At 39.3% G+C, this 118242-nt stretch overlaps 3 protein-coding genes and 1 long non-coding RNA gene across 10 annotated transcripts; 2 read left to right on the forward strand and 2 right to left on the reverse strand.

Moving 5' to 3' along the window:
• Positions 1-2472: 2472 nt before the first annotated feature.
• On the forward strand, positions 2473-8108 carry LOC120798529. 2 transcript variants are annotated; one of them, XM_040142861.1, is made up of 10 exons: positions 2473-2592; positions 2836-2919; positions 3412-3528; positions 3631-3705; positions 4203-4331; positions 4508-4600; positions 4756-4788; positions 6998-7069; positions 7346-7420; positions 7567-8108. In XM_040142861.1, the coding sequence occupies exons 1-10, from the start codon at positions 2500-2502 to the stop codon at positions 8080-8082; spliced, it is 1287 nt and encodes a 428-aa protein (XP_039998795.1). In that variant the 5' UTR covers positions 2473-2499; the 3' UTR covers positions 8083-8108. The 2 variants fall into 2 exon arrangements, with proteins under 2 accessions (XP_039998795.1, XP_039998804.1); XM_040142870.1 differs by having other exon boundaries at positions 7538-7687.
• A 4224-nt stretch (positions 8109-12332) lies between these two features.
• On the reverse strand, positions 12333-35660 carry zgc:113263 (uncharacterized protein LOC503753 homolog). Of its 3 annotated transcripts, none has more exons than XM_040142782.1 (24): positions 35523-35660; positions 28729-28931; positions 28247-28351; positions 27854-27949; positions 23969-24079; positions 22866-22989; positions 22005-22464; positions 21733-21800; positions 21396-21642; positions 21049-21218; positions 20324-20546; positions 20084-20232; positions 19062-19153; positions 18467-18624; positions 18239-18384; positions 16673-16925; positions 16457-16572; positions 16124-16358; positions 15888-16024; positions 15501-15750; positions 14769-14899; positions 14187-14439; positions 13921-14027; positions 12333-13158 (listed from the first exon to the last, which is right to left on the reverse strand). In XM_040142782.1, the coding sequence occupies exons 1-24, from the start codon at positions 35542-35544 to the stop codon at positions 13151-13153; spliced, it is 3864 nt and encodes a 1287-aa protein (XP_039998716.1). In that variant the 5' UTR covers positions 35545-35660; the 3' UTR covers positions 12333-13150. The 3 variants fall into 3 exon arrangements, with proteins under 3 accessions (XP_039998716.1, XP_039998724.1, XP_039998707.1); XM_040142790.1 differs by lacking the exon at positions 35523-35660 and adding an exon at positions 32070-32368 and having other exon boundaries at positions 16673-16901; XM_040142773.1 differs by lacking the exon at positions 35523-35660 and adding an exon at positions 32070-32366.
• LOC120798516 (zinc finger protein 79-like) lies at positions 35271-40994 on the forward strand. 3 transcript variants are annotated; one of them, XM_040142848.1, is made up of 8 exons: positions 35271-35510; positions 36862-37064; positions 37439-37543; positions 37793-37888; positions 38051-38161; positions 38545-38662; positions 38998-39333; positions 39457-40994. In XM_040142848.1, the coding sequence occupies exons 2-8, from the start codon at positions 36915-36917 to the stop codon at positions 40398-40400; spliced, it is 1860 nt and encodes a 619-aa protein (XP_039998782.1). In that variant the 5' UTR covers positions 35271-35510; positions 36862-36914; the 3' UTR covers positions 40401-40994. The 3 variants fall into 3 exon arrangements, with proteins under 3 accessions (XP_039998782.1, XP_039998763.1, XP_039998772.1); XM_040142829.1 differs by lacking the exon at positions 35271-35510 and adding an exon at positions 35739-35850; XM_040142838.1 differs by lacking the exon at positions 35271-35510 and adding an exon at positions 35739-35850 and having other exon boundaries at positions 39463-40994.
• A 20582-nt stretch (positions 40995-61576) lies between these two features.
• On the reverse strand, positions 61577-109538 carry LOC120803469. 2 transcript variants are annotated; one of them, XR_005709343.1, is made up of 3 exons: positions 109406-109538; positions 100031-100119; positions 61577-61799 (listed from the first exon to the last, which is right to left on the reverse strand). It is a non-coding gene; the product is annotated as an uncharacterized LOC120803469 (long non-coding RNA). The 2 variants fall into 2 exon arrangements; XR_005709344.1 differs by lacking the exon at positions 61577-61799 and adding an exon at positions 97152-97217.
• Between the last annotated feature and the right edge of the window lie 8704 nt (positions 109539-118242).

Here is a 118242-nt window from a genome sequence, read left to right on the forward strand (position 1 = left end):
TAGAAGAACTGGGTATTGAAGAGTTAAAAAATTACTTACTTAGTAATATTTGTTAAGGTATGTCGCAAGTTGTTCCTCACTGCATTTAACTGACGTTCCCCTTGTTTTTCTTTTGTCCTTTTTTTTCCCTCTGTATAAAATGTCAGCATGCAGGTAGCGGCGGAGCGGTTGCAACCCACCTTCCCCCGCTACCAGTTAAAGCAGTTGCCCAGCAGCGGATCAAGAAGTTGAGCAAACACTCCTCAGCCTCCAGCCTCAGGTTGGACTCGCAGCATCCACAGCAGGACAGACATGGCTTTGAGGAAACGAAAACTACCCCTGATTCCTCCAGGTATCTCCAAAAAACTCAATTCAGAGTGGCTTACACCGTTTATATATATATATTCTCTGTGATGACTGGGTCAGGACCTAGGACAATGTTTCCTTTCTGTGTGCACTGAAAATTGTAAGTTATACTGACTCATTTTTCCTTAATTTCTGTGAAGTTGTCAAACATGACTGTGGCAACGAGGAGGGCAGCCAGCTGAGACTGGAGAGTCTGAAGCCTGTACATCTGCCCCCAATTGAAAACATGACCCAGTCCAGCTCCAGCAGCGCCTGGTCAGCAGGACACTAACCTGAAATGGTTGCCCTCAGACCCACCACAGAGTTGGGCAGCATCTGCACACTGCCTGAGTGAACTCCAGTTAAGCGCTCCAGGCCAAAGAGAGGGAATCTGCGCAGACTGCCAAGTGCACTGCCACCAATCTCAGAAAGGACAGAGGAACTGGACAAGATTCTCAAGCTGCCTCCAATTGTAAACAAAGCAGAGGGCTGAGAGTCCCACAACGGATAAAGCTATGAAAAAGAAGAAAATGATATGATGATACTTTTAAATCATCAAAGTTCTCCCATCATCTTTTAACTTTCTCATGTCAGTTTTGTTGATGCTAAATCACTTTAAGTATTGTATACATCTGTGTCATACATGTATTACCTGCATAACCTTTACCATACAAGATACAGAATTACCACATCATTTTGTCTTTGTTTTTATGTATAAAACTTCATAACTTAGTGCATGTTTAAGCACTCTGTCCTAATACTCATAGAGTAACTTAGCATCAATTAATTTGTCGATTCAGCAAATGGCCAAACGCAACATACGGTTACGTTCAAGTGACAAAATCCTCTAATGGTTGAAGTAATGAGGAGGTTAGGGAGGTTGAGGTAAAATTCAAACAAAGTGTTGGACTTTGACACAGTATGATGTTTGTTTTCGGTTTCCTGTACCACCAATGTTAGTTTCTATTTAACCCTGACCACAATCGTTTCCTAACCTTAACCAAGTAGTTTTTTTTTTTTAACCATGTAGACGAAGGTTCCCTAACTTTAACGAAGTAGTTATTACAACCCAAACCATGATCTTTCCCCAACCCTAAGCAAGTTGTTTTTGTATCCAAGCCTAAAATATAGAGGTGTCATTTCAGGATCGTAATTGTTTTGTTTATTTCAGTTCAAAGATTCATGTCACCAAACACATCACTGCTCAAATCTGTGATGTTTGTTGTTGTTACCGAACATTTAATATGTTGCCTGTTCAAACTGTTACATTCAATTCAGTTCAAAGCCAGGCCTGCGCAAGAAGTGGTTATAAGGTTAATAGCTCAGTCACGTAGGAGAACTACAACAGTTATCACATCATGATCATTTATGTGCTCTTTCAGGTTTTAACCAGTAACGTTTGTAACAGCTGAGCTGATAATGGCGCTTTTTAAAAACGTAAAACATAAGGTTCAGCCTCCCCTCCTCGCCTCAATCATTTTCGTACAATCCCTTATTTTAAGGCGCAGCTACAAACGGTGTATTTTGTCTTTAACTTGGAGGATTTGTTAAACTGATTGGACTCAGCCTGCATGGTTAATTTGCCACTTGAGGCAAGTTAGAAAATATTGTAAGTCTTTCTGTAATGCGGTTTAACCTTTTAATTGATGCACAAACCAATGCAGAAGTAACATACTGACCTGTAGGAAGAGTATAGTAAGGGTCTTGATGACCTGCTTTTTGTTTTTCATGAATACATGCATTCACTCAAAGTGGTACAAGACTTTGGCTAAAGAAAGTGAACAGACTGAATAAACAGGATAAAGTCTCTTGAGGGTTTAATGTTGATATAGTGTTTGTGTTTTACTGCGCATTCATACAACATCTGTTCCGGCTACTATGCAGCAGACCCTTCACAGATCCTGCATAAGTTGCCGATATCAATACCGTTTGGAACCGTTTTGAAAAATACTTTGAAATGAATGTGAGGGTAATACATTTCTGTTCCGCAGATAAGGTGGCTGGATATTTACATTCAGCCTTTTCCCGAGCACAGGCATCGTAAAGAGGTGGAGTCTTGACGGGAAGGGATGTCAGTTTCCTTCTAATGTCTTTTCTCACCACGAAACAGCTGCCCGGGTTCATTCTGTGGCTGTTCTCCTCCTGAAGCAGCTGGAGAATCATAGCTGCGAAGACATGGCTGCTGAGACGGATGACAACAAAAAAACATTTTATAGGAAGCCCAGTCCCACACTGTGGACTACATCATCGTTGGTGATCATATTTGCGGTAAATATTTTACTCATTTTATGATTAGATAGAATAGTAAATATAGCTTTCAGATAAGTGCAGAGGAGTAAAAAAGTATAATATTTCTCTCTGAAATGTAGTGGAGTGAAAACTAGCATAAATTTGAAATATGAATTGTACTTAAGCACAGCGCCTGCTCCTACTTTGTTACTTTCCACCACTTCTTATCTGTATACAGAGTAGAATCCCCTGCTGTATATTAAAGCTAATGTTGCCTTCCAGGTCTGGTGTGGACTGCTGCCCATCTTGGCAGCATCAGGACACCTTCTGAACAGCCAGAGCTTTGAATGTGGGAACAGTAATGAGGTAAAACTATACAAGCTTTTCATTTGTTACTGTTGCTCCTTCCTCACATCATTTGTTGTGAGCATATATTCTTATAATAACAGGAGTGTATGTATGTATATATATATATATATATATGGTATTTAACTGGATAAAACAAGGAGGTCCTAATGTGCTTTAAAAGAAATAAGTACGATCTTTAAATAGGTCCTCACACAAAATACGTATTCAGTGAAATTATGCCAGGAGAGGGGTTCTATGCTTCAGGTTTAGGGACATAATAGAGGCATGAATATTTACAATTTTTTGGGAGATAAGAGATAAGATATAATCTTCTCAAGGTCAGTGTGCTTAGCCAAACTTAGTTCAAAACTCACATTAAAATTGCTGCTGTTTTGGGAAACAATATGATTGATTCCAGCTGTTGGTACTGATTGAGATTCAATACCCAGACCCAGTCACTAGTGTTGGACTCTGTTCATGTTGATATGATTGTGGGTTTTGTTCTTTTAGGAGGCGTCCAGGCTGAAAAAGGAGTCCTTACTGGTGTATTTGTGGTCAGGGCTCTGTCTGCTGAGCTGTATATTGCTACTGCTGGAAATTTGGATAAGGAAGAGCTTTTTTTCGGTGGTATGTATATATAGTATATGTTCTCCTTGGGAAAAGATATTACTATGTAATACTATAATAACACTAAAACTATCTTTTCCCTCTCTTGTTGTCTCTCCATAGTTACTGGGTGCAATCTGTGTCCTGTTTGTGATCATGATTTTATCTTTTACAAAGACTTGGAAAGAAGAGACTCTGGTGGGCAAATCCCATCTTGCTTGCATAGCTGAACGTGAACTAACATTAGAGTGAAAGTTCATTAATGATATTGGAAACAGTAGATTGACAAAAAATCTTAACCCGAGGTCTAGCTTACTAAAGTAGCTTATTTTCTGGATCTTTCACATCATCTTGTTCAGTGGATGCACTTTGCGCAGGTGTCATACAGATAGCTCAGTTGTCATCATGTGACCTACTTTAAAGCAAAAGCTAGACATTTTTTTGGAAAATTTGCTTATTCTCTTGTCATGTGATGACAATTGAGCAACTCCATCTAGTGGGGAAGACCATGAAATGTGGCTGAATGCTCTGGAAAAAGCTACTAGGTGGAACTTGAATTAAGATTTTTCTTTTGTCAAATGGAAATAGCATGTTTAAAAAATGGAAGGAGTGAAAATGAAGTTGGGTTCATTATCCATTATCCATCTTCAGCGAGTAAATAAATTGCAGGTGTATGTCTTTCTATTTGCCTCTAGGAAATACAAGCGTTTAAACAGCGCTACTTAGCCCTGATACCTCTGACAGATATACCAGGAAACAAACAGACCAATTTGAATGACACAAACTGTTCTATACTCAACAATGTTTACCGCTGGCAGGCTGAGGTAAGGAAACTTTTTTTTAAGGAAATTTTAAATTTATTGGAAGGAATTGCACTGATGTTTCATACTGTCAGCCACTGTGCATGTGTTCTTATATGATATTTAAACATACATGAAGCACTTTTTCTTTGCAAGCAGTTCTAAATCGCCTCTGGTTTGTGTGTGTGTGCTTGGTCCAGTTTAAGTGTTGTGGACTCGAAGGCTACCAAGACTGGGGGTCCATGATCCCAGACTCATGTTTATGTGAAGGAGAGGACAACAGCTCTGGATGTGTGAGTCATTCGCCTTTCGAACTGCAACATTAATTTAAGATGACAGAGATATTAAACAACTGTATCATAGAAACTAACGTATATTTCATAACACAATATATTCTATATTTTACAGTGTTTGGAATAGACATGTAATGTTTACCTTTCTGTTTTAGGTTGGAGTTGGAAACAGCCTTGTTCATGAGAAGGTAAAATAGCTCACGTTGAGAGAACAAACTACTTGTCCCAGTTCTGCTTTATTAAAGGCCATGAAAACCTATTTTCTCCATCAGCTTCTTACTATAAGTGAACTACACGAAAACAAACTTTTCAAAGTTTTAGCACTTTTGGTTATGTCAATTTAGAGATTTCTACATTTTTAAAAAGGTATTATTATTTATTTTTTGTCTATTTAAAAAAAAAAAAAAATTGCAATGTTTCGATCAAGTCAAGCAAGACCCCAGGAACAGTGCTGGGCTTCGAATGGTAGTTTGTAGCTAAGATAACAAGGAAGGTAACGTTACCTGGCATAGCATTTCGAATTCAATTCAGTTCAATCCAAATAATCCCACTGTGCGAGCAAAGTTATGTTTTTAGGTGGTTGCGGCCATGAAACCATGAAACCAAGCATGTTTCACAGACAAATACCATGATATAGAGCAAACAACAAGAAAGCAAGTACTATAACTAAAGTTAGCTAGGTTGTGGGTTAGCAAACTGTCACTACAGTTGCTGTTGTGAAGCTAACATGCAGAGAGGAGGAGCGGGTTTCCGAAAGCCAGCACACCGACTCCAGACAGCAATACTTACAACTCTCCTGCTACTATAGCTAACATCACACCAACAGCATATATTGGCAATCTAGAAAGTAAGCTGAATGTCTGTGGGCAAGTAATTTAACATTACCAGACACACAAATGTGACACACGTACCTGCTTGCTAACTAACCAGTTGGGATTAGCTATCACTCACATTGCCCCCTTTCCCCCATCTCTTCTTCTTTCCCTTGTCCTTTGCATGAACACGAACACTCCCTGATGCTAATTGGCTGGAATAGTGATGTGTGGCTTGGTCCGAGCAATTTTGTTTGTTTCCTATTTACAGAGTCAGGGCTGTGTAGGAACACCAGATTTTTTTCAGCGCACACACAGAACAGACAGCTAGTGGGCCGTGATGAGATATTTGCTTAATTTGACAAAAGTGTATTTTTAGAATCGCTGACTATAAATCAAGCTAGATATAGAATCGCCTTTAAGTGGCTGCTGAGCTGTTAACCTTGTTAGCAGTGCTTGTATAGGCTAGTTTTGCACTGAACTGAACGTAATAACTTGGACAAGCAACAGACTGAACGTGCTACAGACCTGAAGACAGCCTGAATCAATGTTGAAGTTCATGACAGTATGAACGGTGATGCTTCACTTACTTATGTACATACTGAGGTTCATTTGAACGGTGACATGATCACTTAGCTCAAAAAAAAAAATGAAAAACTGCATAGTAACGAATCTTTGAACTGAACTGAACGAAATGATTGGAATCAGCAAAGCGATTTGTTATTTACATATCTAGCTGTGAGGCGAATTTGGCGTGGTGGCCATACTTGCTATTGCAATGATCGGCTGCCAATTTACCCCAGAGGCCATTCGTGGTACTGCAACAAAAAAAATCCCAGGTGGACAACAGAATTCACAACATAGAAAAAGACTGCAAAACTGTTGACAGGTCACCTTGACCTGCATATTACTCTTTGCATAACAAAATTTTATTTATATTTGTAAAACTTTCCCAGAGCCAAGGGAATACATTTTCGTATCCATGATATCATCACAATATAAAGTCTACAGGCCGAGTTGGAAAGCATGGGCGGGGCAAGAGGGAGAAACATTATTGCGCATGTGTAGTGGGCTGCACAACATGGAAGTAAACTCATAAACTGGAAAACATTTTTCGTATATATTTTTGGCAAACAATTGTCAATTAAATGAATGGATGCCATCTTGTATTGTGGTATCTAGTTCTTCTTACAATAATACATTAATGGATTAAAGAGAAGAGAGTCTACATGGTCTTTTAGAATGAAACATTGTAAATAAATGTACCGGCAGTAATGTAGATAGTCTACAAGAGTTTTTACAATCTTGATAGCTGGTAAGATTGCTTATTTGGCCAGGTAACTGTCAATCCAATGTGGAGGAACCACACTCATTAAGTCTTGATGAAGCAGTTTTTTTTGTGTGTTTTTTGAGGGTTAAACTCTTAATTAATACTACCTAAGGTTATAAGTTTTTTTTAAAGAAAGTTTTCAAACAAAGAAAGATAAAAATTATCATTATTAACACGTGTTAATGTGTGAATGCATTTTGTTACCTCTTTGGTTTGTGTGTCTGTGTTTGTGTGTGTGTGTGTGTGTGCACGCAGCCTTGTCTCCCTACAGTCCTTTCCCTTGTAGGAAAACGCAGCTCCACGTTTTGGATCGTCATGATAGTTTGGGTAAGAATTATTGTTATAATTTGGCAGATCTTTTTACTTGTATGAATATTCCTTTAAGACACAGTGAAATCATCTTACCATCACAGGAAAAAAAAGTTGGGAGACTGCCCTACTTCATCTTTTCCCAACCTTTTCTATTTTGTTAATGTGTTTTCTCCAGTATTGTTATCCTTTGGCATTCAGGGCCGCCGTAGAAAAGATTTAAAGGTTAAAAAGGTTTAGTAGGTGAATTATATCAGGTTCCCCGAAAATATAACTATTTTCTTATTTGTTTAGATCACCATCATTGGTGCTCCGGTTGCCATCTTTTTGTTGGCTCTGGTGGTCTCATTTTCTCTATGTAGTTATTGGGTAAGTAATATGACATGATGGTTTAATTTGACAGAAATAACACATATGGTCAAATACGAACATAATGAATATATGGAACCATCTAATACAAGCAATATGTTTTCCTTGTGTTCAAAGCTCTTTTTGAACCATGTTGTTATAAACAGAGTGTTTGGAAATACAAAATGAGTGGAGGACAGGAAATTGTTCCAGTGGTGTTCATCCGAAAGGACAATAATAACCAAACAGAGGAGGAAAACAGAAAAGATGGGGAAGCAAAAGAAAGCAGAAGGGATGAGGACGTTGTCGTAGAGGTAGAGGACGTAGAGGACGTAGAGGACGGAACAAGTGTGGAGGGAGAGGGACAAGAAGCAGCGGAAGAGCACTGGGATGAAAATGTAATTACAATGATTCCGCTGTCAGAGCTAAGGAGGCTGCAGGACGAGCTGGACACGCCTCCCGTCCAACACCAGGCCCAATGTTTGTGTATATTTTCTAGGAAACCCAAGAACTTCTATACAGTAATGATAGAGGAGGGTTCACCACTGCTACCCAGCGGTGCTGTGTTGGCTGATGCCAACAAACCCAGCGAATGTCTTTGGGCTGAGGGACACCATGTTTTCTCAGTGGAGCATATTGTCTGGCCGAGAGAGAGTAAACCGCAAGGCACTCCACCATTATAGTGTTAAACTGTTAATTTGTGCTGGTGCTGTCTATTTCGTATATTTTATTTTTCAAAGTAAAGGCCAAAGGCCCATATTTTATTTTACAAGAAAAGTAATTTAGTGAAACGATTATGTCAAAACATCTTCATATCTGGTGGTTGAACAAGGCGTGCCCACGTCATACCTTGCGTAGCTCCTCCAAGACACGTTTCAAGGACACACTGATCAGCAGAATCCCTGCATCAAATATACCCATGAGCTTCAGGGCCAGTTCCTGTGTATACGGGACTCCCCAGAATTCGGTGGAATGGGTCAACCAGCTGGACAAGCGCACCCAGGACCTTGCTGGTCTATCTCCCTGGCCAAGGTTCCCGAGGACCATTAAGAGGGAGCGCCGTGGTGCAGGTGACAGCCCTTTTGTGACGCAGCCCTCATCAAACCACCACTGTCAGCCGGTGACTCAGGGGGATTTCCAGTTGCGGCACCCAGAGAAGTGGCAGTTTACACAGGAACAGCTTGGATCCATGTCACTCAGTTCAATGCAGTACTGCGGAGGGTCTCTCCAGATGACGCAATCAACTTCAGAGCAGCATGACACGTCAGGAAAAAAAACGGATGCATGCAAATGCCAGTCGACAGAAAAGGGCTCAGCAGAGACTGATATGGGAGGTAGAAAAGAAGAAACTGATGGATCAGATCCAGGGCTGGAAGGAGGAAGTGAAGAGGGTGCAACGGGAACTTGCTTTTTATAAACAAAGACTTGAGTACTACAGGAAGCTGAGGGGATGCGTGCCATAATAAAAAAAAGTTGACCAGACCCCAGAAGAAAATTTGTCACAACACCCAAAGACTCATTACGAAAATACCTGGTCACTGGCTCGAGAGCTACCCGGCATGACTAGAGCCAGCAGGGGATGTTGGACATTAGGACAGTTACCAGAACCATGTAGTTAATGGACCCAGATATGAACTTCACTCAGACACCGTATTTTGGTCAGTGTTTGGAATGTCATGTATACATCTGGATGAATACTGGGAATAAGGGGTTGGTTTGATACTTCTTGTAATCCTGCTTATATGGTACTGTTAATGTTTATTGTAGTAGAATATTAGCATTGTTTTTGGAATAAAAGCTTGCTGTCCCTTAGGTCCATATACTACACACGGACTACACACGGACTGCAAATGGTACACCCCTAAAGTGTCGGACACCATATTTAAAGTAAGGTGGCTCACATCACATGCCTTCTTAGTTGTGGTTGTGGAAATGTAACTAAGGTAGTATGACCCTACCTGGTCAAGCCCCTGACAAGGTAGAGTTTCCTACTCCCCTATACATATAAGTCACACTATAGATAAAAAGGAGCTGGGTCATTCCTCTACTCGTGTGTGCCGTTGACAGTGACCACTTGGGCAATCATTGCCTATATGGGGTGGCGTTTTTTCCACCCAGGAAGATGGACGTTGGCAACAGTAGAGGGACAGGTTATGGCTTTGAAATACTGTTCGCAGTACTGAGAAATGTGAAAAAAGGAAAAATAAACTCAATGCTCTTCAAAATGGGACTTTTAGTCCCAAAGGGGGGATATGTGGTATATTTTATTTTGTAACCAGACCATGTTGAGACACCATTATATTTAAATATCTTAGGATGTCAGTAGGTTGGAACATTGCCAAGGGTTGGCAGAGTAAGCAATCTATTGTTGGAAAGTCCCGTAATATGGGAAAAAGTGGGGTGATACCTAAAAATAGGCCACACAAAGAAGGGGTGCTCGGCCCACAAGAGGGAGTGTCCAGCAAGGTATATAATACAAGGAGAGTTTAAAACAGGTTCAGTGTGTTCATGAACCAGCCTCGGTTTACTGTATTTTGTTGCAGTTTACAGTAAATATAAAGAATTACACCAGACTCTTCCTGTCTTAATGTCTTAATTTAATACTTGAGTTACTGGAAGTTGCAGTAGAGTCATTAGAAATTTGGTGTTGTGTAAGGTCTGAAGATCTAGTGGCCCATTTGTTTTTCCGCGACACTATACCACACTGCGACATATTTACGCATTGCATTTCACACACTGCAAAATGTCAAATCCAAAGAACTGTTTTAGAAATAGAGAAATATGAGTCACAAAATGTCTTTACCTAAATATCACAGATTCAAACAAATAATATTTTAAAAGCATAGCAATTATTAATTGAAAAAAATAAAACTGCATTTGGCAGGAATAACTTAACAAATAACGAAAATAACAAATTTTAGGTGGCTCTTACTTACACACCTTCCGGAGGATAAAACTATAAGTACACATCCAGAGTATCGCAGTCTGTATAATCTGAAACTTTGTTCTTTGTATTTAACTCAGGTGTTTTGCTTAGTTGCATCTGGGGCCTCCCTATATTTTACTAGCTAATGCATATTCATTCATCTCTGTGCTTTCCTTTACCACACCACCATGTTGAAAAAAACACAACATTTTGAAAGTATTTCAGACATCTGAAAAAAAGCACTTGGAGTACTGGTTAACTTTGATAATGTACAGCTATTTGTGAGCCACAGTTTCTTAATTTATTATATCATATTGTAAACTTTAAAGGATAAACTGCTAATTTATGCACTTAGGTCCAGAGTGAAATATTTCATCAAATATTGGAAAGATTGCCATGAAATTTTATACAGACATTCATGGTCCCAGAGGATGAATCCTACTGACTTTGGGGATCCCCTGAGTTTTTCTATCTCTGGCAGTTCATCCAATAGTTGTTGAGATATTTCAGTCTGGACCATGGGGGTGGACTGGCCGACAGACATTACCATCCCTAAAAAAACTCACTGAACTCACCACAAGAGGAGTCTCTTGTTCTCCATCACAGCTCCACCCGTGTGCTTGACAAACCTGTCGACCATAAATATAATGAAAAGCTTGTGCCTTCATTCTTCGATGTCTGATATCAGTATTAGTATGACTATGGTTACAGTGTGGGCCTTTTGTCATGTGTCAGCACATTAACATTATGTCAAATTTATGGCCCTGTGACGGGAAACGTTGGTGTTTTTCGAAGTTGTTGCTTAGCAATTCCCCTCTGGTTTCCCCTCATTACACTTCAGCTAATCTAATATAAGCAGAGCAGGAACCTCTGGTGGACTGCAGTTAATGTAAACAGCAGTAAATCATCTAGAGTCTGTGGGTGAGAGAGAGAGATAATATGGACTTGATCACTGCGGGCTAGTCGCGTATGATTTTTCTTCTTTTTTAAGCATACTTTTCTACACATTAGTTACATTTTGAAAGTTTCAAGTATTGAGATCCTTTAGTTATAATCAATATTTTTTATAACAAATGATAATAGTGAAAGGGGTTGCTCACAGTGATGACCCAACAGAGAATTTGTGTGCAGCTCCCCTCTGCTTTATGGAGCTTTGCAGTGAGTTTCAGCTCATTTATCTTTCCAGCCCACAATGTTACTGTTCTGGTTCACTCTCGACACTCCCATGACAGTGTTTACAGCCACACCAGGAAGGTGCTTTTCAAAAGAGAGTGAATATTAGATTTACATTTGTCTGTTGGCCACAAACATGACTCCAAATGAATGATAATGTTGCTCCATAACTGCTGGATGTGTAGATAAACATCAGTTTGCTGACAAGTGTGTCTGACAAGTGTGTCTGTGGAGTACTCTTTTGAGTAAATGTTCTTGAGTATGTACTTGAATAACTACATTGAGTTACTTTCCACCTCTGTATGTGTCTCTTCCATTTGACTGTTAGCCTTGCTGCATTAATCCTTCTTCGAAAAAAATCTGGTCATTTCATCTTAATCCAAAATCTGTCAAAGCAACAGAGTTTTGTGAGGAAAAAGACGATGGCACTTTGAATAAATTGCCTGTGCCAATCGCTCCCCTCTTGTATTGCTTTAGTTTTTATCTCATCCCTTTGTTTATTGTATACAGATTCAATATAATTTTAGATATATTTTTTGATTTTTTTTGCACCTCGCACCTGTCCTGCAGGGTTTATATAATATATATATATAATATATATATAAACATTATATATATATATATATATATATATATAAACATATATACACACATATGTACATACACATATATATATATACACACATATATATTATCAAGCAAATTATAAAAAATATAAATATATATATACACACACAAACATATATATATATATATATATATTTATATTTATTATCATTTTCTTCAACACTTTATGTAATTGTCACATGACACATCATTGAAATAAATCCTCAATCACACATTTCAAGTTTCTTTTAATGGATGTGACAAAACTTCTACATATGTGGAAAAACTGACCTCAATACTGTTTGAAGTGTAACATTCAAAGTAAATTTGAATACTTTGGAATACATATGTAAACTGTAATTTAAATAAATAAAGTTCTGAACAAAATCAACTCATATTGAGAACAAAACGAGAAATAACTTAAAAAATTCAACTTTGACCTTTCACCACTCTGATTTCAAACATTACAAACAAGTGCAAAGACAGAAGATTTAACAAGTGAAACCTGAAATAAGACCAGAAAGCAAATGTAGGCTGTGGGTACAGTGATGGAGGCCTTGCGTGTATTTCTTTTTGCTTGTGCTTTGATTCACTCACTTTAAGGTTAAGTACAAAATAATTAAATATTAGAAAAAACATGTTTTCGAGAAGAGCACAGCGTTTTGTGTGACTTTCACCAGGCCAAGATCAGATATTTCATTTTTGTCCCTCAAGCCCTGAGCATCCTGGTTTTAGTGGCATGGCTCTAATTTTAATAATCACATTGACACTCTAGTTGAGGGATACAAACACACACACACACACACACGCACACTACATTACAGCCAAAAGTAGGTCTTTATGTACAATGTAAAAGTATTTGAAGTATATACAGAGGCAAATGTAAATTCCAGTGAGCCTGGACAGGCTGTCTTCTGTCATTTGTAAACAACTCCCCACCACAGCAGTTAATGTCAACGTCTCTGCATTAATGTCCTTGTTATTTTCCTCTGAAAGTTTCCCTTTGTTCATCTGCTTCTGCTGCGTCGTCTTGATGATGGATGGCTTCATGACTCTGGCTCAGACAGAAAAAAAATGTAGATATTAAATTGTAAACATCACTGACAAACCGTACCACGAAATGGGAATTTAAATGAGATTGTCAGGCACTGGCTGTTTTGCTACAGTGTCTCTTTTGGTAGCCGAGGAGCAAGTTAGTGATCTTTCTGTCTTGGATTATCTATTTCAACAGTAAATACAGTAAAGCAACAGTTAGTAAAAGTTAGACATTTTGGGAAATACGTTAAATTGGTTTCTCGCTGAGAGCTAGATGAGAAGATGGATGTACGTTAACTATGTAGCTAGAGCCAGTAGGAGAAAAAACTAGTCTGGCTCTGTCAAAAGTTAACAAAACCTGAATACCAGTGCTTCTAAAACTCACTAATTTACATGTTATATTTTGGTGGTGATGTCAATCCTCTTATCCAGATCGCAGCAAGAAAGCAAATAAGCACATTTCCCAAAATGTTGCATTCGTCTTTTAAAGGCTGTTGATCCAACAGAGCTAAAGTAGCAATGGAAACACCATTTGCGCAACATAAACATGGCATAGTTAACAACTGACCACATGAAAATACAAAAACAGACAGTTATATCCTCATGGCTGAAACATTAAAATTTTGAAACCAGAGGTAACTTCCCTGTTATTTACATAACAAAACGTGACGGAAATCAGCAATAATAAAGTAAAACTGTTATAGGTTACTGCTTACCACAAGCACGTTGCAGTTGTTAAGGTTGCTGCATAATACTAAAGGATGGTACCGCGACTACTTACCTACAATATCGGCTGGATCGTCAGCTAGGGGGTCAGAGTTCATGACATACTTGTTGCCAAATATCTTCACCAACTGCTCAAAGAACTTGCACTCCTGCTTCTCTCCACTGGGAACATGAGACAGAATTTTCGAGCGTGAGACGGAGGTGGAGAAATATGCCAAAAATTCAACCAACTATATTTAGAATGTGGATGTTTTGACCTACAGCAGGATCCAACCACATTATGTTGTTGTGGTCATCCCCCCAACAACGAACAGCACTTACTTTTTGCCTTCTAGGAAGTGTCTGAAATTGGCCCTCAGCCTCTTTATCCTGGTTTGACACTGTTCAGGAGTGCGCAGGTAGCCTTGGCTGGCCATGACCTGAGAGATCTGGATAAAGATATGTTTGTTTTTGGTGCAGCTCTTTAAGTTCTCCTGGACCTCCTCGCTCCCCCAAATGTCCAGGAGGGCCTCGGTCTCCCCGTCGCTCCATGGAAGCTTTGTGCTGTCGGCCAGCCACTGGTTACTTGAGGCAGCTAACAGAGCAGAGTTCACAGATTAAGAACACATGTATACAGCATGATCAAAACAATGATGAATAATGAAAAGCTATAAAGAGATATATACACAGCACTCGATTGGTAGAAAAAACATTTGCGACTGATTTAAACTTGAAAAAAGAGAAAGGATTTCTAATTACAAATGTGTCCGTCCTGCCTCAATAAAATGTTTGTACTTGTTTTATAAACTTCGCTTGAGCCAGTATTCTAAGAGTATCAAATGGTGCTTCTGTACATCTATACTGAAAATTTTTTTTGCTACCTAGCTATTGTGAATTTTCTTTTTGTTTTCCATTTTGTTTCACCTTTCTTTTGGCTCAGTTCAGGTGCACAGTCATCCGGCTCATCTGTGACCGATGTGTCAGCGACTGAGCTGTTTACTTTCAACTCCTTCCTGAAGATTTTCTCCATCTCACTGAAGAACTTAAATTCCTCCCTGAATGAAAAAAATTAAACAAAAAAATTGAAGTAACCACCAGACCCCTAATATTTTCAGCCTGTGATTAGCTGGCAAAGAACAACAAAGAAAAACACTTTCCATCACGATTAAACAACACAGAGCAATTTCAACAACAAAAGTCGGTCAAATTCAGGCATCATGTTTCCCTTTACTAATGGTCACGTCAAAACAAAACAGAAATCATTAGAAACTGCTGCTTTATCAAAACAAAGACCAATGAAAGGGTTTGCCTCAGAACTGACAAAGTACTGATGTTACAAAGGAAGGGCTGATGGTTACTGATAAATTCGGGTGTTCTAATTTTACATTTTTTACAAAAAAAACATTCAAAGCCTTACAGTCACAAGGTCTTAAATCTTGACACAAATTTTCACAGTAATAAAAGATTACCTTTGTTGTATTTATGATTACTGCCTGATAAAGAGCATGATTTGTAGAATATTGCCAAGAGGTTGTTTGACATCTAACCAACCAAAATTGCCAAATCTTGCAAATGATGCAATTAGCAACAACCACAATAATATAAATGATAAATGTGTTTGGAAGAAATAAGAATCGTTGTTTTGTCTTCACTGACTTTTCATGGACAAAGCCATGTTTGAGGCGCTTAATGCGGGTGTAGCATTGCTCCGAGGTCCTTATAAATCCTTGTTCACTCATCTTCTCGGAGATGTACTCAAACACGTGTCGATTCTTCAGGCTGCCCCTCAGGGTGAGCTGGACGTTGTCCTCACCCCAAATCTCCAGCAGGGTGCGAGTCTCCTGGTCTGACCAAGGCATCTTTCTGCTTAGGTCGGCCAGGAGGTGGCTGGTTGAGGGCTGCTCGTCTAAAAGGAGGAACAATATCCTTAATATTGTGCATTAATCTTAAATTTACACAATATCTGCACAACAACACTGTACAATTGCCCAAATGTGTAATAACAAAAATTGCACAAATGGATTTGATTATATTTAACCCTACACAAGTCAGGATCCTTGTCCGTAAAGGGTTGTAAGGCATCAACAGCAGTACTGTCCACATCAGCATACACAGAGTCGTCACCAAGCACTGGAGCCAGGAGATGGAAGTATCGAAACACTGCAGACCGTCCTCCACTTCTACAAAACACGATTCAAAGATAAGCTGGGAAACAGCGTGCTTAAATTATGAAGCCACCCATCCACCCAACAAATCAATCATTCGTTCAATTTATTTACCTCCGGCTGTTGCAGTAACGCCTGTAAGTCTTTTTCAACCTTTTGATCCGGGAGTGGCACTGCTCCGCTGTCCTTAGGTAGCCAATTGTGGCCATTTTATCCGATATGTCGGCGAATATGTGCCCATTGCGGACACAGGTTTTCAGGCTGTGCTGCACATCATCTGCAGCCCACACCTCAACAAGAGCGACAGTCTCCTGCTCTGTCCACACTGCGTTCATTCCATCTACACCTACTGCAGGTGGAAAGAAAAACACATTGGACCAGTGATTGAATGTTTATCTAAAGGAGCATTTCTTCTACTGCCGGGCAAATGAATGAAAATGAGTATACCTGGATCCTGGTCTGCTTGTTCGTCTCTTTCATCGTACTCGTCGATAGAAACTGCCTCCTGTCCCAGTATTTGTTCCAGCTGGTTGTAGAATCTATAATCTACTCTTCTTCCACATCTAGAAGGTGTGAAAAGAGATACATATGAACCATTACCATGATAGTGGATTATATTTACAAACATTTAGACAGGCAAACAGAGAGAAAGATTCTTCTCACTTCTTTCTGTCGTAGCAGTGTCGGAAGTTGTTCCTCAGGGACTTGACTTTCCAGCGGCACTGCTCCGAGGTTTTTGAGTAGCCAAGGTCTTGCATTCTCTCCGAAATGTCGGCATAAACGTGTCCGTTATGGACGAAACCCCTCAGTGCCCTCTGAACATCTTCTTCGCCCCAGATATCGATAAGCCCCAGGGTCTCCTCATCTGACCACGTGCTGGATGCTGGTTTTTCTGTTGACATGCCAATTTCTCCATCTTTCAACGGAAACACAGCGCGTGTCACTGCCTGCACTAGTTTTGGTATGAATGGACTTTTTAAATTTTTTTTAAAGTTGTTAGTTTCATCCAAGAAATCTTATTTTTCAGCTTTTGTTTCATCTCTATCTTCACTTAAAAATGCTTAGTACAATACACAGATCAACTACACAGCTCATTATGATTAAAAACTACAGTTTATGAGTTATGAGTTTGATAATTCATTAAAAGTAGTCTATGTCACCTTTGAAAGAAGGAATAATAACAATTCTCCCTCTTCCAAATAATAAGTCGAAGTCATAGACAGTAAAACGCAAACTTTCTCAATTCAATATGCTCTGGGGTTTTGCTGCTACAGCCTAGTATGACCAGTAGCGTATGGTGGCTAATGTTAGCTACTGTTAGCTAACTTTGGAGAGATATTGCTGTGCAACTCTGTAACTCCTTTTGACTTGTGCTGGGGTCCCACTGCAGTTTAGAATTTACCAATATCCTGTAACTGTCACAAAAGTTGCATGGCCTTGCTTTAAGTATACAGGGGCCCATTCATTTATAAGCATTTATAACCCATTAATAATTCAAAATGCTAACCTTTGCAAACTGCATAATTACTTGCATGATAAATTAAAGCCTTTCAAGACTACTATACTTTACAGTGTTTATAACTCAGCCATGAGATGCTCAGTTTTGTACACTGATCAACTTCAATTTCTATCCATTATGATAACATTTACATTAATTAGTCATATGAGTTATATGTCATATTTAGGATTTTGAAGCCCAGTTCTTATCCACTGTATTTATACCTCAGCCATTACATACAGTACAGCACATATTTTAAAATGATCACTTTTGCACTTGACTAACTATATATAAGCTCATTATGATAGTGGAACGTGTATCAGATTTTTTTATTATGTAATTCCTGAAAGCATTTGGGGCTCACTTCCATTTACTCCCACCATTACTCCCCCAGCCATTACTCTACTGTATAAATTTAATTTGAATGTTACTATACGGAATTTGCCATTAAACAGTCATACAATAAATGACACCTGAAGCGTCATAAATGCATGAATGTCACACTAAAATCCAGCCAATTCGGACGTTAGCACACAGCAATCACAGGCATTTTCTTACATGTAGCAGTGACAAACCTTTATGCAGGAAATGCTTTTCTGGTTTTTGTTGTTTTTTTTAAATTACACTACTTCAGCGAAAACATTTCGAACACTACACGTTGATTACATTGGTGTAAAACTGTATAGATTCCCTTCTATTCGCAGCACTGAGTTGAAGAGGGGATATTTTACCTGTTTCAGTCACTGATTCACCATTGGAGTCTTCCGATATTTCAATGGAGTCAGTTACCAGAGTGGAAGATGTGGATGGTTGCTTGTCCAGGATTTGTTCCAGCAGATCGTAGAATTTAAAATCAATTCGATCAGTCCCAGATGAGCTACAGAGAATAAAGGCAGTTGTATTAACACACTCGAGCAAACAGTGCAGAATACAAACAAATATTCATATGCAGTTTTTACGTCATGTTTCCTTGGCATTGGCGAAAGTTGGCTTTCAGCCGTTTGATCCTGGTGTGGCACTGATCTGCACTGCGGGAGTAGCCATTGGCGCTGAGTTTCTCTGATATTTCAGTAAAAATGTGGCCGTTGTGTGGGTAGCGTTTCAGGCTCTGCTGGACCTAAATGTAGGTGAAATACACATTAAAGGTAGTAATACAGAAAATATTTAAAATTACTTTAACAATCAACACTGATGACGAAATCATGCACCTGCATCCTCATGTAAGCTATCACTATGTATTTGATTTAAGGGTCCTTGTGCTCCTTGAACTCTCAGGTGACAGAGACGCTCAAGAGTTTGCTTTTAAATAGGAGGAAAAACAATGATCAAAGCTTTAAATTACATCTAAAGAAGATGAGATTCTAAGTAAGTTTGGTTCAGACCTTTCAAATCTCTGCCTGCATATCAGACTTTTTTTCGGCAAATCAAATAATGAATTGAAATGGTTGGTTGAAGTTAAGCAAAATGACAATTCAGTCTGATTATCAGGCAAATCAAAGGTATAACTATGTTACAGTTAAAAAGCAGGATTTCCATTATGACATTGTCCTCTACCTGTGGGTCTCCCCAGATCTCCAGAAGGATGATTGTCTCTTTGTCAGACCAGGGGACTTTCTTCCTGTCTTCTTGAATGCCCACAACAGACTCTGAAGAGACACAAATAAATAGAGAAAATAAAAATCAGAATAAATGATAACTAAAACACTGTTTAATAATTTCATTTAGTTGATTCTGCTATCATCTATTCACTGAGTCACCTAACTACTATTGCTGTTAATACAACATTTGACTATTTTGTTTTGTATTGGCCTTGCAGCTCTAGTTGTATCTTTCTTAAGAATATACTATGACATTGAGCCAAAAAGGTTTTGGGACCATACCATAAAGATGAATTAAAGCATACTGTACATGCCATTAAAAATAGACTAAATAATTGGAAATTATTATTATTATTATTATTATTATTATTATTATTATTATTATTATTATTATTATGACAGCCCATTTGGTATTAAAATACAAAAATATACAATACATTTCTCATGTTTTTCTGAGGAACCCACTACTGCTCTTTTTGGACTGAATAGTGAAATTAATCCCATTTTTTGTCCAATCCCATTTCATTTAGTTAGGAACTGTTGTCCTTTATTGTTCTTTATTTTCCTTTTTTATTGTGGAAATTGTGTTTTGCTTTACAACTCCCACCATATATGAACAAAACAATTAATATATAAAACAAGATATAAAATCATAAAATATGTGCATTCAGTATTCTAATTGCATTTGGTAGGATAAAGTTGTGATATACATTTTTAGTGGCTTTTTAAAGTCTCTAAGACCTCTCTTGGGGTAAAAGCTCAAACTACGGGTCCAAAGGATTATACACTATATAATCTTTGGCTTTATTCTCTGTATTTAATTCAGATTTCTTGCTTAGAAGCATCTGGGGCTTCCTTACTTTATACCAAATCATCATGTCAAAAAATAAAATACACCAGTGTCTTAAACCCACTGAATTGTTGTCTTATCTAACTGTCACATGCTCCCTGCAGTCAGTAGAGAATATTCGTGTTTACCAATCTCATGATGGGAGTAGGCAGGAAAGTTGTTGTCTTCAGGCTCTCCTGGTACTTCATCCAACTGGGGCACTGAAGGGAAGTCTTTCACTAAGATTCTTCCCAGTTCATTGTAAAACTTGCACTCAACCTGCCCCTGTCCTTTGAGGCTACAGTTTGGGGATAAGAAGAGAGCGGATATATAAATAAACAAAAATCTCAAACTTTTCTTTCCATTCTTTCTATTGCAAACATATGTACTTGTTTTGGTAGCATTGCCTGAAGCTTGATTTCAGCCTTTTCAGCCTCGTCTGGCACTGCTCTGGTGTTCGGGAGAAGCCCTGGGCGGCCATCTTGTTGGATATGATGGAAAAAATGTGTCCAGTTCTGTGCATCCCTCTCAGCTCCTGTTGTATCTTGTCTTCACCCCACGTATTGATGAGAGCCAACGTCTCCAAGTCTGTCCATGGAACGCTTCTAGTTCCTTAAAAAATATACATAACATATAATGGTATAATAAAAGTATAATGATTTTACTGGACTTTGTCATTTTACTGAAAACCATACATGGTTATGGTTAATGCCAGTTTGCCAGTTTTTTTGTTAAGATATTTACAGAGGTGAGTTAAATCAAGAATGACTTTGTTTGAGGACATAGTTTGTGGAGATGTTACATTCTGCTGCGTTATTTTGCGACTGGATTCTTTCTCTTTATCCCCTTCGTGCATGCTATACAGCTTTTGCACTGACATGTATTGTAAATTCGGTGATTCTGTTCTTTTTTTCTTTTAAAAAGAAAAGGACAGAGCCTTGAAAAACATGTTTAGAAAACCTTTTTAAAATCTCCTAAAAAAATCTATAATGCCTGATCAAATAAATTAAAAGTTTGCGGCTCTACCACACAAAGTTACATTATCAAACAACTAACACACCTGTTGCAGTAGTGGCTAAATGAACTCACTAGTTACAAAAATGTGACACTGTACCCATTTCCAGACCACTCGCATGGCCGAGAAACTGCAAGTCCTCATCGGCGTCATCTTCATCGATGACCTCCTCAACGTCGTAGGTGACCTCAGGAACAGCTGAAGGAACTGAGGAGCTGAGGACGCACTCCAGCTGCTCGTAAAATTTACACTCAAGCCTGGAGTTTCCTCTGGCGGTTGATCAGGGAGAAGACAACAGGCATTTTGGCTAAGAATTGCTTCAACTTTTCACTGTTGTGTCACTAATTACAACTTAATTTTGACGGATACACTTTTACCTGACACATTTTTATGACTGGATAGAAAGACTTGAAGACAGCTACTAAATTATGTCATGTAAAACCCACTTGTTGTTCTGGCGGAAGCATTTCTTCAGGCGTTTGATCCTCGTCTGGCACTGCTCCACTGTTCTCATGTAGCCCCTCTCTGCCATCTTCTGTGCAATTTGCGTGAATATGTGACGGTTTTTTAAGCAGCCCTTCAAAGCCCGCTGCACTGAGTCCTTCCCCCAAATGTCGAGGAGATTGAGCGTCTCCTCGTCTGACCAGGGAACTTTTGTGTCGGTTACAACAGGGAAAGAGCCTTCCTGAGAGTCTAAAATAAAACAAAAAGACTTAGTTAAAGGCCTGAGCATAGACAAAAAAGAACCAAGTAGCGACTGATCCATACATAAACACTACAAACCTGTATATTCTCCCCATATCGAGATTAGAGGAGATTCACCTGAATTTTCATCATCTACTGAGGAATCCCTGCAATGATGGAAAGACTGAGTGTTAAAACAGATTTAAAGTCACAGGAGACAAATAGGTATTTTCAAATGGTCAAGAAAGAAAAAAAAAAAAATGAAAATAAAACATGGAGACAAAGGTCATTCATGGCAAGTGAACCAATAGGAAACCCTGATTTCATGTCTTTGTGTGTAACAAATGAATTAATTTTTCTGGGAATCTTACAAGCAAGCTGACGCCTCCACAGGCTGCTTAGGGGGAATGTCTACACCTCCGCTCAGCTTTCTCTTCCTGACAACTCTCGCTCCTCTCAAGCTTTGACTTTCCCCATTGGCTGCTGAGTCCGTGTCCACAGTCTCATTAGATGTAGTGAGGTCTATGGTTTCATCACATGGCCGTGTACTAACTGAGTTTTGCACTTTCCTCTCCTGAGAAATGTTCTGGCCTCTAACCTGCAGTTGCCAACTGCCAGAGTCCCTTGTCTGCTTGAGTCTTTGTCTGATTGTCTCAGAGCTACTCCTGCCCGCCCTCTCCAGGGTGCTTGTGTTGATGGGAGCATCGAGACATCCTTTGTGCTCTGGAGAGGTTGAGTCTTTGAGAGCAGGTGAGCAGGAGACAGGTTTGGTCCCAGGAGGTAGTGACAGGGACGAGAGGATGCAGTCATCCATCGGTAATAATCTAGGATCTACAGTTGAGAGTAAGGAGGGTTAATTAGGTCCTCGCTCGGATCAAATATAAATCATTGAGAAAGAAACAACTGTCAAACATGTCCAAAATGTAATGTAGCTAAATACACAGACAAAAGTGACTGGTTTTTCTCAGGGCATCTTCATTTTCTCCTTGAAATCTTTTAAAAGTAATGCTTTTTTCTGCTGTGTGATGATGTAACCTACAGGAAATTACAAACAAATCCTGACATTTGTCCAATGAGTAAAATGTTGCAGATGAAAAAAGAGACTTCTGTTGCTGTCTAGATGCCTGAAACAAGAGGAGAATGATATTCTTTTCTTTGTTTGGACATGTTTCAGTGTCGACCCTTCAATTTGCGGACTACAAATATCTCTCACCACCAAGAGCCTGCAGTACCTTTCTCTTCAAAATGACCGAGGTTTCTGTGGTGTTCAAGTACAGCCTTCATATCCTCTGGCGGGAAAAAGGATTGTAAACAGTCGTCTAGGAATGACGGAGCATCTCCGACCAAAGCTGCCAACTGAGAAGCAAGATCAAGTTACTATTTTTAGTAACCCTGCATTCATTTATTATGCTGGTAATTTATTTTTATGCTACCAAATGACCTACACTGTGGTCAAATGAAGAATTATTTTTAGGAAATTATTCTAAAAATAATTTTGGTACTGTGAAATATGATCAGCATCACATAATGCAGTCCACATGAGAAATAATTCATGTAAATGAGACTCCATGTGTATCCTACTCATTATTTAATGTCTTTATTTATTACATATAGTTTCCTACAGTGTCTGATTGCATGTAATCTAGCTTTGTTGTAGTGCTTCTCTCCGACTGCTTGGTACAAAAAAGAGAGAGAGGAGGAAGCAGTCTACTGGGACACTTTGGTGCACCTGCGCCCAGTTAACCCTCCTCTATATCTGTCTATGGGTCAGTGGTGCAAACAGATGAGCCTCTGCACTGAGCCTGCGTGCCAGTCAGCCTGAAAAGGCTGTTCAGTTTGGAATCATGCCATAGCTTTTTCTTGTGATGAACTGCCTGTCTTGCATTTGGTTCATTTTGAGTGTGAAATAAAATGCAGAAGCACAACAAGTAGTGTGGACCTCCCACAGGGCCCAATGAACTCCACAGGAAGCCCTTCACATCAACACAGTAGTGGGCAAGTAACAAAATAGGGATATAACGGTAGCCAAAATGTGTCCTGTTACATAAGCATGAATGTCAGCAGCAAGGGTCACCGAAATCAGTCAGCTTCTTTCTCTTGTGAGTGTAAATGTACACGGCATATTTAATGCCAATTCAGCCATTAGTTTATCAGATATGTCTGTGGTATTCAAATAAATAAATAGACAATTAAGAACAGTTAAACATCTGGACTATCACAAGTTGGTTTAAGAAAAGTGTACTACATATTATTACAAGGGGGTACATTTTTATTATTATTATTATGTAATTAACTGATAATGCATGTCAAAATGGAGTTAAAAGAAACACTATACCTGTGTGAAGTCTGGAACTGGCAGTAGCTCATCAAGTCTTGATATAAACTCCCACACCAGCATCTCAAGTGCTGCATCATACTTTGACCCAAAATATACAGGGAAGATTTCCTAAAAATGTGAAAGAGAGACAGACAGCTTAATAGAGAGACATACATTTAGGCTGAACTTGTATAGAGGATGTTTGATTTCCTTACAGCACAACTTTCCTCATTGCAGCTGCAGCTCCTCTGATGTTTTTTTGTACCAGTGTGTCTAAACGTGTTATCAGGTTTTAAAACATCAGAATGTTGTGTTTCGCACAACATTCTTCAAAACCTTGAACTTGTGAAATGGTGCAACTTCCTGCGGATTTTTGTCAGTGTGGTCATGATTCTGTCACACTTGCTTTAAGCAATTCGATTAACCCACAATAATATAATGGTTAAGAGTGAAGGGCCTGTTCAGTAGCCATTATTCATGTTAGAACTGTAGTGGAATTACTACACTTTAAATTTAAAATTGCTCTCATCAAAACTTAGGGCACCACCTTCTATTGAATGAAAAAATATAAACCAAATTATTCAGTTTTATAATCAAGAGTAGTTATGCTCTCTCTATAATGGGGAATATTTATTATATTAAGTGTCTATAAGTAAGTGATTAAATTAAGGATTATTAATGAACATGGGCAGAATCAAACTTATGAATAAAGTTGGTCTTTGAATGACAAAATGAACTGGTCAATTACTGTGGCAATAGTGAAATGAAGTATAAGATTCAGAATTACCAGAGAACAGCAGAACGCTAGGGGAATGAACAATTTCTGTAGGACTTAAAATTAATAATTCAGAACACTATCCGTCATCAACTCTTATCTCAGACAGCAGAAGTAAAGTTTAGCCTACTTTTGCGGCGCTGTCTTAGAGCTAGCCCCTCTCATTTGGATCCGAAGTGTCTCAGTGCTGACTCCTCTCGCAGCTCCCCCAGCGATGTGGTGCTCCCTGGGATGCTGGGTTGCCAAGCAACGGGCCTGATAGCGGGGCTGCTCAGCTGACGGCCTCACTCCAGTGGATGGAGCAGAATTTAAGGCTAAGTAGGGCCTTTGCAAGCAAGCAGAAGTTGGCAGATAATACAGCCTCTCTGCTGGTTTTTTAGTCTGTTAGTGTTGTTATCAGATAGGCTCTGCTACACTCACTTTCCTTAACTAGACATGTTAAATAGTCTTGAAAATAATATCATTGGCCAGACAACAAAACTTCCAAAATACTATCAAAGCGAGACTTACTGAAGTACAAAAATATTAGGCAGGTTCAGATAAAAATCAAAATGCGCACATAGCTCAATAAAAAATTTTAAAAAATGTTTAAAAATCATTGCAAAAGTGCCAGTCTAGATGAGGTAAAATAAGACTGTAGAGGAGGCTTGGTGGGCAGTTACAAAAAAATCTTGAAGGAAAAAAAAAAGCAAAAACGGAAAACTGAAGAAGAGCCAAAATTAAAGTAAAATGAAGGCTGAACTGCGAAAAGGAAGACAGTGAGAGTACCAAAGGTGTTAAAATGTAAAAAGTGCTGAAGACTGCAAAGGTGAAGACAAAAGAAAAAGAGTACGTGCCGACAACTGGCAATGCTCTTTTTTATCAACTGTATAATCTGAGCGGAGAGCAGGCCTTTTGATCCCGGACTGTAACTTTCCTCCAATTAGCATCCACTACTTTTTTTCAAGTGATGGGGAGAGAAGAGCTAATTTTGAAGTTTTTCTTTACTATAGGAAGATTAATTAAATTTAAATTTTATGTGCAAAGACCACACACTTCGCTTATCACTATGGTCAATCAACAGTGATACTAAACATACATTGTATGTAACACTTTATTACGTAGATTACATTCCATTAATATTGCACAGATTATTAGGAAAAGCATATGGTTTGAACAGAGATCATAGTGCAGCTTATTAAAGAAATATGCAGAGGCATATACAGGATTAATTAACTATCAATATGATTTTCAATACTGCTAACAAATGAACAGTAACTATTTTAACTAGTTTGATTAACAATATAATACAGTAAAGCCTACAACCTAGTCCAACTACACATTTAAAGGATTGTAAAGGGTCACAGAGACACATCTATCCATAGTAACTGGGTGGCAGCGTGGTCACACTATAAACATTGCATTAAATTTACACTTCCTAACTTGGCCATTTTACATCGCTGAACGTGGTTGTTGAACTAGTTTTTTTTTTGCTAAGTAATATTAACTGGTTTACTGAACAGATTAACAGCTCTATTAATGTTAAAGCTGAATATCTGTTACATTCAAGCCCTTACCAAACAAGTGTACACAATGCTGATTAAGCCTATCAGCGCCCGGTAAATCTCTCAGTATTTCGCAGTATAGAGTTTTAAATCTGATGTCTTTGGCCACATTCCCACACACTGGAAACATTCCTGTACTGGTCTGTTTCATGGCACTTTATCCTGTCCGTCCTCCTTGTGCAATTCATAGCCAGGTTAACCCCAAAAGGTCTTAAAGAGGGTTCAAGTCCCCGAGTAATTTTTTTTTTAATAATCTCAGAACATTGGCCTCTTTTGTGTTGGAAGAAGGTGGTCCCATCTTCTGGCGGATATTAATTCTGAAAGTCGTGATCATGTTTGAAATATTTTGTGGAAGGTGAGAAACAACTTGGTGGGTCCAGGGAGTCTGCAAAACTTTATTCAAACCAACTGTTTATATCCTAGTGCCATTCAGATAAGGAGGGGTGTCTTCTTTACAGAATTTCAACTACTCCAATTACTCGAAAATCTAAATTTTTTACAATTGTCTTCGAATTTAAATCTTTCTGTATCCATAGAGGATGCTAGACAAAAATCAGATCATTAAAACTGGCATAACGTGCAGAGATAATCAAATCGGAGGGAACCATTTGAATAAATAGTAACTTTTTTTATACCTTTTTTTACCTCTCTGAATATTTTTCTATCTGATGAACTGATCAAGTCAGTGGCTCAGTCTCAGTACTAATGGATCTTCTTCATATCCAGAATATTTCTTGACAATAATATGTACAGAAAAAATTGGACAGAAGATGAGAGCAGCTTATTTTCATCGTATTCTGAAATATTATATTGAGCTACTGACAGGTTGGGTCCATGGATTCATGCTGTTGATGCCAAATTCTGACCCTACCATCTGCGCACCTCAGCAGAAATCCAGATTCATCAGACCAGGCTACGTTTTTCTAGTCTTCAACTGTCCAGTTTTGGTGAGCTTGTGCCTGCAGCCACAAAATTCTGATCTTGGCTGAAAGGAGTGGAACCCGACATGGTCTTCTGCTGCTAGCCCATCTGCCTCAAGGTTGGACGTGTTATGCATTCTGAGATGCTTTTCTGGTCACCACAGTTGTAAAGAGTGGTTATCTGAGTTACCATGGCCTTTTTGTCAGCTCCCACATGTCTGGCCATTCCCCTCTAACCTCTCTCATCAACAAGGCATTTCCAGTCGCAGAACTGCCACTCACTGGATGATTTTTTTTTTTTTTTTTTTACACACCATTCTGAGTTAACTCTAGAGACTATTGTGTGTGAAAATCCATTGAGATGAGCAGTTTCAGAAATACTCAACCCAGCCTGTCTGACACCAACAATAATACCATGGTCAAAGTTACTGAGATCACATTTTTTTTCCTCCATTCTGATGTTTGATGTGAGCATTAACTGAAGTTCCTGCTCTGTATCTGCATGATGATGATGATGCACTGCACTGCTGCTGCAGGATTGGCTGATTGGATAATTGCATGAATAAGCTGGTGTACAGGTGTTCCTAAGAAAGTGGTTGGTGAGTGTATATATTTCCAGTACAGCTGAAAGGTAACAACACATAGGGAGTGAGAGCTGTCTCACCTGGAAAAAGTATTTTCTTTCAGAGGGATCCTCCAGTAACGAATGCACCAACTCCACAAAGTTAACTTCAGACTCTTCCACCTGGTTGATGGTTATCTGAAATACACACACAATATGAACATAAAACTACCCAAATCCAGGGAATGGAAAAGAAACAACACTTGTTCATCCTTGCCACACCTGCAACTATGACATGGTCTACATTTTTATCATTTCTTTCACTGGAGAACAATACAAATTCAATAAAACTGTATACTCTTGACATTAACTGAAAATTTTTTTACCAGCTTTGAATAATCCATTATTCATGAAAATCAATCTATCATTAATGACCCAGTACATTTTCAAACCAGAAAGAAACAGTTGTGTGTTTCCCAGCTACAGTTTACTTACATGGTGATCCTTGGCAGTGCTGACAGGAGCTTTAATTCTGTCCAGATGTGGCTGAATGGTCTGCATGTCCACTGGGTGCTCACCTCGACACATCTCCAGAACCAGCTGGTTTTACACAAAAACAAATCAATTGCATCACAATTAATCAGCCATGGTTTATAAACCTTCTGCTGAGTAACTTTTTTCTAAACATCTTTCCCTCTTTTCTGTATGAATGGAATTATACATTGTACATAGTTAAATGATGTTTGACTTTTTATACAATTTTTTAACCTGTTGCTATACTGCCCACCTGATTTATAGGGGAAGAAATGGAAACTACCTTTATTGGAGCACTGATTTTACAGTTTTTATCATCAACTAATTTTACCATTTTAGCTTTTAATTCTGCCTGTTTAAAAATTACTAGAAGAATTGTTAATATTAGACCAGTTGGTAAATAAGTTTCAACTCAGTATGACAGTACAGTGAATATTACAGACCCTGGCCCTGAGTCCCAGGATGAGCTGAGCCCTCTGACTGTAGCTCATCAGCTCTGGGACCAGCTCTGTCACCATGGTAACAAACTCTTCCAGCATCCCATAGTGATCCACAAGTCCCTGCTGCACAACTTGCCACACTGCAGCCGACAAAAGCTGCAAGGGTGGGGCCAGGAGGCGCAGATAACGGACAGGAAGATCATTACCTGAAAGGGGGGAGAGAATAAAAACTGAGGCAGTAAACACCAAAAATGTACAATTGATTAAACCACTTTGATTCAGCCCGTTATTTAGAGAGAATTACTTTGCATCAACAGGCAACAGTGAGTGTTTCAAAGTCCCATAATTACCCCTAACCTGATAGAAAAACAAGAGCAGGGATTAACAAATCAAGACGGGTGTTTGTTTTACCTCTAAATAACCAGATTACATATAACCCCTGTAGAAATTACTATTGGTTGCACAACAATTTTATGGTCCATATTGCTTCTCAAATGTATATAGATGCTATCACTTTATTATCTAGTGATTTTGCCACACCATTCATATTGATTTAGCAATGCGTTCAAGATGTCTAGTTTTATTAGACTTTTGTAGGCAATTTTGCAAATGAGTGAGCAGGACTGCCTGATGGAAAAAACAGATTTTTATGATTTTTGCATCAATGTGATGGAAAATCTTTGTCAGGCATTTTATCACACTCGTCTGGTTATTTTATCTATGTATAAACAGTTTCTGAGAAACGGTTTGAGAAATTGAGTTTTACACTGTGTATATGCCTCTGCTACGGAAGATCATTCGATCTTTTCTAGAATAGCTACTAAATGGACCTTGTGGTGATATTATTTTGTCAACTAGTTTCTGAACTAATTTTCCACAAAATGTACTAAATCACAATATAGAAAAATATCACTATATTAAAATGACAGATACTGTGATAAAAGACTTAATCCACATTCCCCATTTCAACTTGTCAAAGGATAATATTTTAATGTGTAAAACTAAAAAACATCAACAAAATATACATTTTGTGGGACCTCCAATTAAGGGTTATGTCTGTATAAGGTTGCAATAATGGATTTTTAGGGTTCTGCTATTTTGAGTATTTTGTGGCAGGGGGAAACAATTATAGTACTAATACAGTATCTCTATCTGCTGTTTACATGAGGTTTTCAAAAAAATGGATCTGCTTTTAAACTGGTCTTGTTTTTAGTTCTGGTAATCTGCTCAGATTACAGTCCTGGTCAAAATTATTTGCACCCCTGAATTTCAAATACATAATTCAGAATATCTGCAGAAATAAATACAAATGAACCAATTTTGTTTAACCGGAATATTTTAATTAAAAGGTCAAAGGTAACTGAACAAAAGAAAAAGAAAAAACTTGCATAATAGCGAAATACTCCAAACACAAAATGTACCCTGGACCCCTAACTATTGGTACCCTTTTGATGAATTTAAATTAGTTCCCTAAACAAAATAAAAAACAAATAAGACTCACCTGTACTAATTTTTTCAGTGTTCACATGACACACACATTAACCACATTAACATTCATTAACCAATGAATGATGGTTTTACTACATAAAAAGGGGCAGATTGTTTCCAGTTTCCTTTTCACAATGAAGAAGAGAGCTATCTGAGAGCATCAGAAATGCAATCATCAAAAAACATAATTCCAAAGGCTACAAAGCAATCGCCAGACTTGAAATCCCTGTTTCAGCAGTTCCTAATGTTATCAAGAAGTTTCACTGTCATTGTGCTATGAAGAAACTTGATGAGAGAAGTCTGCAAAGGATGATGTGGATTGTGGAAAAAAACACCGTGCAAGATGTCTAAAGAGCTCCAGGCTCATCTGGAGCAATCTGGAGTGGTGGATTCAGCCTGTACCTTACACCACACACGCTTGACCAAGTAGGGCTCCATGGGTGAAGGCCAATGAGGTCACCACTATTGAAAGAAAGGCACAAAAGGTATACTAATGTTTGCAAGAACTTCCATAGATAAGCCACAGTCTTTGTGGGATAATGTTCCATGGACAGATGAAACTAAAGTAAAGCTCTTTGGGAATGCAGTATATAGTTTGTTTATAGGCGACAAAATGAAGCTATAAGGAAAATAACACCCTACCTACAGTAAAACATGGTGGAGGTTCCATCATGCTGTGGGGCTGCTTTGCTGCCTCTGGTACTGGAGGCACTGAATGTATCAAAAGGAATGATGAAATCAGAAGATTACCAAGGTATTTTAGAGCGAAATATATTTCCCAGTGTCAGAAAAGTAGGTCTGAAGCGAAGGTTTTGGGTCTTTCAGCAGGACAACGACCCACAGCACACATCCAAGAGCACAAAAGCATGGTTGAAAAGGAAAAGATGGACTTATTTAAACTGGCCAGCAGTGAGTCCTGACCTAAATCCTATTGAAAACCTTTGGAGAGAGCTGAAATCTGCCATTGCAAAAATGGCATTTATTTTTGAAGATATTCTGAATTATGCACTTGTATTCAATAATTTTGACCCGGATTAAATCTTTCGATTTCGTCATGATGATTGTGTGGGGCTGCAAGTAACTATTATTTTTAGCATTACCTAATTTACCCATTATTTTCTCAAGTAATCTATTTATAGTTTAATTTAGAAAATGTCTTTAAAAAGTGAAAACTGCCCATCCCATTTTCCCAGAGCCCAGGGTGATGTCTTCAGGTTGCTTGTTTTTTCCAACTACCTCTCCAAACCCTAATGATATTCAGTTTACTGTCACATAAAACACAGATGAAAGCAGCAAATCCTCACAATTAAGAGGCTGGAACAAGGGAATATCTGTGTCAACAACATCGTCCAGACACCTGACGTGCTGGCCAAAAGCACACTGTGCATAACTGAATTTAATTTAAACCGGCAAAGTGGCGGCTGAAATAATGGCTTTATATTGCTTCTGCTCTCAGGTGCGCTGACAACAGCATCCATCAAACTCACAACAAACTCACAGAATGAGTTACACAGCTCAATGCTGACTTATTCTAGGCTGTACAAGCTGCTGAATTTATAACAGGTACTGTAGGAAAAAAAAATAACTAGAATAATGCTCTGATCGACAATAAAATTATACCATACAAATATTTAACCAAATCACCGAGATAAAAGACATCCTGAACATTTGATACTAATAAGCTCATTGTGCATCAAATTAGTCCTTATATAAAAACTGCAGGAATATTAATAGAGAATGTACGCAGTTAATTCCCGTTATCTGTGTTAAGGTCACTGTAAACTAACTGATGCCAACACGCACATCAGAGATCATTTTAAAACTGATATCGTGATTTTTCATGAGGGTACACGCACCTCGACTGCTTCCACTTTCAGTTCCGCGTTTTATTTCCATTTAGCAGCTGACAAGGGGGGAAAAAAATTTAAAAAAACAAACAAAAAAAAAAAACGAACAGATGTCCCCCCCTCCGGTTGTAGCGATCAGGAGAAAAATGATAAAGCCTGCCAATTAAATTCTGCTCATTTCTGTGAAACAAAACGTCCATCAGCGATCGCCTACCCTAAAATACGAGCGCAATTTTGCTGGAAGCATTGACAGGCTCTTGTTTTTATTCTCGCGTTGGGAGGAGAGACAGAACAAAGGTTTCTGGTCTCATCCGCCTCAGTCCAGATCACGGCAAACCCTCTTTCCTGGTTGGCTGACGAAGACCGGATCAACCGGGCAATTCAGATTGTACAGCACTAGATGGCGCTATAGACTTTCCATTTACCTCAGGTCCGACCAGGTATCATCAGTTTTAAATTCAAAGTACTGTGTATGTAATCACATTCTTTACATTAAAAGTAGCAATACCACAATTTAAAAATACTCCATTACAGGTAAAAGTTCTGATTTCGGAATTTAACTTAGAAGTACAATTAAAGTACAGAAATATTATTAGCATGAGTAAAAGCACTAATTTCAGTGTTACATTGTATATTTTATTGGATCTTTATTACCGATGCAATAATGTGAAAGCAGCATTTTTATGATGTAGCTGATTGATGTAGAGCTTTTAATTAATTTATATACTGCTAGATATTTAAATCTTCGAAATAAGTAATAACAGCTGTTAGGTACATACAATTAGTAGAGTAAAAGGTAAAACATTACAACAATAAAAGTAAAACACAAGTATTTTAGAATTGCGCATAAGTACAGTACTACAGTAAATATACTTATTTTCCACCCCTGCATGTACAGTGTATGAAGCCAAACACTCACCAAGCACTTTATTAGGAACACTTGTTCACCTGCTTATTCATGCAATTATCCTTCAGCCAATCATGTGGCGGCAGTGCAATGCAAAAAGTCATGCAGGTACAAGTCAGGAGCTTCAGTTAATTATCACATCACATAAATGCCTTGTTGATGAGAGAGGTCAGAGGAGAATGGCCAGACTGGTTGGACCTGACAGAAAGGCTACGGTAACTCAGATAACCACTTTTCACCACAACCGTGGTGAGCAGACAAGCATCTCAGAATGCACAACACGTCCAACTTGGAGGTGGAAGGGCTACATCAGCAGAAGATCACGTCTGGCTCCTCTCCGCAGTGGGCACAGGCTCACCAAAACTGGACAGCTAAAGACTGGAAAAACGTATTGGTCAATTTCTGCTGAGGCATCCGATGGTAGGTCTGAATTCGGAATCAACAGCAGGAATCCATGGACCCAAACTGCCTTGTGTCAACAGTGCAGGCAGGTGGTGGTGGTGTAATGGTAGGGGGAAGGTTTTCTTGGCACACTTTGGGCCCCTTAATACCAGTCAATCATCATTTCATTGCTGCAGCCTGTCTGAGTATTGTTGCCGACTACGCTCATCCCTTTATGGCCAGAGTTTACCATCTTCTGCTACCTCCAGCATGATAATGCACCAGGTCACAAAGCAAAATTCGTCTCAAACTGGTTTCATGAACATGACAAGTTCAGTGTACTCCAGTGGCCTACCGCAGTCACCAGATGTGAATCCAACAGAACACCTTTGGGAGGTGATAGAACGGGAGATTTGCAGCATAAATGTGGAGCTGACAAATCTGCTGAAATTATGTGATTATGTGAATTATGTGGACCAGAATCTCAAAGAAATTTTTCCAACATCTTGCAGAATCCATGCCACAATGAACTGAGGGTATTTTGAGATGTAAGAGAGGCACTACCCAGTATTAGTTTGGTGTTCCTAATAAAGTGCTTGATGAGTGTATATGTATATTGCATGTATACATGAATCTAAAGTTTTTTTATGTATGCAAATAACTGACTTGTTGAGGTGTTTAAGACGTAGAATTTGTGATGCCATTGCATAACTCCGCACGTTTCACCTCTCACTAATGCACTAAGACTAACTGTGGCAGGATGTGAGTGTAAGAGTGGACCAATATCTGACAAAACACATCTGCAGGATCAACTGGGACTCTTTGTGGTGAACCCCTTCTCCATTAGTGAGATCCATCAAAGCATTTCTTTCTGCAGACTTCTGTCATAAAACTGAGGGAACAATATCCAAAACAGTGTTTCCACCTGAAATATGCCCAGAGATTCTTTGAGTTTAAACAGAGACACAGCAGTATCCTAAACAAAGCGTCACTGAATGGTTTGATGAGTATAAAAATTATGTAAATCATACACCGTGGCCTATGTGGTCATCACAGGTGTTAAACCAAACATCTATGGAAAATTTTGGACTGAGGTGTTAGACAGTCCTCTTCACCATGATCATCAAAACACTAAATAAGGGAATATCTTTTTCAAAGAATGGCGTTTGATTCCCTCAGCAGTTTTCCAGAGACTTGTACATTCTAAACACTGAAGCTGCTCTGGCATCATGCAATAGTATACAAGTGTAAATGGTCAAATAAAGTATCACAAGCACTCATTATACAGAATGGCACTTTATACAAGAGCTGTATTATGCACGCATAAAACAAATATTTTATATTAGATCAAATCAAGATCATTAGTTTTTAGAAACTGAAGAGAATGTCATTAATTTTACAATATATTAAGTTTGCCTCAGCACTATCAGGAGTCATTTTGCTAATTTGACATTTTACACCCATTTTTCACCCATCTGTTCGTTCATACGTAGATGTCTGTGTGTGTATGTGTGTATAGAGTACTGGACAAAAGTTTTAGGCTCTTATCATGGAGTATATTTTGGTCATATGATAATACGTGAAGGTCATGCCACTATGTCTATATTGTGTATAATTTGATTCCCATCCTCTGTTATTGAAAATCCAAATAAAAACAGTTTAAATAAAATAAAAGTTTTAGGCTTTTCAGATGTTTAGATTCTTATCCTTCGTGCAGTACAATCAGGGAGGTATCTGATCTGTCCCAAATTACTTCTGCAGAATAACTATGGGTCCAATCACACAGCTAGAGTCATAAAGAACTATATTCAGCAACAAGAAGAACAAGGAGTCCTGCAACAAGAGGTACGGCCACCAGAGATCTCAATATCATCGAGTCAGTCTGTGATTGCATGAAGAGATAGAAGCAACTGAGACAAAGAAGAACTGTGGCAAGTTCTCCAAGATGCTTGCAACGACATCCATGTGTACCTAGGAGAATTGGTGTTGTTTTAAAGCAGAGGGTGGTCACACCAAATATTGTTTTGAATTAGGTTTTTTTATTACTGCAGTTTGTGTGAAGTTAATGAATAAAAACAATCCATGCCACTATTTAGTACTTTCAGTGCTTAAAACCCTTGCTCCGTATGTTTAGACATAAAAGCTGTTATTTTGTGACAAAGGTAAGTACTTGCCCGATAATCCCTTGCGCTTCATTCTCCTCAAGGCAGCTAGGTGAGAAGTTAACTTTTATTGAGCTCATCGAGTTCCCCTTTTATTTTGAAAACGGGAGACCGGAAGCGCTAGCTAACTACTCATTTGGGTTTTTTTTTTGCCTTAAATAGTAGCTAGGCTACACTATACTCAAATCACTGTGTACGCTTTGACTGGGATGTATAGGTAGTCTTCTGAAATAAAACTTACAAGTTGACTGATAATCTTCAACTGTGCTACTAGCTAAACCACTGGCTGCAACGGTTAGCAAAGCTAACTAACGCGCTTCTGAAATGGCAAAAAGTACAGGTCTGTATGTTTACTGTGTATGCTAGTAACTCCTTATCTAGGAGAGATTAAACATTTAGTAGCGTTAAACAGTTCGTAGGAGCTCTACTTAGCCGCAATAAAACTCAGTTTAGTCGAAGTGCACCGTAACGTTTGAACGAGGAGTTGCATTTGTTGTGCTAAACCGCTAACAAACAGCGCCGCCTGTCGGTCAGAGCAATACAGACTCGGCTATCAGCGTGCTTGGTGGTGTATTAGCGCCACCTTCTGCGTCGGAGTGTGCACCAGAAACTGATGCTACCTATTACTATGTCTTTCTAATAAAATCAAAGAAAATCCTGCTGCATGTACCAATGGACCTGTTTATCATCTTTATATCCTATTTATTGTCGTTATATTAAAATCCCTGGATTCCAGCCTTCCATCATGTTTAAATCAAAGCCTAAAGGAACAATTCATCTGTATGGAAGTTCATGTATGTGGACAAATAAAAATAAAAAATAAAAAAATTAACCTTCAGCTGTTCTGATAATCATTTAATCATTTAAGTCATTTATTAGGTAAAACTGACCAGATACTTTCTGGTTCCAGCTTCTCAAATTTTGCGCCTTTTTTCTGTGTAATATCACTGTAAACTACATATCATTGGATTTTGGTTTGTTGGGTGGACAACACAAGCAATCTGAAGGCTCTAGGATTGGAATGTAAATATTTCACTATTTTGTGACATTTTATACACTCAATGATTCAGTGTTTAATTGAGAAAATTATGGTCAGACTAATCAGAGATAAAAAATAATCATTAATTGCAGCCCTACAACATATATTTACTGTAGCTATTGTAACGGATGTTCCTTATTCCAGAGCAATCTGAACTTCTTTAGTGTGGTTGTATCTGTTAGGAGATGGAATGTAACTGTCAAAGATGCTATTGAGTGGTGTATATAATATTAACTTATTGTGCATCTATACAGTTTAAGTTTCAAGATTGTGAACATTGATAATGTGCTCACTGCCTGTATCTATTGTCAGATCCTCATCTCCCTCTTTCCTCCCTGCACCTGCTGGTTCCTCCACTGAGGCTGATGTCGGCCTGTATGTGGCAGGTGGCCCAGGAGCGAAATGTAGACCAGTATGACAAACTGGCCAAATTCATGACATTGGTGACAGAGATGGTCCCAGAGCTTCTGAACTACAAACAGAGGACTCAGCTGATCCTGGGACTGAGAGCTCGGGTGAGTGGATGTGGATACTGTGACTATTTTTGAGCATCTTTTCCTGTTCTCTTCTTTTCCTTTTCATATCTTCAAAGCTTTCTATCACCATGTGGTGGAACAGAATCATAAAAGTAATTGAATTGGTTAAATTTTATAGTTGTGGGTCAGGAAACTAATTACTTGCAAGAGAAAAATTAACATATTTCCACCATTCTCTTTCGATAGGTATGTAAACAGCATTATTTTAAGTGATTATCAGTTTATGCAACCATATAAAGTGCCCAAAGGAGACTATTGCTTCACTGAAACTTAACATAAATTTTTTTTTTTTTTAAGATTCTGCATTTGGAAAAATTTAAAACGATAATAGAATAATGCTTTGTGTTTTTCAGCTCATCCTTGAATCGTTAAAGACGATGGATGAGGTTGACTGTACAGCTATCCAGGATCATCTTAATAGTTTCCAACTGTGGACAACAACCTGCATCTACGAAGAGGTCGGCTATGTTAATGGAAGGATGTTTTGTATGAGGATACAATATCACAGATGTCCAAGTAGGTTGAGTTGTCGGACAGAGCTAACTGCCTGACACAGAGCGATAGCTTTGAAGTCCTTATTGGATATTGGAATACAAACGATAAGCCAAACAGCCTATAATCTGAAATATACATTTTTATTATTTGCTATAGGCACAGAAATTCATAATTCATACATGTTAATAAACTTGTCCTGGCATTCATGACAGGACCAAGATGCAGAGGTGGAGATTTCAAAGTCAGCATTTGTGCAGCTGGTTCAGACATTACTTAGAGACCAATCTCAAAAAGACATTTTTTTCGAGGTGAGTTTTTCCCTAAAATTTTCTGTTTTTTTTCAGTGGTCTAAGCCATTAATGTGTGCATCTAGATTATGTTTCTATCTGTAAAATGTGAAAGTCTTCTGTATATTTGATGCGGGATAATGTTTGATGTTTATGAGGTTTTTTTTTTTTCTCACGTCAAAGGAAGTGTTCCCACTACAGTATGGAGTTCATTTTGACACAGCGCTGCAGATCCTGGTCTGGGAGTTCTTCTACCGACTGGAAGAGTTTCTCCCAGTACCAAGTTTTTCACAGGTAGACAGCAGGGTTAAAAAAAGCTGACCATCCATCTGACCTTCTAGCTACTCAACCACCAAATGCTGTTCAAGTTTAGCTGCACTCCTGTACTTCAGTATCGCTTATGATTTCTTACACAAGTGTGGAAAAATATTGAAAGTCAATGTAGCATTTGATAGGTTCTAAAAAATTTTGGGATGTGTAAATCAATAGAGGGAAAGACTGCTGTTTATTGGCAGTTCTCCAAAAAACAGCCTATGCCAACACACATTTAAAATGTAGATGCACTTTATAAAGACCGATCTTGGAAGAAGAAGCGGAAAACTTGAGACGTTTAAAATTGAAAATGCATGATAACCCTTGTGTTTAAAATCTGTTTATTTTTCTTTTTTTTTTGGTAGGTATTCTCCATGTTTGACCTTTCTTCCAACAACGACCAGCTTGAGCAGTTTGTTTCTGATGATGAAGATCTGAGGAAGATTTTGCAGCATCAACAGGAACGGCAAAAGTTGACTAAAAGTTAGAATCTGTCAAAATTTGAAATAATGTTTCTTCCAGTTAAAGTCAAGGTGCAGTTGTCTGTATTCCTAAGCTATTTTAAATGGTTAGTGAATGAAAAAGTGCATCTAAACTACGGGGTAAGGGAAGAAAACATTTTTTTGCCTTCTTGTCTGACATGGCACTTTATTAATATAGAGATTTTCAATATGTTCAGTATTCTGTACTGAAATTCTCTGAAATACACATTTAAACTGGTACTGGTAGTGCTGCATTCCTGCCTGACAGCCAGGACCACTCTGGTGTCTTTTACATTGAATTTCGCCTCTAAGATCAATATTATCTCTGTTTGTCAGGTGAATTCACCTTCACGTCAGACACAATCCTCTCCACACTTGCATCTAAACAGACTTTAGGGGCTCCTGAAGGTGATATCGATCAAAAAATACATTGGGGAGGTGCAGACGGCAAACAGGACACTAAGACACCACAGGGAAGACATCGTGGAAAATACGAAGAGGAGACGCTCAAGCAAGTAAACAGCTATAGCATAGAAGACGTGTGTGAGGATGATGAAGAGACTGACGACAGTTCCATTGAAACTAATCCACACTCTCAGCTGCAGGAGTATGGACTGTCACCACTCACTTCCTCTCCATGTTCTGAAGGAGATGATGCTGCAGATGACAGAGGTGAGCATCTCTTGCATCGTACAGGATTTTCTTGACATTCTGAAAAAATATTCTCCTTGTGTTTTTCATTTAATCATTCTGTTGAGTGAATTCACCGCAAACTCTCGTGTTTCCCATCGGCAGAAACAGCTGGTGAAGCTGCCCTCCAGCCACCCAGAGGCATAGTTAACTCAGTGGAAGGAGTGAAGCAACATCTGGAACTGAGCAGAAAAGAGGAGCCATCAGAAGCGAGCACAATCCAGTTTTCGACAGGAGGCAGAGCCAATGTCTCCCGTCCACTCAGCAGCAACTCCATAAGAGCCAATAAAAACACCTGCCTGGAGTGTGGAAAGACTTTTTCATCTTGTTCCGCCTTGAAAAACCATCGTTTTGTTCACACTTCGGCACGGCCATTCAAGTGCACACAGTGCGACAAGACATATAAAAGCCGTAAAGACCTGAATCAACATGTCCTTATTCACTCTAAACCTAAAGTCCTGTCCTTCGCTTGCAGTTTTTGTGAGAAGAGATTTAGTTCTCAGGGTTTGCTTACAGTTCACCTGCGACATCACACTGGAGAGAGGCCGTTTGCCTGTTCGTACTGTGATAAGAGATTCCTGACAAATTCAGTCTTGAAGTCCCACGTGCGCATCCACACTGGTGAGCGCCCATATGCCTGTACTTTATGTGACAAGAAATTTACACAGTTGTATCCACGCACCGTGCACCTTAGGATGCATATGAAAGAGAAGCCGTACCTGTGCAGCACATGTGGTATGTCTTTCTGTAGCTCTGGGGCCTTGCTAGTGCATTCACGCAGTCACACAGGGGAGCGGCCTTATCAGTGTGAATCCTGCGGAAAAGGCTTTGCCACAGCTGTACAACTGACGCTACATCGGAGATCGCACACGGGGGAGAGGCCGTATTCTTGCTCCCAATGTGACAAATCGTTCCACAGTAGTTCAGGACTGAAGAAACACATGAGGACACACACGGGAGAGAAACCTCACCAGTGTTTAACATGTCACAAGACTTTTTCCCAAAAATCCAACATGAAAATACATCTTAAAGTCCACAAGAACATCTAGCATACTGTTGAGGGCATCTTAAGTGACCGATGAAAGCCTGGTTCATTTCTACGTTAGGAATGCTGTTAATTGGTGCATCTTCATATCAGTTAATCACTAATATGTGTATATAAATATGGATTTGGGATACTCAAATATTACATGATGAAATGTATGTAAATGCACGTCAAGTTTTAGGGGACCATTATTAAAGAGCAAAATGTTTAGGGTTAGCTTAGGGTTAAGACTTGATTTTAGTATTATGTTTAGAGTTGAAGTTAAGGAGAGAGATAGTGAGATGTGTGAGATGGTAACAGGCTTGTGCGTGAATGTGTAGAAGTGTGTCAGAAAGGGTGACCGTATGTATTGTAAGAATGTGGATGAATGGGTGTGTATATCTCATTGTAAATTAGTGACTTCCAAGGGTTCAAATGAGTGAACAAAGAACAAAGATTCCTGAAAATATAGTGAAAGTAACGCGCTTTATTTGTGCCTTATATTACTTAAGAAAAACCCCTGTCCATAGGGTTTGTCTATGACTTTAATAAATGTGTGTACCAAAGATTGTAAACAATTTCTTTTAACTCTTAATGGTTTACGGCACTTTGTTTTTTCTAAAGAGTGGATGGTCAGTTTGGAAAAACATGAATTACTGATGATGTAAGCTAGAACTGGAAATTAAATCCCTCAGAGCTAAACACTTTTCTTATACTTTATTAGACAACACCTACACAGTGACAATTAAATATTTGCAGTAAAGGTAGGTTATTGATCCAGTAGGGCTGGCTGAACACATTGGTATATGCAAACTGTTCAATAAAACAGATCACATAAGAGACTAACAACAATTGCATAAGTTCTCAAATGATGTCCTGCTATTTACAGCGGTTAAAAACACAGTAAAAGTAAATATTATTAATTCATTGTAACTTCGATGTGCGGTTTTTGAGCCTAACTCTTATTTTGAAAACCGGCAACCGACTGATCTTCCGCATTTCCCCCAGCAACCGCCAGACTTCCGTTACGCGTCTCCTCACTTCAGAATAAAAGCGGATAATTTGACTTGTAACTTTGTGTTAACGTACTGTAATTTGGTATGTACCCACTAAATGAAAACACAAATAGCCATACGGTAAGTGGAATAAATTCAACACAGAAGGAGAATTTTTTGACGCATAAGACAGGCAGTCTTTGTCCCTGGTTTAAACTTTGTAGAGATGCCAGTTTTGTTTTGAAGGACGTTGACCGGAGGTTTCAGTGTTATTGTTGCTGTGGAAACGCAAGTTCTTGAAACCGTTTGTTAACAAGGCTACACTTTCCTCAGTGTGTAAATTTGCAAAAATATAAAACATTATCTATCCCTGCATAGGTAGTTTATCGAAATAAATATAACGGTTACAGGTCACTGTTCAACTCTGCTTCATATAGTTTACATATAGTACAGCCAGGCTAACATCCTTAAGCGCTCCGTGAATGGCTAGATATCAAGGTCTGTATTTTACTCTATATGCTTCTACCTGTGAGAGTAATATATATATTGTAAACAGTGAAAAGATATTATTTCTGCCCCTCTACAGTTAGACTCCGTTGTGTCGGATGTTTACATTGCCAGCATCGTAACTTGGCTGTTCCCCACCAAACAGCGTCTCCTGTTGGTCAGCAAAGGGCTAACGTTAACTATGTAGTCCCACAATAGTAAATATTGACTGTGAATCAATAATTTAATAGACAATAGATGTATAAATGTCTTTAAAGATCGGATGTATCTGTAAAAGCTGCTACTGAGTATGCATAGCGGACATAAAATAAAGACTGAATGAGGGTTTTTAGTTTTTCTCTTCCTTTAACTATTGTCACATCCTCCCTCTCTCCTCCCTGCGCCTCCTGGTTCCTTCACTGAGGCTGATGTCAGCCTGTATGTGGCATGTGGCCCTGGAGCAGAATGTAGCCCAGGCTGACAGACTTGGTGATTTCATCCCACTGGTGAAAGAGATGGTCGCTGAGCGCACGAGCTACAAACGGAGGACTCAGCTGATCCTGGGACCGAGAGCTCGGGTAAAATGCATATGGATATTGGGTCTACTTATGAGGAAAATGAATAAATAACTCAGTCAAATTTTGAGCAAAGAAACAAAAAACAGTTGTTGTTCTGATCATCTTGGAATTTCTAAAGGCGGATCCAAGTAACTGCAATGCTATACAGGAACACCTCAACATTTTCCAAAGGAGAACAACAACAAACTGCAAGGAGGAAGAAGTAGGAAATATCTGTGCCTCGGTTTTTGACATCAGAACACATTCTCTATGCTAAAGCATTGGCTTCGCAGCAGACAGTCACAGACATATTATTTTGATGCCAGTACTCTTGTGAGCATTGGATGCAACAGACAGGCCAGTCTTCCAAAAATTAGTTTAGTCCATGGGTATTAGTTACCTTAAAAAATAACCAAAATTATGTTTTTATTTTAGAAAGAGTAACAAAACTCATACACTACATGTTTTCATAAGGGGAACACTCAAATGAATAATGATACAGTTATGAAAATAAACCTCTTCTGGGCTTCATGGCAGGATCGAGTTAAAGAAGTGGAGATGTCTAAGTCAGCATTTGTGGACCACCATTTGTGGTTCAGACATTACTCAGTGACAAATGTGACACCATGTATTTCTGCTTTTTTCCTGTCCATTAGGTGTTCCCAGCTCTGCATTGAGCCCATTTTGATTTGCAAATCCTGATGTGGGAGTTCTTCTACCAACTCTAGATTTCCAAAGGTAGGCAGCAGGGTGAAAATATCTGTACCTAGCCATCAAGTTACACACCATTGTTTAGAGGTCCTGTACTATTTAAATATTAGTACTCCACTCTTCCCCATTTTCCAGGTATCCTCTGTGTATGACATGTCTTCCCTTGACTGCCAGTTATAGCAGGTTGTCTCTGATCATTAGGATCTGAAAAAGATTCTGCTGCATCAAAAACAGCAGCTAAAGTTGACTGAAAATAAAAGCCTGTTTACATTTGGCATTCTGTAAAGGAAAGCCGTAATAATCTGCAATTTACCCACTAAAACCTACATCTGATGTAATCTGTTACAATTAATGGTGAATATAAACTTTGACATTAAGTTCAGAGTCACTTAACCAAAATGGTTAGATCTGATTCGTTTGTATCTGTTAGTGGCAATCAGTGCCACTCTCTACATGAAGTTCTGCTTCTAACATGAACGTTTCCTGTTCCAGGGGATCCTGTCCAATCTAGCATTCAAAGATACATCAGTGTCATCAGAAGATCACGTTCATGATATAATACATGGGAAAGGAGATGCTAGTGACGAAGAGAATGACGACAGTTCCTTTGGACCTGATTCATCAAACTCGCAGTTATAAGAGACTGGACCATCACTGCTCATGTTCTCTCCATGTTCTGAAGAAGCTGGTATAACAGAGGAAAGTGTTGAGTGTCCTTAATTCATATTTTACACATCTTACAAATAGTGTGAAAAAGTAATTGTTATTAATTTTCAAATGATTTTGGGACAGTTGTAGACAAAGGTTAGAGAGGAATGGCATTACCATTACTATTTTGAATACTCAGATCAGCCAGGATTGGATAACTATCACCTCTGAATTGCACCTTTTCAGCTCTCATCCCCTCACAGACTGCCGAGTGCATAATTAGCTGCTGTCCTGTTCAAGCAGATGTAAATTTCATGCAGATAGCAAGCACAAATTGAATCAAGTAAATAATGCTTAATGCCTCAAATCCGCAGCTTCACCGGATCTAACGCTAACAGCCATACAAAAGATCAAACTCATTCAAAATTCAATTTGTGTGCTTCTCACTGAGAAGCTATTTATTTATTTATTTATCTCACTTTGGTTACACTAATGGCAGTAGCTCAAAGCTCTCTGGCTAAGCCTCACTGCTGCTGCCCTCACCCAGAGTTTAATACCAGGGCATAAATTTAGAAGTGCAAACAAACACCAGCAACAGAGGCCACAGTTAATCCATACCTTCCATCCAAAATCAAAAGCCAAAATTCCCAGTGGCCATGGTGTAAAAGCCCCTAAGTGCCTTACAGAGACATTTCCCTGTATTATCAGTAGCTACTTAGCTTGGAAAATTAAAATAAACACTCGAGGAGCTGCACCGCTGTGACAGATGCGAAAAGACTTTCCAGACAAAGCGTGGTCTAGAGCAGCACCTTCATGCTAAAGTGGAGCCGTACGTTTGTTCCTATTGTGGCAAAGGGCTTCCATGTCCAAAAGTGCTGGAAAACTCATTTGCGTCTTCGCACTAGGGAACGTCCGTATGCCTGTAAGTTTTGTGATAAGAAATTCGACCAGGCGTATTCGCTGATCAGCACATTGGATGCGGAATCACAAGCAGACAAGACAAGCTAAAGCATCAACAGAGTGATCTTTTGAGTGTGGGCCCTGTTTTTCACTTGCTCACTCTCATAAATTTGAAGGATTGAAGGTTTGAACAGCCAAAGTTTGTGTTTGCATCTGGTGTGTTAATATATTTGTATACAGTTGTTTTAAAGAGGTACAGTTCATATACGTGGGTGTAACTAGCAGAGTTCAGTTATCATTTCTGCTATAATCATGTTTTTTTGTTGCTCAATAAGGAATGCCATGCTTTATCGTCGTGTTGGTTGTGAATATTTCTTGTATACCTTGTGAAATTTACTCTCTAAACTTTGCAAGAGAATTTTGAACATATTTCTGTGTGTCTTAGTAAAATTCCCCTCCACTATCATGGAACTGAACTCAAGATTAATCCTTGATTCAAATATTAGATAAATTTGAGGTCATCGAAATAATAAATATAATAATAAGTAAGGGCTTTTTGGATCAGCACAAATTCTTGTTTTTGTAACATAAACTGCATGAAGCGCCCAAGTAATGGGTGGGAAATGTTCAGTATCCCAAAAAGGAAACCTCCCTTTCAGTCCAGAGTTCAGAATTAGACATTTGCTTCTAGCGACCGGTTGGGGTTCTGGATTTTAAAATAGTGGTAGACAGTTTTGCACAGAAATGGGTGAAGAAGACATGCCTCATTACATTGTCACAATTACTATGTCCGTTGAATGAATAGTGCAAACAGCTGTAAGGCAATACGATCAATTCTTAGGTATTTCTGACAAAAACCTCAAAGCTAAACCTTAATGCAAATTTGTCACTGGTTTCTGTAGACATAGAAATTTACATCACTTTATTGACCTCAAAATAATCACCAACAGATGTAGGTTTGTTGTCACCGGATGGCTGTATATTTGTTTTAATTTTAAAACAATTATAATGATATATGTGTAATGCAACAGAGGGTAGACTCCCCATCCAGTTCTTTAGCTACAGTATGTAACATGAGAATATTGAACCGGAATCTTATTTTGAAAACCCCTTTTGATATATATATTTTTTTTACTAAATCTTACCTCCAGTTTTCAGGTTGGTGTTTAATCCACCATGAGACAAAATTCCACTTCCTTCCTTTGTATTTTGTTGATCAGCTCCACATTAAGGGGACAGATTTTGGACTCTTCAAGATTGGTCTAGTAAACATGACAGAAGACCTGCATAAAGGATGCATTGACAAAATAGTCAGATAATTCGCTGACACAGATGTTAGTCTCTTCATCATTTATTTAAACTTGTGTTTATCCAGTATTATATGTGTCAATCATTATCTGTTCCCTCTCCTTATCCATTTCCTCCTACAGATATCAGGTACTCCACATTTCATCGCCCTGGAGGTGATCCTGAGGCAGGGCTATGGGAAGCCTGTTGACTGGTGGGCATAATTCTGTTCCAGTTTCGGATGGGCTCAACCCGTTTTACTGGACACACAGTAAAAAAGACCTTTTATCAGGTGGTCAGAAGTAAGAATCTTTAGTTCAATTCATTACCCTCTCCTTACATGCAGCTTTTCTATGCTTTTAGAATTCTAGCAGTTTTGAATGAATCTATCTGTATTTTAAAGACAATTAAAAACATTCTCCCACTTAATGATTTAACTTTTCCATAAAACTCTGATATGCAGCTTTCATTTTTTTCATTTCTTTTAGATTAGGGATATTAATCTCTACAGTATGTTAATTATGTTTTTCTAAACGAATTCTGACAGTCCTTTTGGTGGTGTAGATCATTTTTTTAAATTACTTGATCAGATGACTGGTATTGCCTTTTTCGAGAAGGGCTCAGGGGGGAGATGCCTCATCTCCTTTCTCCTGAAAAAGAGCTGTGTGAAACAGCTTTACAAATGGTGGACACATGGATTAATACAATATGACACATACATTGCTCGGAGAAAAATCTGTGGAGTAATAGGCCAGTGAGTTCCAGGATTGTTTCCACACATACAGTAGCTAAGAGCACTGATTTAATGCCACCACTGTGACAACATGCAGACCCAGATTTAAGAGGTGTGTGTGTCTACCATTAAAATTACTATAGGCTAATATAGAAGGCTGGAATACCAACTGGGCACAGCAGTGAACTGCCCCTAGGGTCCCAGATATCCAGGGGCCCCCAGTGTCAAAAAATGCAATACTTCTTTTGTCCTTTATATGTTGCATATTTTAAACCATGCTCCATTTTAGTTTAAGTCATAAAACAATAATTAAAAAAAAATGTGGAAATATAATTCCAAAAAGGCTCTTACTTTGAAATGGTTTCCTGGAAGTGCTTTGATTTATTTATTTATTTTTCAATTAAGAGCATTTATTTGGATAATCTTTACTATTAAATATTGTTATAACATGCTTACAAAATATGTGTTTGTCTTCTGAAAAGACGAACACATATTTTGTAAAAAAAAAAAAAAAAAAAGAAAGAAAGAACTGAACTGAGTTAAAGAAAAAGGAGCCCCAATTGGGCAGTTTTAGCTAAGTTCTTTGCGAAAAATTTGATTTGGTTTGTTGTGTAATTGGGGCTACTTTTTGTACTTTTTACAACTATAGTCAGTTCAGTCATATTCCAGAGTTTCAGAGTTTTTTAAAGTGTAAGGGAGGCACAGAGGGAGAGATGTGAGGAAAAGATACTGAATTATAAATATCCATAAACCCGCTTAAAAAAGACGAGATAGATAGAAAGATATAAAAAGTCGCTCCCTATGACTCCAGAACTTGCCTGAGAATCATCCCGTTTTTAGAGTTTCTCCAGTATTAAAGTAATTCAGTGAGATTAGTAAGTACATCCAATGGTACATAACAAACAGGACCTGCTAACAGCGAATACGATTTGCTTGGTTTTCCAAAATGTCAACAGGTATTGGCGGATTCTAGGCTCTGATTGAGCTCCTTTTTGTCAGTCAAATCTGGCAACACTGCAATTTGTCCTCTTGTAGTGTGAGCTTTGTAGAGACTGACTTTGCACCAGGTTGCATTTGGTTAGGGCTTCTTTTAGAGTCCCAGTGTTTTCGTGTCATCGGTTTGTGCTGTGGACGCCTGTCCTGTTCCGTGCACTGGTCTGAATCCGAAGTATAAGTGAACAATCAGTACTTTGGGCTTGAAGTACACTGGATAAACGTGTTTACTGTACTGTAGCTTTCATGTCCCCTTTCAAACTGAAAGAGTAAGAAGAGACTAAAATTCAAAATATGCCATCTTCTGACTCTGTCTGACCCTTGTCTAGTGCATGTGTTTGGTATGCACAGAAAGATACTGTGGTCACTGGATTCTCCTTGTGTTTGGTGGAAAAGGCTAATTGGGTATTACACACAGTGTTTTTACAAGTTCTCCAACTGGATTTGAGTTTGAGTTTATCACACGTGACCGGCAGCATGCTCTCAACTCAACAAGATAGGTTTAGCGTAAGATAGAGCATGATGCTGCTGAAGCTTCACCGAGGCCTCTAATGCTACATTCATGTCACATAGGATGGAAGGTAAAGATGGGAAAAATTTCCACGTTTACGACTTGCAAGCGTCCACAACTCAAGACAGTTGTAAGATTGCACAGTTGGTTTGTGTGAGGGTTCAATTATGTCCGTTAGATGGGTTTGTCTACAGAATTTCTGGAACAATAGTCCAAAACTCTATGATATTCAATTTATAGTGATACAAAACAAAGAAAGGCAGAAAATCCTCACATTTGAAAAGTTGGAACTGGCGAACATCTGTCATGCTTGCTTGATAATAGCCTTAAATTTGACTAATTAATTATTAAAATTCTCCTTCGACTAACTGTTGCCACAAGTGCCACACCTGCTGCTTCCTTGAAAGTGCATAGCAGGCACCAAATCTTCGCTTTAAATGTAGTTCCTGCTGAGTGAATTCATCCCTAATTCTCTTGTTTCCTGTTGGCAGAAACAGCAAGTAAAACCAGCTACTAGCAACCCAGAAGTTCAGAGAGCACAGTGGATCAAGTGAAGGGACATCTGCCATCGAAAGAAGATGTAACCGAGTGCTCTACGGGAGGCGGAGCCGACGTCTCTGACCCATTCAGCGGTAAAACCAAAGCAGCTCTCTTCTGTGAGCGCCAGCAAACACATCTGTGGGGAAGGTGCGAAGACTTTCACATCTCTGGACCTCTTGAAAGGATGTCACCATGTTCATTCTCGGAAGCAGCAGTTTCGGCTGCTAATATTGAGGCAGCCTCACCATGGTCACGCTACAGAAGACGCTAAGATAGGAGAGAAACCTCACCATTGTCTCTATTGTCATAAGACGTTTTCCAAAAAAAATCCACCATGAAAGTACATCTCTGTATATTCGACAGTCACCACTTCAAATGTACAATATTCACCACCAGAGGGAGACACATACCGTGTTATATTCCAACTGAACATGGTCAAACACACTGATAAAGGGGCCTGCGAGAACTTCACTTGCTTAAACTTCCCTAATGTCATCCCTCCCAGGAAACAGTACTCAATAATTCATAACAGGCCCTCATAAATTTCAATGAGTTTCTAATTAGGAGGAGCCCAGAGTAACTGCCTCAGAGGTGGTTTCAACCGGAGGAAGATCATGCTAACAGATTGACATAGTCCTTGTGGCAGATTGCTGCAAATCACCCAATTAAACATAGAAATCAAACTTTCAGCTTTTAATGATGATTATTTTGGCTTTAAGGGATCATTTTACGATTGACAGATTAAAGGAAGGGTGGGAGAGAGTGTGTGAAAAATGTCCCATACCAAAATACTGTACATTTTAATCTTTAGTGGATCTTTTTCCTTTATTTTTATTTGAAGTTAATGTTGATATTAAGGACTTTTTCTTTAAGTCGTAAAAAAACACTATTTTAAACCTACATATTTTGGGGTTTATAGTAAAAACAAAAGTCTAGACTTTAAACTTACATGATACATTAAGTCATCCATTGTGAAATTAATGTGTTTTGCATGTTTAAAATAAACTTCAGTGCAGTACAGAGACTTCTTTTGATTTTGAAATGTTCTTCCAGATGGATCCCGTTAATGTTGAACTGTCAATGGGGCTGTAGCTGCCACCGAGGACACTGAGGTCATGTCCTTAGTATGTTTTCTGGGGATTTGGGGTGTTTCTAGCAATGCCAGGGGGAGTTTGCATTCTACAGTTAAAAGCTTACACATGGTAGGCATTCCAGTTTTTTTTTTTTTTTTTACACTGAGTATATTGAAATGTGATCACCTTTAGGCCACTAAAATATTGAATAAAGGATTCAGTACTTTTCCAGCAGAATTTTAATATACTGAGAAATAAAATGTTTTATTATACAGATCCTGAAGTAATAATTCTTTAAGAAATTTCCGGGAAAAACCTAGGTAGGTCTAATTTGGTACTACACGCTAATTATAGGGAGAACTTTCTTTGAAATAATTACTCAATTTAAATACAACTTGGGGGGATTTTGACTTTAATATTTCTATATCCTGGCTATGGCTCTGACTGCAAACTCTTTTACAGTTAAGCACTTCATATTAAAGGAAACGTTTCACATTTTGGAAACACGCTTACAGGCTTTCTTGCCAAGAGTTGGATGAGGAGACTGATACCACCCTCAAACCTGTCCGTGCAAGCTGAAGCTGGAGCCGGGAGACAGTTAGCTTAGCTTAGTCAAACAGCTAGCCTGGCTCCGTCCAAAAGTAAGTACGTAAAGCGCCAAATGGGGGCTTTCACACTGAGCTTTTTGTACTTAATAAACAGATGAAATATACTAGGTTTATTAGTGAGCTTTAGATTTGCAGCTCATTTAACTCTCCACCAGAAAGTTTACAAGCATATTTCCAAAAATGTCCAGCTACTGCTTTAAAGGTGAGCGGACAAGGGTAAACTCTGATTAAAGTAAAAGCTTGTTATTTTCACATGTAAATCCCTAAAATATTGATAACGGGCTGGTAAATTCATTTGCTCGACTGAATTGTGGCTAATACTGCAGGGAGATGAAAAATATCTAGTGCAGTAAAGTAGAAAGCGTAATAACCGCAATCACTTAGTGGAGTTCATGTACAGCAGTAAAACAAAGGTCACTGACATCCCCATCCGGGACCTCTCATGGATATTAGGCACTATTTACTGATGGAGGATAAATCAGTGAGATAACCCTTAAGGACAGTGGCTGGTGGCTGTGGAGGGACATCCGGAGGTATTTTGTATGTGTGCGAGCACATGAGCTTTGGCTTGGCAGGAGACACCGGACAGGTGGATGCTCAGCCAGCCAAAGTCCCATTACTTGCTCAGGGGGCAGCAAGTGTCTGTGTGTGTGTGTGTGTGTGTGTGTGTGTTTGCGTGCGTGCGGGTGCATCCATGTGGTAATTACTTTTTCTCTCAGTGTGCATGTTTGTGTGTGTGTGTGTGTGTGTGTGTGTGCAGACGGGGTGATTAGAGATGGGAGGCGGGTGGAGGGCTTGTCAGAAGTTATCTTCCCATCTCATCTCATCATAGGCAGTCTGGCGGATTCCCTCGATGGCTCAACAGCCCGACGCGGCGGTGCTGCTGTCAATCGGGCCGTCAACGCCTGCAGAAATCGATGCCAATCTCCCTCGGTTTCTATTTTTAACCCAGGCTCAGCGCCCAGGCCTTCGATAAGGATGCTGCCTCCTTTTGGGTCTCCTCTTCGCCTCGTATGAGCAACCCCCCCCCCATCCAACCTCTTTCACCTACCCTGCTGATGAGAGGTGATAAGAGACAGACGAGATGGCGCTAAAAGCACAGACCTTCCCTGACACTCTGAAAGTGGCTTTTATGGAGGAGAAATGATAATTGTTAGCTCTATTACAAGCAGTAATAGCCATAAAGGTTGTAATATTATTAGTCAAAGACATGATTACATTTTAAATTGTCACTTTTATCAGTGCTAGTACTACTACCACTGGTACTCCTACTACAACTACCAATAATATACTACCTTAAGACGTTCACATTGACAAAAATATTGCAACACTACACTGGGAAAATGCTTGATTAAATGCCGCTTTGTCAACTGCCGTAATGCTGTAGGCAGTCTGACTTATTTCATCCTATCATTAAGGAGTGTGGCGATGCGTTATGCTTTATGAGTTTGAGGTGTGATTTCCCACGTAAAATGTATTCTACAATGTCGCTGCTGACTGCAGGCCTCTGGTTAATATGAGTTTATACATACGTAACCAGGCGAATGACAAACGACAGAAAAAACCTGATGGAAGTGGTCTCCTCCAGGGTCACAGTGATGCCATCCACTGGGCGTGAGGCATCACTCAGTGGTTTGATTTGGGGAAAAAGAAAAGGAAGAAAAAAATAGAGAATCCTAGGCTGGATTAAAAGATGGCCAAAGTGGGCAACTGCACCAGTACCTCAGACCTCCAGGGGGCCCAAAAGCCTCAGGTTCATTGTATATCAGTTGTTTTTTTTGGTAATTAGATTACCTGCAAATTTGTTAGGGAAATTGCACAACTAAATGAATTAAGACCTAATTTTGTGGCTCTGTCTTGGAGATGGGGATGCGTCCCAGATGGACTGTGTTGTACCATTATTATTTCAATTTATTACGTGCTCACATGGTGCATATCCCTGCATGAAGCTGACTTTCATCAAATGACCACAAACTAACAGACATACAGAAGACCTGGGACCAGGTTCTCTGCAAAATATAATGAAGCTGCCATCAATAGTGAGTCGTGTTTACTGCACTTGATGGGAACTTGGAGGCAACAGAGCAAATTTCAACTGCAAATATTTTGCCCCAGGGCCCCTAAACAGGTTATAGAGCCGTTAAAATGTCCTAATCCCTCTTGGAAGGTTTCGTGTTTGGAGTTCTACTGTGTGTCGTCAAGGGGTTTCAACAGAAACTGTATCTGGCAGGTCCAACATTTGGTGTGTCACCGTTGTATGAAAACCTGCACCCTGAGGAAACACTCTAGGCAACACCCAAGGACTTCACAGTCACCAGATCTCAACCAAAACGAGCACCTATGGGAGATTTTGGACCCACAAAACCCCTCCACCACCATCATCAGCTCACCAAATGAGGGAATATCTTCTGGAAGACTTCTGTTCTATTCCTCCAGTAAGGTTTGATAGACTTGCAGAATGTATATGAAAGAGCACTGAAGCTGTTGTGGAGGCACTTTATGTTACATTTTCCTTATCGCCCATCTGTATATACTGCGGTAGAAGTCGGGTAGTAGTAATTTACCACAGTGTCAGCAACTCGCAACTCTGATTAAGCACACTACACAGTACCACCTGCTGATTGTCTCTTCTCCTCCTACACTTCTTAGATGGGGTGGGATCGCTTCTCCTCTGCAGACTCGATGGTGCTTTGTCACCGCTCCGTGTACGTTACGAAAGGAAAATGGATTCCCCCCCTCTCGAGATTGACTTCAGATGTTGCACATTAATAACCACTACTGCCCTGTGAGTTTCTACGCCAGCAGCAATCATGTGCTGACAAGAGAACAGTTGTGCTGGGAGCTGTTGGAAAGGCATCACAGATTAATCGTATTTGACACAATGGTGATGCTGTGGACTGAAAAGTGGTTTGTTTTGAAATACAGAGTGTTGGTTTTCAGTATGGAGGTGGATTCTTCAGCAACTATGTCAGGGGTCACCTTGCTAATTTGACCTTAACTTACAAGTATGCCAAAATCTTTTTCTTGGTTTTAAGACGAACAGCAAATGACATGCACTTAATTAGTGCAAGTCATGTTAGATGTTTTAACAGCCTCTCTCTGTATCCCTGACTTTGATGCAGACACAGCAGCAGCAGTGAGTGGGCAGGGCGGCCTGCTGGTTGGACAGAGTGTTATGTAACTGAGAGGTCACAGGTTTGACCCTCATGACACCCAGTGTTCCTCAACAGCTGTGTGTTTTGAGACTGTGCCCTTGAGCAAAGTAACCCTAAATTTTCCGAAGTCATTCTGCATTAGAGCACCATCCGAATATGTAAAATATAACTGCAGTCATCAGTTTTCAGTGTAAAACAGGAATAAATTTATCTCAAAGCCCCAGCTATCATCCCTATTTTGGGGGAAATATCTCATAGTATTACTTTCTGTGTGGGTCTATTTTACTCTAAAGTTGTTGGCAGAACTTGATTCAAACATTTTCCCTCTAACTGGGTGTTTTTGTGGATGCCGGATTAATCAGCCGCAGGGTATTTAATGTTGTTTGGCCAGCTGAGAGGTAATACAGACAAGCCATTAACATATCATTAAAGAGCCCTAAGCACTGTAATTGCAGCCAGAACGCTGACGCTACACTCTCATTAAGTGGACTCTGAGAGGAGACGTCTTGTTGTGATGGGTTTTAGCGAGATGTTGAGAGAAAAGTGTGTAACTCAGGGCACTGTTGTCGCAATGGGGCGCCCCCAGGTCACACTGTGAGCAGAGATTGTTTCCAAAATGCCAGGTAGGCTTCTGGAAGGCACCTGAACTTTCATCATTTAGTGGCTGCAAAAACACGGACTCAAGCTGCACGCCACCTTAAGCTTTTCGCCCATGCTGGCTCCACAGATCGCAGCGTGGGCCGGTCGGTTGGTCCAGTTGGAAATGTACAGCCTCATGGAGCTGCTTGCATGGCTGTAAACTCTCAGTCTTGTTACGCAGGAAACAATTTTCTACTGTGGCGATTTTTGTTCTCTAGGAACAGCTGCCGCACTTCGCCGCTGTGGAAATTTAATTTTGAAGTGCAGAACTGTTTATCTGCCGATATTACGGATACTGACACACACTGCAACACTTGCTCTTTTCATGAAACGCGACAACCTGGTGAGTCTGTTGGAGAGCAACAGTCAGCCTCCTTCGCTGAGTTCACCAGCTAAATCCACTGAGCTCATGGAGGGAGATGTAAATGAACATGAGGAGACAAGTTAAACGTGGATTTAAAGCTAATTAAACAAAGTCTTTATGCAAAGCAATATTCATGTTAATATTAGGATGGATTAGATTTTTCGTTTTTATTCTGAAGGCTAAACTTTATGACAAATATGTCATATTTTGCCCTTGTGAATAAAAACCTGCGTAATAATGTTGACTCATCCTCTGTATCTATACTTTGCAGGACTCATCTGTGTCAATATTTGACAGACTTTCTGGTTTAATCACAGAATCCCTTTTGTGCACTCGCCCAAATTTCAGGGATTATCCAATTAAGGCTTGCGTGCCGACAAACAAGGGGGCCTCTTTGCCTTTCACTAATTGGAATGAGGAGTGGTGCCAGTGCTCAAAGGAGAGGCCTATCACTGAGAATTATTGAATAGAGAAGAAGTGAGAAGAAGAAGAAAAAAAAGGATGTGTGGTCTGCCTTGGGCTGCTTGTGGATTTCCTCTGATTTCATCAGAAAAAAAGATGGCTGAGGCGATTCCCCCAGACAACAGCCAGCTGGTGTGTGTAGGCGAGCTTTGCTGCCCAAAAAATCCAAGAAAAGACAGTGTAACACTCGCACTGTGCCTCTGCAATTCATCCTCTGCATCAGAGTTGCCCCTAAACGATCCTTCAACTTGCCAGCTGTTAAGACAACTTTGTGGGATAACATGTTGCGGCAAGAATGACATCTTTATTTTTTAATGAACCAGTATGCAATTGTGCTGTTATGTATGGCAATTTCATGGCTTTTTGCAAATTTACACACACACACTGAACAATATGAGCAATAATGACAATGATAGGCAGTTTAAACTGCAATGATTGGGTGCTTATTGGGTATATCAGCAACTTGTGTCTATTATTGTCTTATTTATAAGGCAATTACTATCTACTGAAGCTTATTTACAGTTAAAATTCACTGTTACTAATAATTTAAAATGTTTTTACTGCTCTATTTCTGTTCACTCACTGTGCGTACTGCTTATTTAGCTACATGCTGCGTCAACTTTACCCTGAGTTTGTATCAAATCCATTTGAGCTAAACAACCCGACTTACAAGAAGAGACCTCTTGTAAAACTGGAAACTGGAGACCTTGCGTGTGTGCTTGTGTGTTCATTTGGGCTGTGCATGAGTTTGACAGACAAATGAAACAAGAGATATGCGGCAGGTTGAACATGTGTGATTCATAATTTATTGAGCAGCACTGACTTTACAACAGGGAACAAATGAAGCACAGAACACAAAAGAGCATTATTTATTACAGGGAAATCAAAATGTGGCCTGAGGAGGGTAGATACAGTAACACAACACTCAAACATTAAGCCTACTGTACACAAACGCGCCATATTATTGCAGCTGTCAGATTAAAATCCCATTACGCCAGCTGTGAGGATATTCATGTTTCTACCTGAATTTGAGGATTATGTGACCATGTATAACTTGATCATGACCGGAAAGCAATTGCATAATTTGAAAAAAAAAAACAAAACGCAGCTGTCAAAGTGAAAATGAGACGGTGTCGTCTTATTTCACTGCACATTTTGACATTTGGGAAATGTGAGGTTTACAGCACCGTCGGATCATAACCGGGGAATGCAGGAAAAAGCGTACACACCCTCAGGTGACACAGACGATGGCAGCAATCTAATCAAAAAAAAAAAACCTCCCCCTTCATATGCCAGTGCTGTTTTAAATAATGCAGTGTCTTTCCCATAGATGCCGTGACGGTTGATTCCCACCTTTAGACTCCCATGGACCCCCGCTGGTCCAGGATCGAATCCTCTCTCAGCCTCCTGTAATGTGTCTCTCTTGCTCTACTATTCTCTCAGACCTCCTCATTTCTCTATAAAGAAGGGAAAAAAAACTGTGTAGGAGCGGGAACCTGAAAAATAAATTAAACTGATAATGCAAGCAGAAGAAACTTTCCATCCCACCCACTGAATATTAGATCATAACAACTTACAGTCTTGAATAAATCATTAAACCTCGTCAGACCATATCTATCGCAATTTCATCCTGAATAATTATCTACCTCATATCGGCGCTGAAAAGTAATGTCACACAATTGCAAGCATGTGTCAAATTCTTGTAATATCCAGGGACTGCTAATTCAGGTTTTGATTTCCGACAACAACTTATTTAGGCTTAATTCAGATTCTGTTCAGCGGGAGAGAGTGAGCGACTTATTTTATGGGAAATACAAACAGAAGGTTGACATTTAAACCAAAACCCCCCAGGACTCAACTGGACCCAACAGGCGCAGGGTAATTTGAATTTCTTGCTTAATTGGTCGACGGTAAGTTCAGCTCAGGTAGAGCACTACTGCTGATAAATACCATTATTCGCCATTTTGAACTGGCGAAAATGTCTTGGATCTAATTTGTGAGCGGACAGGAATTTAAAGGCTTTGCACTGAGCTGACTTACAGTTTTTTTGGCTGGTGCTAAAAGATTTAAAAGGGCAGAGTAACTCAGCAGGAAGAGAAGCCTTACAAAGAGCATATGTAACGTACGTGTCCAAAAACCAAATGCATATGTGGATATTTACTATATATTTAATATATAATAAAATGCTGAATGAACATAAAAGTGCAATTTATCGCTGTCCCACGAAAACCACGTAATCTCCAAATGAGTGATTTTGAACTTTTAGCCATGCTTGCAACAGGATGGCAACATTGGTCGGTCCATTGCTTTGGTCCAGACTGAAATATCTTAACAAATATTGAATGGATTGCCATGAAATTTGGCACAGACATTCATGGTTCTGAGGTGATGTATCCTTTTTGTGACCAAACCTTTCCCATTCCCGCCGCAAAGGTCTCAAATTTAATCAACCCTATCGGTCACGTTCACTGTTTGGGTGTGGCGTGCACAGGAACAGATTGGGCCCGTCTCGTTGTCAAGCAACATATCAATAGGCCTGGTCCTTATGAGCAAAATGAGCTATCACACTGATAGCTAGCACAACTGTAGACTCTTAGGCCCTGTTCATACCTTTGCATTAAAATGCATCTTTCGGGATTCGTTCACGAGTGGACAGCTCCAAGCACGGCAGTTCACACCTGGCATTAGAATGCGTCTCTATATGCGTCTCGAGTGACCACTTGTGATCGGATCTCACCTCCCTGCTCTATGTGCAAATAAACACGTACATCGGTGTTGTTGGTTGTTCTTGCACTTTCCCTGCCTCGTCTGCCAGAAATTAAAAGAAGAAGAAATCAAAACAATACAGACTGGGTCTATTTGTCGGCGTGTTCCAGGCAAACTAAATCGCCCAAGATGTTTGACGCACTCGTAGTATGTCTCTATATGGGCCTTTTTGAAATTTTCAGACAGCTTCCACGTTTGAGAACCAACTGAATGAGAACGTACATCCGCTTACGCAGAGGATGTCAGTTCAGTGGGCGGTCCTTCAGTGTGGCCCAGGACACATTCGCCTACACACTACTAAATGAATGTGGCCATATGCGGGCCAGACCGCCTCTGAATGTGGTCTGAGCGATTGGATCTCAGTGCTACCTCAGAGCATCTTGGTTGCGTTCAGGACCTGTACTTACTGTGAGAGGATCAGCCATGACGCAATGTTAATGCCAGGTATGAACAGGGCCTTGGTGCTGTTAAAACAAGGACTGAGTATACCTGTATGGGTTGAGAAAATTCCATTGCATTTCCAAAAAAGGCTCTGTCCAAAAGCTGAAAACAGTGGGGCTTTTCTTAGCTCATGAAAAGCTGAGGTTTTTGGATGACCGATATTTTTAGATGTAGGTGTTTATATCAACAGTGCAAGAGGTGTTGGAGGTCTGATCAGTCAAACAAACACAAGCGTGATACAGTAACTTTTAACAGGTTTCCACGTACAGTAAGCTCTCACCTTGGCTTCATAGGAGAATCGATTCTGCACATTATTGAACACCATTGATGACCTACCTCTGCAAGTTGTTTCACTTGATTTGTGTAATCCTTTCCTCCTGATTTCTGTTTGGAGAACTTTCCAGCTCCAGTTTTGCACAATGACCCCGAGGCAGAGGAATGCAGGAATGAGTTTGAAATTCAGGGCACATGCAGCCAGCATGCAGGTGGAGAAGTGGGTCTGTTCACAACTAAAGATTTGGTCATACTGATTTGTTCAGACTTCCTGTACATTCTGCTCAATTGTCTTACAACCCGTTGTTCAATTAGGTATAGTATCTGTTTATTTTCGTCATTTTAAAAGATTTTTCACAATACAAATCTGTTCGCAAAGATAAACCAGAACCGTAACCACTCTGCAGTGACTAGCCAGCACTGTTTTATTTTTTTCAGTGTGCATATTCTTGATAACGGGCAGGACATTGATGTGAACATGGCAGCTGTCATATCCACAGGAAGCTCACTGTGTGTGTTGGCCAGCGTGTTGAGCACTCACCGCGTGTTTAGTGGCTTCTACTCCTACATGAACCCATCGACCATCACGTAGGAATAAAAAGCCATAAGACACAACAGCAATCTCACAGGAGGGAGGAAAAAGAAGGACGAGGGAGGAAGGAATATTAACAGAGGACTCCTCGTCGCCCGAAAAGGAGGGGTTGTGCTCTCAGCCCGAAGGGTTGAGGAGGAAAAGAGAGACAGCAGAGAGAGTGTGCCCCGTGTGGGCAGGCGAACGGGGATAGCACCATGGAGGAGAAAACGTGGATTTGGGAGAGGAAGAGAACAAGGGAAAAGAGAGAAAAGGAGCTGATTTCACAGTCATTCAAAAAGCAGAGGGAACCCACAGATGATACAAGTATTTACAAAACCATGCTCTCTGTTGACTAACTCTCTGTTTGATTATGAGCTTCTGTGCAGCAGCTGAATATGTATTGCAGGCATTACTAGACTCTGAAATTCCTCTGTGTGTAAACTATTATTTATGCTTGAAGCAAACTGCTTTGATGAACCTAACCAAACTCTATCTGCTCTGTTTCCAAATACACATATTTTCTTAGTCTCACTGACTGCTGCATGTTTTAAAGTGTAGTTTAGCGCAAATGCAAGCTCGTGTTTCTTCAGATGTTACACAAATAAGATTCTATCTCTTAAAACTAGACGTGCTCTTACTAATATCCACTTCATAGTCTCTGTTCACAGCTCTCCTGCAGTAGAAAGCCAGTCACGCCTGTGTGTAAAAGGGGTTACAGTACGAGCGCATGCATGCACCAGTCAGGCACGTCCAGATAAATATGTATGACTCCACCGCGGTAGGTTTCCTGCTTTGTATGCTAATGATCTTATAAAAGTTTAATAATGCAACTGTGGTGCACTGAGGGTGGGGAAGTGGAGGTGGAGGTGGAGAAGGAGGAGGAGGAGGTGGTAGGGGCTGACACATCGAAGAACGGACCTGCAGATCCTCGCAAATCCTCTTCCAGGCCTCATGAGACGAATGCATGAGCAGTGAGGTAACAGATTGCATTTCATTTTACTAATTAGATTTAAGAAGGGCTGGATTTCCATACACTCGGTTTCATGAGTGTAAAGGTTGCGGTTTGATAAAATAGGCCATTATGTTATGTATTCGTCTAGAGATATACGCAGAAAACTTATTATTTGAATGGCCATTACGGTGCGGTTCAAATATTAGTCTACAAAATACGAATATTGTGTAATTAAATGATTTCTATTCAATGAATATTTCCTAGATTTTAGTAGAAAAGAAAAACCGCAGTCAACTAAAGAAATAGACTATGACACCAAAATAGTGTGATCCAGTGACTTAGTGATGGAAAGTAACTACGTACATTCATATAAGTACTGTACTTAAGTGCAGTCTTGAAAAAAGATTTTGCATGAATAAATAAATGATAATCTTAGAAATATGATGCATGATTATGAACTAAACTACCCAAAAGCTTTGAACCAGTTGTTCAAGTTTGCTTCCCCTCAACCAGCTACAACATTAAAGGGCTGCTTACACATAAAAAAACCATGAGTAATTAAAATCTAATAATATATCACAGGGGCCATTTTTATGCAGAGAATACTTTTACTTTTCATACTTTAAATACATTTTGCTGATAGTATATACTTTAAGGGAGTACTTCTAGAGTGTGGTATAACTACTTTTACTTAAGTACTTTCTGCACCACTGTCAAAATTATGATGCATTATTATAGACTGCACTACCCAGTATATAAAGTAGTTTAAATTAACCTTGACCAGCAGTAAATGCATCACTACTCATAATCCAGTAATATATAATCAGAAATGAGTGAGTCTGGATAATGAGCAGTTTTACTTTTGATATTTTAAGTACATTTTGCTGAGAATACTTTTGTACTTTTACTTAAGTAAGATTTCTTTTAATACTTGTAATGGAGTATTTTTATAGTGCAGTATCGCTACTTTTACTTAATCAATGATCTAAATACTCCATCCACCACTGGGTACTTGTACTTAACTTCCATTGAATGCTACCCTACACTTAGCTATAGTACAAGATGTACAGTTATTGAGCAAATTAAGATTTTAGATGTAAAATTTATGATCATCCCACAAAATATGGTGCAGTCTTGTAGATTAACTCAACAGTATTTAAAGGTCCAAAATTAGCTCCACTTCAACCAGCTACAACGTTAAAGTGCTGTCTACATTTGACTTCATCCGTATTAAAAATGTAATACTACATTCAGATATAATAACAAAAATGAGGAATCCTGGATAAAGGATAGTTTTACTTGTGATACTTTAAATACATTTTTCAGATAATACTAATGTACTTTTACTGGAGTAAGATTTTGAAAGCAGGACTTTTACCAAAATATAAAAAATACTCACATGAAACTACTTTTACTTGAGTAAAGGATTTGAATATTTCTTCCATTACTGCAGTGCATGTCTTATTACACTTTAATTTGGTTTTCTAAACTGCAAATTACTGCAATTAGAGGAAACTATTCGCTTGTGTGACTGGTGATTCTTTGACTTGGGCAGGGTCTCGTTAAAGAGGAAAAATATCAGAAAAGATTTGAGTGAAATAGAAGAAAGTTTGATGCACGAGGATTCTGGTTCACATGCGGGATGTGCAGTTATGTTCCTGCCTTTTGTCTGCACTCTCTGTTATCTGACACAACTCCTTGTGTCAGTGTTCAGGCTCCCGGTGTTGCAGGTCCCCGCGTCAACTCCGGAAGGATCCTGCGACAAACACAGAAGAGAGGAGAGAGAAGATGTGAGACGTAAGAATAAGAGTTCAACTTGAAGAGTGGAATCCTTCTTACTCCACTGCGGCTGTTTGCTGTATTTAATGAGTCAGTCTTATGGCTTCCTTATTGAATTAAGCGTCATTATCTTTTGTTTGCTGAGTACCTCCAATAACAAGCATACCCTGGAAGAAATTTCTGAGTGGTGTGTATAGTTTTGTGCTGTCAGTCTTTAAAACAGTTTTCCCCTGTTTCTGAGAAAGCGTGAAGTCTTAAAGAGCTCATACTGTGGTTCTACAGAAACACCACAACTTGCAGCTTCAAACTGCAATTAACCACAAACCAATTACGCCTCTTGTTGAGCAGAAGCTATTTCTTGATGACTTGTGCGGTTTACAAAAAGTTAATTGTGAGCACACTCAGACATTCCTGCACCTGCTAATGTCTCCACTGAGGTAAAAAATTGTTGACAGAAGGTGAATTCAGCATTAAAATTGCGAAGAATACCGGTAAAATACTCTATATATACTGCCTGTAAGAGTATCGTACCTATGCATTTTGGAGAGAGGACCAACCGTCCTCATGGACAAAAAAAAGTTTAGCTTTTAATTTATCATCTAAAAGGGTCTGAAAATTGTTTGGGATAACACTCCACACAATGAGCTGTGACATCTTCATTGAAAAATGATTGATTGGACTGCCAGGGAGAGAGGCTGTTTGACAGACAGATCGCTCAAACAGTCAAGCTGTAAAAGCCCAGTAATATGATGAATGGTCTATTTACCCAACAGATGAGGAGAGACTTGCATAAAGATTAAACGTGTGGTTTTGGACGTGTCCTGGTCACAGAAAAGATAGAAATTTTAATAACATGTCTGCGTTCTCTGTCACGGAGCAAGCTGGAAATGAATTTAAGTAGCAAGGGATTTTCGGCTACGAATAATGCGGCTTGGCTCGTTTATCACCTCGGATTGTCTCATTGCAGTAAAAAAAAAAAAAATAGGTTTATCGATTATGAGGAATGTGCTTAACACCTGGGCGGATTTCCACCTGCACAAATCCCACAAACACAGGCCACCAAGGGTCTGAAAGATCACAAAAAGTGTGGATAGTTGTGATTAATTCCCTCTACTTTTAACTTATTTCTTTGTACACAAAGAAAGTTACGTTATCGTTATATCAAAACCATTATTAGTTAGAAGTTATTCTCCTTCACTGGAGGCCCTTGTGTCTATACTCATGTATCATAAATGGACCATGTAACACTTATAAAATGCACCAACTGTATCTAAGTCAACCCACTAATCACTTAACCAAACAATGTCTCTGAGGATTGAGAGTGTGTGTTGATAGAGTGACCCAATTTTTTGCACATAGCATCTATAATTGATGTGCAATAGATGTAGCAGCCTCAGATCTGATAAGGGCTTGGCTCTGATGGATCTCCAGATAGGCTTTCGTGGGGGGAACAGATGTAGAGTCGTGCATCAGAGAGGGATGGGGTTGCCTGTGATCGTTTCCACCCTGCAGCGAACAAAATAGCCCTCATATATCCCTGTAATCTGCATTAGCGCCGGAGCACAAGCCAGGAGACAGCACAGAGGGGGATGAGTAATGGGGCTGCCGCTGATTTGGCAGGCCTATATTACACCTCAAAACTGAGGCATGCCCAACTGGCGAGAATATGAAATGAGGATGTCACAAATTAACATCATCCCTCCGAATGAAGTATTTATCAGCCCGTACTACGCCCAAAAACAAGGTTTTAACAAGCTATAGGACGTTTTCACCTTTTTAAATGTTTTTCAAGTGGCTTGAGGCTTATTTATCTAAAACAGTAGTGCTCTCAGCGGAGAAAAGAAACTACCTACATTTACACTTTAGTATTATTCTAAAGAACAATTTGAGGTACTTGTACCTTACTTTAGTGTCTAAATTTTTTCTAACTTATGTTTTACATTAAAAATATGATAACCTTATAAAATACAATGCATTGTAGGTGATTAAACCAGCGGTTCCCAACTTTTTGGGTTTGTGACGTTTTACAAAAAAAGTGTCTGGTTTCTGATGTCTTAAAGAATGTACAGACAACAAGTATTCCAAATTAACAACAAAATACATAACACATAGAGGTTTTTTCTGATCTAACGCCGCATATCGTCAAGACGACATTTGTCTGTGCCCTGAATAACCATTACAAATCACTGCTGAAAAATAAATCAGTTTTACGTGACGGCGCCTTGGTTATGGTTTGGTTACGTTTAGGCACAAACACGACGTGGTTAAGTTTAGGGAAACATAGTGGTTTGGGATAAAATGTCTACTTGGTGACAGTAATAAACATGCGGTGAAGACTCATTAACAATTGTGATCAAGCTTAAAAAGGCCATTTTTCTGCAAAACAAGTACTTTTAGCTGACATCACTTCTGTACTAAAGCAGGGTTTTAAGTGTAGGACTTAAACATATAATTGAGTGTTTTTATAGCTTGGTGTTGGTACTTTTACTTTAATAAAGGATCTGGGCTCTTCCACCACCTCCGGCATCTCTTGACTGGCACATTTCCGCTCATTTGCTATTTATGCCCAGAACTCAGTAGGTTTTGGGATGAGTAATGACCCAACATTGTTTTTGGCGTCTCCTGTCTGTAACACGACCAAAAAAACCCGAGCCGGGAGCAACTCTTTGACTGGCGAGAGTACGAGCATGAGCCCAGAGCCAGGGCAAGAAACGAATGTTTCTGTCCAACTGCCACAGTGGAGTGTACAGCCCAAAAAAAAAAAAAAAAAAAAAAATCACAACCAAAGTAAAGTGTATTACACCACAAAGCCAGAGGGGAGAAGCAATTAGTTACATCCACTCTATTTCTCTCTAACTTTTTTACTCCTACTTCTGAATCAGCCTTAACAGAAGAGGAATGAGCAGTGAAGTTATTTTCAACTGCACATTTTTAATTGCATGAATACATTTCGCAAGACAAGAGCTGTAACCCAAATAGCAGAAATCTTTTCATCTCATCTCAAACACGGCTAAATCCTAAGAAGTGAGGATATAAAATGAGAGCATAACAAACACCATCCCCAACACAGCGCCTGGCATTAAACTCTTGTAATGGCTTGTAACAGGATATGCTTACTTGCTATCTGAAATTAAAGCGTAGATATTACATCCCTTGAGGCCAATCAAGTAGTTATGTGTATATTCTGCAGGGACATTAATGTACTCCTACGAACCCTCTGTTGGTGTGCTGGCTGTTTGTTGTTTGTCCATGTGTCTGTGTGTAAAAGTAGTTTAATTTCCTCCCATAATTCATGGCTTCCTGCATTAATAGATGGATTCTGGTGCACTCTTGTTTTCTATTTACAAATAAAAAATCTCATAAAGAAAACACACCGAGTACAGTATCTACACTGTGCTAATGTGGTTATTTTTGCTCCACTTTGAATAGAAATTTGATTATCAGGAAGAGACTGATGGCATGCGGCAAAATAACAAATGTGCCAAAGTTTTACTTCTTCATCAGAGAAAAAACAAAATTATTTAATCAACACCGGTGCCTGAAAACATCAGCATATGGCAGCATTAAATTTACATCGTGGCAGTGATGTGCAGCAGGAGCGTGTCTATACTTTAACCCAACAAATCAGGGGAACAAATCAGCGAAGTGGGAGCGGTAAAAAGCTAAGAATAAGACTGGAAACAAGTCCAAAAAATGAGAGCAGAAGTGCTACCTCAGATAAATAGTCCATGAAGATGAATACGTGCTGAGACCATGTCCATTTAAACCTAATCCTCTATTGTGCCTTTGATGTTTCAAGGACCTTCAGTAGACAACGTGCTTCTGCAGCAGCAAACTCAGTCTTTGCAGGCTGTATTGAGCTTTATATGTACAACATATAGCAGCTACAGGTCCGGATGTCATTAAAAGACCACAGGATTTCCAGTGGGTTATTGTTAAAGTGTGTGTGTGTGTGTGTGAAATTGCCTCTCCAGTAACCTTTATACTCTGACAGATATGCCTCTAAGTTTCTGCCGCTGCTGTTTTTCCACTGCAGGGGTATTAGAAGATTGCTTTTTCCATTTCACATGTCTCTACGATAAAAAGTGCCTGTGGAAGCATTTTGTAAGTGAGTAGAAGATTAACTCCAGGCTCCTTGTTCAAGTGCAACATCTCACTGACCTGCAGAGGTGAAAGGTGCTCTTAACCACAGTGGATATTTGGTGCTTTGTCTCATTTGTTGCACCACTTTGTGAGATGCCCTTTGCTGAGAATATAGAAGGTTAAAGCTGTGTTTGTTAGCAGCTGCATTACTGCTAATTGGGCTGAGCTTTTATTGCTTACTGGATAAATGCATATAATGTTGCACTGAGGTCACTTAGACTAGTTTTCACTTGCTTAAAACAGACTTATTAAGGGCTTTAACACTCATGTAAATCACCAAACTGCCCATAAAACCAAACAGAAGTTAAGTGGAAAAATCAGGTGAATAAAAGCCCCACAAGATAAAAGGGTAAGAATGCCATGTAAAAAATACTATTAAAAAGGTGGACAGACTTGCTATAAAGGTATATTTGAGATTTAACCCCTTAACAAAAAAGTCCCTTTTTGTGCACAAGCCAGAAAATTAGCCAAAATATAATGGTTCCAGTTCTTGAACCCCTTTTGATTACAGCTGTTTTCCTGGTCTCTTCTAAAAGGTAACTCTTTGGAGCGGACTATCAAAAAAGTCAGAATTACTCCAAGTGGTACTGAACCAAAAAAATATAGAGGCACAAAAGTGTCACAAGGTATTGTGCTTTCAAATGAAGTTTAACTGTACCACTTGTAACTCTACCGGCTAACTTTCTGTATGATGGCCTTACCATTGTCTCATGTAATGTAATATAATTTTATGGTGTCATGTTTAAACTGCTTGGGGCATTTTTTGCTTAGTTTTTTTTTGTTTTGTTTGCTTATCATTTCCTACTCTGCATATTGGTTGCCTTCCTCTTTTTTAGTTCTTTATCCTCTGCTCATCTGCTTCATGTTTCACCTGCTTTCTCCTGTTAGCCTTTTACACATTATTTGTTTCATTGTTTTTTGAAACCTCAACTCTGCGTAACTTCCCTCAGTACTGCATTACACAGAGTTTATATGGTATAGATCATATGAGGTATTCTTCCTTGACCAAAGTGCTACACCAGCTGGAGCTCATGTTCAGGTCACTGCAAAGGATAAAGTCTCACTTTTTTGTCGCCATTGCTATGTACATTACTGTACAGAAAGGATGTTTATGTAGGGCAACTAAATGAAGAAATTATTAATAGTCTAAAAAACAAAACCATCCTCACAAGTATGCAACAAATCACCCTTATCTACTCCGTCCTTTCTCTTCCTCTTTCCCTCTCCCTCTCCCTCCCCGTTTTCATTACTCATTGAAGGTTTTCTCACTCCCATTGACTCCAAAGTGCGAACATTTTCATGAAGGCAATAAAACGCTCATCAGCAAAGGCCTGAAATGATTTTTTAATATGACGACATTTTAATGAGGACTGAAGGAGACGGCTGGTTTGGCTGATGGCAGCGTCTCTTTATCAATGAGTGGCAGGGAAGAACTAATGGCACTAAAACAGACAGGCTGCCTCGTCCCGCTCTCTCTCTGTCTCTGTATCTATGTCTCTCCCTCACACATCACATTCTTTATATTCCTTAGTTGGAGGAACTAAATTAAATTTTGCCAGCCCTCAAGTTTTACAAAGATACAAAACCATTTTTTATCCTGCGGGCTGCTTGTTACTTTATCGGGGATGCCGTACAAGGCCGTATTTGACCTTTTCGGACAGTTACACACAGAAACACACACTCCAGAGTCCCTTCTCTCTGTCCTTTCTCTATCTCCCTCTCCGTCCAAGTGCTTACATGATTTGTCAGTGATTGGAATTTAATCTCTGGACTTAACAGTTTAGCTGCTTGAGAAAACCTGTCAGATGTGAGTGCTGAGATTGAGTGCGCTGCCAAAAGGTTGTGTTATTGGAGTGGAGGGGTTATGATGAAATTAAAGATAGAGCCAGACAGGGTTCAGTGATTGAAATACACAAGGAATGAGACTTCCACATCTACTAGCCAAAGAAAAAAAAAATGCCTTCTGTATAATATACATCAATCTTCAGAGTTTATAAAGCTGCTTTTCATGTTCAAAGGAAATTACACACCCTTTACGTAATAAAGCTGAGACATGTTGTAAATTAATGTCACAAAAGGTGAAAGTATATATGCGACTGTCAAGATGTTCTAAATTATTGTCAGAATGTGTTTTGAATGCGAGTTTCAATTGAAGCCTTAAACCTAATGAGTTGTCAAGCAAAAGAACAAGTCAGTACTTTGAAATTGTAGTCAAGTTATGATAAGCAGCAAATGAATCAGAATAATGTCACTCACTAAGATGCTTTACTCGTTAAAAGCTGTTATATAATGGTATGGCAAGTAAAGCGCTTACTATGTACATTTATGCACACTATGTTACTTCATATTTTTTTAAATGAAACCTCTACTTTAGGATCTTACTCCAGTGAGTGGTCAGACTTGGCTGACTTTGCTGCCCCAAGGTCAGGAAAAAAGCAGTTTGAGGAGGAGAGAGTCCTGCCCACCAGACGCTAAACAAAACCACTTCTCTGCCCCCTTCTTCGCTTACCATACAAGGTCGTCTCATGCTGGCTACGCCTCCGCAATTAGCATGCAGCCTGTGGCGTTGGCCTGTCTGGCAGCGAACACACGAGCACGCCGCTCTGCTCTCCTAATGAGATGCCAGTCAGTGAGGGTGCCCGTGGGACTGTGTAAGTTAAAAAAAAAAAAAAAAACCTCCTGGGGTGTCTGTGCACCATCTCATGGGTGGTAGAGGAGACTACTGAAGTGCATACAGATGGCCCAGGCAGGGCAGGCAACTAATTTTACATAACACACACTATTTGGCGGATGCTTTCATCTAAATCGCGGCACTCCAGCATGAATGCATGCATTTTTAGCCTGGGTATGCCCTGAAGGTTTTGTAGGGCCCAGCCTTTGCTTTGCCAGACGTTTAGCTACACAGGACCTCACTGGAGGGGGAAACAGACTTTCACTGAATGGTCAATATATCTAGCGAATACAGCAGCAGGACAGAAAAGAGGTAACGGAGCTGTTGGCTCCAGAAGTGTTTTCCCCACTCTGAATTCTCATAACGTAGACATACGGGAGTCTCCTGGATAACGTGAAAACGTTATAAGTGCATGCTATTGCTTCTGGTTTCATTATTTCATGTCTCTGAATACATCCTGTTTTGTCTGTCATTTGGCATGGTGGACAGCTCTAAAAACTACAATACCTATGTGCCTCGGGTACGGTTGCTATGGAGAAGAAGCCAGTCAGGGGTGCGAATTAGCGCTGCAGCCAGTTCAAAATGCTTCGCTGTTGAATTTGTAAACCCAGCATGACGCTATAGTTGCATCCAAAATTGACCCAGAGACCCATCAAACTTCCTAAATTTAGTTGGTGCTAAATTCCTCCCCTTAAGCCCCGGTGTTCTGCAGGGTTTTTTTTTTTTTTTTTTTTGCTCCCTGGGGTTCACACCGCACACCACCGCCAAATAAAATCATGATTGGTCATTGGTATGGTCGTGGATGGATTAGCGAGCGGGCAAAATCAGAGGGTTGAGTCATAAGTAGAGATGTCCCAATCATGCTTTTGTGCCTAATACATCTGATGATGCAGTGAAGTGTGAACCAGTCAGAGCTGAGCATCAGGAAAGAAATGTCTTTCAATATTCCCCCTCCTTCACTTTTTGCTATCATCTTATTTGAGTTTCTGATCAGACCTTGTTTGTACTGTATTCAACAAAAAATATCTCCCGTATTCCAGGTACGTGCTCTCAAATTACCAGCTTGCTAATTATCTTATTAGCTATTTCTGTCACAGCCAAGCTATCTGCGAATACCAGCTGCTAATTATTTCAGTTATCAAAAACAGTTTTGTCAAGTTAATACAAATACAGTAGAGGTGATATGTTAAACTACAGGAGTAGAGATTATTATTTGGTGTGTCCAACAGCATCACCAGGCTTCTCTGACCACTTTGTAAAAATCTGTGACCTGTAATGTGACCACGGGGTTAGAAACCCATTTTCTTTTGTGTTGGTTTCAGTGTGGAGCTTCAAAATTATAACACTTGCATGGGATTTGACTGGCCTTTCCAACCACAATAAAAAGAAACAGAGAAAACATCAATGGACCCTATGGTGATAAAATATTCATCCCACCACTGGTTAAGTTGGCATTTTACTGAATATTAATAGTGCTTCTGTGCAGCTCTAGCTACTTACATACTGTTCCTCAACACTGCATGAAGCATAAAAATCACAAAACATATTTTTCCTAGCGTGGAAGTCATTATAATGCAGCTCTAGTCTCTAGTGCTGCCTACAGCAAAGGGGGGCTTTTAGGATGTGCATATATCTGTTTAAAAACTTTATCTTGCAGCAAAAATGCACTAAATAGCTGCTATTGGTCACTCTTTAACCATAATATGTACAACATTATTGTACCTCTATATGAAACTACAAGAGAAGTCCTCAGTTCAAGAAGTCAAACAGAAGGGTTTTTCTTTCAGACTTGGATCTGGGTCTGATTCTCTGAGGTGTTGTGTACACACACACTGTGCCATGTTTTGACCCAAATTGCTTCTTTTTTGCAAAGGGGATTGATGTAACCAGGCCCTTGGAGGGATCTGTACTCAATGTTTTACCTTGTTACATGAACTTTTCTTTAAAAGCTGGATTTTGTTATGGTTGGATAAAAGCTGAGGTTTCCACTCCTCCATTTGTTGTCTGACGAAAATGCAATTTGATCTGTCTATCTATCTATCTATCTATCTATCTATCTCGGTCTTTCTTTTACCTTTTAGATAGATAGACAAACACACAGGATAAGTTGTATACATCTGATCATACACATCTTAAAACAGCCCTGGAGGTTAAAGGTGTGAAGCAGCGACATGCCTCACAAAGCTTCGATGGCTGCTAATGGCCCCCCTGTTTGTAATGGCATCTGTATAGCACCGCTTGACGAGCTGCCAAAGGGGGTGTTCTGTTATTGCGAAGCCAATCACCCACTAAGTATTTGCTGGCTCCTATTTCCTTTCTGCTAATGTGCGAGCCTCCCCAATGCCGCAGCTAAATCGACTCTTTACGCCTGACTTGTCAACCTGCAGCGACGCACAGAGAATCCCAAAGATGCATCGTCGGAGGGCAGCCCAACGTCTCTGTTGCCATGGATACATTTATAGGCAGGGATGTGGTTGGGCGGGTTATGATGCTTTTACTACAACCTTAAATCATGGAAAGTGATGGTGTTTGATGATTAGGATGATGAAGCTGACGTGACCTTTGCAAGGATGTTGTTAGGCGGTGATTGGTCACTTTAATATATCTTTGGATCTACTGTGTCAGACGGTGCGTGGGCAGAGGGTGTGTGCTCGTAAACTGCTTCAATAAAGGCAGTGAATCTTGAAACAAACAGAGGTGGAAAGATGGCCAATTTTTTTTTTAGTAAGGTTAAAGTATTGTATAAAATAATATTTAAACAAATCAGCAAATGTTATGATAATTACTTAATGTATTAAGAAATTTTTCAAGAAAATATGCCAAACATTTTCTAGTTTAAGCTTCCCCAGTGTGACGATTTTCTGCTTTTCTTTGTCTTAAATTAGAGTAAACTGAATATTTTCGAGGTTTGTACTGTTTGTTGGACAAATCGGAAGACATCGCTTTGGGCCTTTGGAAATTGTGAAGTTAATGTTTGACTTTTTTCTGACATTTTACAGACCAAACAATTGATCACTTAATCGAGAAAGCGATCGACAGATTAATTAGCAATGAAAATAATCACTAGTTGCAGCCCTACTCTAATGACATAATTGCACAAAATTAGGCTACTTCTATGTAAAAATGTACAGTTGCTGAGAAACTGAGGTGTATGTTTACATATGTAGAACTGAATTTATGTGTTTACATAGAAGCCCTAGGTCAAAGGTCCTCAGAGGGTGTCTCACAGTTTGGAAAAGGAAGTTAATGCTGTGTGACTGAAACCATATGTTAGTGACAGTTTTTAGGAAAACAGTTGCCTTATTTAAGAGTCGGTGGTCAACGCTGATTTTCAGAGTGGTTCATTGGCTTCACACGCTCTCACAAGGAGATCTGCAGATGCTTGATTTGACGCTGTACTTCTTTGTAATAAACCTTTATATGCAATCAAGACGGTGTCAGCGGAGTCTCCTCCATCCTCTTCACATCATCATCATCATCTAATAAACTACAAAACATTCCCGAATATTCGTGAAGCTTATGTGATTGATAGTACTGCACTGTCATATTTTTTAATTGTACAGTTGACAACATTTGGGAGTTAAAGCAACCAGGGCATTTGTGCTACCTAGCAACACTTACAAGTAAGTATTGCTGAATCTTGTAGACAACTTAATAATGTTGTCAGAGCTACTGGCTCAAAACACTATCACAGATAAATCAAATGTATTGGATACGTTTGTTTAAGTGGTTTTCTTCATCTTTTTGGAAGTTCTAGGTGAGTATGTAGGCCTACTATTTCATGACTTTACCAAATGTGAACCTGTTCCTTATTTTGTATTTTCTGTCGGCCACTTACTTGTGCACTTGTGTGTTTGTCATGAATTTTTTGATTTTACCCAGTCCTGGATGTAAGTGGTTGTGATTTGTAAAGCGCATTATCCAATACACATGTAAAAGGCACATCAAAGACTTTTAAAAACAGTACAAGTTCACTTAAAATAACCACAGTTATTGTAATTAGTTATTATCCAAACCCATTAAAAGACAATGTTGTTCATTCAGCTTGGATATCGTGACTTAATCAGAACAGTGACAATGACAATATTTTTACTGACTTACACTTTATACTAACACCCATTAAGACAGAGTGCTTATGAGAATAACAAAAAGGAATGAAAGCTGATTAAGAAACTTTTATTCCTACATAAAATGTTATTTTGTAACTTCCTCTAAAAGTTTCTGTGTAAGTAAAGACTTTTTAAATGACCTAAAGACTTTAAAATAGATACAGTAAATATAATTTTGTGATGATTAACTATCATACCAGCAATCAATGAAATAAAGGGTATATCTCATACTGGAAGGAAAGTTTGTATATAGATTCTCCAGCCAGGTAACAATGTCAAACTTGAAAGTCCACCTGCACGGTAAACAGAAAGGTGTCCTGCTGATAAGAGCAGCAAAAAGCAAGGCTATGAAAGCGAGAGGCAAATAAACTCAGAAAGATGCGAGTCGGCAGGTAGAAAGCCCAGACATACTTTGCCCCCCCTGTTATCGGCCTGCGCAGATGTGGCTCAGCCATCTCTGCAGCGCTCCCATTCGCCACATCCATCACAGAAATTCACCTTGGGAGATTGAGAGGATGGTGCAAGCGCCAAACCCACCATCTGCCGTCGTTTAGAAATAAATGACAGGCCCAAACCTAGTGGGAGCCCGTCTCATTCTATTGCCAGCGTCGGTGTGGTGACGGGTCCGCCCAACCTTCCCTTTTCCCTGAAATCGATGTGTGAGACCCCTGCCAGTCATGCTGGAGTGTGCCTCGGAGAGAGACTTGGAGTGGATTTGGTCGGTGAAGCACAGCCCTTTACTCATGGGAGCGGGCAGGTGGAACAGCGTGGTGAAACCAGCTGTCTCCCTACTGATTACAGCAGCCAACATGGAGAGTTGGAGAACTCATAGACTCAAGGGAGATCAGGCTGGAAAGCAAGCTCCACTTTATTTGATTAGAGGTTTATTGATGATTTACAGATAAAGACACCATTTGTTATAACTAGCTGGGAGTTGTATGGATTGTCTGCAGGCAGCACTTATAGTCCAACATATTCCTACCAGTTGATAATTCACACACATGTAAAGTAATGTGTGCAAAGTACACTCCAGAAGGAAACAAAACGGTGCAATTTAGCAGTTTTCCAAAGGTAGAGGTTAACGAAAATTAAGTTGTTAACTGAACCAAATGGACAAACGAGCTACTGTGAGAATGCTAAATGAAGCCACAGGAATCATAAAACTAACACACAGACATAACCCTCATCAGGGTGAAAAACCACAGCCTGAATATCATTTGCCTAAAACACAAAAACGCCTTATATAATATAAGTTGGGCCCCAGAACTGAGACGGGAGGTAGACTTTATTAATTTCATGGATTTGGAAATGAGCCGTGGTGATAACGCTATCACTCTCTTATCTGGGGATGGCGGGGGCGTAATTAAGCCGATAGCCAACGATGATGAGGAAGTGGTGTGAAAAAAAGCCTTGGGGATATGAGGGCGGAATCTTCAGGGCTCGTTTACCAGAGGGATGATTAGATTGGCACTTAATTGCGACCTTTTCTATTTTTAGGGTGGGAGGATTTCTTATGAGGCTACCTCGCGCACTTCTTCGATTTATTTATTTTTTTCTTTTTCTCGTGGTCAAGGTCAGTTTAAAGAATGTTCAATTGTCAGATTTGCTGGGGTTAAATCAAAGTGGTATGTGGCGGGTTAGACCGTGGAGGGGAAATGTGTCCACTTCCCCTTCCTGTGTGGATATGTGGGAGATTGAGGTCAAGAGTAGGTGAACTGCAGTGTAATATCACAAGACAGAATGTTTTCTAGAAATGACTAAGTTTCATCTCTTGAACTTTACCAAGTACCTCAAACTCTGATAATTGTTTCGCAGCGACAAACCAATGGCACCATGGGTTACCAATCAGCTTTTATTGATTCCTCGTCTCACTCTCTCACTGCACCAAAAATCCCGACTCCAAAGCCTGGATACTCTGAATCCTATTTCATGTCTGATAATGACCAGTTTGACTGGACCAAAGCATTTGCCAAAGAAAATAGTTTAGTATTCTCTCTGCAGAGGCTGAGGTCTAAAATCTAAAATATACCTCAATCCAACCAGAATCTACAACATGGAGAGTGAGTATTTAAACTGCTATACTCTTCACTAACAGTTACTGTCAGGGTAATCAAGAGAGAGGAAGAGGAACTGCCCAGAGGCTAGCAAAATTGGCTGCACTGGCCAGATGTCGGACATGAAAATGTTGAACTATTAACTTGTGAAACCATAACTGCAAAGCCTATCTGGACTGGAGGTCAACCTGAGTCGGTAGTGCTAACAAAGAACCTTTTGCTTTAACTTTGAAGTCTAGTAATGTCCAGTCATCTTTAGCATTTGCAAATTAGCAGTTGTTTGATTTTAATCGAACTCAAGGTTTGACTGATCCAGTATGGCTTGGTTACGTACCTTTCAAAATTTCATGAAAGAAAGGGGGGCCAGATAGACATATGAGCTTTACACTGAACAGCATTGTAACTACACCACAATCGTTCACCACCCCTAAACAGGGACAGCATTTCAGTGAAAATGCAGTGTGGTTTCACCAACGAATCCACACCTCACCGCTTGCATCCAATGGCAACATTCAGTGCCAGCAAAGGAAATGGTGTGCTCCATATACAGCGAGGTGGAAAGGGTGTGGAATTCAGGGTGTGCGATGCACATCACACTTTTGCGCAGGTGACTTGAGTTTGTGTCTCATCCCACATCTGCATTTAATGGGAACCTTTTTATTAATCATAATTAATAGTTGGATCAATTCGTTGTTGGTTTTAGTCTTTTCTAGAGATTTGTTGATAATAAGAAAAAATATAGACTAACTTCAGTCTTATCCTAAAAATGTCACAGCTCCAAATGTTGGATTTGCCCATTATAGTGAGTCTAACTTTGGCTGTGATGCAGCTGTGTGACACATCTGTGTAACTGGACAAAACTAGTTAAAACTACATCCTCGAGTACAGTTGCTTTTCTTCAGGAATTGTTACATCCTAGGATCGCAGTAAACTTTGAAAAGGGTGACTTTACCAGTCCACTAAAATATGATTGCACAACGTGTAGCTATGTTCAAAACTAATGAAGGCCTTTGTGCGGGACAGCTGTGAGAATATTCTTCTGGTGCTCCCTGACGCCCATGATACCTTCCAGTGTAAACATCCTAGCCTGCAGAAAGGGGCTGCAAATTGGCAAAGCCTGCCTGTAAAACCATAATCCCTGCTCCGTCGACAGACGCGCAGGAGAATAGAGTGTTATCACCCTGGTTGACACACTCCTGTGTTCTCTCCCAGCATCCTCGGGGGTTTATCACTCCAGCATTTTATTCCATTATCCCGAGCACACCGGGGCTGTCCTCGGAGCAGGGGAAAGAGACGACTTGTCAGGGTTGCAGAACAAAGAGGGAGCATGTCGAGCAGCGGATTAGACTGGGAGAAGTGTGGGGCTTTGGGGGAGGGAAATCAAGGAAAAAAGGGATGAAGGAAGAGAGGGAACATGAGAGATATAAGAATTAAACAAGGGAGTGAAGGGAAAGAAATGAGGGAGTGAGAGGGACAACTTTCACAGCTATAATGCTGATTTCCCCCTCCTCTACTTTTCTTTCTTCACTGGAGTCTGATGAAACTCCTGTTTTGCATTTACAAAATCTCATTTGTTTTTCCTTTCTTAACATTTATATTTCACATACAAAACCCCATAAGGAAAAGCATTATTTTTCTTTTACTTCTGATGTCTGCAGTGCACGCTGCTGGTTTTGTTCACCACAAGAGGACGGCTGACATTGTGCAAAGGAAAACTAAGAAGATGAACTACAGAAGGAGGTGTGAAATAATGACAAGAAAACAGGGCAGGAAAACAGTTGGATGTACTTAGATGGGAACATTTTTGCCTCTCTGTAATCAACTTCCTGTCTCACCTAAAATAAATGCTTGGTTCTTATTTTTTGCTTGTTATATCTAAATATTCTACAGATGTCTAAAGGAGCTTACTAACTGATGTTTAGGGCTGCAACTAATTATTATTATTTTTATTATTGATTAATCTGCTGATTATTTTCTTAAGTAATCACTTAATCATTTGGTCTAAAAAATGTAAGAAAATATTTTTTAAAATGTCCATCACAATTATCCATAGTCCAAGGTGACGTCTTCAAATGTCTTTTTTTGTCCGGCCAACAGACAAAGACATACAGGTGATTATTAGAAAATCAGCAAATATTCACAAATTGAGCCAGAATGGAATTTATAGCAAGTGAAATTTTTGCTTTTTTAGCTTAAAAAAAAAAGATGATCACATTAGTTGCCCAGTTAATTGACTGTTGATCAACTAATTGATTAATCGACTAATCTTTTCGGCTCTTACTACTTGTAACAGTGTAGCAAATTCATAAACCTGAGCTTATTCAACTCTCTCTCTGGTTATTCAGGAGTTCCTTTTATGCTGAACCTGACCATGAGATGAGACGTTTTTTTTGCAACCTGATACTGACCTTACTGTCAATCTAAATTTAAAATAGGACTTCTGGGTTTTTACTTTTTAATGTGCATCATTCAAATGGAATTTAAACAAGTTGTTTGAAGTTTGAATATAAGACCAAGTTACAAAATTTTACAGTATGCATATCTTGAACATGATTTCAAGGTTATAGGGTCTGGAAATATTGTAATGTATCTGTCGGTAGGTTTTGTAATTTCAAAAGATTGGGATGCTAATATCAGCCTACTATCTGCATGTAACACACACAGCCACACAGAAACAAACAAACACACACACACACACACACACACACACACACACACACACACACACACACACACACACACACACACACACACACACACACACACACACACACACACACACACACACACACACACACACACACAGGTGACACATCATCTCACAATACATCCAGAAAGCTATAAGGCGCAGACAAGCGCACGTGGCAACCCCTTGATCCCACACTTCATTACGCTTCCAGCCATCCCTGACTGGAGTAAATCGATGCAGGATAATAGCCAGCACCCTCACCCCTCCATCACTCCATCTTCCCCTCCTCCATCCCACTATCCCTCCATCTAACCACCCTGTCCTCCTTCCTTACTGCCATTGCTTTCTCTACATAAACTCATTTTCCACCATTACTTCCATATCTTCTCTCCTTTCTCCAACTTTTCTACTCCCTCCATCCGACCCGATATCCTCACATCACCTCTCACTAACAACTGCTCTACCCCTCTATCCCCGCCATCCATCCCCCTCTTTCCTCTCCATCTCGCCTGTCTGTTTTCATCTCTGCTGTGGATCATTCCTCTTATCAGGTGCGGGCCCGTAATGCCGCTGTCGTATATAACATGTCTGTTGTGATCACTGACAGCTTGCCCATGCTGCATCGATAGTAGAAGGGATAATAAGCTCATTTTGCATGCGGTTTTGTGTCACTTCTGTATGTCTGGGCTGCTGCCTATACTTTAGGTCTGCTGAATCTCTGGGGAAAGAGAGGTTATTAGTCTGTTGAGGATTGGCCAGGGTGTTTAAAAATTCCATTTCGTTAAGGGTGTCGGTTTACATGCAAGCAGAGAACTTGCTGCTGATACACTTTGTAATGGCTACATTACCTTCATTTAACAAACTAAATTGATAATGGATGCCAGTGAAGGGGTGTAAAAGCCGCTGAAACGGTTAAAGTTCTTGTAATTCTTCAAACTAGCTTTGGAAATAATTTATTGTGGTTAATGGCCCACTGCAGGCTTGTTGCATACGATTAAATCTTTGATCCATTATCGCTAAAAAACAACAAAATAGCCTGTCGTGCTTGCTTTATTTCATGAGGTCAAGAAACATTTCAGATGAGCTCACTTATCGCTGTTGTTGGACTATAATCTGCAAAATGTAAGTACTCAAGAGGGAGGAAATTAATGCTTTTTATTTGAACCTTTCTTTAGTTGTTGTATTTTTAAGCATATCTAGCAAAACTTTGCAAGATTGTAAAGGTGGAGTTAGCAATTCTAATTCACACTTATAATTGACTACTTGTCAAATTCAATGAATATCTCCTCACGGTGCACAAGCTGTCCAATTCTGTGTGCGCACGGAAAAAAAACTGGTGTTCCTACACAGCCCTGGCTCTGTAAATGGAAAACACTTCTCGGCTCGGACCGAGAAGAACAAAAACTGAGAAAGAAGTGGAAGGGCAAAGGCCTGCGTTAACATCATTGAGGCTTTCCATCGGTCCTGAGACTTCGGAGAGTTGAAAGGCATGAAGATGGATGTGGAGGTTGCTCTATTTCTGCTTGTCGGGTGTGTAAAACATTCGCTTTTCTATGTTTCACAGAGCCGATAGCTCAGTATTGTTTTGTCCGGTTTGCTAATGTTTGTGATAGCTACTCCCAACTAGTTAGTTAGCAAGCTGGTACCCGTGTCACATTTGTGTGTCCGGTAACATTAAACTACTTGCCCACGGACATTCGGATTACCTTCTAGTTTGCCAAGATATGCTGTTGGTGTGATGTTAGCTATAGTAGCAGGAGAGTTGTGAGTATTGCAGTCTTCAGCTGGTGTGTTGGCTCTGGGAAACTTTCTTGTCCTCTCTGCATGTTAACTTCGCAGCAGCAAGTATAGTGACAATTTGCTTACTCAAAACCTATCTTACGTTATATTACTTAGTTATATTACTTGGTGTCTCGTTGCATACTCTATATCATGGTATTTGTCCATACAATGTGCCAAGGGTTTTATAGCAACGAAGTCCTAAAAACACAACACTAGCACAGTGGGATTATGTGGATTAATGTATAATTCGAAATGCTATCCCAGGTAATGTTAACTTCCTCGTTAGATTAGTTACAAACCTATAGTACTCTCTTCTGTCACTGCAGCTTAGTAAAAACAATCTAAACAACTAACTCCTGTTAGTTTACTGCATTGTGTTTTGGATGCTGTGTTTGTGTGCATGTCCTTTGTTTGACGACATTATATAGTATAATGTTTGTTTTACTTCAGCTTTGAGAAAGAGTATCCGCTTCCACGCATTCCACGCATACGACACTCTAGATTGTGCCATATTTCTCTTTTGGTCAGCTAGCCCAGTTGTTACATTTGTTGCTTTGGCAAAGCACATCCATTAATTTTGGGGGTGGAGTCTTTCTCCAGCATCACTAACTCCTCTAAATGTTACCTTAAATGGCCAAGTAAACTAAAACTTTGGCCCTGAACCGCAAAAAGTGGTTGTTTTTCTTCTTTTATTTGACGGTATTATGTATGCATTATAAAATATTACAAAATATGAAAGTGCTTACTTGACATCTAAATCATTTCCTTGCTGCAGACAAGTAACAACTTCACTTTTCTCTGTCAGTCAAACCGAGTATTCATAAATACTGAATAATTAATAATTATGCTTTAAACAAGGACTTGATTTGCAAGATTTTCTGTTGACTAAACAATGACAGTGGTTTGAAAGGAATAAAGAAGATAGATGAAATATTCAAAGGAACTGCTCTCTGAGAAAAATCGGAGATCAAAGACCCCGAACCCTCCCTGCAGTATTTCACACATTGAGGATGCAAAAGACTCCTGTGGCCTGGATCAAAAACACTGCTCACAAAGTATGATACATTTGCAGAAATTGGTCTTGGTGTACTTGCTACACACAACAGAGAATAGATGGATCACCCACTTGAAAAATGTGGCACGTTAGCAAATGTCTGAAAACCTGAGCGTAAATGTCAGTTTTGAGTTATTAATGACCTTTGCTCAGTAATAAATATGGACCACTGAGTGAAGATACTTGTAGCTGAGAGGTTTTTTTTTCTTCTTTTTCCACTCAGCGTTGAAACTGAACATAATATTTTATCGACGTAAAATATAATATTTTAGTAAGATTGGGAGTGAAAATGACTTATGCTTGTACACTCTATGTTTGTAGCATTTCTTTCCTCTGTTCGGCCATTAGATGCACACAGAGCCTGTTACACAGCAGACATTTTAAGATGTCATGGTGGGAAGAGCACAGGTGTAACATTAACAATGGCTCTGTTCTGTTCAAGTGTCCCAGTAAGTCATGACTGTAACACTGACAGTGAGGAAGCACGAACAACACCCATTCATTGTATTTTTTATACCTTCGCTTTTCCTACAGTGACACGTAGAAATGTATTTTGTGTGAAAAGCAAATAAAATAACATCTCATAATTCCAATTTGGGAGTGTTAACACGTTACTCCAAGATAGCTACCCCCCTGCTAGCCTTGTATTTACTATTAAAAAGCACAAATTAGCTTATTTTGTTGTGTTACATATTTGGAGTGGTACCTTATCAATATATAGCTTCTTTTAGGTTTTTCACCCACAGACACATATCGTAGCTTTCAGAAATACACGATATTCAAGCAATTCTGACTCCGAATTACAACTAGGAGGACGACGTGAACGTTTCTGGCAACTCGGCTGCTCGCAGTTATGGTCGGAACAACATGACGTCAATGCGGCACAAAAATCAGTTTGTCATTGGGATGTTCAGCACAGCGCCGCATGCATGAAAGATATACTGGATATGGTAATGACTGGTTTGCTGATTAAACTAATATGAGAAATAATTTTACACAGTTAAACAGTATTATACTCAAATAGAGATATCCCAGAGCAGAGTCAAAAGAAGTTGAAATTTTCCTCCCAAGTGCCAATACTCAAATATTTACTTACTTTCTTACTCCCTCAGGGTTTGCATACCTAAACTTAAAACACTTGTTCACAGTGCATGCGGCTCATGATATCACTCACCAAGCCAAACCAAAGCCACGTGTTTGTGTACCCGCAACTGCCGGTAAGATCAGCAGTATGGCTTCTAGCAGTCTGGACTACATCAAAGATTTCACAAGAGTTATCAAGAGGGGACATCATCTCTTTAGAGAGAAAACGTTGTCTGCAGCTGAACTATTGAGCAACATTCCCATCCGTACGTCATGTGATGAGCAGCACACATGTATTATCTCATTTACTGCCTAGTGTCTGCAACAACACTGGCTTCTACAGCCGGCAGCCATCAGCTACCTCAAATCAGTCGTCGCGTTATATAACAATGTAAACACTGTAGCTGTCTGGAGGAGAAGAGACATTTTAGTTTCCTGTGGAAGTCTGAAAAGGACAGAGATCTGATTAAGTTTAAAAACATTTCTGGAAATAAATGAAGGCAGAAATGGAAGCACAAAAGTAATCTGAATGCACAAATCCGATGCTCGGCTTGGGTATTAACAACATATTTTATGATTTATGTGTGATCTCTTGTCACCCCATTTTTCAATTCAAACAGGCTGTTGGATGACACTGATGTCTGCTTTTTCAAAAGGTCTCACTTCTCTTAAGATTTGAAAGCAGCTGCCTGCTTACCATTGCTGAATGGAAAAACAAACAAACAAAAAAAAGAAACAGAGTGTGTGACTATTCATGAGTTAATCTGGCCAAGGGATGTAGTAAGAACAGCCTTTAGGCTAGCAAAGATAATACAACGGCCCCTTTAACTATACATGTCTATAACAATCCAGCTATCAGTCCTTAAAACAGAACTCGCCCCAAAACTTAAAATGAACTTCAAACTTTTGAAGTTAACCTGCAGCGTACTGGGAATCAAATATTCATTATCTCACCATAAGAGCAACCTATGGATCAGTCACACTGATGCTAACAAGGAGGATATAAAGTAGATGTAACAGACAGAGGGTGAGGCAGAGCAAACACTGCGGCAGCAGCTGCTCTCTGCAGTGCAACCATTAAGACGGGAGGAGGCAACGCTCCTGGGGGGAGGCACGTAATGAATGTGCATTGGTGGCGCTCCTCAACATCTGCGCACCCCAAAGCCCTGCCATACCTTCACCCTCTCGTACATACATCCATCTCTCACATTTATTTATTTATTTTTAACCACACCCTGCTTCTTTATTTGTTCAACTTTCATTTTGATTCTGTATTTTATCCCCTGTATTCTCTTCTAAACTGTGTGTGAAAGCTGGGGCGACATGGAAAAGGTGGAGGTGTTAGAAAGTTAAAACTCGATATAGAGACAGAGACAGATAAAGAGAGACGGAGAGAGACGGGGGAATCATGAGTGGGAGGAGGAAGAGCATCCCCATCCCCCTGCCTCCTCCCCATCGCAGCCCTCAACCCCCTTACAACTTTTCTTTGGGGGCTTCTTATAAACCAACCATCTATCTCCATTATGCCCCCGAAATTGCTATTTGTCGCTTTGCGGGGAAGAAATAATCAATATGTCTTGTGGGGGCAGCGAGCGCATTAGAGGAAGCAAATTGATGTCTCTCGCCCCAGCGCTCCTCACCCAGCACACTGCACCACAGCTAATGGGAAGCCTCACTGGCTGGCAGACAGGGAGCCAGCATGTGTGTGTATGTGTGTGTGTGTGTGTGTGTGTGTGTGTGTGTGTGTGTGTGTGTGTGTGTGTCAGTGCACATGAGTGGATGAATGAGCGAGTGGTCAGGCAATAGGGAATTTGTTAATGCAAAGTGAATGCCAGTGTTTGGCTGTGTGTTTGTGTGTTCATGTGTTTGTGCGTGTGCGGGCAAATACGCCTGCATCCAGTATGTGCGTGTGTGTGTGTGTGTGTGTGTGTGTGTGTGTGTGTGTGTGTGTGTGTGTGTGTGTGTGTGTGTGTGTGTGTGTGTGTGTGTGCGTGCGTGTGTCTGTCCCCTGTCTGTATGTGTGTGTCCAGTGCCGACAGAGCCTTATCTCTCACAGCCATCCGGTTTTAGGTCTTTGGGCTGTCAGAGGCAGATAGCCCTGTCACTACCGCAGCATCCCCTTTCCCCGAGAGCCTTGAAGGCTTCCTATGCCGACTGACACTTCCAGAAAATCCCCACCTGATAAGTGCATTGCAGAGTGACGTGACTCGCCCAGTAGTCTATATCCTTTGCCTGGCTTTTATTTTATTACATTTCTCTCTCATCCTTGATCAAAGGCCAGGCAAAGTAAACATCCTTTTCTTGATTTTGAAAAAGACAGTTTTGCTTTGCAAATACCTGTTTTTCCATCCAGTGAGTGCAAATTGTTAAATCTTTTCTCTCAGTGTTGTGGCTTTGAGTGTCGTCGATAGTGCCTTATGTTAGCGTAAAAGTATTGAGGCTAATTCAACTGTTTCTGGCAATTTATAGGCAAAACAAATGTATAAAACATACCAGTCTTAGTGTATAAAATCTGGGCCCTGCCCTTAAACTTCATGGGCACTGAGAGGGGCCGGAAGCAGATTTCCAGGCTGAGGGATCTGGCCTGGAACAACTGTATCTGTTGTAGTGGCAACACTGTGGGACCTAATGTATCTACTATATACTCATATGTTTACAGACAACTTGGTACTTTTGTCATTTGGACTAGTATTCAAATGTACGTATGACAAGAAGATCGCTCCCTTACTTACTTTAAATACTTTTTCTTTTATAAATACATTTTTCTACTTCTGAACTTCTGGATTTATTTATTCATTTTCTTCTTCCCTACATCTGTAATGCTAAAAATTATTAATTAGGACAATTAAGACAATGTGAATGCAGAATACAAATGCTTGTACACAGATCAGATAATTGAGATTTTATGTTTTTGCTTTGTATTCATAAGTTTAAGAGAGAAACTTTTAAGAATTAGTCTATTAATCAATTGACAGTAATGTAATTATGTCATTTATCAAGCAATATGGCAAACAATTGCTGGTTTTGGCTTCTCAAATGGGAACATTTTACACTTTCTTCTGTTACATATCATTGCAAATTAAATAATTTGGAGTTTAGGATTGTTGTTCAGACAAAATAAGCGATCTGAAGATTGATCATCCATGGCATTTTTCACTGTTTTTGTCATTTGATAGACAAAACATTTGTTTTTAAAGCACTGTATCTCATTACAGTCTTTTCAGAAGGTGCTCTGGAGCTTTTGATCATATCACACAATCTTCCTCTGTAGACTTAGTTAGCTCAGTTGTAACTGTAGAAGCACACATTTCCTTTTTTTTGAGCACCATAATGGCATTTTGTCAAAAAATAATTTTTTAATTAATTGATTCATCAGAAAAGTAATAATTAGTTGTAGCTTTATTCAAGTTTGTACTTCTCATCATATACACTATATTTATTTCTGAGTGGGTAAAGGGGGTAAAGATGATAAAATGTGAGTGGGTGCAAGTTGGATTCAAATCTCGTATATGACATGTGTCCCTGCCTGTTCTTCAGAGGTCCACAGTAAATGCACAAGGCACAAATGCAGAACTGACACTATGGAGGCAGCAACAGAATAGCATTACTGTCATGGCATTATAATATGAGAAATGAAAATGTAAATAGTGTGACTTATACTAAGAAAGTCAGAGAATAAATTCATCTTTCTGTCATTCTTAAACACACACACACACAAAATCAATCTCTGGCTGTGTCATCGGAGTGCTCAGATGGCTATGTGTCTCATCTCAGACACAGGGTGGGGGGGCGTCACAACAGGATTCTCGATTATCCATTTATCCGCTGCAGGGGGCATCAGGGGCCTGTCAATCCTCATTTACCCAGCCTGCACTTGCACAAAACTAAAGCCATGACCACACACACATTTGGTTTTGGCTACTTTTAGCACAAAACTAATGAGACGCTTTAAAAATTTTCTAGTTAGGGATTTCTTCAAACAAAACTAGACTTCTGCTGTTCTTTTGCTCATGGTGGTGTGTTTCACGATTGATTGAAAGATTTGAGGGATAAGGCTTATGTTGTTCTATAGTTTTCTGATGGTCAACCAATCCAATGAAAAGTTGAAATCTACCAATGTGTTAGTCTGTCTCTCAATACTTTCAGCCCCAAGCCGATTGGTTCCTACTGAAGACTTGAACCTTTAAAAAAAAAAAAAAAAAAGGCACAAATACAGGGCCTAAAACAAAGAAAATGTCTTTGCCTGGAATGTGTTTGGGGGTTAGGAGATAGAATGGAGGGAGGGGAGGGTTCAAGAAATGAAGAAATTAATTGATTGAAAATAACAAATGGAAGATATTAGAGATACTTTGGTGGTATAAGATGCTAAAAACATAGCCTTGCAATCTGTAGGCTACAAACCAGATGGGTGACGGCTGTGGCGCATATCGCAACCCGTTTCAGAAAGACAAGAACACCAAATCTAACTGTTTCTAAATGTGAATCCTCACGTTAACTTGACAGGTCCAAATGGCGGAAAAATGCGTTATCTTCTCACCCTTTCCTCATTCGGAAACTGTAGTCTGGTAATTGAATCCAAGTCCAAGCACAACTTGCGAAGCCAGAGAGAATACCCAATGTAGCTATCTTTCAAACTTTTCAACACTTGCTCCTCTGTTGGTTAGTTAACAGTGTATGCGGCATAATAGGCGTACTGTTGTCAATCGGATTAGTCCAAAAGATCGTGATGATGATATGAAAACAAAACAAATAGCCCATTCATTGCACATTGCACTGCTTTTTCTAAGTAACGCAGTCACGTGCATTATTGAGCTGACACTTCGCTGAGCCACAATGTAAAAAAATGGTTTTTATTGATAAAGTAGGTCTAATTTATTAACACAAAATATAGGATTCCTTATGGCTGTATACATACATATGTAGCCATATTTTTGCTACACAACAGTTAAAAAAACTTGCAAGAATATTTTCCATAGAAAAATAATGATCTATTTTTTAATCTAAACGTTCCCACAGTGGAATTCCGGCATTGGGGACTATTTTCCGCCACGGATTAATCAAAGCTTTCCATAAGCATTGGCTGCCAGCCAAACAGGCGACTACTGATCTTACTCCAGCCGGCTACTTTATTATATTCTTTTTTGATTCTAATAAAATAGTTTTGATTACATTGTATGACCACTAGCATGATGATAGAGAAATCTGTCTTTATCAGTCCCGCCCCGACATGCTCTATATGAATGTGTGTGGGCACACTCAGCTGAGAGGTTGTGTCCTGGCGAGTCGATGGCGGAGAGTCATCTTCATTGTTTGACAAATAATGGAAAAAGAAAGGGGACATCCTCATTAGACGCACGCCTTCGAAAAAAATGACATTTGAGGAAAATGTAGGCTATGCCTCATCCTCACACTGTAATTTTGAAATTTAAAATGTCCTAGAACGCTTTTGTATTTTTTGCCATTGACCAGTTCTGCAAACTAATGTCAAATGCACCGAAACTTGTTTGAAAAATAAAAAATTATGTAATTGAAGGAATAGGCATGGTTTTAAATATCAATAGCTATTTATAGACTGTGTGGGCTAAAACGCACAAGAAGCCTAATTCGCGTTTACAATAATTCACTACACGTGTACGATCAGGTAGGCAAACTCATTAAAATATGCAATGATGAAGATCAGTGTATATGATCTAATAATGGCATTAGAATGAGGTATGATATGAAATAAGAAAAATACAGAATGTCACCAGATGTATCCTTTAACATACAAGTATTGAATACATTTGCTGGCAGACGATGTGAGACCATTAGCTTAGGAACATCTAGCGTTTTTCTTTGTTGCAATGTCTTTATTGTGGTATCTTTTCTCTCCACTGCACTCCCCAGGGATCACCTGTCAGTGCCTCAACACAGTGCCTCCACTTCTGCTGTCTTTCTTTATTGGATTTTCCATTTATAAACTTTTTGTGTGGAGTTTGCCTGCGTGACAGTCCAAAGGCATGCTGGTTTGGTCAACTGGAGGCTCTAAATTGCCTGTATCTGTGAATGTCAGTGTGAATAGGCCTTTTTCACAGCAGACATTTTGACTTGTCATAGTATTTAACTATTAGTTCACTCGGTTTACTCAAAAGTGAGCCATCAACAGAGGTTTCAGACACTTAATTAATAAACTCATTAAGTGTCTTTTGCAGCATCACTGATGGTTACAGTGTTGCATAATGTTATATACAAATGTATCAAATGTAGGATTTCTAACAAAATGTAGTGGATGTTGCGCGCAAATGGTAAATAAATTACACTAAAAAAAAATTGTGGATTGTAAATATCGTGGATGACGCAGCAAATAGAACGTTTTTTCAGACTCAGCCAAATAAATTACTGTAACTGTTCCGTGTATACTGCCTCACTTCATGCCCAGATCATAACAAACAGGTTTAAAGTTGAATAACTATTGTCCCATATGAGTTGGCAATAGAGTAGCAAGTAATTTATTTATATAAAAACAAGACTTGGGAGTCCACAGCTGTGCTAGTGGCTCTGTCAGGCCGCACCCAGGAGCAGAGGTGCAGTGAGCTAAATGCTAACACATCTCAGTTTAGTGTGCAAGGCAGTGCATTTCAGCCTGGACCAATGTGGTGGACCGACCAACCAACCTTGCCATCCCTAGAGCCATGCTGCTACTGGCATGGCTAAAAACATAGAAACCACCACCACAATGCTGACTAGTGGGGGGCTACCAGTGTTTTAATATGTTGTTATAATAAGCATTTCGAAGGAAGGGAAAATAAATATAATGAATGACAACTTTAGCATGTTTGAACCAAAGTTTAAGTATTTGTGTTATGTTTGGATCGGCAGGTGAAGGAAACCTGCTCATTGTTCAGAAATTCTCCATCCCGCTATAAAACTCTCTACAGTGTCCCCCACATTGTAACACAACAGTGTAGAGAAATAATTCCACTACCAGCTGCATGTGACAAACATAACAATTGTGCAGCGCTGCAGGTTAATTCATAGCTCTGATGGATGCTGAATCAAGGCTGTCGCTGCAAGCACAGAAGAAACCATGGCAATTAGAAAAGCCCTGTGTGTGAGAGTTGGCTGCTGCATGCACCGCTGGGCATAAATGAGTCTAGCAGCCCAGGCAACGTAGGCAGGGCTTTAACACAACACCACAGACACGCCTAAGACTCCCATTGTGCCTCTTGCTAATCCATTTCCACCCTAACAAGCTGCTGCCTTCGAACCCAGCCATCCAACCACAAGCCTGTCCACCGTCTGCTGGGCTTGGTTCAGCTCCAGTATTCTGACTTTCAGCAGCCATTTTAAGCTCTCTCTGGCAACACGGGCACTCCACTGTGTTGAAACAAAGCTGTAATATTTTAGCATTAAAGGGCTGCTACTGTACTTGTTTGAATGCATGTGCTCAAAGTGGCCAGATGTGGTTTTCACCGAGTGTGTGTCTATTAATCTGACGGATTTTAGTTTGTCCCTCAAAATTGAAACTCAGTTTGGCATCTAATAAATGAAATGAGAGTCTCATTTATAAAAGATTTAGCCTCAGAAAACTGTACATTTTAAGGTTGTCTGATATACCATAGAAGGAAATGATAACCTAGATAGGAGAAGTCAGACTAAAGTGTTATACTATATTGTCCAACCAGAATAGAAAGCTGTCTTCAGCATAACCTTAAAGTTTTATTATTTTTCTCCCTCAAGGACTGCATTTTGATTACTTCTATAACCTCCAGATATCCATGCTTTTCTAAGAGCTCAGGAGACTTTTTTTTTTTTTTTTAAACCAACAGAGGTATTAACACAGAGGGGAAAAAAATGCCCCTTTAGTTCTGTGTTAATAAAGCAGCAGAGACACCACAGAGAAATCAACAGTGCATTTTCTCCATTGAGCTGAAAATTGTCGAGGCACTTGAACAGCACTATTTATTGTCCTCGCAGCTGAGAACATTACCTCAGGTGAAAAGAGCTCAGTATCCGACAAATAAACAAAATTAATAACAGCATCCGAAGCCTTTCTCTGTGTGTCTGTTTTAAATTAACATTTTTATTGAAATCTTGATGAAAGGTTTTTTTTTGTTTGTTTGATTTTTAATTTCGCAGTTTAGCAGCATCTACTACTTTTTAAACAAAATCTGTATTTTTGCCTGACTACACATCTTCCACATCTTCCATCATCCACCTGTTATCAAGATGACAAACTTCCCTGTGGGTTTGAGCACCGACATAAACCTGCACAGAGACACTGGGTATGATGAGATAAAATGATATAGGAGAGATGATACAATATGATTTTCCGAGGCATGCATGGGGGAGCAGCTTCAGGTGACTCAGCTGCCTGAGGTGTCTACAAAATGTTAAGTTTTAAGAGCAGAACTTTTTTGTCATTACAGCTGTTCTTTTCTGTCTCTCACTGTGATCTGTGTAATAAGGCACGAGTGTCATCAAAATAATCTCTGAAAAAGCTGGTTCATGGGAATACTAGGTGTGTCTGGGGCTTCATGCTTCCTTTGTGGCATATTTTTGAAAAGGTAATATGCTAGTTTCTCTGATCCTTCACTAATTAATCCAAAGATTTTACTTATTTCCAGCAGGAGAAATTCACATCACAGCAGCACAACGAAAAGACTAAGAAAAAAGATAAAGAACTAATTCAATGGAATAAATAAAAATAGAACAAGTGTGTTAATCAAACTGGAGAGATGACATTTAAAAACATGTATACAATATATGCATTGCTATATATTTGTAAATATATTGATAACATATATATACTTTCATTTTTAAAAAAGTCTAAATATCGTTCTAAAACAGATGAACATCCTAGTTTTTAGCAAATTTTAAGATTAGGCGCTGGGCAGTTCAAGCCAGTGGTTGTTTATTTCCTCAGAAGTTTGCGATGCTATATACTACATTACATTAAATGTCTGCATTTACAGATAGACAGCAGTGACGCTCTGGTACTATTACAATATTACTGTTGTTATTCACGGAAAATGTTTGTATGTAGTGATTGAACCTCAGTATTGCTAAGTTACACTGTAGAATCAGTAAAAGTCAGTTCTCAACTCTTTATGCTATAAGCAACTGCAAATGAAACTGTGCAGTGCTCCTGAAAATGAAGAGGCGTTTGAGTCACATTAGTGATATTCTGGCCTTCTATTTTAAAAATGTGACTCCTAGTCAGGCTAAAAGTAATCTGTGTTTAATGATTTAAAATTAGATTGTGAAATGGAAGTGGGCTGAGTTGCAAATTGTATTTCCTGCACTAGTAGTGCAATTTGGCATTTCTCTTTAAATCCAAATGAGAAGAGAAAATTTGTGTGTCAAATGCTCACAGCTGACTGATGTAATGTAAGTGATATAATGTAAGAGATAAAAGATGTCCTGGGGTTGGAAACAGTTGAAATATGGTTGTATAAATGTCCTTTAGACTGGTTTTGAGCCACCTTTAGCTTGAAACTCTTTTCAGTGACTGGCTGCAATGTCGCTTAAGAAACATTTTCAATCTCTAAAAACACCTTAATCTTGCCTTTATTTATCTTTTTCAACAAAATGAAAAATTAATATGCAAACTTTGAAAAACAATTGAGGAAAATAATTGTGTGCTAAGCAGATATCAGAGCATTCATGTGATTTCTACAACATTTTTTTGCCTGAAATTTCACAGCTGCTCATGTGTTTCTGAGCCCTTCAGTGTCAATCTGTTTAAAGTAACTGCTTCTCGGCACAAAGGCAGACACAGTGAATATGAACTGAATAAACTCCAGACAATAAAAAGGCTGCACATCAATAACTGCTAGGCTGGGTTTAGCAGGGGGGCTTATTGGTTTAATTCTCAAAATACACCGAGATGGGAGACTGCATAAGAACAAACAAATGAAGGGGGTGTTTATACATGTTTATGTGTGTAAGCGTGTGCTCAAAATCCAATCTACCATCTTTTTCAACACGTACAGCAGGCCTAGTACAAATATTAGCACTGCATCTATTGGGAAGCAATCTGGCTGTCACCATATTGTTGGGGGTTTTTTTTGTGCAGAAGCTTCAGTAAACAGAGCTGAACAGACACTGGATGTTGCCTCTGTTGTTTTGCTGCATACTGGTAATGAGCAGTAAGTTCAATGGCTTCCATCCTTACTGTCGCTGTTCCTTGGCTGACTTGTGCAGCGTACTGGAACAATAGCATCGTTTATGTGTTGTTTCACTTGAATTTTGTTTAGAGTTGGAGCACAACAGCATGAAGGGTGGCATGTTAGAGTAATCACATTACTTCTATGTGGCAGCTAATCGCCTTCTATGTTTGTTTTTTAATTCATGTAACCTGTTTTTAGTTACATTTTAATATTGGACTGTTATTGCCGCAACATTCTTTACATTTATTATATTTGGCAAACAAATAGTATTATTTAGATTGATTTTGTTCAGTATTTAGTTAAGATGACAATGTCAGAATGTGTGAAAATGTTTGTTGGTAGAGGAGAAACAAAGAAAACTCCTTTGGTTTGTCATACAAACATGTTACTGCTTGAAAAATCATAATTTAAATGGAGTTTCTACAGCAGTCATGTTGGATTTAAAGCAATTAGCAACAACATGTTTGCAGGGCTGTAGCCCCCATTGGAGAAAACAAGGTAAACAGAGGAAATCTGGGGAGTTTATAGTGAAATGAATAGGAGTTTACATTCTACAGTTGATTTTTAAGTCTCATTCTATCATTTTTAGACTAAATTCAACTGTTTTATGTGCAAAACTAACTAAATCAAAACAAAATGAATTTAGGATTCTCAACCAGAATTACATCGCTGGCAACGGACCATAATGTCAAGGGATTAAATTTAAAGAAACTATGATTGAACATTTAAATAAAGTGATAATTTAAAATTTTGTAATTTTTTGTGAGTTTGGTTGGTGGTCAGATATGTCTTATATTTGTTCTTGTGCTTGAATTTGGACTTGATGACCATAATATTTCTAAAATCCAGGCTATGGTATTTTATATCTGTTGTGTGTCTCCTAAAGTGACACTGGTGAGAGTGATGGCTAAGAGGGAAACAGTTGTGCAATGTTAAACCTACAAAGAGTTTTTTTTTGGCCATTTGGAGGCAGCAGAACAACTGGTGAACAACTTTTGACATATTGTCACTGTATAAACTTGTGGCAAACATGTTAGCAACCTGCAAACTTCTTAGCTAACAACTGCCTACTTAAACATCCAGCAGACACAGAGCAACATTGGTATTTAGTTGGAGTCACTACCCAATGAATATAAGTCTAATATTTCCTCTCCTTTTAGCTCTGCTTTTGGTCTCCACCAACTGTTGAGGGAAGAATCTGGCTCTTTAGCTGCCAAATGCTCCACTATGTTTACTAGCTAGGTGCTAGTTGTTGCGGCTGAAAACGACCCTGATGAGAGAGGTTAGACTGAACCAAAACATTATGTGGCCAGTAAAACCAAAACAATGAGCTGAAAGATGCTAAAAACCTCACTAGACCTGAAGGGAACTGTTAATAAAAGAAATATTAATTAGTACAGCTTTAAAGGGTTACTTTTCTAAAGTTTGTATTTATTTGTATGTAACTACATTTAAATTGACTTTTCCCAACACTGGGACAAAATAATTTAAAGAAACTGCATAACTAGTATGTTTAATGCCAGCACATACTCACTCTGACAACTTTGTGGCATGCGCTGATGCATCAGCATGTCAAACACCCACACACAAACACACACAAGGGGACATCTTGCTAGAGTTGTCTCTGTAGTCTTGCCCTTTTGAACGGATGACTCTCCCTCAGTGATAATGTGAAGCCTCTATCTTAGGCAGGAGCGCTGACGTCTATTAGATCTATAAATCATGTTAGCCGATGGGTGAGGGGGTGAGGGGGTGTGGGGGTGCAGTGAGAGCTCAGGGTCGTAAATCTCATTACCTGAGACTGCTGCCGATCCCCCCCCCCCACCGTCTCACCCTGTCCTCAATCTCTCCCATTATCAGCTGACCTTGACCGCCAACGCAGACACTTACACTCAATCAGGGCTGCAGAGGGTGTGTGTGTGTGTGTGTGTGTGTGTGTTTGTGTGTGTGAGAGAGTGTGTGACTGTGTGCGTGTGTGTGTGTGTGTATGAGTGTGTGTTTACCTGTCATATTTATGTAATGATATTTGGAGCCCCCTTCTCCCACTCCGTATCTTAAATGAGGCCCTGGGACTTTTTAATGAAAATATCAGTTTTTTCTTGCTCCTGTCAACTTGTCATTGGTTTGCTTCCATCTTGCTTGTCTGTCACTCTAAAAAGGTGATGTTATTTTTCCATCATCTAGGACTGTACAATCAGTACTTCTGCTAAATGTAAAAATATGTCACATTCTTTTCATGTAAAATTAACAGCACAAAATAGATGACAACACCTTTGAAGGCCAGTAGTCCTTGATTAATAAAATGATAATTTTTAGACAGAAACGACCTATACAGTGACTTCAGGTAATGAGTTTTTTCTTTTGTTGTATAGATTAAATCTCTCACAAAATAAAGAAAAAAATGCTCAAACCTGTGATTTTTTAAGTTAAAACTTTTTTTGTTTTTATACTGTGGTGGCTGAAGAGATTGCTTTGGTCCTCAGTTCACGTTAGCTGAGTCACTTTCCGAGCTGCTGTGAAATGGCTAATAAATGGTCACCTGTAAGCACATCGTGCTTCATTTAAAGTCTAATGACCTAATGAAGAAACACAGACTTGTTATGGTGTAAAGCTGTTTTCTAATATGAGCTCCAGACAATGTATGGAGAATCAGGACGACAGGAGATTGTCTTTGTCGGACGCGCTTTCACCTACTGGAAATGCTATGTCTGGTTTAGGTGAGGGGTGGTGCCTGGGTAGAGCGTGCAGGAGGCAGGACATTAGGCAAAAAGTACGCAGCAAAAATCGCACTGTTTTGTCACATCATAGACAACCTCTTGCCGTGTCTTGAATTTGTCTGACGTCTTCAGCCTCGACCCTTACCGGCAAAAGTTCCCGAACCTCGTTGTCTCTCCAGTTGGACATTTTTGTTGCCCTTTTTATAAATGACCCTTCTTCTTCACCCTCGGATGTCTGTATTCTTCCGGTTTCATGCCAGTCACATCAAAGAAATGTCATCAACATGACCATTCGCTCGCTGTGAATTATCATGGACAGTTACCTGCTCTATTTACAAATTGGCTCAATTGGACTTTGTACTAGGGAGCTGGCAGGGTATAGTTTGTTTAATGTCCCGTTCAACTGATTCAGACATTTGCGTTCTCACATACAGCTCCTCTGGGGAATGTGTAGAAAAGTTCAGAATTGCAGTGCATCTGTGAAAGCAGCTTAACACCCACTGCTTTAATTGCTACCTGTTTGTCAGAGAAGAAGAGGAAAATATGAGAGAATTTTTATAGTAAATCTAGTGTAAATTAACTGTTAAAAGACCTAACTAAACTGTGTAGGTTTTTATATTTTACAGACATTCATGGTTCCCAGAAGATGAATAGTGGTGAGCCCCTGACTTTTCCTTCTGTGACAGCATGGGGATGACATTGGTGGTTTTAAGCAAGATATCTCAACAGCTACTGGATAGGTTGACATGGTACACAAATTCATGTTCCCATTAGGATGAATCTTAAGAACCTTGGTGGTCCTGACTATTTATCTAGCGCCATCATCAGGTCAAATTTAGAATTCTTCATTTAGGACCAAATGCCTACAAAGCTAATGACATTCTAATCAGTCTCAGCTGCTACACTGCTTTGTGTTTAGTGCTAATTAGCAAATATTAGCATGCTCACACACAAAACTAAGATGTTAATAATGATAAACAATATACCTGCTATATATCAGCATTTTAGCATTGTTATTGTGAGCCTATTAGCCTGCGGAAGTTGGCATTAAGCTTAAAGCAACGCTGTGTCTCAACCTGACAGAGTGGCCAGCATGGCTGTAGACTGTTATTCTTGCTTAAACCCGTTTATGATATTGAATCTAGATCAACAAATAGAACTGTTGTTGTGAACCTAAAGGCACGACTGTCTTGCACCTAATTTATAAAAACGTAAATGTGAAACGATGTTATTGTCCAGTATCTTTTCATAACAGCTGAGTCAATAGGTCGTAAAGTCTAATATTTATCATATTATAGTATGTGGTATTGTACATACCAGTTGTTGTCTAATTTTAAACCTTACACAACCTGCTTTGAGAATACTGTACTTAGATAATTATGTGGGCCAAAAGAGTAAATTTGAATTTAAAATGGAGAGACAGAACAAGAGAGGGGGCCAGATTCACACCAGAAATATTGTAATTCCATGGCCCGTTCTTTGCCAACTGCATGCTGCTATTCTGTGTTTTATAATAAAATGGTATATTGCTGTTGTTTATGAAAGAAATTTGCAGTGGCACAATGCCAAGCAACACCTCTTAGCTTTTGCATGAATATGGCAGAGCCCTGCCTCTTACTGCAATTTTAGTAAAGCCCATAACTTTACACCTGTTGACAACATAAGTTGGATCTGCAGTCGGCACAGATGCAATGAGCATAGACGGATGCAGAGGGAGAACAGCTGCCAACAGTCATAGCTCGTACTACAGGAATATTTCCTTTTGGCAGCTGCAGCTACATAAACTTAGCACAACTTTGCGAAAAACAAAAAGTCCCATCTAGGTCACACAGGGTGAAATGTCTTTTTGTTGTGTAAATCAAGCCTCTGGCAGTGCCCTTGGTTGCTCTGATGGCTGTCTGAGATCTCCTACTGTGTTCTAACTACCAGCACCAGTGAAACAGACATAATGAATGTTAGTCTTCCAAACAGTGTCTGGCGCTGCTTGCAGTCTCCATATTTCTCCCACTTTCTGTCTGTTGTCCGTTTCTCTCCTTTCTCTCCTTCTTCCCTCCTCCCCTCTTGCTTTCTGTATTTTCTTTGTGTTTCTCCTCACACATAAACACAGATTACTGCACAGGACGTTTTTGTTAAAAAAAAATCATTCCACATAGTTTTATCTGTCACCTCAGGAACATGGCAGTATGTCCTATATGTCTTTTAAAGAAACTGAAATTATTTGACTGCTGACAGAAAAATCATTTAATTAGAGTTAATCAAATTGCCTTGTGTAGAAGTGGTGATAATTCAGTCTGCGGCCTCTTCCTCCGTCCGTCATTTCTTCAACTCTCTCACTGCCTCCTTGCATGCATCTTAATGGGTTTTCATGCCTGGAGCAGATTCAAGGCCAGAGCGGGAAACTGCTGCATTGTGGTATATCTGGCTGGTTCAATAATAACTCATATGACAACACTCTCAGCTATCACACAACCCCCAAACTGTCACTGTTCCACCACTGCGCCTTTGGGTAGACAAGTTCACCCTGAATAATTTAGCCACAGAAGTCAGTGAGCAAGTTCACCCAGAGGAAGTTCCTGAAAAGTACATAATCTCTGCCCTGAAGTAAGATTCATGGGATGGTGACAGCTGCAGTCATGTTTGATAGCCCTGGATGTGCACAGCACTAATTACTGGTAAATAACAAGGAAGTCAATTCTGAAATCATCACTCTACCTCAACGGGAATATCTCAATACAGCTGATGGAGACATATAAGGTACCAATGAAGACAATATGATCTCATATTAGGCTGGATTTATAGCGCTCGGTTGATATATATGAATTTCTCTACAGGTCTATGAACAGAGGGATGTTATGGATAACTGTAGGTCGCACCTACCAAAATTTCAAACAATGCGTCACGCGGGGCCTGTGTGTAGAGGAAGCTGAGTGGTGGACTCCTGCCTGAATGCGGATTTGAAACAAAAAAGGAAAAACATGTCAACGTTTTAATCAAAATGCGTACAAAAATCCCTCATCACTTCTGTTCATTAGAAACAAAAAGACATTTCCTGTGTGACACTACAGTTTTGGTCCACTGTATCACCCAGTGCACCACAGATCAAAATAGTAAAACACTGGCGAATTAATATCAATATTTTGCTAAAAGAAAAGTAATCATGCACATTTTTAAAAACTACTTTTAAAACTTAATAATAACATAGTATATTATATAATTTTCACAAGGTCCAAAGATTGATCACTACATTTAGTCGACTTTTATATTCATTTATCTGTACTCCATCCCTGCTTAGGGCCTTATGCCAACCCATCATGGATTAGGCAAATGGTTGGGTACATGCCAATAACTAGTAATAATAATAAAAATAATAATAACATTATCTTTTCTCTCTCCTTTATCCGTCACACTCACAAAAACACAGACACACACAGACCCACGCTCACACACCAGTGTCCTGTTCTACTTTGTCAGGCTCTCAGGACCACCTGAGGGTACCACATCACAGGTTTGTTTTTCCTGTATCTGCTCCATCAGAGAGTAGCAGGCCTCATTAGTGTGTGGCCCCTTTAGGGTCCCGGGGCCCCACAACCTACCCAGCCAACCTCCAGTGGCCCCTTGGGCCCCGAGCCCCAAACACAACAAATCACTGAAACAAAAACGCGTACTAGCATCCCTAATGCCCGAATCTTTACACTTCAAAAACACAATTATGCTAATGCCAGGAATCATTTGCCATTCCAACTCTGATTTAATGCGGCCTTTTAGTGGGGAAAGCTAATTAGAGGCTTTAATTAACATGTGCAACACAAACTGAAGAGAAGTGCGAAGGAGACTGTCGATCATGGAGCAGCACAGTGAGAGCGGTGAAAGAGGGAGAGTAAGAAAGGGAAGTCTGAAAGCTATGCAAATGAGGCGAGGGAGCACCACGGGGAGGCGTGGATCTCTGCCGCTACAGCGGTTTCTGTAAATATCACCGTGACCCGCGGAGTCATCTCATTAACACAGATTGGAAAGTGTCACCAGAACTCAGCCCACGAGGGTCAGCACCGACGCGATGCAACCTGAGCTTAGTTAGGGTGCCATCATTAACACTGTGACAAAACATAGGATTTAAGATCATGCTCAGTAATGGAAATAACTTATTCCACTCACATCATCTTTTCCAGTGTGACTACCTCAGGGTGGATGGCCCGTTGCACTGCTGGACAATTACTAGACCTCCGTACTGTGCCTCTAGAGCTGCAGAGAAAATGCTGCCTGAATGCACACTGTGATTGCATTCATAGTCTTTCACGCAAGTCGTTATGCAGGTGTCTGTAAATTAAACGGCAACACGTGGACACAGGAGTCATTGCATTAAGAAAGACTGGAAGGTGAACTCTGCACAAGTCTGCTTTACTGTTGCACAACTTGAGCACAGGATATCGCCAATATTACAACGAGGTAGATACAAATAGATAGCGAAAATAATCACCTCGGGTTTTTGCTGCACTGCAGTTTTTCGCCTGAAAATAAACTGGGCCACAGAAAATTGGAACAGAAGATAGGAGCAGAAAATAGGAAAAGTCGAGGAAATTTTCCCATTAACGTCTAAGCTTTTTTTTTCTGTTTTTACTTAGATTCAAATTTTCACAAAATTCTGCTGCGCAGGGAATGCACTTTAATATCAAATATAAAGATATTTTATGGCTTTATTCATTTCTCCTTTTTATTGATTGAAGTGACTTCTGTGCTTATAGTTCTTTTATGGAGTTTCAATAAAACTAGGCAGCCAGGGAGGATGTCATTTCCATACTCAATCTATGTGACAATAGTTCTGCTTAAACTATTACCTCCTGATTAGTCAACTATATATTACTGGGCAATAACTTCAACAGTTTTAACCATTTTCTAGATAATCTTTTCCTTTTTTTATTACAGTAAAATTTATGTGAGGTAGCTGCGAAGTTTTTTAATTTACTTGAATTTTTCTTTTTTTTTTTGAACATTTGATCAAGTTAATTTTTTGTTTAAGAGCCACAGTATTGTTTGGTCGATTTTGTGTGAACAACAATGCTCAATTAGGTTTCTGTATTCCATGAAAAGGTGTACTATTTTATTTGTAAAGGCTATACACTGTAGGAAATAGTCATTATGGCCGTGGTCTGCGAGTCCCTGCGCTGGGCTTCTACTTTGCTGAATCTCTCAGAGTTGCAATCTGTCTACATGGCTTCAATCATGTATGGGCACTACTGGTTTTCCTCTTGTGGATCAATGCAGCAGCAGGGGAGTGAAAGAAGGAAGTGAAATGTTCAGCTCCTCGGATAGTTACATGTGGACCACTTTAAAATTCATAGAAAGATCAGTCCAGCTAAGTCCTGGGTGATGAATACAGTTCTGGAGTATTGATCATCAATCTCTGAGTTTCTAACTTTTTTCACTGGTTTGATATACTTTTCCCTAGACTCCATACCCTGTGGTATTACCCTATTTAAAGATAAAGTCAGAGAGTAGTAAATACATTATTAATATTGATATCATCGTGTAGATATACAGGTGAGTGCTGAAACCGTGATGTAATGAATACACTATCAGAGTGCTGCAGTTATAAAACACTATAAATACCGTACACTGAGGGATTACTTATCTTGTCCCGACACATCAAATACTGCTCACATTTCATAATGTCTGATCTAACCTTTGGCCTACCATCCATCACCCCAAGGATCTTTGTTATTAATGTCTGAGAGCAGACAGTACGAACGGTGACGCTCACCTGTGTGTTCGGGACAGTGAGTCCTCTGACAGGTTTCTCAGGTCCAGTCACAATGAACACTCTTCACGGCACATCATATCCTCTTGACCCTGCAGACAAGATGTACAAAATGGCGGGAAAATTCAGTGCTGTAACTCTTTCCAGTAAAACTAAATGATGCTGTTTCTCTCTTTTTTTTTTAGACTGTAGTAAGAAATTTCAGTTCAGTCATTTTAGAAAAATGATCTTCAGAGTTTAAACAAACATTTGTGCCTCGTGCAACGAAATATTTGGGCAGACTGTGAGTCAGGGCTCCTGTTCCATGTAATATTTTGCCTGGTATTATTTGTCTCAATTGTGGACTAATCATACCACATATACAACCACTGTATGCCCAGTGTCTATCCCAGTGTATCAGGGAATGACATCCGCATTGAACCATCCTAACAAAAGCTCAGATAACATGAACAGCAATGTACAGAGTCTGGCAAAAGACGATAAACTACGTATATTCACATGCATACAAATACAAATATAAAAAATAACAATAATCACTACTTTAATGTCTTTACATTAAGATGCAGATTGTTTCTTTTATGAAATATTTTTTAAATGTTTCAGACAATGTTATTTTCTAATGAAAATACCATTTAAAAAAAAAATTATTGGGGTTTCCTTGTGTTGTTAAGCCGTGACACCACTTTGAAGGACCAATTCATATGCAAAAAATTAACTCTTTGCATTATAAAAGTGGTATTTCACCATTCCTATTATTATATAATACTGTGTATTCCATATGCATCATCTTAAAGGAAAGTAACGTGCTGCAAAGCAGTTACAGTCAATATATTTATAATATCAAAGGACCAAATGACTGTGTGTAATGTAATTACTGTTTTGCTTCCCTCACACTGCTCTCCATGGGTTTTCAGGTGCAGCAGGCAGCTGTTTTCGTGAAAAAAGCTCCTAAAACCCACTACATGCTAGCTGGCCAGCAGCAAACGGCAAACAGAAGAAATTAGCCTCCGGCTAGTGGTGGATTATTATTAGTATTAAAAAACTATTAAAAAACTATACACCAATTGCCCTGTTACAAACTTTACGCCTATTACACTAGAATTAAAGGTGGAAATCCAGTCCACAACTGCTCTCAGAGACAATGGACCTTGTAACTGATTAGCCCAAAAGGATACCTGCATCATTTGTGGTTTACACAGTGTTTTCATGTCTGCTTTATAAGGTTCCACAAAACAAAATTTGATAATGAACAGTCTGTCATTAACCCATATGCTGCTGATTCAATGCAAAATGTAAATCAAATATTTACCAGCCATTGTCCAGCAGCGTTAGATACAACATACATCTACAGTCATGATGTGTCAAATAGGGTGCTCCTGTTTGAACACTCTCTGAATTAATAGTGCAGCAGAGTAACATTCATATGCACCTCAGAGCATCAGACTCAAGGTCACTGACTATTAACTGGTTAGCCTATAAAACATGTTCTCCACTAATATGATACAGCGGAAATTTTCTTTGCCTGAGGACATCAGGAAGACATGGCAGCGCATGGGTTGAGCTCATACTGAGTCTGAAAAAAACTACAAATCCAATCTGTCTTCGAAAGGACAACGTTTAGGCAGTGGTGGAATGCACATTTACTCAAGTACTCAAGTACTCAATTAGGTCAAGTTTTGAGGCACCTATACTTTACTTGAATATTTCCATTTATGTTACTTTATACTTCTGCTCCACTACAGCTTAAAAGGCATGTACAGTACGTTTTACCACTCTACACTGATCTGACAATCATAGCTACTAGATACTTTTCACATTAAGATTTTACATTAAAAAACATATGATGCTCTTCTTTGTCATATAGTAGTTAAACAAATATCTTTGAGTTTTGAACTGATGTTCGGACAAATGAAATACTCTGAAGACCTTGGGCTGTGGAAAGTTTTCATGGGCGTTTTTCACTACTTTTTGACATTTAATAGACTGAACAATTAATCGAGAAAATAATCTCGATTAATAATTAATAAATAATCGGGAGATTAATCAATTATGAAAATAATGAAAATAACTTAGTTGTATCCCTAATAATGAGTACTTTTGAAAAACTTTATAAAACTCTGATCAGAATACTTTTATTTAAATAAGACTTTGAATGCAGGATTTTTACTTTTAAAGGAGTATTTTTACACATATTGGTACGTTTACTTATGTAAAGCTCTGAATACTTCTTCAATCCTGGGTTTAAGGAATGTAGAAATCCATGTATATGTATATATATATATATATATATATATTAGGGTCATCAACCTGCAGTGCAAGGACATTGCTGCAGCATAATAAAAATATTTGTTTCTCTAAAGTAGATGCAGATATTTGCATAAATGAGGCCGCCACCTGAAAGTGTACCTACATTTGTATCTGTCCTGAAAGAACAAAAGAACAAGAACAAAAACTCAAAGAGAATTCTCATTATATCAGTAAACAGTATTTCATAGTGCTCATGAAGAAATCAATATGATGTAGAGAGAGATGGAGGTGAAAAAACAAAATGGTAGTGTTGCTGAGGCTGGCATCAGAGGGGCCTTTATAGTGAACTTGATTAAAAGAAAATTGCTTTCAAGTGCTCTCAGCAGGCTGGGAGGTTGAGTGGGAGTGCTCTTGTGTGCAGCGCTGGTGGAGTTTCACAAACTAAGCTTTCAGGGTGAGGAAACAAGATGAAGAAATGGTTTGAAACTGCCTGAGGACAAAGAATCTGGAGGCACTGGTGACATGGTGGGGCAATATTACTGCTATTATCATTTTCAATACATTTTAATTTACATAGCGCTTCTGAGACTGGTGAGACGAAATTCTTTTCAGTCTCAAAAATGATTATTTTTCAGTACCTCTGCATGATGAAAGAGTTAAGATTGCTATGTAATTTTTTTTTTTTTTTTTTGATATTTAAACCTTATGTTAAAAATGTTATCTTTTATAAGTAAACCACACCTTTCCATGCCATAAATCAGATATCAGCTTTTAAAATATGTCTTTTTTTTCACTGTAACTGAATGAAAATGAAACAGAAGAAAGACTCTCTGTGTGCGCATGCGTCAAATAAACTAAAGGTGTGAAATATAAATAATAAAATTAAATTAAATAAAATCACATAATTACGGATTTTAGCTTGTTAAGTATTCACCTGACAGGGGTGTCAGATGCATGGGGCGTTTAATTTTGGAACTGTCAAATTTGTGTAATTTATTCCCTCTTGAATTCAAAACGACATGAGGAGATCAAATGCTGTCCCTGATTTCCATGAAACCTTCAACTAATTGGTGTTTAAAGGGAGGAGTGAGAGCTGGTGAATATTTTAACTACTTGGTTGTAGAGCAGTCTGACTTGGCTGAGAATATTATCAGAAATCCATTATTGTGCAGTGATAAACTTTCTTTTCTTTTTTAGAACCACTATCCAGAAATCAAATTTTCATTTTGATTTGATTTACATTTAGTTACTCATCCCTCTACTCATTAAAACATATTGTCAGTCTAGTCATGTATGAATCCAGCAGCAATAGGAGCAACACCAAAGAGATTCTAACATACAGCTGTAGATTTCATAATATTGCAGCAGGCCCAAGGAAGCAAACTGATGCGAATCAATGAACTCTGAATTAGTTTCACCATACCATTGCCTTAAGGTTTTCTTAAAGCATATTCGTCTTTGTTTATTTGCTTTATAGGTCAAACAGATCAAAGAATCTGCAAATAATGAGGATTATTCAGAGTTTCACCTCTTTGCATTGGGTTTACTTCGATACACACTGGTCCAGCACATTAACAAACATGTTCACTGTGTCTGAACATCATCTGAGACGCATTAGCATATGCACTGTAGCAGAGTAAACACTGAACCCACAGAGATTGAACAACAAATAGTCTAATTTGAAGTGATTAATGACCCTGTTTCCACAAACATACTGTAGGTGTGTTTTTTCTTGTCATTTTTGTTATGGTGTTAATTTTGTTGGCATTAATAACAATTGCAGATGCCAAAGATATTCAGTTTTAATAAACTGCACTGTGTTTAAATTGGTTGGAATGTTTTCTCTGCAAGTATTAGTTTCTCTGATGACTCTGTATACTAATTAAAGATCCTAATATCCTAATATAAAGATCTTTGATATTAAATGCTAAAGGAATAGTTGGTCGTTTTAGGAAGTAGGCTTATGCGAGAAGATTGATATCACTCTCACATCTGTTCGGTAAATATGAAGCTCGAGCTAGCAGCAGTTAGCTTAGCTTAGCATAAATACTGGAAACAGAGGGAAAGAGGTAGCCTGGCTCTGTCCAAAGGTAACACATTCCGCCTACCAGCACCTATAAACCTCACTAAATAAAACGTTATATTTTGTTTGTTTAATCCATACAAAAATGGCTGGGAAAAACATTACATTTAAAGGATCCAGTCTAAAAAATGCTATCATCCAGACAGCCCACAATACTTCTCTTACTTGGAATCCCAGAGATCATATTTTGGTCTTGAATCTCTGAGATGCACCTGTCAGTGGCTAGTAGTGACGGTGCATTCGACAGGACATGTAGCCCACAGACACAGAGACAAGACGGAACACTTCAGTGACCGCGCTCAGATGGGTGAAATCCCCCGGTCCAACAAACTCATCCCACACGATCGATGGCTGCTGTGACAACAGCCCTTCTCGTCACAGACTGGAGAACAAGCTGTTGTGAAGGTCTGAGAATGGAAGATAGGCCCTGGAGGGGAGGCTTGATTTACGAGTCTGAGTCAAGATGGAGGCACAGTCGCCCACGTACTGTGGACGGCCTTCCTGCCGCATCATTCTCCCTCTCCCTCTCTGCCTGCCGCTTTACTCGTCCTCCCTCCGGTGTATTTGCCTGCCTGTTGACAGCAGGAATGGGCTGAAAAGACATATCACCCACAAAAAAAGAAAAAATTTCATTGTCTTTACGTTTCAGTTGGACGTGCTGGATGGTGAAATCCTAAATGTCACCTTTGGCATCTTCGCCAGAGGGGGAAGACGCTTGTCAATGTTTAGATAGATAATGCAAGAGAGGGAGCTAATTTTAACATGCCACGTAGCCGTCTACCACTGGGAGAAACAAACTAGTGACACTTATGAGGTTAACTGTGCTGCTAAAAAATACACCACCCCGAGGTAAGAAACGCAACGCATTACTTTGTGGGGGACATATTACCTTCGGGCGACCGTACACTCAGTGGCGTCTGTCCTAGCAGACATTAGACAGAGAAGAAGACAAATATTGTATCAGCTTCACTCTGATGGGACAGAATCTGCACACTTCGGTTACCAACTGCAGTAGTGATTAAAGAGTGGCCAACTAGGCCGCTCAGACGTGGATTTTGTCCTCATATTTCAACTGACTTCAGGTAAAAGGAGAAATATCGCGTGGCACAGATAGAAAAGATGTTTTTCCGTGTCACTCTTAGATTTGCAGGCTTGTGCATTCCTCGAGACGCTTTCTTCACAGGGTGCTAAAATATGCCTTATTTGATTAGGAGGGAAAACTAAGAATTGTTTTTGTTATCAGTTAATCTGCAAATTATTATTTTGATTAATTGATCAATTTTCTGAGCTGTGAAATGAGAGAAAATCAGGAAAAATGGTCCATTGCACAAACTGTCCAAAGATGTTCACTTTACAATGACATAAAACAAAGAAAGGCAGTAAATGCTTTTCAATCAGCCTCTTACCATTAGCAGTGGGGTTCCACATGAAAACAAAAACAGCCTAGATGAAGTAGATAAGATGGGTTTTCACGTGTTAAACTCTTAATGAATGATCTAATCCACCTAAGAATGTTTTTTTTATCTTTCAAAATTTTACTTTAATTTTTACATGTTTAGTCATAAATATTAAGGTTAGAGAGGGACACCTTTCCAGTACTCAGGAACTTTAAGCAACAGTTAAGCAGCTGTCAAAGTAGTAGCCGATTAATTTTCTGTCAGGCAACTAATACCCCTTTTACACCAAAATTAGTGTGTATATGTGGGTATTTATAAACGTGGTAAACCACCTAAAAAAAGGCGATTTCCATTCATTTCCCATTGACAGGAGACAAGTTTGCCTTTCTGTATTTTTTTTTCCGTGGTGTGTCACGTTCAACGTCACAAACGTGCCGGAAAACATTGTTAGTAGACAGCAGAACGACGAACGACGTTCGTACGCTGTCGAGTTTGGAGACAGTGACGGATGGAATTTGTGGCTGAGACGGCACGTAGACTGTAAAAAAACAACACGTGTTCCTGGCTATTTACGCGCCAACGTCCGGAACTACGACGTGCATCGTAGCATAGCGCCGGAAAAGGGGCGAACATTTGCGTGTCCACCCAGGTGTCACGCTTCCATCACTGTCGATCGGTAATGAACGCAGATTGTACCCTTTCCCACTGACGACAAAAGCCAGACGTTAGTGGGTGTTAGTGGGTTTTTTGTCTTGTGTGAAAGGGGCTTCGTCGATTAATGGGCTAATCATTTTAGCTCTACTTAACTACAGGCCTCCATCAAGGTCTTTAAGAAACTTCGGTACATTAATCATTTTTTGGACTTGGTTAATGGCAGTGTGGGAGTTGTTGTAGGACTTTGGACACATAGTATTGGAACGATACACTCACTGTAATGTAATTTGATTTAAGCAAAGGGGCAGCTACAATACTCAAAGCTTCTTAAAAGTGAAATATAGATACTTTGCCACATATTCTGGTGATGCTTTAAACCCCAAAGTCTTTCCAACATACAGTACGCTTGCACCCCTCCCCCTCTTTAATTTATCAGGCTGCTGTTGAGCGAGTGAAGACACCCTGCCTCCATCTCTCTCCTGAGCCGTATCAATATTCATGGGTCTGCCGGGTGCGTTTGTGCGATGGCTGTCTCATTAGCCTTTGATCCCCTTGCGCGAGCCCTGTCGGAGCGTTGCCGCGCCAACAACAGAGCGGCGTTTGAAGTGTGGAGAGAACAGCTGCTTGCATTGATCTCCATACACTTTCTTTGCCATCCACATGCATGTCCACACATACACAGATGCTGCCCACAGGCACATGAATACATATATCTACTGTAGGACGACAGTTTGCAGTCTGACCTCAACACTGCAACAACTGCAATCGCTTTATAGTATGTAATGTAATATATAGAGAGTTGAAACAAGACTCTGATTGATTGATTAGCCAATCAACAGAAAACAACTTTAATAAGCGATCAATCATTTAGGCCCTTAGGTTTCTGAGCAAAAATGCCATTCCAGCCTGTCAAAGGCCAATACTTGCTGTTTAGTCTCCCGTGACTATAAATTGAATATCTTTGGGTTTTGGGCAATTTGCCTGAAGACGTCACCTTGGGCTCTCGAAACCATTTTTCACTGTTTTCTGACATTTTATAGAAAGATTCATCAATGAATCCAGAAAATAATTGGCAGATTAATCGATATGAAAATACTTTTTAGTTGCAGACCTAGTAATATGTATTAAAACCTATATGGCTCTGTGTGTTAATCCTCAATCATACGCTTAATAACAGGATAATAAGTCAAATCTGTAAAATGACGGGCTAAATATTGCAATTGTATGTCGTCTCAGTAAAGACATGTAGTAGGATAGACTTGTATTTCATGGTTTTGTCAACAGATATTATGCAAAACACACTGAATTTTTTCATAGAGGAAATAAACACTGTTTGAGCTGAGATTACACAGAGAATATTAGTAAACGTGCTGAAAATTAATAATGAAGCACTTTCTCTGCTAAACCACCGAATTATTATGCAAGTTGGAGCAAAGCGGTAAAAAGAAATTATGGAAATTACAGAATTAACTGCTGCAATCAGGAACGTTTTTGGTCAGTCCCACAAAGAGTCAACAGAGTCAAGTGTATTTCGTTTTTTAAATGTATTTTATAGTATAATCCACCTTCTCTTTGTGAATTATCAAGAGTAGTTTGTTTTAAAATCAGCTAGAGCAGCCAAAATGGCATGACATCATATGTTATGCAGCCACAGCACAGCTCCTGCCAGACCACGGTGCCACAGGCACCGGCTTTCTCCACTTCTTGAATTTCACGTGAAATGATCCTTATAAAGCACACAGTTCGAATTACATATCAGACTCACATGCCAAAGTGCTTTTAAAAAGGACTGGAATTATTACACCAAATCACCAGATTACCACCATATTTTAATCTTCTGCCATGGTTCTCCGTTATTACAGTTCACTTCCTCTCTCTAATGTTAAGATTTTTTTCCCCGTGCAGCCAGGAAGGAGAGGGTCCAGCTAGTATGACATCATGACACCTGCACAAAGACTGTCCCTGCGCTAGTCGACTCAATAATTCTCCACTCTGTTCTGAAATGGTATCTGCTATATGAAGAGCAGAGTTAAAAAGTAAGACCAGGATCTTGTCTGGGCTATTGCCTCCCTGAGAACAGGTTAGCAGATCAATACTGCCAATGTGCCTGATAACATCAGACCGCCCTTAATTGCACTAATGAAGAGAGTGGTTGACACATACTAAGGAGACTTAGGTCAGAGAAACAGTCTGTTAGCTGCAGAGCCGGTTTGCATAAAATGTGGTTTTAGATAAGTGTCACATTTTCACGTTTATTTACTGACTGTGGTTGTGTTGAAAACTGTATTTAATCATTTCTTCTTCACGCGTAAGGAATGGCATAGGACATTTTAAAATATATACTCTTATTTACTAAAATACGTTAAGATGGAAGGAGCAGATTCATAAAGCAAAAGCAGAGAAAATCTAACACCTATTTATAAAAATTAGGTTAAAAAAAATGTGACAATTTTAAAAACAGTAATCTACTGTAAAACGAATTCCTGACAAAAGATGAGACTTGCAAGCTTTGGTGGTGCACATGCAAGTGAGAAATAGAATTGAAGCTCATTTTCACAGCTCTTAATGATGTATTCTGTTCGGTACACCAACTGTATAACTGTGAGTAAAGGGATGAGAAGAACAGAAACAACATCCGAGCCTAGTATATGATGCAATCAACTCTTTTCAGCCTCCTTTGTAACATCAGGTCACACTGTGCCGTGAATGAGTCGGACTACAGGAAATGTTTTGTCTTCAAAATGTCAAAGAAACTACATCTCAGCAGAATCGCCGCTGACATTTTGATGAATTAGACCTTATTTTGCTCCTTCCACTCCCCCACACACACATCCACAGCCACAGTGCAACCGTATGCTGAAAAACCTTGTACTTGGCAGGATTTTTGCACACAGACACACTACTTAACACCCCCAGCGCCTTACTACTGCTGGTCCACGGTCCTGATAAAGATGAAAGGAGGAGAGGCTCAGACAGAAACAGTGAGAGGTGACGTACCTCAAAGCGGACTTCTTGGTTCTAACTTTGAGAAGCTGCTGGGATGCACTGGTGAGGCAGGACTGTCGACTTCTCCCGTCCTTCTCCGTCTCTGTGTCTTAGCTGGGATGGGGACTCAGGAGGAGAGCTGCTCCTTCGCTGCCTCCTCCCTGCCTCTGGCTCGTTCTGGTACTGTCTCAGCCCCTCTCACTATCATACCTCCCTCCCATGCTGACCCCCCCCCCTCCTCTTTTTACTCCTCCCCTTTTCTAACCTGCTCCCTCCCGTTTCTCCTTTCTCTTACATCACCATATTCCTCAAACTCAAGGGTGACAAAGGAAATCAAGGATTTTAACATTACTTTCAGCTATTTCTACAGACTGTTGTTTTGCTAAAATAGAATTCAAAATGTCAGTGTTTAAACATCTGGTAGGGTGAGCTTTCTGTATTCCGTGGTTCAGAAAGTCTAAAATCTATGTGATGACTGTAAATGATGTAATACGGCACAATTAATTTCATTATATGAGAATTTTTCCAATTAATCTATTCATTGTTTTTTCTACAAAAGGCCAGAATTCAAGAATCCAGACTGATGTCTTCAAGTTGCTTGTTTTATCCAACCGACAGTTCAAAACCCCAAAGCTATTCAGTTTACTATAATATAAGACAAAGAAAAGGATAAAGGCCACACATTTTAGAAACTGGAACAAACAAATGTTTGGTATTTTTGCTTGAAAAATGTCAGAAATTATTTGTTTATTATCAAAACAGCTGATTCATTTTCTGTCCTAACTGAGTAATCGACTGATCCTTTCAGCTCTACTGCGGACTCAGATGATGGCCCAGTGTTGCTCAGTTTTTGTGTGTAGATCAGGTGAATTATTATACAGGTGAAATATTAATTTCCCTTATTAAAATAATACCAATCGCAGAGGGAGAGATGTAGATAGATAGAAGCAGAGGAGACAATTCACACCGTGTGTATGGGGCTAAAGCTCAATATCATAAGTGGGAAAGCTTGCTCATGTTTTATAAATTTAGTGATCATATCTCATTATATCCGGTACGTTACTCGTAGCTGGACTGACAAATATTGAAATAAAAGAGAAATGCACTTATGGCACAGTAAGGTGCTTTGGATGAAATTATACCACCCAGCAGTGCATTTCCATCACTGACCTGTGAATAAAATAATTTGTTACCTGCCTTTTTTTTTTTTTGGGAGATTTGCGTCAAATGACCACTCGTGGATTCCTTAACACCGGCCGGTTCCCAGTCTTTTTCTCTCTTTCTCTATTCGTCTCTTTTCCCCTCTCTCCCATAGAGAGCCCTCCACTGCCTCTGCCCCTGTTTCCATAGTGACACTTTCCCCGACTCTGGCTCGATGTAATCAAGTGAACGGGGTAGTGGTGGGGGTTGGGGGGCGAGAGAGGGAACTGGGACTGGGAGTGTGTGTGTGTGTGTGTGTGTGTGTGTGTGTGTGTGTGTGTGTGTGTGTGTGTGTGTGTGTGTGTATGGGGGTCTTTAAGGAATGGCCAAGATGAGAGCGATAAAAAAAGGACTAACAGAGAGAGATAAAGGAGCAAATAATGAATAAAGAGAGTGTCAATAAAAATGGTTTGTCAGTGGCAAACAGTGTTTTCGGCTCAAGTACATCCCTGCCTGATACTGGGTTCAGATCAGGTGCTTTGGAAAGCCTTGGCATATGGTTGAAATAATCATCATGCCCATCAAACAACTAGATGGCCACTTGTGCTTTGTGACAATGCTCCCACCAGAGCAGAAAAGAATTATGGGATAGCGTTGATCAATCTGAATTTTAATGTGAGTGGTGCTCAGCATAGGTCTAAAGCATGATGCCAAGCGGAGATGGTGTAAACCACCTCAAACGCTGGAAATGAAATACAACATTTAGACCAAATGTGAAAGTTAACCTATGAGACTTTGGAGGGCACCTTTGACAGAGCTGAGCTGTAATGAACGTAATGAGCAATTATTTTTTCCAATAAATAATACGTAATGACCAATCAATTCCATTTTCCAAGTAACTTGCCCACCTCTGATCAACATGTTAGCATTGTCATTATGAGAATGTTAGCTCAAAACACTCTGTGCCTAAGTACAACCTCAAAGAAAGCGCTAGCATGGCTGTAGACTGTTAGTTTTGGAGAATAAAATGATACTGGGGAATACACCAGAAGCCTTTACTGTGGGAGTCCTCACATGAATTATATAACACTATTACAACATACTGGACACGGATACCTCCCTTTGTGCTGAGAATTCCTTAAAAGACGACCTGGTCTTCCCTGGATGCGGCTTGCTGTGAGGGAATGCTCAACAAATCTGATGAAATACATGTTAAATTTGTGCAATAACTACCATCCCTTACTTAAAAAATAACGGAGAGCGCTCCCAAGAGGGATAAGAATGATTGTGTTGGTGCAGATCATCATTTTGTCCCATTAATCACCGTTTCATGGGATTACCGTCGACTGCTGTCTTTCCCATGTGATCAACGAGTGGCGGCAATATGGCTTGTGAACTTTCTAATTCTCTATCGATCCCTGAGCTGGTGTGTTACTGCCTGCTTCCCCCACCAGGAAGGTCAGATGGCAGGGTCAGCTGCTCGTGGACCCAGTAAAGATTTAGAGTCCTGATTAAAAGAACTCTTCTGCAAGGTGGACGCTGGGGGTTATGAGGATCGAATGTGGGACTTTATGGCTCACAGGATGGTTTCCCCTACCGCAGGGCTATTCTGATGTTGTTTTCCTCAAGGAAACACAAGATAAATTCACGCCTCGACCACCAAGAGCAAATATTAAAAGCTCTTTATTTGTGCACCGAGAAGCAGAGCTGGATATTGTTCTACCACTTTGGATAATGTCTTAGCCCTTTAACAGTCTCACAGCATAAAAAGCAGTGGAAAATTCTGCATGTCTTAGTTCCCTGGGGCACTATCAATGAAATCTTTTTTTTTTTCTCAACTTACTACACACAGTTTTTTAATAATGAGCCTTTAGCAAATGGTAGAGATGTCAATTTACAGCACTTGCACTTTCAAAAATCTGCAGACATTTTTCTTCATTAATGTGAAATAAAAGACATTTTTTATTATAATTATACACATCTTGAAGCGTAAAACCCGAGAACTAAAACATTTCACATAACATAAACATGAGACATTTTTTAAAGATTAATAAATATAAAATTAACTTACAATCATATATAAACAACAAATGTTATAATACACAGTTCAGTCTTTGCAGCGGTGGCTCACGCTTACTTATCTGTGTTTTGGTGCAACAGCGCAACTTTTTTTTGGGTGATCAGTATTTGTTATTTTCCAAAAACCATTCTGGTCTGTATTCATATAGAAGAAAATTAAGAATTACACTTTAATTCTTTAATTCTCCTTTAGTCAGACGTGTCTCTGTCTCCGGTAATCAGAGGGATGTGGCTAATGTCTACAACTGCTTTTGGTGCTGAAATTGGGTTTCGTTTAATTGTTATTACTATTATTAGCAATATCAACCTGGATTTACAAGATTAGTGCCCACCATTTTATCAAAACATCTTAATGTCCCATGAATCATACTGATATAATACTTATAGTATTATATTATATAATAAACAAATATTTAATAGAAATGAAATTAGATTATTGACAACAGTTTATAGCAAAAAAAAATTTTATTCCATGGCAAGATCTAGTTTTGGTTAAGATTGTTTGCAATAATACTTTACCATTAATGGACATTTCTACTGTTTTGGAGAACATGTTTCTAAGGTATTAAGTTACTAAGTTAAGGTACTAAGTCTTTATACTTTTTTGTGGGTATTAAAATACATCATGCCGTTCAGTAAGCCCTCTAATACTAAACTAAATCAAAAAATTGCTTACGATAACTTATAGTACACATGCTCAGAGTTATTTTCCTGCTGCTAACTTCCTGGAAGGAAGCCACGTGATAAGTTCTGAAAACCATGGTGCACCCTGGGGATTTTTTTGGACCTGACATACTTTGATTGAGTGCTAGAGATGGCTCAGTCCGATTGATTTAACCTGAACTAAGATATCACAACTCAAAATGTGTTGCAGTTGAGAGGACCATTAAAGGCTTAAACATGGTACGTGTTTGTGTGCATCTTTGGGTACAAATAGTGTAATAAGAGACAGATTTTCTTGTAAATCCCATATGTTCATGTTTTTCTGTGAACCGGCGCTAAAGTCTATACAGTTTTTTTATTAGGGATATCCCTGTGTGGTTACTTTTACATATTTGAAACTAGAAAATTGCACATCCTCTCTCGGTGTTCGAAAACCAAATTGGATGTTAGGCCTCCCCCTAACATTCCTATCATCCAATTTATAGCCCTGCCTATAAAAGAGTACTACCTGGCCAAGCACAGACTTGTCAGAGGGATATATGTCTCTCTGACTCTAAATTCCAATCTCAGCCTGTTAGTTATCCCTGGCTTTGGTTTAGTTGGCAGAATGATTGACAGCTGGCTGATTGGGGAGCCGTGGATTTCTGTGCCCTCAAGTCAGATTCTGGAGGGATTCAACCAATTACCGCTCAAGGGCATCAAGGCAAGGTGCAGAGGGTCGACGCCAGTGCAGGTTGTACTCTAACCCCTCATGGCGCCTGTGTAAACCAGAGGGCACAGAAGGATGCGGAGAAAAGGAACAGCAGAGATTACGGAAACACAATCAGGTTATGTCTCTTGTAATTGGGAGAAAAAAATAGTTTCAAGGTTTCACTCTCAAGCAGTAGAAGCGAAGGAAGAAGCAGGAAGTGAATGAAAAGCTTGTGTCATTGTCAGTTATTGAGTGTAACTACTGAAAGTGGTATTACTGCCAACATGGGCCATCCTTCTAGGAATTCATTTTCATCAATATCATTTACCCTTTCCTCTATCAATGATAATACCTGAAAACAGGCCTAATTATGTATTACAAAGTATTATACGGAACACCAAAACAACTAATTACATCCAGCTATTATTTTAGAGGGCCATTATTTCCTAAAAATAAGTAAATTTCTAGAAATTTACCAGGAAGTGTCTTGGAAAGACCATTGTGATTTGATACTACTTACAGGGAAAACTACTAATTTCCTTGAGAGAAAACCTCTATAACCTTTTAAGACAGTGTAGCTAATCCAAGGTGAGTTAAAAGTCGATAATGAAATAAAAAATGTAGATAGCTCCATATGTCAAATTGGTTTAGATACAAATTTGGCAGTATACCAGGTTCAGTCTGGTGGGCTCTTCAAGATGTGGGAACAGGCCGGGTTCGGGTCTTGGTTTTGGACTCATGCAAATCTTTATTGTGCAGTCACTGAGAGTGTCTGGGTTATGCTGGCAATTAATTGTAATAAATTAGGTAGAAGTTTACCAACTAAACGTTGTCTCTGTTTCCCTGTAATCAGTACCCAACATACATAGTTCTTTTGAAGAAACTTGGAAATTATTACTGACCTGTAATGTAAAACGTTACATCTATTACATTCCCATTTATGGAACCTTTTTCCTCAGTGTGAGGTAAAAAGGGAAATGCCATCTCAAACCAAACCTATGAATCTGTCCCCAAAAGGTTACAGCAGAGCAGTATAAATTTAGTAACACAGATCATTCTGTTCAATACTTCTGCACCAACCCATTTAATGTCAGCATGCACAGTTGTGTTAAAAGGTTACGTAGAACATGCCATCTTGAGTTATTACGATAGCTGGTGACTTCTATTTAGAGTATTTAGTGTGGTGTGTGTGTGTGTGTGTGTGTGTGTGTGTGTGTGTGTGTGTGTGTGTGTGTGTGTGTGTGTGTGTGTGTGTGTGTGAAGGCACACAGGGGGAGAGCAGACACCTACTTGTAAATGATGTCTTTCATCTCTTGACTTCAGATGTGGCTGTCACCCACTCCCATTATACAGGAGGATGAAATGGGACACAGAAGACAGACTGTGAGACAGGAGTGTGAGAACAAAGGAAACTGAGAAACGTGCGTGCACACAAACACACACACACACACACACTCACCTTCTTGCTCTGGTTGGACGTGTCATAATCACAGAAAGGGAGGAAGGAATTATTCTTTTCTACTTGAACTTGCAACGTGAGATTTCAGGACAGATAATCTTGAGAATGTCTAGGGGTGGAAAATGAATGAGCAACACTCTGAGCTCCCTCAACAAACACCACTGTGGTGCCCTTGAGGAAGCCACTTAAACCCCAAATCGCTCCAGTGGAGCTGCTCAGTGGCCAACAGCATCAGACTGCAGCTGCACTGAGTGAATGTCTGCATGAATTTGAAGCACAAGGCTGAAAAAAGCGCGCACAAAAACCCCTCCCAGGATATATGTTAAAGAAATCTGAATCTAGGCAGTACCCAGGGGAATGGCAATTCATTTAAGCCAAAGCTACAAGGTGTAAAATACGAGTCCCTTGGGGAAATTAAAGTGTGATAAAACAAGACATTCACATATTACAGTAATACAGCCAGCCGTGCACAACTTGGATATCCCCGATCCCAGTGTTATTCCTTTTACCCTCTCTTATCAGAATCAGTTCGAATGTTTCCAGTGACAGCTCTGACAGCAGTCAGCAGTGACTGGAAATTGAAATTGTTTTTCGCTGTCTCCACACTCCCATCTCCAGGTAGATTTCCTTTTACAAGAATAGTCCTTGGCTGAATTTCATGAGGAATTCTAACTTGTCGGATGCAGAAAATGTCCAGTCTCCCAGCTGAGACACAGACTACGGACTTTTATAGGCTGTGATTTATAAAGAGTGATAATTAGTCATACATCAAGTAAACAGTGGTATTATAAATAGGGAGTTGCCATGACAGCAATACCCTCGCTGCTGAAGTGTCCTTTGCCAAGGCAGTGAACCACGACAGCTACTCAACCTGACCTTTGACTTCCCATGTAAAAAAAATAGTGGGTCCGATTAGCACAGACTCTTTCCCAAAGACTTCAGCTGACGTTAATTCCAATGGATATTTTTATAAATTTATATGCTCATTTGACAAATCACTTAAATAAAGAACGAAATTGGGGGACTATAGATGAAAATTAGCTTTTTGGCTACATCTGACACATTTGCATCAGATCGATCTTAATTCCTTTGTTTTTCCCTGATAAATAAATGATTAAAGTTAAGTAAAGAATAAAAAAAGTAAACAAAAAGAAAGGGCAGAAGGTGGGCTGTCATGTTAATATATTGATTACATGGATGGAACATTAATAGATTGATACAAATATCTGAAAATAAGTTCAGGTTTCCACCAGGTAGTCAAGGAAAGCCCTCCAATAATCTGAAACACTTTCTGTGTTTCAGAGTAAAATGAGCATCATCTCAGTTACAACAGTTTTTCAAAACATGGAGAATCTGATGAATTCCAATATGAGAGTATGTTTTTTTCACTGCAACTATATGCTCCATATTAATGCCTGTGGCTACACAAATACAATTGAAGGTCGTCTTTCTTTCCCTAGTGCTACTTGTGAAGTAATTATCCATTACTTTTGTCGAACTTTTCACATACTCTCAATCACAACATGTAGTGTTCACGTTACAACTGACTCAATGTGTCAATGTTGTTGTTTTTTTTAAATTAAATTGTAATTTCTATTTTCTGCCCTATACAACCATCTGAATGCTTTAAGCCAATAAACACATAAAATAGGAACAACAAAAAAAAAGAAGCTCATTCACACCAGTTACATTATGGTTATGGTGCTGGATATATTTTACTGAGTTTAGTTTTGGAAGAGAGGAGCCTATAGATAGCTTTAAATTTTATTCAATTGTATTAAAGTGTATTATTTTATAATCCACCTCTTATCTAAATAGTACCTCAGGAGTCTATGACTGCTGGATATTTTTTTAACAGACCAAAATAATGTCCATGAGAAACGTAAAAAATGCAGTTTTCTGGGTGTTTGTTTTACATTGGCTTATCAAGGTTCCCATTAGCTAATGCCAGAAGTAATCAGTACACCTCCATAGTGCGAACTGAGCTGAAAATACAATTAGATAAACCTATAGTACAGTGACAATTCACATCGCATTAGGGCAACAGTGTTAAATAAATTTAACAGACATTTGCTTGAGGACAGAAACAGAAGAGAAGAGGAGGTTGTTACTATTCATGAGCAAAACTGATCTTAATGAGAGCTGCATGTGGAAGAGGATAAGCGGCACTCTTCACCTTACATACCAAGACCCTGGCTGCTGAGATGGCTTCATTAAGCCCAGCAGACTATGGGCTGTCACTCCTGAAAACAGGCAAGGCTGCAAAGGAATGGGAAACAACAACACAGTAATAACGTTGACATTTACAATAGGCGTCGGATATCATATCCAATTTCTCCCTGCACACCCTTAATTCCTTTTTAATTGCTTTTCCGTGTTGGTTCCGGGATAAGGCTGTCTCTCTTCATTTATAAAAGTGGAAAGATGGGGACAGTGGTGTGTGTGTGTGTGTGGGGGGGTTGGTGTGTGTGTGTGTGTGTGTGTTTTTGTGTGTATATGTGTCGGGGATGGGTATCAGATGCTAAGGGGGGGGGTGTTGGTTGAAGGCCAGTTGCGAGGCCAGTGCTGAGATAATTGGTAGCTGTTTCAAACAAATCAAATACTTTTTAAAAGAGGTTTGATTAAACATTTTAGAAATCTGACTTAATGTGATGAAAGTAACTGAAGAATTAAATCATATGATATATATGATTAATTATACTGCAGCACGCCAAGAGTTTCATACACTCATCCTTAAAGGGTGGATTACGTTACAAATGAAAAACAAGAAGCCAAGAGTGTTCAAAGTATATTTTCAGAAATGCGCATATAGGACCA

The sequence above is a fragment of the Xiphias gladius genome, chromosome 2 (genome assembly GCF_016859285.1).
Source record: "Xiphias gladius isolate SHS-SW01 ecotype Sanya breed wild chromosome 2, ASM1685928v1, whole genome shotgun sequence".
Classification (NCBI taxonomy): domain Eukaryota; kingdom Metazoa; phylum Chordata; class Actinopteri; order Istiophoriformes; family Xiphiidae; genus Xiphias; species Xiphias gladius.

Bases quoted from the DNA above. Each gene is read 5' to 3' on its own strand.
- LOC120798529 (XM_040142861.1), top strand. From the start codon at position 2,500: ATGGCTGCTGAGACGGATGACAACAAAAAAACATTTTATAGGAAGCCC. The intron at 3,529-3,630 runs GTATGTATATAT...GTCTCTCCATAG, and splicing joins GGAAGAGCTTTTTTTCGGTG to TTACTGGGTGCAATCTGTGT. The intron at 4,601-4,755 runs GTGAGTCATTCG...TTTCTGTTTTAG, and splicing joins AGGACAACAGCTCTGGATGT to GTTGGAGTTGGAAACAGCCT.
- zgc:113263 (XM_040142773.1), bottom strand. From the start codon at position 32,109: ATGGAAATAAAACGCGGAACTGAAAGTGGAAGCAGTCGAG. The intron at 24,080-27,853 runs GTGAGACAGCTC...TCACATTTTTAG, and splicing joins AAAGAAAATACTTTTTCCAG to GAAATCTTCCCTGTATATTT. The intron at 15,751-15,887 runs GTAGGGTTAAAT...TCCTCCTTTTAG, and splicing joins GGACAAGGATCCTGACTTGT to ACGAGCAGCCCTCAACCAGC.
- LOC120798516 (XM_040142829.1), top strand. The intron at 37,544-37,792 runs GTCGGCTATGTT...CATTCATGACAG, and splicing joins CAACCTGCATCTACGAAGAG to GACCAAGATGCAGAGGTGGA. The intron at 38,663-38,997 runs GTTAGAATCTGT...TCTGTTTGTCAG, and splicing joins ACGGCAAAAGTTGACTAAAA to GTGAATTCACCTTCACGTCA.